This window comes from Artibeus jamaicensis, unplaced genomic scaffold (assembly GCF_021234435.1).
Source record: "Artibeus jamaicensis isolate MK-2021 breed Jamaican fruit bat unplaced genomic scaffold, CSHL_Jam_final contig_3290, whole genome shotgun sequence".
Classification (NCBI taxonomy): Eukaryota; Metazoa; Chordata; class Mammalia; order Chiroptera; family Phyllostomidae; genus Artibeus; species Artibeus jamaicensis.
Genome location: NW_026521779.1, coordinates 458,338 through 595,123, shown reverse-complemented (window position 1 = coordinate 595,123; position 136,786 = coordinate 458,338). Strand labels below are relative to the sequence as shown.

General features: G+C 52.7%; 8 protein-coding genes and 1 long non-coding RNA gene across 19 annotated transcripts in view; 3 read left to right on the top strand and 6 right to left on the bottom strand.

The window, feature by feature from the left end:
- Window positions 1-8,726, top strand: part of IL27RA (interleukin 27 receptor subunit alpha) — a 15,303-nt gene extending 6,577 nt beyond the window's left edge. Inside the window, exons 5-14 of one of the 2 annotated variants that reach the window (XM_037145806.2) lie at window positions 1,227-1,386; window positions 1,475-1,548; window positions 2,192-2,375; window positions 2,473-2,661; window positions 4,932-5,033; window positions 5,106-5,264; window positions 7,046-7,171; window positions 7,536-7,629; window positions 7,746-7,893; window positions 8,018-8,726. In XM_037145806.2, coding sequence (XP_037001701.2) covers window positions 1,227-1,386; window positions 1,475-1,548; window positions 2,192-2,375; window positions 2,473-2,661; window positions 4,932-5,033; window positions 5,106-5,264; window positions 7,046-7,171; window positions 7,536-7,629; window positions 7,746-7,893; window positions 8,018-8,260 — 1,479 coding nt within the window. In that variant the 3' untranslated portion in view covers window positions 8,261-8,726. The remainder of the gene's footprint in view (window positions 1-1,226; window positions 1,387-1,474; window positions 1,549-2,191; window positions 2,376-2,472; window positions 2,662-4,931; window positions 5,034-5,105; window positions 5,265-7,045; window positions 7,172-7,535; window positions 7,630-7,745; window positions 7,894-8,017) is intronic. The other variant, XM_037145807.2, reaches the window with a different exon arrangement.
- A 128-nt stretch (window positions 8,727-8,854) lies between these two features.
- On the bottom strand, window positions 8,855-18,102 carry PALM3 (paralemmin 3). 2 transcript variants are annotated; one of them, XM_037145804.2, is made up of 8 exons: window positions 17,906-18,102; window positions 16,229-16,382; window positions 15,446-15,494; window positions 14,372-14,452; window positions 13,667-13,806; window positions 13,431-13,515; window positions 11,363-11,399; window positions 8,855-11,252 (listed from the first exon to the last, which is right to left on the bottom strand). In XM_037145804.2, the coding sequence occupies exons 2-8, from the start codon at window positions 16,261-16,263 to the stop codon at window positions 9,106-9,108; spliced, it is 2,574 nt and encodes an 857-aa protein (XP_037001699.2). In that variant the 5' UTR covers window positions 16,264-16,382; window positions 17,906-18,102; the 3' UTR covers window positions 8,855-9,105. The 2 variants fall into 2 exon arrangements, with proteins under 2 accessions (XP_037001699.2, XP_037001698.2); XM_037145803.2 differs by lacking the exon at window positions 16,229-16,382 and having other exon boundaries at window positions 8,856-11,252.
- A 3,591-nt stretch (window positions 18,103-21,693) lies between these two features.
- Window positions 21,694-25,532, top strand: MISP3 (MISP family member 3). 3 transcript variants are annotated; one of them, XM_037145855.2, is made up of 4 exons: window positions 21,694-21,867; window positions 23,813-24,392; window positions 24,876-24,949; window positions 25,180-25,532. In XM_037145855.2, the coding sequence occupies exons 2-4, from the start codon at window positions 23,843-23,845 to the stop codon at window positions 25,195-25,197; spliced, it is 642 nt and encodes a 213-aa protein (XP_037001750.1). In that variant the 5' UTR covers window positions 21,694-21,867; window positions 23,813-23,842; the 3' UTR covers window positions 25,198-25,532. The 3 variants fall into 3 exon arrangements, with proteins under 3 accessions (XP_037001750.1, XP_037001751.1, XP_037001753.1); XM_037145856.2 differs by lacking the exon at window positions 21,694-21,867 and adding an exon at window positions 22,608-22,742; XM_037145858.2 differs by lacking the exons at window positions 21,694-21,867; window positions 24,876-24,949; window positions 25,180-25,532 and adding an exon at window positions 24,743-24,869 and having other exon boundaries at window positions 22,779-24,392.
- A 3,298-nt stretch (window positions 25,533-28,830) lies between these two features.
- Window positions 28,831-32,396, top strand: LOC119049514 (uncharacterized). Its single transcript, XR_005082529.2, has 3 exons — window positions 28,831-29,297; window positions 30,492-30,649; window positions 30,745-32,396. It is a non-coding gene; the product is annotated as an uncharacterized LOC119049514 (long non-coding RNA).
- Window positions 32,397-33,478: 1,082 nt separating this feature from the next.
- Window positions 33,479-36,396, bottom strand: SAMD1 (sterile alpha motif domain containing 1). The gene is made up of 5 exons (XM_037145810.2): window positions 35,391-36,396; window positions 34,679-34,973; window positions 34,493-34,589; window positions 34,284-34,395; window positions 33,479-34,178 (listed from the first exon to the last, which is right to left on the bottom strand). The coding sequence occupies exons 1-5, from the start codon at window positions 36,333-36,335 to the stop codon at window positions 34,020-34,022; spliced, it is 1,608 nt and encodes a 535-aa protein (XP_037001705.2). The 5' UTR covers window positions 36,336-36,396; the 3' UTR covers window positions 33,479-34,019.
- Window positions 36,397-37,808: 1,412 nt separating this feature from the next.
- On the bottom strand, window positions 37,809-53,864 carry PRKACA (protein kinase cAMP-activated catalytic subunit alpha). The gene is made up of 10 exons (XM_037145811.2): window positions 53,582-53,864; window positions 46,182-46,243; window positions 45,620-45,748; window positions 43,578-43,676; window positions 42,562-42,644; window positions 41,743-41,869; window positions 41,553-41,648; window positions 41,338-41,460; window positions 39,409-39,573; window positions 37,809-39,022 (listed from the first exon to the last, which is right to left on the bottom strand). The coding sequence occupies exons 1-10, from the start codon at window positions 53,625-53,627 to the stop codon at window positions 38,897-38,899; spliced, it is 1,056 nt and encodes a 351-aa protein (XP_037001706.1). The 5' UTR covers window positions 53,628-53,864; the 3' UTR covers window positions 37,809-38,896.
- Window positions 46,662-48,750, bottom strand: LOC128627169 (small integral membrane protein 46-like). The gene has a single exon (XM_053663784.1). It carries the CDS (start codon window positions 48,631-48,633, stop codon window positions 48,481-48,483), a length of 153 nt encoding a protein of 50 aa, XP_053519759.1. The 5' UTR covers window positions 48,634-48,750; the 3' UTR covers window positions 46,662-48,480.
- A 1,865-nt stretch (window positions 53,865-55,729) lies between the features above and the next one.
- On the bottom strand, window positions 55,730-66,119 carry ASF1B (anti-silencing function 1B histone chaperone). The gene is made up of 4 exons (XM_037145812.2): window positions 65,604-66,119; window positions 57,901-58,016; window positions 57,283-57,459; window positions 55,730-56,910 (listed from the first exon to the last, which is right to left on the bottom strand). The coding sequence occupies exons 1-4, from the start codon at window positions 65,710-65,712 to the stop codon at window positions 56,704-56,706; spliced, it is 609 nt and encodes a 202-aa protein (XP_037001707.1). The 5' UTR covers window positions 65,713-66,119; the 3' UTR covers window positions 55,730-56,703.
- Window positions 66,120-81,790: 15,671 nt separating this feature from the next.
- Window positions 81,791-127,051, bottom strand: ADGRL1 (adhesion G protein-coupled receptor L1). 7 transcript variants are annotated; one of them, XM_053663764.1, is made up of 24 exons: window positions 126,951-127,047; window positions 125,349-126,668; window positions 110,993-111,157; window positions 107,445-107,658; window positions 103,680-103,789; window positions 95,908-96,708; window positions 94,480-94,794; window positions 93,640-93,743; window positions 93,153-93,338; window positions 92,819-92,857; window positions 92,466-92,649; window positions 92,173-92,295; window positions 91,441-91,655; window positions 90,993-91,163; window positions 90,329-90,538; window positions 90,021-90,241; window positions 89,808-89,874; window positions 89,356-89,447; window positions 88,171-88,339; window positions 86,808-86,936; window positions 86,527-86,623; window positions 86,305-86,433; window positions 86,112-86,129; window positions 81,791-85,662 (listed from the first exon to the last, which is right to left on the bottom strand). In XM_053663764.1, the coding sequence occupies exons 3-24, from the start codon at window positions 111,060-111,062 to the stop codon at window positions 84,920-84,922; spliced, it is 4,407 nt and encodes a 1,468-aa protein (XP_053519739.1). In that variant the 5' UTR covers window positions 111,063-111,157; window positions 125,349-126,668; window positions 126,951-127,047; the 3' UTR covers window positions 81,791-84,919. The 7 variants fall into 7 exon arrangements, with proteins under 7 accessions (XP_053519739.1, XP_053519740.1, XP_037001711.1 ...); XM_053663765.1 differs by lacking the exon at window positions 125,349-126,668 and having other exon boundaries at window positions 126,951-127,051; XM_037145816.2 differs by lacking the exon at window positions 126,951-127,047 and having other exon boundaries at window positions 125,349-126,873.
- Window positions 127,052-136,786: the final 9,735 nt, after the last annotated feature.

Sequence of the window (136,786 nt, the reverse complement as noted above, 5' to 3'; positions counted from 1 at the left end):
GATTTCCTGGAAGTCTATTTCCTTTGCCAGCTTGGGGAAATTCTCCTTTATTATTTGTTCAAATAAGTTTTCCACTGGTGGCTGTGCCTTTCCCCCTTCTGGTACCCCTATAATTCGGATGTTGGAGCGTTTAAAGATGTTCTGGAGGTTCCTAAGATTCTCCTCATTTCTTTGAATTCTTGCTTCTTGGCTCTTTTCTGTTTGGCCATTATTCGCTTTCTTCTGGTCCACTCCATTGATTTGAGTCCCAGTTTCCTTTTCATTGCTGTTGGTGTCCTGTGCAATTCCATTCATTTCAATTAGTTTCGCCTTCATATATTTGTCTAATTTGTGGCTATAATCAACCAGTTCTGTGAGGATCCTGATCACCAGTGTTTTAAACTGTGCGTCTGAGAGTTTTGCTATTTCTTCATCGCTTAGATTTATATCTGGGGCTTTGAGATCTTCTTGAGCCATTTTTGGTCTGTTCGCGCCCTTTAAGTGTGAGGAGCGGAGCCTTGGACTCCCAGGTCGCTGGGTTGTGACGCTGTATGTGGGGGCGTGGTCAGAGCGGAGAAATGACAGCACCCTCTGCTGTTTCCCGGCTGGGTGAGGAGCAGAGCCTTAGGTGGTTCACCTGGGCCGGGCCACTCGGAGTTGCTGGGTTATGACGCGGTCAGGCCGAAGAATTTGTTGTTAACAGACTTCCGAAAAGTTCAATTTTTCTGTGTTCTGGCTGTGTTTTCTGTTGCTAATATTTAGTTGTCTCTAAACTTGGTTGTGTGAGAAGGCACGGCTTATCCACCTATGCCTCCATCTTGGCGGAAGTCCCCTGGATAACCAAGTCTTTAAGCCACAGCTTTTGATGCAGAACACCATAACATAGAGCAGACTTGTCATTGTGATTATTCATGCCATTCAGAGCAATGCTGAGTTGCAGACTTTGGGATCTGATTGCCTTTGTACAAACCTGAGCTCCAGCACTCACCAGTTCTATGACCCAGGGCAAGTCACTTCCTCTCTCTGGACTGCAGTTTTCCTAACCTGTAAAATGGTGGTAATAATATAATTTAATACCTACTGCTATATCTGGCACATAGGTCCCACTTTTAGAACTGAAAGTCCAATGTCTTGAGAATCCTCTCGGTCCCAGGCAAAGCAAGGTAGTTGGCTGCCCTGATGACATATGAGATCAAATACTGTCAACTCGGCTCTCGGGCTCATTGTTCTCTCCTGACTCTCTCTAGCTGGAACCAGAACTGAAGTCCATACCCCTGACCCCTGTTGAAATCCAGGACCTAGAGTTAGCCACTGGCTACGAGGTGTCAGGACGCTGCCGAATGGAGAAAGAGGAGGATCTGTGGGGCGAGTGGAGCCCCGTTCTGTCCTTCCAGACGCTGCTCTCTGGTAAGGCTCTCCTGGCTTACCCCTCTACCTTCATCCCCTCTCCTGGAGGTCTGTCCAGTCACGCCCTTTTCATTTGTGCCCTTGTCAGCTCCAAAAGATGTGTGGATATCAGGGAACCTCTGTGGGACACAGGGTGGACAGAAATCCCTGCTTCTGTGGAAGGTGAGTTGTGGGGACCAGTTACATTTCTCTGCCACATGACCAGAAAGCTGTAACTACAATGACCTAAAGAAGACAGAAGTTACTGTACTGCCCTCTTGAGGTTGCTTCAAGGCTGAAAGGAGGGGAATGCTCAGAAAGGTCCTGACACAGGGCTGGGCCCAGAGCATACCTCCACCATCTGGGAGCTCTGAGCTGAAACAGGAAGATGGATACATGCGTTCTAGCCAGTGGGGACAGCAGCTAGTGTCAGATGGGCATTATGAGTTGACAGACAAGGAAGGGTACCATAGTCCTCACTGATCCAAATCTGTTAAGTACCTACTGTGTTCCAGGCATTGCTAGGCCCTAGCTCTAGTACATATGGCAAAGAACAAAACAACAGGGCCCATGTCTTTTTAAAAAATATTTTTATTTATTTATTTCAGAGAGAAGGGAAGGGAGGGAGAAAAAGAGGGAGAGAAATATTGATTGGTTGCCCCGGCACACCCCCAACCGGGACCCTGGCCTGCCCCCAGGCATGTACCCCGACCAAGAATCCAACTGGTGACCTTTCGGTTTGCAGGCCGGCACTCAATCCACTGAGCCACACCAGCCAGGGCTGATAAATGGGAGATATTAATCCCTTCTTTCTTTCATCCCTCAGGCCCCAGGGCACTGTGTGCAGGCAAGCTATAGAGTCTGGTTCCAGGTTAAAGGTCAGGAACTGATCCCCCAGGAGACTCCCTGCTGTAGCTCCTCCATTCCAACCCAGGCGGAGTGGGTTGCAGTGTCCGCCGTCAGTGCCACAAGCTGGGAGCCTCTCACCAACCTTTCTTTGGTCTGCTTGGGTAAGAGGCTGTGAACTTCCTCCACTCAGTGCCCTGGAAGTGCTCAGGAGGGGGCCTCCTGAGAGGGCAACTGAGGCTTCTCTTTCCTGTCCTCCAGATTCAGGCTCTGCCCCTCGTGGTGTGGTGGTCAGTAGCATTGCTGGGAGCACAGAGCTGCTGGTGACTTGGCAACAGGGGTCTGGGGAGCCACAGGAACATGTGGTGGACTGGGCTCGAGATGGAGAGCCCCTGGAGAACCTCAGCTGGGTCCGGCTTCCCCCTGGGAACCTCAGTGCTGTGTTGCAAGGTGAGGCCCCAGTGCACCTGGGCTCCCATCCCAGCTTTTGGAGAGCAGGCTAATGGGTGGGTATGCAGGAAAGAGTGTTATGCTTAAAGTATCATTAATTCATTGACCACCCATCATGTGTCAGGCTCTGTTCTAGACACCGGTATACAGTGATAGCTATTGGCACTTACCATAAGCAGTAAATTATTCAAACTTCCTTATAAAATAGGTTTCTGCTACTGTCATGCTTGATTTACAAATGATGAGAAAGGCCCAGGATGGTTAAATAACTTACCTGAGGGCTCACAGCAAATAGGTGGTAGGACCAGAATTTGTTTATTTATTTTAAATTTTTATTTGTCTATTTTAGAGAGAGAGGACAGGTGGGGAGAGAGAGACAGAGACAGAGAAACATCAATTTTTAGTTTCACTTATTTTAGTATGTGCCCTGACCAGGAATCTAACCCGCAATCTTGGCCAATTGGGATGACGCTCTAACTAAGCAAGCTACCCAGCCAGGGCTAGAACTAGGCTTTAAATGACAGTCAGGCTCCTGAAACCAAACCCTAAGTCATCACTCCACTCTCCCTCTCCGCAACATTCCTGCCCTCATGAGCCAACATTCTCGTGGGGCAGGCAGCCAATGAAACCAAAACAAGTACCTATAGTGTAATTGGGGCAAAATAAGTCAGTGTAAGGGGAGGGAAGGAGAGCCGCTATTTTATTATTATTTTTAAATGTTATTTATTTTTAGAGAGAGAGGAAAGGAGAGAGAAAAAGAGAGAGAGAAACATCAATGTGTGGTTGCCTCCAGCCCGTCCCCAACTGGGAACATGGTCTGCAACCCAGGCATGTGCCCTGACTGGGTATCGAACCAGTGATCCTTTGGTTTGTAGGCTGGCACTCAATCCACTGAGCCATACCAGCCAGGGTAAGAGTTGCTATTTTAGAAAGAAAGGTTAGGAAAGGCCTTTCTGGGAAAGTAGCATTTGAGCTAAGGCCTAAAGGAGGTGAAAAGAGAGCAAGAGGGAACAGACAGTGCGAAGGCCCTGAGGCAGGAATGTCTGATGTGTTAGAGTCAGTAAGGAGACCAGTGTGACAGGACTGGAATGAGTGAGAGGGAGAGTGGGAGGAGGTAAGGGCAGAGAGGTAATGGGACAGAGTGTGCATGGCATTTTGGGCCATGGGGAGGACTTTGCCTTTTTTTGTCTGAGTAAGGTGGGAGCCATAGAGGATTTTGAACAGAGGAGGGAGGTGGACTGACTCAGGTGCTCACAGGCACCCTCTGGCTGCTGTGGGGGGAGGAACAGACAAGGTTGAGTGGAGGGTGGTAGAAGCTGAAAGAAGGAACTGTGCTTGTCCAGGCAGGAGATGAGGAGGCGTGCACCAGGTGGGACTTAGGAGGGGAGAGAAGCAGGCAAGTTCTGGTTGGGGGGTCTTGGAACAGAATTTTTGGGACCCATTTGATAAGTTTGCACCTGAGAGGCTTATCCAGGTGCGGTTGTCTAGGAGACTCAAATGTCGGGTCTTGGGTCCAGCAATGAATTCCAGGCTAGGGCTTGACACTGGGGAATCCTTCCTTGAGGTTAAGAACTTGGTAGAGCATGAGAAGAGGTTGAGTGAGAAATGCAGGAAGGAGTCCTGAGGCCGGTAAGTATATATGGACAAAAGAAGAGGAGCCTTAATTCTGGAAAATTCCCAGTTGGGGAAGGCCATGCAGCAGCAGTAGTTTTGAGGGGGGACTGCAGGAACCTCACTTAACTGTGATGGATGGGATCAGGGCCCCCACCCTAGCTTGGTGTTTGACCATCTCCCAGCCTCCAGCATTTTCTGGCCTGAGGTCTGTTCCTGGTCCCTGAAGCATTTTGCCTGCCTGAGCAGAAGGCTGGAAGTTCAGGGAGTTAAGCCGCTTCAGATGCAGCCCGGACCAATGACAAATAAGGGTTGGTGTATAAATATCCCAGCTCCCTTCTGGAACTGAATGGGTCTCAGTAGCGTGCTCTCTGCTGCCTCCCAGAGGTCACTAGTGGGAGTGAACCTCCGTCGTGCACACTGGGAATTTACTCTCCAACGCACTGTTTATTCCCTGCTTTTCTTTACCGGTTCCGCTCCCCCACTGGCTCCCAGGGTGTTTTCTGGGTATACTTCCTGGATAAGTGACTCACACCCAGATCTTGATCTCAGCATATCGGTCTGGAAACACGAATGAAGGCTCCTTTTACGTAGGAAACGAGTGGGGGAGGAGGAGCCACCTTGAACTGGTCTTTGTTCCTACCCCGCCCCCATCCCAGGGAATTTCGAAGAAGGGGTCCCCTATCGAATCACAGTGACGGCGGTCTCTCCCAGGGGCTTGTACCCTGCTCCCCCAGTCTGGAGTTTCAGAGAGGAACTAGGTAAGCTATGGGGCTGGAAGATGGAGGGTCCTGGAACCGCGGCAGACCTTGACCCACTGGCTTTCTCCGCAGCACCTTTAGTAGGCCCAGCGCTTTGGCGACTCCAGGATGCGCCCCCAGGGATCCCCACCATAGCGTGGGGAGAGGTCCCAAGGCACCAACTTCGGGGCCGTCTCACCCACTACACCTTGTGTGCACAGAGTGGGACCGGGCCTTCTGTCTGCATGAATGGTGAGCTTTTCTGCCTCCCGTCCCTTGCTCCCAGCCCCCGCAAGACCCACCTATCAGTCTGCTTTACCTCTTGTCCTCAGATGGGCCCATCTGGTTCCCTCTCAGCCCGTGAGAGAATGCATGATGTTATCAGTTCCCTAGTGGACAATAAACCCGGTGGCTTTCAGTGTAATGTACTGTCATTTGGCCATTAAAAATGAAGACTCCAATCTATATTTATTGGCATTGAAAGATGCCTGTCAAATTTTATTAAGTGAAAAAGATAGAAGGATTCAAAACTGTGTGGGATGGTTCCATTTTTTGTAAAATAAACCCAGCATTGAGCAAAGCAGAGGCAGAAATAAATTTCCATCAGTGTCGACAGGATTGTAGGATTACATATGATTTTTATTTCTTTTTCATACCTTTGAGTGTAGACTAAATTTTTATTCTGGGCACAAATTCCTTTTCACTTTTTAAAAATATTTAATTTATTTATTTTTAGAGAGAGGGGAAGGGAGGGAGAAAGAGAGAGAAACATCAATGTGTGGTGGCCTCTCACTGCAACCCAGACAGTGCCCTGACTGGGAGTTGAACTGGCAACCCCCCTGGTTTGAAGGCTGGTGCACAATCCACTGAACCATGCCAGCCAAGGCCACAAATTCTTTTTTATAAAGCATCTTGATTACCCTTTTCTTTCCTAATAACAAAAATTGTCTGTGCTTGTTCCAAAAGCAGGCACATATCATTCAAGAATATCAGCATTTTTGTCATTTCACTGATATGGACAACAGAGCTTCCAGGTTTTCCTATGTGTATATTGGTTTTTTAAAGATTTCAAGGGAGAATATAACAAATCCTCATATGCCCACCACCGTCCAGCTTTAGCAATTACCTACATATTGCCAATCTTATTTCAGTTCACCCCATGCCCCCACTTGTTCCCCAAAGTCTTTGGTGTCCCTCCATCCCAAAACATTCAGTACTTCACATGTGTCCCTAATTGATAAAGCCTACTTTCTTAGTGTACTTTTCCATGACTGTATCTTACAAACATGTACACACATACACATATGTCATTAGGTTAAAAATTATACCTATTGTTATTATTAAAAGAGTACCATGTTGTAGGGTAGTGTTTGGCCCATGAATCTGACAGTGTTGTTTTGCAGCTTTCTTTTTTCATTTGATGACTTAACTTGGGCATCTTTCTTTGGCAGTATATCTTGATCCCTGTTCATGTCTCCTATAATCCCATGATAAATGAAAAATTGCTTCCTTTTTTGGCTTAAAAAAGCAATCCAGTTTAAAAAAAGTAAACAAAAATAGCTCTGGAAGGTCCAAATGTCCACCCTGGGTCTAAGGGGTCTCCCTCTACTGGGTTCTGTGCAGGTGAGGGATGTGGTACTCACCTATTCTTGTTTATTAAATTTATATATTTTTTTAGTGCTTTCTATATGCCAGGCTGACCCAGGTCCTGGAAATGTGGCCTTTGTGGGGCTTACTTTCTAATGGGGGAAATACAGGCATAAACAAAGTATATAATAATAACCTAAGCAATGTGTCAGATGGTGATCAGGGCTGGGTAGAGAATAAAGCAGGAAAGGTGGGTTGTGAAGATGAAATTTTGTATGTGATGGGGTAAGGGAAGGTCTCCTTAGAGAGGCAACATTTGTGCAAAGACCTGAAGGAGGGAGCCCTGTAGATATCTGGGGGAGTGTCACAGACAGAGAGAAAGCACATGCAAAGGCCCAGAGGTAGGACTTGACTATCTCCCTAACCTTTCTGGGTTTGTCCTTCAGTGAGTGGAAGAACCCAGAAAATCACCCTACCCAACCTTCCCTGGGGTCCCTGTGAGCTGTGGATGATGGCATCCACCATCGCAGGACAGGGCCCTCCTGGTCCCAGCCTCCGGCTTCATCTGCCAGGTAGGGGCTGCTCCATTTTAAGGGGACATGGAATGACTCTCTGGGCTTCAGTGATTGGGCAACCTTTGGCCTTAGGGGATAGTTATTGATGATGCATTTTGATTCTGCTAAGTACTACTGTAGGTTATTAGGAAATGTGTCTCTGACCATTTCACCCACCTCTAACCTTGACCTTTCACCGATTACTGCTCTGTTCACAGACCCCACTCCCACTCCAAGATTTTCCCCACATGTAGCTCCTACCCATTTTCATAAGTCCTGCTCATTTATCCATCTCTCTCACCCAAGCCCAGTACATCAATGAGCCTTACCTGCCCCCTCCACACTCCTGGTGTCTGACTCTTCTTTTGCCCCTCTCCCCCAGATAATACCCTAAAGTTGAAAATTCTGCCAGTTGTCATTCTCCTGTGGGGCTTGCTCCTGACATGCTGTGGCATAAGCCTGGCTACCTCTGGAAGGTGAGGCAGTCAATATATGGGCTTCTGCACAGTGGGAAGAGCAACTGGGCAATAACTGAGCTTCTGGGGTGAGGGGATACCCCAGGGCTGTGACATTCCTGGTTCCTGCAACCTAGGCATCAGTATCTGGCCACTTGGATTCTGTTCCCTGAGTCTTACCTGCCTTCCAGGTGCTTCCACCTGCAGCACAAGGTACTGCCCCGTTGGGTCTGGGAGAAAGTCCCTGATCCTGCCAACAGCAATTCCAGCAAGCCCTATGTAGAGGTGAGCAGAAACACTCACTGGCTTGTTGGGAACCTTCAGGGGGTTGGGGAATGCTGGGATGGGGGAGTGGGTAGAAGCATTGATGGAGAATGGGGGCCATAATCTCACCTATCTCTCTTCCCAGGAAATACCCCAGGCCCAGCCCCCCAGGGACTCGCCCACTTTGGAGGTGGAGGAGATGGAGCCACTGCCAGTTGTAGAGCACCCCCAGGCCTCCTCCCAGCTTGATTCTGGGTATGAGAAACACTTTCTACCCACACCTGAGGAGCTGGGCCTACTGGGCCCTCTGCCCCCAGGCCCCAGGGTTTGGCCTGAACCAGGCCAGGAGAGGAGTACTCATTTGACAACTGAAGACACTGAGGCTTAGAGACATAGAGCCACTCACCGAAGGATACCCAGCCAGGAAGACCTGAGATTGAAGGACCTCTACAGAAGAGGACCTGGCCCTATAGGGAATGTATGGATGGATGAAGGAATAAAAGAACATATACAAAATCCAGAGTGGTAGCCACTTCCCCAAATCTGTCCTTCTACTGTAACAAAACTATAGCTGGGTTCACTTCCAGCCTCTCTTGCAGCTAGGTGGGTCCAGGCATGTAGTCCTCACCAATGGAATGTAAGCAGAAGTGACTTGTGCCGAAGCTGGGACTGTGTGGGGCTCCTCCATATTCTCTTCCCTTTCCCATGAGCTGGAAGAACATTGACATGGCATGAGTTAGCTTCAGCCAGACCCAAGGGGAAGGTGGGGGCAAGAAGTGGAAAGAAACCTGAGTCCCTGAGTGACTGCATGGATCAGAGCCACCCAGAGAAATAAATTTATGTTTTTATAGTTACTATAGCTTGAGATCTTTTGTTACAGCAGCTGCGCTTGTAATAGTCACTGACTCATAATTTGATTCTAGCCAAGTGAAGGCTTCAATTTCCCACCAGGAGATAGTACAGTGATTCTGTGCCAAAAACACACATTTAAGCTATCCCAATGCCTTAACGTTTTATTTTCAAGTATAAAGGCTTAGTTGGAGAAGGGGGCCAGGGTTACAGGCAGTGGGCAAGGGATCTGGCAGCCCAGGTAGAGGTGGATGTGTGGGCCAGCAGGCTCCCAGATGCCATGGCCAGTCTCATTTGCCCTGTCTGTGCCTGGGACCCTCTGCTGGATGCCAAGAGGCCGAGGTAGCTGTGAAAGGAATGAGGCGTGGGGTGGAGGGCACAGGCTCACATCACCGCACAACACTGGCACGTCTTTTGCTTAGGGCCACTTGCCTCTTCACCTTCAGGAGGAGCAGATGGCTCAGGTTGCTGGGCAGGTGCATAGGTGGGCACGGGGTGGGCACTGGGGTTGGCCCTGGGCTCCTCCACTAGAAGCAGTGGCTGGCACTCGGTGGGCTGCTCGGGAGCTGGGGTCTCTGCCAAGAGGGGGGCGGCATCTCCCAAGGTGTCCTGGCCCTCAGCAGGGGTTTGGGGCTTCATTGCTTCTTTCTCCAGGGAGCCTTTCTGCTTCTCCTGGGGCTGCTGTGGTCCTTCCTCCTCCGACTTTAGCTCTTCCTTGGCCCCCACAGGTTGCTGTGGTCCTTCCTCCTCCGACCTTAACTCTCCCTTGGCCCCCACAGGTTGCTGTGGTCCTTCCTCCTCCGACTTTAGCTCTTCCTTGGCCCCCACAGGTTGCTGTGGTCCTTCCTCCTCCGACTTTAGCTCTTCCTTGGCCCCCACAGGTTGCTGTGGTCCTTCCTCCTCCGACCTTAGCTCTCCCTTGGCCCCCACAGGTTGCTGTGGTGCTTCCTCCTCCGACTTTAGCTCTTCCTTGCTCCCCACAGGTGGCTGTGGTCCTTCCTCCTCCAACCTTAACTCTTCCTTGGCCTCCAGGGGAGCTGCTGCCTCACTCACCTCCTCTGTCTGACCTTCTTTTCCTCTTGACTTTCTCTGCTCTTCTAGACTCACATCTTCCTTGACCTCTTGGGTCTTCTCTGCCTCCAATGGTTCCTCACCTCCTGTTTTCTCTGCCTTCACCGATTCCTCCTCTTTTTTCTCTGCATCCAATGGCTCTTCATCTCCAGCTTTCTCTACTGTTAGTGACTCCTCACCCTTTGTCTCTGTCATCAATGGTTCTTCAATTGCCTCTAGTTTTTTTTCATCTCCTTTCTTCTCTACAACCAATGATTCCTCAGTTTTCTTCTCTGCCCCTAACTTTTCCTTCTCTGCCCTCAATGATCCCTCAGCTGTCTTGCTTTCTACTCCCAATGGTTCCTCAGCCTCTTTCTCTGCCTCCAGCTTTTCCTCACCTCCATTCTGCTCTGCTCCCAATGGCTCCTTACCTCTTTCCCTCTCTGCCCTCAAAGGTTCCTCTGTTTCCTTGCTTTCTGCTGACAGTGCTTCCTCACCACCTTGCTTCTCTGTCTCCACCTTTTCCTCACCTTCTCTCCTCTCTGGCTTCAAAGGTTCCTCTCTTCCTTTCCTTTCCACTACCACTGACATCTCCACGCCCCCCGACTCTGCCCCTGCCTTTTCCTCACTTTCTTTCTTCCCTGTGCCCACAGATTCCTCTGCCTGTCTCCTCTCCACTTCCCAGGTCTCCCCCCCTCTCCCACTCTCCACCTCCGGAGGATTCTCATCTCCTCCCTCCCTTCCCAGTGCCCTCGGCCCTTCCAACCCCTCCACCTGCAGTTCCTCCCATTCCTCACTGAGGGTCACCCTCTCCACCCAAATGAAGGATCCCTCCTCCCCTCCAGAGCCCCCCTGCCTGAAGCTATCAGGGCTGCCCCTGAGGGCCCCTTCCCCTTCTCCAGAAGCTGTTCCCACTAGTCCCTCCTGGAGCTTCAGTGAGCTGGTCTGTGCAGTCTGTGGGCCCCTGCCTGTCTCCCCTGCAGCCTCTGAGTCACTGCCCTCTGTGCCTCCCACCCCTTCCCAGACCACCTCCACAACACCCCTGTCTTCCTTCTCCTTCACCCAGGATGGGAGCTCTGGGTGGTTGGCTTCCAGCCTGTCACCAATGGCTTCCAGCCTGTCACCAATGGCTTCCAGCACCAGCTCTTCCACCTTAGCCTCCAGCTCTGGGCCAGTGGCTTCCCTGGCACAGTCCTCTGTGGCCCGCAGCCCCTGCCACACCACTTTCACCATGCCCCCTCCTTTGGCCTCATTCACCCCTCCTTCAGATGCTGTCACCAGCTGACTCTGCTCCTGCTCCGGAGTGGGGCTGGGTCTGGGGCAGGGGCCATTGGCTTCTGAGGAGGCCCCTGCTGCCCCAGGGACCCTCCTTGATGCTGGCAGAACCCCAAGAGCCTCATCTCTGGACTCAGACAGGTACTCCAGGGACGTGCCCACTGGTTCTGCTGGCAGGGAGGCTCTCTTGTTCAGATCAGTCTGGTCTGAGGAAGTCAGAGGAGAATAGGGGGTGGGGCAAAACAGTTGAGGTTGAGACCACCCAGATTCAGGCCCCTCCTCCTGGGCCCCTATACCTAGAGGCACAAATACTCACCTGCCTCGTCAGTGGGCTGGGAGAGTGGACGGTGACCCTGCAGGAATGGCAGAGACAAGGTCAGGCCACCCCGCGTCTTGACTTCTAAACCCCTACATGCAGGTACCCCTCCCCCTGCTCAAACACCCTCAATGGCTCCCCATTACCTTCAGGACCAAAACTTCTACTGCATCTGAGCCTTCCTCACCCGACTTATTGTCCTCCACTCACACACAGTAGTGTCATGCAGCTAATATTCTGTATCGGAGACCTATTGTATCGTCTGCTACCAAGGGACACTTAAGCCTTTGGCTATTAGAACATACATTCCAAACTGTATGTTCTAATACATAGTAGAAGGGGAGAATACTGTACTGGGAGATGGGAGAGCTGGGTCCCTCCCCATTCTGCCCCTCATTTACTATGTAACCTTGGGAGAGGCACTGTCCTCTCTGGGCCTCTGTTTTTCTATCTGTAAAATGAAGCGCTTGAACCAGAGGTGATGGGCATGTTGATGACCTGTCCTCTGCTTTCCAAGGCACTTGAGGGGCATGGGTAGTCATCTTCCAAGGGCTTTGGCTGCTGATGGGGTTTGGCCCCAGAGCTGGTGACATATTTCCAGCTGCCCACACGGCCCCATCCTAGTGTGCCTGGTCCTTCAACTGTGTGGTCCAGAGCAGTCTGGCTTGCCAGGGATGTCACTGTTGGGGAGACAGTGACTTCAGGTGGGGAGTGATATAATTCCAATGGGAGTAGGCAGGTCATAAATAAGTATAAATAAATCATGTCAGGGAGTGAAAAATAATAATGGCAGGGGAAAAAAGCAGGACAAGGGGTTTAGGAGTGTCTGAGAGGTGACAGGGTGTCTTCTTTAGGTATATGATGTAGGAGGGCCTCTGGGAGGAGGTGACATTGAACAGAGACCTGAAGGAGAAGAGCCGGCCTTGAGTTAAGAAGTGGGAGAGGGTATTCCAGGCAGAGAGGACAGCAAACACAAAGACCCTGGGGCTGCAATAAGCTGGACAAGTTTAAGGAGCAGAGACGGGGGATCAGTGTGGCTGGAGTGGAGTTAAGAAGGGAGAGAAAGATGGGCTCAGGGACAGTGTGGGCCAAGTTTCATGGATCCCCTCACAGTTCTCTGATCCTAATCTCCTTTTTCTAGCTTCCATGCCTTTACAGAGGCTATTCTTTGCCTGGAATTACCTTTCCCCTTGTACCTGGCTCTCACTCAGATTCAACATGGATGTCACTGCCTCCAGGAAGCCTTCCTGAATCTTCAACCTCCCTAAGGTGCTTTCTCTGAGCTTCCCCATGCCCAGGGCTCCCCCCTCCCAGACTCTTTGTACCCCATTTCCTCATCTGGACAGTGAGCTCTCATGGGCCAGGAAGCATGCCTTGTGCATCTCTGGCAAGGAACTTCTGGCTTATACCAAAACTCCAACAAGTGCTTCCCATGACAATTAACAGGTCTTCTCTCTGGCCTGTGATAGGCACCTAGGAGCTAAGGGAACACATCAGGGAAAGGCGGGGACTGTGAAAAACCCACACCTCACTGTGGCCAGGCCCAAATGTGGCTGGAGTTTTGGACTTCAAGGACTACCCAGATGACCAGATTTTACTGTAAAGTATCCTGTTTTTAAAATTATGTGTGTGGCATTAATTAAGGTGTTACCAAACTGAAAGCAAACAAACGAAAAATGCCAAACCTGTGTAGATGCTTCAGATCCCAAGATCATCTCATGGTGGTCTGTTCCTACCTTTAAGGCCGAATTCCATAAGCCTCTCCCACATCTTCTGCCCTCCTTCCTCATTGGCACCATACTAGCAACTATATATTAAAACATTCCATTGTGCCTGTTTCTGCTGCTAAGTTGTGACTCGTGGACCCTCCCTCCACACCTCTTCCAGATGTGTGCCGATACTTTATTTTCAGAGACAGGGAAACTGAGGCTTGGGTAAGGAACGTGGCTTGCCCCAGACCACAGGGCAAAGAAGTAGCAGAAGACCAAGCATCTAAACTGGAGTTGTAGAGAGGATCTGCTTGGGGCCCTGCGGCCACACCCATCCCCAGCCCTTTGCTCCTGCTTACCTGTCTGCGCCAGGTGGGTCTGCCAGAGGGCTTGTGCTGGGCACCTGTGGACGCACTTTGCAACAGCTGCAGCTGAGATTGGAGCCTGGAAGAAAAATGGCTGTTGGGAGCTGAGTCCCTAGACTCATTGGACCCCCACCCCCACCACAGTCTCAATTTGCCACCTCCTGGGAGCGGGCCCAGGGTTCTGACCTAGCCAGGCAGCGGCCAACGTGGCAGGCAGAGACCCCACTCACGTGAACAAGCTGTCTTCCAGGTTCCGGATGCGGGCCTGTGCCTGGCCCTCAGGGGACTGAGGGTCCTGCAAGGTGGTGTCCTCTGGTCCCTCATGTCCCTCGGTCCCATCCATTAGCCACCGCTCCCGAAGAGACTTTCTCTGGGCATGGAAAGGGGCTCCAGCTGGGTTTCCCTGCCCTGTGCAGGTCCCTTCTCCCTCCCCTGCCTCACAGGCTGGGCAGATTTCTTATAGCTCTTATAGCTCCGTATTCACCCAGATGGGACAGACAGTTCTCCCTCAGTCTGGGATACATGCCCTCATTGCCCCCTCAACACTGCTAGGTGGGACAGACACCCCATTACCAGCACACAGCTTCCCCAGGCTGGAAAAAAACACCCATCAACCTCCACAATCCTTCCAGAATGGGGCACACATCCCCTAAGGTGAAATCAATGTCTTTCTTGGCTCCTCCCACCCCAAAGTTGGACAGATACCTTCACTGTCCCCATATTCTTCCCAAAGGTGGAACAGATATCCCCATCACCACCATCACCCACTCACGATCAGGGAAAGACAGCCACCCCCAAAGCCTGGGACCAGTGGCCCCAGCTGCTCCCCCATAATTAGACAGAGGGTCCTATGGTCCTGCGAACCGACGCTCACAGGAACTCCCTCCCCCCACTCCCTGGCCCAGGTTGGGCAGGTGCCCCCACTTGCCACCAACCTTGAGCCGCTCCACGCGGAGCTTCTCTTCTTCTAGCTCCCCGCGCGCTGCACGGATCTCCTCCTGCAGCCGCCGCTTCTCCTGCGCGAGGACTGAGCTGCCGCCAGCCGGGCGGGGCCGTCTCCTCCCTTTCCGCCCTCCCTCCTCCGTGGGACTAGAGCGGGGGGATGGGGGGCGGCGGGGGGATCCCGGGGCTGCAGGGCTGTGGAGCACACGTCGGGGACCGGGGCGGGGAGGGGGCTGCGGAGGCGCTGACTCAGCAGCAGTGGGGGCGGGGCTGGAGGGGGCGGGGCCTGCCGCGCCCCGGATTCTGCGGAGGCCTGGCCCTCACTGAAAGAGGGGGTGGGTCTGTGACTGGGTGGTGGGCAAACCTTGGAATGGGCATCTAGAGGGGAGACAGAGCTGTGGGGGCTAAAGAGATGGGGTTTAAGAGAGATGGGGTTCAGAGATGGGGGTCCTGATAAGGGAATCAAAGGGAGGTGACTAATGGTATGGGGTCCGGAATGGAGGTGCAGTCATGGGAGTTCGGTGAGACTGGGCTGTGGAGATGGGGTCCAGAGAGATGGAGATGCAGAAGTGGGAGACAGAGAAATGGGGTGCAGAGGTGGGAAACAGATGGGGCTAGTGAGGTGGGAGGTTTTAAAAGGGGGTACAAATATGGGGTCAGAAGGTTGGAGTCCAAAGGGATGAACATTTAGATATGGGGGGCTCAGAGAGATTAGCGAGATGGTTAGTGAGAAATGGGGTTTACACACGGGATGTTTGGAAGAGGTCAAGCTTCAAAAATGCAGCATTGGATGATGCAGATTCTGGATGTGCAGGCGTGGGCGGGGGGAGACCCTCGGACTCATCATTTTGGGGGTGGCGGTGACCAGACAGAGGAACTGGAGAGGGGAGGGGCCTGAGGATGTACGTGGGACGCCCCAGGAAGGTGTGGAACTGAGGGTGCTGCTCCTCCACTTTAACGAAGCTAGGCTATCTCCCCAGGATACCAGGGAGGCCAGAAAGAGGCCGGGGGCAAGGCTGGGATTGCCCAGGGCGCTGGGCCGGGCACACGGACAGAGCGTCACTTACCGCGATGACCTCCAGTCGCTGCCGGTAGAGGGAGCTCTCGGCCATGGGCCTGTGGAGAGAGGGCAGAGGCTTCGGAGGCAGTCTCCTACCACCCCACCCTCAGCAGACTGACCTTTTGAATGCCTTTCTCTGAGACAAGATCCTTGAACCATTTGAGAAGCAACTAGAGCCCAGCATTTCCTCTGTTTCCCCTTTGCACCTGGGAGGAATTGGGGAGGCAGGAGCAAAGACCATGACAGTTGAGCTAAAGCCCTTCCTAGGTCTGACATCACCTCTCTGAGCCTGTTTCCTCATCTGTATAATGAGCCTGGATAACTTGAGCCTGACCTTGCAAAGAGATGCCCTAACAAGGAAGTATCCATGCAGGAAAAAACTTAGGACACAGTACTCCAAAAGCAGTAGCAAAAGTTATTATTCATAATACCTTTAATAATTCCCATGATTAATAATACTTATTATTAGTTATAATAACTATTCACAGTCCATCCTACAGAAACTCTCAAATCCTGCCAGGCCCCCAACAGGCTGTGTCTCTTTCCAATTCCAAACCCTCTCTGGATTTTGGCTCCTACCCAGGATCCCTTAAGTTCTGGGGGTGAGGGAGTCTGGGGAGAGAAGTGTCCATCCCACCACTGTGGACACTTGCCATTGCCATGGTAACTCCAGAGCTGCCCTCGTCCCCTGCCACCCCCCAGGAGGCAAGGGTCACCAAGTCATGCTGCCTCTCTAGCCTGGACTCTGAGCTGAAAGGAGGGGAGGAGGATTTGCTATTTAAGGTTTAACCTGAGATACTCCCATCGTTGTCCTCCTTGCAGCATCCCAGGATCCTGCTTCACAGCCTCCAGGGCCACCCTTGGCCCATCTGGGCTCCCTCTGGAAACTGGAATCTGACTGTAGTACTGCAGGGCGCTTAGTAGACAGTCATCGCTGTATCAACCTATCATCATGGACATGCATTGAGCACCAGCTATGTGCAGGTGCTTCCCAGGCCAGTAGCTAGAAGGACATATCTATCTGCTTGTTGTCCTGGACTCTTAGGCCAGAGTGCGTACAGGATAAGCCCTCAAACATTTATTAATTTGAGCACTAACACTGTTGTATTAGCCTGGTTGCCCAAACTCAAGCAGGGCCTCCCAGATCTCCTGTGGCCACACCATGCAGCTATAATATCAGTACATATTTAGCACTTACTATATATAGTGCTCTAAGTGCTCTGTGGGGCCTCCAACAGGCTACCACAGCTACCTCCCCTCCTCCTCCCTGCCCTGATCTTGAGACACTGTAGTTGACTCATTGCTGAGTTGACATTCCAACTGGGAATAAAATCAGCCAACCATTAGCCAGTGCATACCATGTGCCAGGTGCTCTGAAATGCTTTACCTATATAACTCACTGAGTCCTCCCACAGATCCTAAGAGGTAAGTAATATTCTTGTTCCCATTTTATGGATAGGGACACTTTCTGCCTCCAGAAAGTGGCAAAAAGACGTGTCCAAGATCACTGAGTCAAGAATGGAGTTGGAAGCTCTCAGGCCCCAAACACTGGGAACTCTGAGGGAGAGAAGTGGGGTCCAGCACCCTATCTTGGCAGCCAAGAGGCCAGAGATCAGCCTGGGGGGGGTCTGTGATTTCCTTTGGGTCAGGGGGCTGAAGTCATGATTTGCAGGAAGGCCAGACCCCCTGCTAAATAGGTTTGCCCCTGGAGGAGGGCTGAAGTGCCCCTTCTGCTGTCCCATCCCCAAGATGTAATCTCCTGGCCTCTTCCTTGCTGGGGGGGATCAGGTTCCCATTGCTAGGCAACCAGGTTTGTAGTTGGTGAATAATGTAATGGGGGACCCAAAAGAGTGAGGAAACCAAATTGGGGTTCCTTGGGTAGCCCATTTTCCAGAATTTTTTTTACAAACCTCTGAAGCCCTGTCATCCTCCTACTTTAAAAGGCCCTCCTACTTCAAATATTAAAATGGTCTGTACATGCATTCCACATGATTTATCTCTGACTCTACAAGAACAGCGTTCATAGTGGCCTGTTGCCACCAGGAGCAGTTGGTGGCCATTTCATTAAGCAAGCGATCATTTCAATTTTGCCATCATCTTCCCCAGTTTAGGAGCAATTAAACTTTTTCTGTTGGATTTCAAGCGTTTCCTCCCACCCTAGATCCTCAGGGGTGTTCCTAGAGGCAAAACGCTGAGCGAGGGGCTCTGTCATTCCCTGTCCCCCTACCACCCCGGGCTGGACTTTAGGCTTGAAGCCTGCCAGTGGAAAATCCCCAAAAAGAAGAGGGTAGAGGTTCATTTCGCTCATCTGACTCTCTGGGGAGGGGGACATCATAGAGCCTTTAAGGTTGGCTGCTGGTGTCTCTCCACTCCCCCTTGGTCCTTCTCACCCCGGTGGAAAGGTCTGTGTCCCCCATGAACCCCTCCCAGGCCCTGCCCACCTGCCCCCCTGACCCTGGACACTTACATGGGTGTGGCCGGAGACCACACCTGGCTCTGCAGGGCCATCTCCGCCCAGAATCCCACGTTCTGGTCTCCGAGAGATCAGGACCCACCACCCGCTTGCCCGCCCGAAGGTGCCCTGGAGGCTGTGACTTGGCTGGCAGGAGGGGGGGCTGCGGTCAGGCACCGGGAGAGCTGGTCCAGCTGGTTTGGGCTGGGAGGCGGGAGGTGCATGGGGCGAGGGGGGCTGGGGGCTGGCAGGCAGTTCTGGGGAGGAACTATCAGCTGTCCTGATAAATTATTTACCAGCCACTGGCCTCCTTGCTGCACTTGGCTGCCTCCTGGTAAATACACTCTCACATGTGTGGTGGGGCATGTGGACCCAAGTGGGGAGTCAAGAACCGCTCCCTGCCCCCAGAGAGTGGCAGCGCTACTTGGCATGACAGCTATCTCATGTCTAGCCTGCCCACCAAGGATCCCCCACGTGCATGCGAGCATCGCTGCACACCGCACATGTTGGCTACTCTCTCAAAGTACTTACTGCCCTCCCTTCTGGGACCCTGGCTCTGGGGTGGGGAGGGAGGGACTGATCCAGCTAAAGGATTCTGAGCACCATAGGAACCAGGAGACCTGGGCTCTGGGCAACTGTAGGCAACTCACCCCAGGTTTCTAGGCCACAGTTTCCCCTTTTGTGAAGTGGGAGAATTAGATCAAGTGGCCTTCAGGACCTGGGACCCTTACATGCTGTAGCAGAGGCAAGGTCCTGATGAGGAAAGTCTAGAGAACTTTCCACCCAGATCTTAAGGATCTCTGTTTTGAGCCCCATGCCATTCTTAAAGTGCCAGCAACCCTTTTCTCAGCTGACTTCATGTTTCATTTAACCACTCCTTGGGGAAAGCACCTACTTTCCAGGCTGGTGTCCCCCAGTGCTTTCCCTGTCACAGCCTTGGTCACAACTGTGCAGTTCCAAGACAGAAGCCTGGAAGAGAAAGGTCCTTGCCCTGCGCTCCCTACTTTAGAGAGCGCACTCCAGCTGAGACATTCCCGTGGGGCAAAGGGAAGGGACCCACCTACGTCCTGCAGCTTCATCTTCTAGATCCTACTCTGGGTACTTGGGGCCTCAGAATTCCCTGCTCCAGTGATCTTGAGCTCACTGAGAAGGCTTTCAGTTTCCTGAAGGCAAACCATGAAGCCAGGCTGTGCTTCACCCTGTCACTTCAGCCCAGCCTGACCCCAGAAGAGGCCAAAGACAACTGTTGGGAGAGGGGTGAGGAAAGAGCTTGGACATGAAGGACCGTGTACTCAGGTGCATGCACAAAGCTGCTTGCTGTGCAGGGCAGAGTTGGAAGTGGGAGGCAAAGGGAGTCAGACTGAAGACTGGGTTTCCCTGTACCCCCCATGCTAGCACAAAACTCCTAGGGATTGAAAATATTGTCAGTTAAGCTGGTCTCAGTCATTTGGAAAGTATATTTGCCATGATAGGGAGGGAGAACATATTTTTAAAATTGGTTTTTAATTGTGGTAAAATACACATAAAATTTATCATTAGTGTCATTTAGTACATTCACAATGTTATACAACTTTTGCCACCCCAAAGGAAATCCTTCCCTATGAGTAGCCACTCCCCATCCCCCCTCCCCCAGCCCCTGGCAACTACCAATCTGCTTCCTGTTCCTGCTCTGGAAATTTAAGGCCAGTGGAATCATACAACACATGGCCTTTTGTTTCTGGCTTCCTTCACTCAACGCAAGGCGTTAGCATGAGTAAATGCTTTATTACTTTTTATGGATGAATAATACTCCACTGTGTGGATGGAGCACATTCTGTGTATCCATTTGTCTGTCAATGAACAGATGGGTTGTTCGCACCTTTTGTAGGCAAGAATACATTTTATTTAATGGCTCATAGCTTGATTTTTATAAATACAATAACAACAACAATATAAACGAAGTCGTTTTTAAAATGGAACTAGAGCCGCCACCCCAGAGTAACTGCCTTGCGTGTCTTTGCCCCTCACACCTTGGGAATGTTAACACAGGGCAGAGTAAACTTTGGGCTGGGTCCAAAGCAACATTGTGCCCTAAAGGAATGTTTGCAAAGATAACGAGAAAGCAGATCTATGACTACAGGACCGATGAGTACCAGGCTGAAATTTTAAAACATTGTTTAGAATTAGCACCACCGAGTTAAGCTCATCTGCTCCAATAGAAATGCCTTTCTTCTACTGGTATAACTGTACCCCTTCCCTTTCTCACAAATATCCCTGGCCTTTGTCTCCTAATTGGAACACTGGTTGGGTTTCTGTCTGAATCAGTGCTTCCCAAATAGCTATTCTTTTGGATCTCAAATAAATGCTTGTTGCCTCTCACTTTGGCCTTTATTTTTAGATTGACTATTTTATAACTGTTAATGATTGAGATGTATAGTATATAGGTTTCCCTTTGTACTCTTGTCCTGGCTTCCACGCTGAGGCAAGACTGTTCTGTTTATAATCTGTCTGCCTCTCAAACTCAACTGCAACTTCCCAGTCTGATTTATTTCTTTATTTCCAACATCGATGTAGGCCTAGTAAATACTAAGCAACTGCTTTGTGTCAGGCACTCACTGTTCTAGGCGTGGGGCACTTGGGTATAGAGGTGGGAAAGACAAACTAAACTTGCTGTAATGCAACTCACTTTCTAGTGGCAGCAGATAGATAATATGCAAATAAATAAATAAGGGTGATTGGTGATAACTGCAGTATAGGGCAAGTTACAGAAAACAACAAAGATGGAGTTATGGAGGGGGCTGTGTATAATGTAGGCTAGATGATCAGGACCACTTTTTTTTTCCAAAGATTTTTTTTTTAATTTTTAGAGAGAGGAGAAGGAGAAAGAGAGGGAGAGAAACATCAATGTGTGGTTGGGTTGCCTCTTAACCCAACCCAGCCAGGGTAAGGACCACTTTTCTGAAGAAGTGACACTTGAGTCCAGATATGATGAGTACGAGCCAACCATATGATATCATTCCAGGAAGAAGGAAAGACAAGTGCAAAGGCCCTGAGGTGAGAATACAGTGGGTATTTTGAGGGAAGCACAAAGGCTGGATCCAGGGAGAGATTGTTATAAGATAAGATCTGAGAAGTGGGCAGAGCCTTTGGGCAGGGGCAGGGAGTTTGGATTTTTCTTCTAAGTTTGGCAGGGAAGCATTGGAGTAAGGTGAAGTGAGTGGGATGAGGGTGGAGAGAAATGGACAAATTCAGAATGTTTTGGAGGCTGAGCCAAAAGATCCAACAGCAATCTAATACAGAAGGATTGAGGAGGGCAGTGGCTGAGGAAGACAGAAATTCAGGCTGACACATAGGTTTGGGGCATGAAAACCTGAATGGGTGAGTTGCCATACATAGTGAGGGGGAGTAGAGTGGAAGGCAACTGAGTTCAGTTTTGAAAGTGTTCAGATTGACATATCTATTGGACACGAGACGATTTGGGGCTATAAATCCAAAACCTAGGAGAGAAGTCAGAGCTAGAGATGTAAATTTGGGAAACATCAGCACAGAGATAGTGTTTAAAGCATGAGATTGGGATCTGTCAGGGTCCCAGTGTTGGCAGGAAAAGAGATTGTGTGCTCAAACAGAGTAATGGATGAGAACTTAATAGAGTCAGTTTACAAAGGTGTAGGGAAACAATCAAAGCATTGTGCACACCCTGGGTTAGTAACAGCTGGGAGCAGTTACCACCCCTTGGCACCCGTTGGCCTTGTGGGGGTGGGGGAGAGAGAGACAGAGAGAGAGAAAGAGAAAGAGAAAGAGGGATTGAGATAGAGATTGATGTGCAGAGCTTCTACCTACAGTGGAGGGACACAGCCAACTGCATCCAACTGAGGGTACATGGGATAAACATGCGACCTCACTCTCCTCTCCCCTATCAGCCAACCCCAGTGGAAGCCAGAGGGGAAGAAAGCCTGCTGGTACAGGTGAACGGAAGTCTGAAAAGGGGTGCTCTGGAGGTAGGAGGAAAACTGGGAGAAGGTGGTGTCCCTGGAGACCAAGGAGCTAACGGAGAGAAAGTTAGAGGGGAGCCAGTGGCTGGGTCTGACAAATGAAGGTCATCAGGGTCCTTGGATGGAGAAGGGTCAGTGGGGTGGTGGGACCAAGAACGGGGTTACCATGACCAGAGGAGAGCCGGAGGTAATAAAGTGGAAAGGCCACTAAAGAAACATCTTTTCCCAGAAATACAGCTCTGCTCAGGTTATGGGTGGAATGAACCCAGCTTGATTCCAGCTGAGTCAGTGGGATCAGAGGGAGGAAGGCAGTCAGATGGTCAGAGGGAAGAGATCAGCAGTTGGTGAGACCCAGTAGATTGCTGAATGAGAGGGTGGAAAGAGAGGGTAGTCACCAGAGTAGGCAGAGAATTGGGGGGAGAAATGGTCAGCAAATTGGATTACTGAGGGTTTCTGAGGCTGTATAGCCCCACCACCTTCTCTAGGTAATTATAGCTTTCTTCCCAATCGCCCTAGAATGGTCAGGGGCAGTAGGGAGATTTGGAGAAAGCCTGGGGGAGGACAATGGACAATGTCCCTGGGGGTGGGTCTCTCAGGGGGAGGGCCAGGATCTGGCCCCAACTGCAGGGAGCTGCTATCTTCTGCAAGCCTGGATCCCTCTCTGGGCCTTCCCACCTGCCTCAGCCCAAGGTGACCGCTTTTCTAAATAACACAGTCACTCCACTGAACCCTGGGTGCACTGGATCTGTTCTTCTCTCTTCCCTTAATCTGGGCGTGCACTTGGTCGAGAACACCTCACGGACTTTTCCGGGAGAGGGTCAAAGCGACCTCTGCACTTGGCCAGAGCCGAGGCTACCGCTGGGGATCTTCGCTGAGCCCAGGTACTTGGCGTCAATGCTTCAGGCGCCCCCTCCAGCCCGAGCTGTGTGCCGCAGGGGTGGAAAGTGGATGGACAGCCTAGAGGCCGGGGCGTCGCTGCCTTCTGGTACCCGCTGGGCGGGACTGGCAAAGCCCCAGAACGCTGTCTTCCGGGGATACCCCTACCGGAGGACCTGTGGCTCAGAAGCCCAGCCCGGCTCGTGGCTGGGGCTACGCCTCCTGGCAATACCAGGGACATGGGGATGAAAAGGTGTCCCTGGCAATACCAGGGACATGGGGATGAAAGGTGCCACGCAGGGTGGAGCCCTGCGTGTGAGTCGGCCCCCAGCCTGGCCCCACCAGTGGACCGAGTCTAGGAAAGTCCGGTGCCCTCAGCTGACCCGAAACACGCCGGTGGACAAAATCCGGTGCCCAGCGGAGGCGCGCTCGCCCCGAGGGCGTGGCCGGGGCGGAGCCCGAGTCCTCCGGGCAGGTGCAGGGGGTGGTGCCGGGCCCTGCCCCGGAGGGCCGTTCTAAGAGGCCAGGGGTTGGGTCAGAGACACAGCCGGTGAGGGCGACGCCCTGGAACTCGTGGGCAGCGACTGGGGCCACAGGTGCCCTGTGTCCCAGCTGTGGCCATCAAAACTCCAGCGCTAGAAACTCAGACTTTCGAGCTGCTCTCAACCCCGGACACCAAGGCTCCGGGGCCGGGGAGTGGAGCCCTGGGGTCGCCCGAAGAGCCGGGCCCAGAGACCCCGGGGGCAGACGGTGAAGTCCCTGGGCGTGTCGCAGGGCAGGTAACCTAGGTCCTCAGGACAGGCGGCGAGGGACCCGTGTTCTCTGCATAGCAGGACGCAGAGACCCACAAGCAAGAGAGCAAAGTGCTGGAGCCATTAGCGGGGCAAGGCGCAGAGCTCTCAGAGCCGTGCCCACCTGGGAGCTTTGAGACTCCTGGGCCAGGCAGAGGCGACCCCAAGCCATTTGAAACGCGAAGCGCCCGGGTCCCGGGAAGTTCCCCTTTCAAGATCCCTAGACTTCCTTCTCCGGGGGAGACCTAGAAGCCCCCCAGCAACGTTTTCCTCTGTTCCCTGAGACCTCTCCAACAGTCCCAGAATAGCTGCTCATGGAGACGCCCATCGAACGCGAAATCCGCCGCAGCTGCGAACGCGAGGAGAGCCTGCGCCGAAGCCGGGGCCTGAGCCCAGGTCGCGCAGGCCGCGAACTCGTCGAGCTGCGTTTGAGGCCGGTGCTCAGCCTTCCAGGTCCGGGCACCGCGCTCCCGCGTGCTTTGGAGCGCGCGCGGGCGGGCGCGCAGATGCAGCGAGACATCGAGCGGGAGGCCCACCGGCAGGCGGCGCTGGCGCGCCCCGCGACCCCAGAGCCGCCAGCTCGGCAGCCTCCGCAGCCGCTGGACGAGCTCAAGCGCTTCTTCGAGGCCGCTGGTGAGTGCGGCGTCTCGCCGGGGCCGCAGCGGCTGCTGGAGCACGGAGGCCGGCCGCTTTCGGCTGTGCAGGGCCGGTGTCCGGTGCTGGCCCGCGCCCCGCCGCCCATCGCGCCATCACTGCTGGAACTGGAGGTGCGCGAAGCACAGGAGCGCGAGCTGGAGCTGCAGCGCCAGAGGCTTAGCGTCTATGGCACCGCGGAAATCAAGGAGCCCGCGCCGAGCCTAATGGGTAAGCCACCCGTGCCTGGACGCAGGGGTCCCCCTCCCCGACTTCCCACAACAGTGGCCCTTCTCTGGCCCACTGGGGTTTCCCCCTGGTTCCCAGATACCTGGTACTCCCTCTCAATTTTCCGTTCTCTGTTCACCCCCTTCTGGGCTGCCCACTCTTTTCCACTCGCCACTCGGAGTGGTCAACTCCCAGATACACCTGAGCTCGGTTCGGGATAAAGGAAGGGAGGATCCAGATGTCTTTCTTTTTGTTGGGTCTCAGGGAACTCTGCCTAGATTCCGCGACTCCTGCATCGTCTGAATTTTCGAGTTTCTACCTCCCTACTCTGGGTTGCTTGCTTCCTCCCGCAGAATGGAGGCTTCCTGGGGGAAGCGTCGGGGTGAATGCCTGTGTGTGTTTAAGAGGTGCGGCTGGCTTCCTTTGTCCTGGGCACCTCTAGCTGGTGAGAGGAGGAAAGACCTCGGCAGTGTCTTTTCTCCGCAGCGATCAGGGGCGATGGAAAGCTGGCGGTGATCTGGCCTCCCCGCAGAAAGGCTTCGGAGAACGGCCTGGAGCAGGTGGGACCCCCATTTCCCTCTTACCTCAGGCGCTTGTCGCCACCCCTCCCCCCTACAAACACATGGCCCCCAGGCGCCAGGACGTTGGGGCAGGGAAAGTGCATCCCCGCGCCTGGGGGAAGTCAGTCTGGGCTAACACACAAAGTGCCAGGCGCCGCCCAGGGGTGATGAGGCGGTGGTCTTGGGGCCCAAACCGCCCCACCCTACGCCAACTGACTCCCTCTTCCCAGGAGGAGCGGAAGCCTTGAGGTTAGAGCGGGCTGGGGTCCCCGGCCGGAAGTAACATGCCCGTCAGAGGACGGGGCACCCGGGAGTGCCCTCTGGATAAGCAGAAGTCCTGGAGAGGGGCCAGAGGTCTGCACCGGGGAAGATGAACGCTACCAGCCCATCGTTAACTTGACTTTGTGAAATTGACCAGTTTCTCTATAAAACTGTTATTCCCCACCAGCCAGTGAAACTGCCCAGCCCTTCTCCACCTAACTGCAAACCAAGCTAGCCTCTACCTCCGGCCTTGACTGTTAGAGGACCGGGGTTACCGCTTCAGCTGTCCCCACTCCTCAATAAACTTTCTTCCTTCTGGGCAGTGCGGGCTGTTTTCTTTTGGGTCCTCTTGAATTGGGGTAGGGTAGGAGCGCAAAAAGCGGAGGAGAAAACCGTAGGATGCGCCGACGGAAAGCAGAAAGTGCCCTTAACGCTCTGTTCCGGGGCTGCGGGTCTCCCCCGGCCCTGCCTGGGTCCTAATGCCCCCTGGCGGCGCTGGTGCAAACTGAGGCGTTTAGATCAATGACTTCAGGCCCACGTTTCCAGACTTCGTCAATATTTATTGGTGCCAACGTAGTGCCCCGCGCTGGGCGCAGGCTAAACAGAGGTGACAAGGGGTTGTTCCTGCCCCTAGGTTGTAAACAATAGCTAAAACAAAACACACACAAAAACTCCTTAGAAGGGCACACAAGGCCATTTATAATCTGCCCAGTGATTGCAAACCTCATATGCCCACAGCCCCAAGCAAATACTGAGGAGAGAGATGAGGTGTGCTTGAAAACAAATGCCTCCTTTTAATGGGCAGGTAAGTGTTCCTCCATATTAGCAGTGCTACCAATGAGTGAGTTATGAGTTAAGTGGTGCCAGAGCTTTCTAAAATAAATCTACTAAACTTTAAATAATTGTGACTATTTAGAAAACTTAAAATGGAGGGGGGTGCAAGAGGAGGCAGCAAGCAACACCTGTCTGCAATAGGACTTGTGGTTGTCTATTAGCAGACTCTCCTTAATTCTCTGTCTCAAGACATTCTGTGAACATCCCGAGTTGTAAAATTGTATCTCTGCAGTTATATTCTGTGGTTTTTTAAAAAATATTTTATTTATTTTTTCGAGAGAGGGGAAGGGAAGGAGAAAGAGTAGGAGAGAAATATCAATGTATGGTTGCCTCTCATGTGTCCCCTGCTGGGAACTGGCCTGCAACCCAGGCATGTGCCCTGACTGGGAATCGAACCGCGATACTCTGGTTCACAGGCCCGCACCCAATCCACTGAGCTATGCCAGCCAGGGCTATTCTGTGGTTTTAGTACACCAGCTTCTTAGAGGTGCAGTGAGACCCAGGAAACACTTTAGAATCATTGTTTAAACTCTTGGATTTGTCCAACTTTGTATACCCTGGGTCCAGCAACAGGCTGGAACCTGCATAGGACAACAAATGGCTAATGAAGGATAGAAGAATGCTTGCTGATACAGCATTGCACCCCAACAGCAGCTCAGCCCACCATTCAACCCCATCGTCAGCACACTGACCATATACTTGACCTTGACTCTGGGAGGACTGGAGAGAAAGGCAGGAAAGTCAGCACTGTCAAGGTGGAAATGGAAACACCCAGATCCAGTTCTTAATTCCTCGTAGGACAGCCAAGAACTAAGCATGTAAAGAGTTGACAGGGTGGCTTAAGTGCAGACCTGCTTTCCTGAACTTTCCTGCAGTTTAAAAGCACCTGAGGAATGCTTATGCCAAGTAAATCAGAATCTAAGGGAAGTCTTGGCATCAGTAAAGCTTCCCAGGTGCTTCTAACATGGAGTCAAGTTTGAGAGCCATGCTGTAGATGTAGGCGAGCAGTTCTCAGTGTGCTGCTTGGACCAGTGGCACCAGCACTGCTTAGGAACTTGTTAAAAACACACCTTCTTGGGCCCTGTTCCAGACTTAATGATCAAAACCTCCGTGTGATTCTCAGTGACACTAAAGTTGGAGAATCATGGGTGTAGACAGGACCCAGGAAGTCAAGCCTGTTTCCTTCCTCTCCCAGTACTGCCGTCACCTACTGGAAACCTTTAGTCTTAAGTGGCCTGTGGACTTGCCTTAAGGGAGACAGTCTAAAGCTGTGAGTGACTAACCTGAATTGAGAGGTACTGTAAGTGTAAAATACCAGATTTCAGAGGCTCGGTACCAAAAAAGGGGGATATCTCATTAATAATTTATTACACTGATTATATGTTGAAATATTTTGGAGATATTGGGTTAAATAAAAATATCACTAAGAGCCCTGGCTGGTGTAGCTCAGTGGATTGAGCACGGGCCTGCGAACCAGACAATCGCGGTTCGATTCCCAGTCAGGGCACATGCCTGGGTTGCAGGCCAGTTCCCAGCAGGGGACCCAGGAAGGGCAACCATACATTGATGTTTCTCTCCCTCTCTCCTTCCCTTCCCCTCTAAAGATAAATAAATAAAATCTTAAAAAAAAAATCCTATGGCATAATTAATAAAAATATTAAAAAAATATCACTAAGACTAATCTGACCCCCTTTTTTAATGTGACTATTAGAACATTTGAAATTACATGACTCACACTTTACACTATTTCTATTGAACCGGGCTAGACTATAGACTTTTACAGCTAAGAGAAATCTCATAGGGGACACCTCAAATCAGTATTATGGAGCTTCAGAACCCCCTTGAATTCATTTACACTTGGGTTGTGGACAAAAACATCCTTGATACAGTCAGAAGTTGTCACCAAAAGACCCCTCTCCCTCAAAACAAGGGTCTGGGTGTCCAATCCTGATTCACTCACCCCTCACATCCGTTCGTGTCTTCTGTAAACTGGGGCTTATGATAATACTATGTGCCAGGGACTATTAGGTAAGCGAGTGTTTTGCTCCAAGCCTAAAAGCAGGGCTCTTAGTCTCTCCTCCGACTCTGAAAATGCGGATATGCGGGAGACCAAAAGGCATTCCTTAGTTTAAAGGGCACAACTTGCAGCTGAGTGACAGAAGGCCAGGAAGGACACCCCTCACCTCACAAGGGACCAGTTGTGATCAGAGGACCCAGCTCAAGTCCAGGCTCCCCTACTTGCTCGCCGTAGCTTTGGACAGGTGAGTTCAAGTGTCTCAACTCGGGTCTCCCCTCCAGTTCAAACCTGGGGTGAGGCTTTGGAGATCCAAAGTAGTAGTTCTTTGCAGCTCTCCCATCCCACCTGCTCCCCATCCCACACTACGGGGTACGGCGACCTGCCCCGGTCCAAGACCCCAAAGTCTTGAAGAGGAAGGTCTGACCTTGGCTCTTAGGGAACCGATTAAGGGACCTTACCCTGGGGCACTTCAGGAAATACGGTCTTTTACGGTACTAAGAAATCACTTCCGGGTTAAAATATGCGAGTGGGCGTGACTCTGGAGGGTCCCTTCACCCCACCCCCGCAAACCCCCGTTCCGGACGGACGTTGAATATTCCTGCTATCCGAAACTTGCGGTTTTCTGGGTTCCGGTTGTTGACAGGCACCAATGCTTCCCGTTTTGCTTCACGTACGCTTTGCGCATGCTCAAAGCTCCTGCCCGCGGGTCCACCGAACAGTGTTTTATTCCCAAAAACTACATTTCCCAGAAGATGGCATGAGTGGGCGGGACTTCATCTCCCCTGGAGGAGGGGCGCGGTGCTCCGAGCGGACGCTGAGTCTGTGACCTCTTTTCTTTCTTTTATTTAATACGAAACTAGTGCGTCCGCACACAGGGCCCACGGCCAAGCCAGACCCTGTGCGAACAGAGCAGCTTGGCCTGGCTCCTTAAAAGGTGAAGCCGAGCTGCACTTGAAGAACGAGTGAGCCCCTTCCTGCCTCTTCTCCTGGAGTTTGGAACTGTCAAGCTCCAGCTCCCACCCTCTCTCAGGTTCAAGACCCCTGAGCTGCCCATGCTGTGGGGCCAGCCGTGCTTGGGGGCCTGGCGGGGCCTGCCTGGCCCGTGAGGATTTGCACCAGCAGGTCGGTGGCTAGCATGTGCGACGGCTCCTCGAAGCCGATGGTCAGCAGCTGCTGGTAGTCTCCAGGAGGCTGCGGACACACAATCCTGGGGGCCGGGGACAGACAAGTCTGGACGTGAGTGCCTCCTGCTTCTCGGGAGCCTCTCCCCTCCAGTGAGAGAGGCTGTAGCTGAAAGAGGCTTTGTTTCAGCCAGGGGTGGGAAGAATTCTGGGGGAAGGTGGTTTCTCTGTTGATGAGAAACCTAGAGGGGTAATAGCTCTGGGAGGCTGAACTACTTTATCCCTGACCTGGGCAATCACTCAGCTAGCTAGTTGTGTGTCCTTGGGCAGGCAACAACCTCCCTGAGCACCTGTTTCTTTGTAAAATGGGGCTAATAAGTATAGACCTCAATAAGTTTTTCAGGGCACAATAAAATGCTATCTTTATTACCAAGGTTAACAATGTTGGGGAGGTAGATGGTTTTTGGTGGGGTTCTGCCCTACCCTCCAGAGCCCACACCAGCCTTACCATCACCCTAGCTCCTACCAGGAATAAAGGTCATCTTCGGCTGGTCCTAGGGGCACCCATCGGCCGATAGACCACAGCTTCTGAATCTGGAGGCATGAATTGGCCGGACTTTTGCCCGTGTCTTCCCATGTATCTCGATAGCACAGGAAATAGCTGGGGCGGGGGGGGGGGGGGGGGCGGGGGGAGAGACAGTGATTAAGAGTAAGCAGTTTCCTAGTTTCTTCTGTTTAGGGCTTTAATTTTGGAGGTAAGGTAGAAATTCATCAGAAGTTGCTTCAAGTTTTAGGGGTGTGTGACTCAATACTGGGGCCCTTTCTCCCTGCCAGACTATTTTTAAGATGAGGACTTTTATTTTTGATTGGGGGATGAATTTTTTTAAAAGGTGAGGTTGGGGGCCCTGGCTGGTGTAGCTCAGTGGGTTGAGGGCGGGCCTGCGAACCAGACAATTGCGGTTCGATTCCCAGTCAGGGCACATACCAGGGTTGCAGGCTGGTTCCCTGCAGGCCAGTTCCCAGCAGGGGATGCATGAAAGGCAACCATACATTGATGTTTCTCTCCCTCTCTCCTTCTCCCCTTCCCCTCTAAAGATAAATAAATAAAATCTTAAAAAAAAAAAAAAAAGGTGAGGTTGGCCTTTCAAAGGTCCTTGGTTTCCTGCATGATTTTCCACACCTTGATGATGGTTGTTCGTTCAGTGGCCCACACTGGCACTCTATAAAGGGGGTGGGGACTTTGGTTCTGGTAAGCAGACTCACTAATCCACATGGGAATCTTGCCCCTGGCTGCTTGGCTCTGGGGTAGTTTCCAGGTTCCAACGCATCTTCTTATAGAGATACCGGGGAAAGCGGCTGGCGGTGTAGGCAGCAGGGGCACAGTATCTGAAGATGGACACCTCCTGGGAAGGACTGATGGAGAACCTCCCGCAGAAGAAGCAGGAGATGCTAGCAGGAGATGGGAGAGTAAGAAAGGACCCCTTTCTTGTGCCGTGGACCCCTCTACCTCCCACCAATCCCAGTCTCCCACCCTTTTACCTTAGGGGCTCTGTCTCCTCCAGGTCCACAAACCCAAAGGAGGCATACATGAGCACCAGCTGTTCCAGGCGCAGGGTCAGCTGTTGGGAGATCTCCAACAGCTGCATGGAAGAGGGGACATCTTAAGATTAGCTGACCTGCCGGGAGTACCTCCTCCCCCACCACCAGCCTGAGAGATGAAAAAAAGGGGCATGGGGTCTAAGAAAATGGCCCCACACACCCCCTTTCGAACCAGCTCCTGCAAGCCTCCATAGATGGGGGGCACACTCCGTGCAGCTGCTTCCAGGTACAGAAAGTAGGGCTCACACATCTTTAAGAAGGTGGGCATGGCCTTTGCCAGCTGTTCCTTCTGAACTCGGTCCCTGCTAAAGGGAGAAGAGGACCTTCATTTAGGGTCCCTCATCCCCCCTCGTTTCTCCCATTCTATTCACCCTCCACCTTTGTCCCTGATCTGGACCTCTGTTACAATGCTCCCACCCCCCAGCGACAGGCCTTTGTCAGAGCATCTTCCAGGACAGACTGCATCACAAGTATTTGAAACACTTGTTAGCAAGCTGACACCTGAATCCCATAACTGATTTTTGACTTGAAATTCTTGGCAGTGTGGAGCCCAGAAACCTAGGGTTTAAACAGCCTCCCAGAACCAGTCCCTTTTTCCAGGGGCTGGGAATGACAAGTCTTCTTTGGGGTCTCAAACTGGTAGCCAGCTGGCCAAATCTGGCTCAGATAGCTTTTATTTAGCCTGCTCAGGGTCCAAAACCTAAGCCATCAATTAAAAGCTGAGAAAAAGTCCTAGAGATTTGGCAACCTGGTGCCCACATAATATCAGACACTCCCTAACCCCAAATGGTACACATCTCGCATCATTCTTTCAAACTGGATTTCTAATCAGCCAACTTCATTCATTATCTCTGGCTCCTAATGGCTTTTAAGTTTGCGACTCTGGTGTGTTCCCCCTGCTTATCCAATCATCCTCCCCTCTGTCTGTATCCACGGGGATCCTGGGACCCTGTCCAGCAACACCTGTAGAGCAAGAAGCTTTGGAAATCATCCGCCTTCTTGAGCAGGTAGCGCAGCTGCTCGGTGATGGGGCTGAACATGGTGTCCAAGGGTAGGCGAGGTGTGGGCCCAGGGTCCAGGGCCAGAGGCTCCGGGGAAGGGGTAGAAGGGGAGGAGGCCTTGGGCAGCTGCCCCTGAAAGTCCTCTGGTTCCTCCTGGGCTGCATCCCCAGGTTGGTCAGGGGGCATCGACCACAAGGGGTCTTCGCAGGGCTGTGCCCCAGGTTCCAAGCCGTCTGAGGGCGGTGTTTCCCCAGTGCCCGCAGGGAGCGGCCCCACGAACCACTCCTCCGTAGCCATCGTGGGGCTGGAGGAAGGGATCGGAGCTCTTTAAATCCCCACCGCCTTGGTTGGCCGAGGGTTCGACCCCGCCCCGGGAACCTCTTACTCGCCCGGGCTGGGAGCACGGCCCAGTCCACCTCACCCCAGCTTCAACCTCTCCTCCGGCGCCGAGCCGCGCGCGGAGGGAGTTCGCCTCGTTTGAATTTCAACACGCAGGAGGGGCGCTCGGGGCAGCTCGGGGCAGCTCGGGTCTGCTCGGGTCCGCTTGGGCGCGCGCTCAAGCAATCAAACGGAGGGCGGCGGGCGGCCGGGTGGGGGTGGAGGCGCGGGCGCGGGGGCAACCTGGGCCGGCACTGACGCGGCCGGCCATGTCCTGGGGGTGTCGTCCGAAGGCCAACGCCTTTTTCTTCGAGGCGGTTTCCTGAGGAAGGGGTGTCTCTACAGCGCTTCCAAACCCTGGGGCGCAGGAATATAAAGGTAGACATCCTCCCACCACCCGCAGAGCCTCTGACTCCGGGACCCGGAATCTGTATTTTAAAAACTAACGGAGTTGAGAAAAACCACGTAAGAACTTAAGTAGGGACTTATAATGTAGTAGCTGTTACTATTACTAATAAAACTGTTCACTTGGAAAAAATTTCCCATTCCATGATCTCATTTGATACCGATCTCTTCCTATTTTATTTCGATATATTTAAAAAAATTTACTTTTAGAGAGGGGGAGGGAGGGAGAGAAACATAGATGTGAGAAATAATCTTTCATATGTACCCCAACAGGGGACCGAACCTGCAACCCAGGGATGTATCCTGACCAGGAATCAAACCCAGGGCGTTTTGCTTTGTAGAGCAAAGCCAAACCAAGCCAGGGCTGCCTTGTTCCTTTTATAGAGGATCTTGTAAGCTTGGGGATCCTGCCATGGATCCAGAACTGACCCCTGCTCCCACAGTTGTAGCATGAAAAGGCTGTTAGATATAGACATGTGAAGCCTAAAATACATTAATTATAAAGACTGGATAAAGTGCCCACAGGTGTTCCATCCCACCCTGTGTGACCCTCAGCAAGTATCTCTGCTGGAGGGAGCCAGGTGCCTTGTCTATAAAGTGGGTTTTTACACGCTCTGCCTCATGGGGCCACAGAGACAGCAGAGAATATGTAAGCCGGGTTAACTGCTAGTCCCTCAAACATTTGAGCACCTACTGTGCCTTGACACTGTTCTGGGTGGGGAGATCACAGAACGAACCAAATATTCCTGTCCTCCTAGAGCAGTCACTATTATAGCTGGCTGTGAGGCAGCCCCATTCACTGTCTTCCTCCAGGAACAACTCAGTCCTAATCCAACTCTCTCCAGAGGCTGGTGTGGCTCTTCAATGCCCCTCCCCCACTCCATTCATAAAAAGGGACTCCTGGTCTTTTTTTTTTTAAACTTTATTTAGAAAACCTTAGGTGCAATATTAAAAAGCAAGACAGCCAGCTGGAGCAAGAACTAACAGAAAGGGGAGGAGTAGGGAAGACCCACAGACCCCACCCCAGCTTTTCCTAGGGGATGGAGGCTGGGGACAGACTAAGAAGGGGCCTGGTTGGTGGGGGAGGGAGGAAAGACCACCCACCAAAATGAACAGGCAGAACAAATCATTTATATAGGAAACATCTGGCTGAACTGAAGATCTAGGCCCCCATTTTTCCCCCCAAAATGTCCTAGGCTTGGGGTAAGGGTTAGCCTCCTGGGGTGAAATGAGCAGGCCCTGTCCCATCCCACACTCCTCCGTTACACAGAGTGGGATGTACTGGAGGCCAGATGTGTGTGTTGGGGACACACTGGGAAGAGATGAGTAGGGAAGAGTGCCCCCTCATTGGAATCTGTTATGAAAACTGAGTGTCCCTGGTCCAACTCCTGGACGCTGGGGGTCTTGGGTGAGATGGGGCTGGAATGGGTAAGGACAAGGGCGAGGCTGGGCACTCAGCCTAGAAAGCCATCAGGGTCATCATCCTCAAAGTGGCCTTGCTGGAGCACCTTGATGTGATGCTCATAGATTTTCAGTGCTGGGCCAAGGCGGATGGACAGACCAGTTAGCACATCTGTCCGCTGCATGAGCAGAAGAGACTTGCCATCAATTTCCTGGGCACGAGAGAAAGAGAGAGAGAGAGAGACGAGAGTTCAATTTTATAGCAGACCCCCACTAAGGCCTTGGGATGGAGGGAAAGTCCGGGGTTGGGGACTCACCTGTTCTTGGAAAGCCGTTGCCTGCTCAGGGAAGCCTGCCTCTGTGAAATATTCTACCACATCCATCACTGTCCACTCTACGGGGTCAGCTGGCTTCTCTTTACGCCCAGAACTGTGTTGGAGCAGAGGGAACCAGTGAGCAGTGATGTTCCTCTGGTTCTGCCACACCACCTGGGCACCACCCTCATGTTTCAAACACCCCAACTTACGGACAGCCAAAGGGGGTCCCATCCACCCCAGGCAGGGCTGGTTTTCCTGGGGGCAAAGGCACAGGGGATGGGGAATCTGGTCCAGTGGCAGCAGAGACTAAGAAAGAAAAAGCATCTGCCTGTCGTTTTTTCTTGGGGCTTGGTTTCACCTCACCAGGCACCCTTCCCTACCCAGAGGAGTCTTACCTGATCCCCCTTCCTTATTCAAGGCTGCCATGGAGAACACCTGGCGGGTGCCACTGCCTGGTGCTGGTCCCCGCCCTTCATCCTGGCCCTGGTGGGGTCCACAGGGTGTCCACTCTTTGACCCTCTCCTTGGCACTCTGAGGCCCCCGCTCGCCATTAAGCTGGTGGTGCTGGGCACCTGCAGGACGGTCACTCTCAGGTACCTCGGAGCCCTCAGACACATTGTCTTCATCATCTTCGTCTTCATCATCATCTTCCTCTTCTTCCTTTTCAAGCAGTCGCTCTTCTCCACCTCTCTGGTGCCAGGGAGAAAGACCCAAAAGGTTAAATAGCTATTCTGGCCCTGGACCCAGTCCCTGAGATCCTGGACAGAGTGCTGTACCTAAGGGCCACCTTTAATATCAAGGCAAATTAACTTTTACACATTCACTCCGCGCCAACCTCTGTGTTAATAAAACCCCCAGTAGTCAAACCTCACTAAACTCGATCAACAACCCCAAGAGGTCGCTACTGATGCTAAGTCGCGTTTTAAACAAGAGGAAACTGAGGCTCAAAAAGATTAAGTCACTTACCAAGGTCACTTACGCACCAAGCCCACAGGGAAAAAGCGCAAAAACCCAAGCTGCCCGGTTCCTCCCGGGACTCGCGCCCCTGCCACCAACTTCGGCCGCACCTGCCCACCGCGCGGCGCCCTCCCTACCCAGCGCGCTCACCTTGCTTCGAGACGCTCGGGCGCTGGCGGCCGGCGGCGCCCGTCCGGGCCTCTCCCCGCGGGACAGCGCGGGCGCTCCGAGGCGGGTGCGCTCCAGGCGGACTCGTGCGGCCGCCTCCTCCTGCACGCGGCCACGGGTCAAGCGGCCGCCCGCACCGCCGCTGCCCCCGAGGTAGCGCACGACTTCCCGCAGGCTCACGGGCCGCGCAGGGCCGCCAGCCCGCGCCGCGCCCCCCTCCGGCGGCTGCTGTGGCTGCGGCGGCGGCTGCTGCTGCTGCTGTGGCGGCGCCGGCGGCTGTGGCGGCGGCGGCAGCGGAGGCTCCCGGGCGGCGACGGCGGGAGGGGGAGCGCGACGCGGGCCGGTCGGAGGCGCCACTGCCAGAGGAGCGGCAGGCGCGGGCGGCGGCGCGGCCAGGGGCGCGGCCCGCTGCGCGCGGGGGCCCGGCTGCACGGGGCCGGGCGAGGGGGGCGCTGTGGCGGCAGCGGCCGCGGCCGCCGCGCGGGGCGCCCGGGCCGGGGCGGCGGGGGCGGCGACGGGCGCGGGTGGCGGCGGCGGCGGGGCGGGCGTGGGCGGCGGCGCGGCGGTGGCTGGGCCCCCACGGGGGGCGCGCGGTGGAGCCGGCGGGGTGGCTCCGCGCCGGGGCGGCTGGACGCGCGCCGCGTTGCGGTACGAGATGCTCCCCTTGTAGCTGACCCGGAGCACGGCGCGCTGCTGGATCAGTTTCTCGAGCTCGGCGCGCGTGCGCTCCGGCTCCGGGCCGTGCCGCCGCCGCACCATCCGGCAGATGCGCTCCAGGTCCGGCCGCGCCTTGCGCGAGCGCAGCGAGTCGATGGTGTCCAGGATCCACTCTTGGTAGTGCGGAGAAGCAGCGGACGACGAGGCAGCGGCCGCCGTGGTGGCGGCCGCCGCCGTCTCCGGCGGGGGTAGGGCCGGGGGCCCCGCCATGCCTCCCGCCCGGCCCGGCTGCACCGTGCGCGCTGCCTCCCTCCCAGCGCGGCGCCCCCCTCCCCACCTCCCCTCCCTCCGCCGCTGCCCGCCTCCTCCTCCTCCCCCCCGGGGGCGCAGCGCCTCGGCGGAGCGGCGGCGGCGCTGCTGTTTCTTTGCAAAAAAAAAAAAAAGAGAGAGAGAGAGATAGAAAACAGTGAGAGAGAAAGAAAAGAGAGAAAAAAATGCACACACTCACTCACTCGCACGCACGCACACACAGACCCGCTTCTGCTGGGCGCGCGCGGGGCCGGGGATGCGAGGAGGGAGGAGGGGAGCGCGGCGCGGCCGGCCCCTCCCCGCCGCCGCCGCACGCGCGCCCTGCGCCCGGGACACTCCGGCCCCCCTTCCTTCCCTCCCTCCCTCCGCCCCGCCGCCCGCCTTCCTCCCTCCCACCCCCACGCGCCCGCTTTTAAGGTGGAGCCCGGGCCCCCCGCCCGCCCCCTTTACCCTGCGCTCTAGCTCACTCCAGCTCGCACCGACCCCCCCCCCTTACAACTCCCGCGCGCTTTTTAAGGAGGCGCCGCGGAGTTGGCGCCGGGGCGGGGGCGGGGGAAAGCGGCGGGCGGGGGAGGGGGAAGGGAGCGCTGGGGGAGGGGGAGGGGAGAGGGGACGGGCTGGGCGGACGGGCGGCTCTCGGCCGCCCTCCAGCCATTGGGCGCGGGACCCAGACGTCCCCGGCGCCCAGCCCCCATCTCCACGCCTCCCAGGCGCGCTCCGCTCTCGGGACCGCACTTACCGGGAATTTGCCGCTCGCAGGTCGAGCTGCTGTGCTTGTTCGGTGCTGCGGGAACCCTCGGGTCGCAGCCACCTCGGTGGCCCTAGGGTTGAAAAGGCGGGGCAGGGGACGCGCACCGTCTTTTCCACCCTGACCGCTCCCAACCCGGGTTGCCCCCCTTCCCACAGCTCTGCCTTCCAGCGCGCCAGCCCCAGAGTCTCCTTGGAGCTCCCTTTTGGCCCGGGGCTGTACGCAGAGGGGTCACGACGCAAACATGGGGAACCCTGAATTCAGGGTTATAGGACAGTTTGGCGCCCCCTTCTTCTGCTGGGCCTGGTGGGGAGTGGCGGAAGTCAGCTAAACCTGGTTTTACAGGGACTCCAGACCAGGTCCCGATAAGCCTGACGCTGGGGTGCGAAATTCCCTTTCTAGCCTTCCCGGGGGTGTGTGGGTGTGTGTATATGGGGGTGTTTGACCAAAGTCGGGAACACCGGCGACACTTTTTTTTAAACAAAACTTTATTGGTAATAGTTTTCAAATATGTTTACAACAGCACACTGTTCAAGAGGAAGTCACGTCCTTCCCAGCACACCGGTTGAATCACCCTGCGCCCACCCGGGGCCCCACCCCAGGCCTGAGAGCTCCTCCTGGGATGGGGAGAAATTATGAGAGGAACAGATTTGGAGTTTAATAGGGGCTCCCCACTTTTCTATTGAGAGAGAAATGCACAAGTGGAGGAAGGGGTGACAGCTGACAGCTAAGCAGAGGAGCACCCAGGACGAAGGGGCGGGGCTGTTGGGTGAATAAAACAGCCTCTCCCTAGCAATCCTGGCCTTGAACCGGGCGGAGGTGGGCATTACACCACATCCTTTTGTGGGGGTCAAGGGAGGGGTTGCCTTCCCAACTGAGCTGAGAGGAGGCTGGACATTAAAATCTAGCTGAGAATAAAATTCAGATGTTTGGGAAGTACTGCTGGGAGAAAGATCCTGGGCTTGGGGCTCCCCCTCTATCTTTTGGGGGACAACTCCTCTTTGGCAAGGAGAGGGGCAGCTGCTCTGGGTCCCAAAGCCCAAGGGTGAAGAAAGGTCTATTGGGACAGGAGGTGGTAGGGGATTCTTAAAGGGGCTGAGTTAACCCCTTGGCCGGGGAGGGGGGATTAGCAGCTTGGGGGAGAGGTTAGAAGCCCAGCTCTTTCCTTTACAAGTCAGTCTGCTTCCCAGCCTTGTTAAAATGGATCTGGGGGGGTGAAGGGATGGGAGGAGAGCATAGGAAGTTGGGAGGGAGGCACTGGTGGAACTTAAATAAGTTTGTAAATTGTTTTTTAAAAAATTCTAGCAAGTAGCCCATTGCACATGTCACTAAAATCTCTCCTTCCTAGTTCCTTTGAGTGGAAGGTTGGCCATTCTTTTCTCCCTTATCAAGTTTGCTGGTGGTTTGGTGAGGGAGGTGGGGAGTGAAAGGGGCTGGAGTTAAGTTTGGGCCCCCTTTTCCACACCCTATCCCTGGATACACTAGCAAGACCTGGTCTGACTAGATCTGAGACACATTTAAAACAGGCAGAAATGGGCTGCGGTGGAGGAAGGCAAAAGCATCAGGGAGGGCAGGAGGGCAAAGGGGGTGAGGGGGAGCAGCTGGTGTTTCTGTCCCTCTGAATATCTGGGCTTCCTGCTCCCCTACCCTGGAGGTTGGGGTGGAGGTGAAATTAGATGCTAGGAACTCTGGGGCCCTCTGGCTGTTCGATCCAACCCTCCCACCCACCTCCCACAAAAAAAGAAAGAAAACCCTTGGGGGTACAGGCACACCCCTAAAACTCAGAAAACTCCTTGCCACACTTCTCATTGATGGACACTCGGATCTCTTCCTCTTCATAGTCGTCAAAGTTACTTGTGTCCCCAGGGCCTTTAAACTTTGGTATGAAGGGAGCTTCCACCTGGAGAGGGGTCAAGAACCACCCAGACCTCAGCAGTCAACATAATCCTTGTGAAAACAGTAAATACAAATGGCCTAACATTCATGAGGTAATTTAGTTGGACTCAGGCCTAAGCTTAGCATTAGGGTGTGGACTCACCTTCACCCCCAAATCTTATAGCCACCTCACCAATGGGGAAATGCCTCTCCAGAAGACTGTCTTCTGCCCAATGACCCCACAATCCCATTTCTAGAACCCCACTGCTCTAAGCTGTCCCAGTTAGCAATGATCCAGAGCCCATGACCCACTTGCAAATTCTTCTCCCCTTTCCATCTCTCCACTGGCAGCCTTCCCTGGTTCTTGGCCTGCCCCCAAAGCCCTCAGGATACCCAGATAGGGGGCCCCACCTTTCTCTGGTAGATGGCAATCCAGTCAGTTGTGGCAAACCATTTGTGGTTCTTGATGTCGTTCACCCCGTTCTTGAGGTTCCCGAAGCGCTTGGTAAGATCCACCTGCAGGAGGTTCCGCAGCAGATCCTTCAAGTCAGAGCTGAAGTGGGAAGGGAACCGCACCTGAGGGTGGGGGTGGGGGTGGGGTGACACAGACAAAGTTGGAAACCAGCCTGGAACTTGGGGACCCATAACACTGTCTTCACTATCCAACAGTCCTATGGGGCAGAAGACCAAGTTAAGTGTGCACTGGAATCCCATTAAAACAGTTAATCAGGCCAGTTGGAGTTTCTGATTCAAAAGGTCTACATTGGGGCCTGGCATTTCTGGCTAGTTCCCTGGCTATGCTGATGGTGCTGCAGAAGGGGCCACCTTGAGACTGTCATTCCAAGTTAAGTACTGTGATGGTTCCCATTTGAGAGAAGAAACTGAGGCTTGGAAGGGTTAGACAGCTTGCCCACGGTCACGCAGAGGAGCAGGATAGGGTGGCTCCATCTTGGGTCTGTTAGACTCCAGAACTTGTGTTTTTAGCCACTGTTTCCTAAGGTGGCTCTGCTGGGGTCTGAAGACTTCAAAAAAAAATCCATGCTTATGAGAGAGATAATTGTTTTTCTATTTTGCTCTCTGCATAGCTATGGCTTTCATTATTTAAAGCTCAGTTCGAATCTTCCAGAAATTTTCCCAAAATGTTCTGAACTCATGGTCTCATATGCAACTATTCACTGGATTCATAGCTACAAGAACCAATTTCCAGCACTGCTCTGCCTCTTACAGGCTGTGACCTTGGCCATGGCCTTTAACCTCTCTGGGCCTGTTCTTGCCTTTCTGGCATGGGGCAGATATCCCAGGGTTGCAGGAGGGAGATAATACTGCTGAGGGTGCGTGGGAACTGTGAAATGCTACAAAGAAGGGAGTTATGCTCTTCTCCTCTTCCCCCTTGGAACCTTCTACGGCTTTTTCTTTGTTTTCTGCATTCCCAAATTGGGCCATTCTCTTGGCAATTTCTATTGTGCCTGGTGGCAGACACCTCACCTTTCCCTTTTTCGTGCCCCCACTATGCAGTTGGTGATTTCCCTCCACCTCTCTGAGAGGCAGGTGGCTGGTTCCTCAGTTCTCAGGTGGGTAAGATGAGGCTCAGAGGGGGAAGGCACTTGCACGAGGTTTCAAAGCCAAGGGGTGGCCAAGCTGGACCCTGGAGTCAGGTTGATGCACCCGGGCTGAACCAGGAGTTGCTTCCACCACTTCCTGGGCCAGGTGGAGGAATGGTTGTGTCCTCCCCGTGAGATGGGAGAGCTGAAGACAAAAGTAGGGTTCCCAGCCTCTCTTGGGCCCTCGGATCTTGGACCAGACATATCCACTCTCCACACCTCAGCTTCCTCAGTCCCTCAGAGTGCTGGGTAGGACAGGGGGCAGTACACTGGGGCAGTACACTGGAGCAGTGGGTGCTCAAGGCACTCTGTAGATGCTAGCTCTAACAGTCCCCTTGCCTGCATACTCCGAGTTATGAACTCCGCATCTGAGAAAGGGAATATGGGGAGCATACCCCCAATATCCCCAGTGGGTCTGGGAAACAGATCCATTAGCTTTTCTGCTATGGAACTTGTGAAAACTCACACTAAGAGGTATATATGACTAGGGGTGAGTACAGCCTCACATAGCATAGGGCAAGAGGGCAGGTGAGACTTGGAGTTTTGGAAGCCATTGGGAGATTGGCATTATAGGTCCAGAAATAGCCAGTGAGGTTGTGTGAGGTGTTCATCTCAGTTAGTATGGCTGATACACCTGGCTTCAATGTATGGCTTGACAATGAACTTCTAGACAGTTCCAGCAATAATGGTGGGTGGGGAAGGGTCTGTTCTGGGCAGAGCCCCTGCATCCAGGCCTTACCTTCCCAGAAACAATCTTCTCATAGATCTGAATGGGCTGGTCAGCAAAGAAGGGCGGGTAGCCGGCTGCCATCTCATAGATGAGAACCCCCAGGGCCCACCAGTCCACAGCCTTATTGTAGCCCTGGAGTAAGAAGGGGGTGTATGATGAGGAGAAAAGGGTGAGGAGGAGGCATGGGCAAAGTGGGCCTTGGGGAGGGGCAGGGAGGTGCCTACTTTGCTCAGGATGATCTCAGGGGCCAGGTACTCGGGGGTCCCACACAAGGTCCAGGTGCGGCCCTTCACACGCTTGGCAAAACCAAAGTCTGTCACCTGTGGGTACAAGTGTGGGGTTGGACGACAGGGAGGGAAAGAAGGTCCAGGTCACAGCCACCAGGGGCTCTCTTTTGCCCCACCCAGCAGTTACCTGAATATAGCCCTGTTGGTCTATGAGAAGGTTCTCCGGCTTCAGGTCCCGGTAGATGAGATCCAGTGAGTGCAGGTACTCGAAGGTCAGGACAATCTGGGCAGCATAGAAGCGGGCATGGGGCTCGCTGGTGGGGACAGGTAGAGAGGATGGGTGAGCAAGGGTGGCCATGGTCAGAAGGAGCCACCCACCCCCAAAACTGTCTAGCAGGTGGGCCTACAGAGTGGCCTCCAGCCCAGCTATCCAAAATGGGTAAGACGAGCCCCAAATGGGCCTTATTCACACAGAGCTCCAAACTGGAAATAGCCAGATGTCCATCAACAGAATAATGGCGTCACATATTGTGACAGATTCATTCAATGGAATACTACCCAACACTGCCCTAGGACAAATGATTAATATGTCGGGGTGATCTGCCAAGAAAGGCACTCGAGGGAATTTTCTGGGGTGATGGAATGCTCAGTATGGTGTTTTGGATGGAGGTAACACAAATGTATGCAACTGTCAAAACTCATGGAACAGGCTAGGAAGACCTGTGCATTTTAGTGTATATAAAATGCATAGCTATGTACATAGACAAAATAAGACAGTAGCATAAATTTAAAAACTGCATAAAGTCGCCAACTTAAATGGTGATACCTAAGTTACCGCGTTTGTTGTTTTATGGCAGTTGAGTCACTGCAGATTCCTCAGCTCAGGGGGGAACGAGAACCCACAGGGACCTGGACAGGCCACCTCTATGTCCCCAGAGGACTTGGTTGTGTGATGTTGCCTGTGGACACTCCCAGGCCCGGTGTGGCTGCAGGGGCGTTCACTCACCTGAACCTTCCGATCCGCCGTAGGTGTGAGAACATTTCCCCGCCAGGCACATACTCCATGACCATGTATAAATTTGAGTTGTCCTGTGGGGAGCAGCAACTGATCAGGGACCTGTTCCCCAAGTGCTGGGCCCTACCAATCTAGGCTCCTATATGAAGCACATGCCAAGCACCAGGCACTTGGCTCACTGAACTACCTGTCTCCTTTCCCTCTGCCCACGAGGAAAGAGGAACAGCCATTATCTTGTTTACAGGGGTGGTGGGGGACGGGTCTGGTAGGGGACATAAAAGTGGGGGCTGGCTACAGGAACCTGGGCGGGAGAGGGGGTTCCATGGCAGCTCATGTATGTGACTGTCCTGAGTAAGGCTCCTAGGCCACAGTTTCATCATCTGTAAAATGGAATCAGGATAGGATACAGAATTTGGGCCAACCCCCCAAATAAAAGTGTGCGTCTTCTTGCTAAAAAAAATGATTATGAATTTCAAGACAGCAGCAGTAGGGCATGACAGCAAGCACGGGCCCTTGTGACTGCCTGGGTGGCAGGCCCCAAGTAGACTTTCACAACTCTTGAAGTCCGGCTTAGGCCAGCACCCAAAATAGTTCACACAGGGCACTCATGGTATGTTTAGAATGGTCATGGCAACCTTCTGATCCCCAGTTTACAGATGAGAAAACTGAGCCTCAGGGCAGAGAAGTCCCTCACCAGGGTCAAGTGGGCAAGGGGTGCTAAGCTAGGACTTGAACCCAGGCTGTGTGTCAGGTTTTTGTAGACAGAGCAGTGATTTTTGAGGGATGTCATCCAGGTTGAGTGACATGAACATCCAAGGTTATCAAGTAGACAGACCCAGTGGTGGAACTTGGGTGTATCAGAGCCCCAGCTGACTGTACCCCACATCAGTGCGTGGGCCCACCTTCCAGGGCAGTCACTGGTTGTCCTCAGCCCCCCGGCATGGTTTCCCTCTCTGCCCCCTCTACTCGCCAATGGCTGGGACCCAGCATGATGACCCCAGTCCCACCTTGAAGGAGAACTCAAGTCTGACAAGGAACGGAAAGTTGACAGCCTGTAGGATGCGCTTCTCGTTCAGGGTGTGCTCGATCTGTTTCAGCTTCACCACCTGCAGGTGGGAGGGGTGGAGAGGGGGAGGTATGAGAGGGCCCTCATACCCTGGCTCCTGGAAGTAGGGGTGCCAGGGCCGGGGTTCCTGTGAGTGTTTGTGGCCTGTGGAGCCTTAGGTGTGGTGCTGAGGACACAACAAAAAAGGCTGCCCCAGGCTGCCTGTCCCCACATAGCACACAGTTCAGGGCAAGAACACATGAGTCCCGGGGCCTCTAAGCCCAGAGGGATCAGAGCCATGATGGGGGAAGCTTGGGGCCTGAGGATGCCCAGATGAGGTGCAGGGCAAAGTCTGGGGCAGGGGTAGTCAGCGAAGGCTTCTTGGAGGAGGGGCAGCAGAGCTGAACACCGAAAGACAGGCAAGAATAGTGCCCAAGGAATACGGGGTTTACAAAACACTCCTCTGCATCTAGATAGAGCGTCCTTACACATCCACCTGAGCCACAGGCTAATTCTTCCACAGCCCTTGGCTATCTCCAACCCACGCCTCGTACGTAGTGATGGGAACCGTGAGGACTATGTACTGTGAGCATGCCAGTTCTGAAGCCCAGAGAAGGACAATGACTTGCCTAAGGTCACAGGCAGCTAGTTAACGGCTAGCTGGTGTGTCACACACAGGCAGCCTGGCTGTTCAGTTAGCTCTGAACCCTTGTGCTGGGGCCTTTTCTGCTTTGCTCACAGCTGTATCCTTTGAGTCTGTACCTGCACTGCCCAATACCATGCATGCTAGCTTTGTATGGCCGCTGAGTGCTTAAACGTGGCTGGGAGACTGCGGAACTGAGTTTAACATTTTAAATATCACCCTGGCTGGTATGGCTAAGTGGACTGAGTGCCGGCCTATGAACCAAAACATCACAGGTTCTATTCCCAGTCAGGGCACATTGCCTGGGTTGGAGGCCAGGTCTCCGGTTGGAGGCCTACAAAGGGAAAATAACTGATGTGTCTCTCTCACATAGGTGTTTTTCTCCCTCTCTTTCTCCCTCCCTTCCCATCTCTCTAAAATAAATAAATAAAACCTAAAAACTTTTTAAATACCTCAAGTGAACATTTAAAAACTAACACTTGAGCCCTGGCTGGTATAGCTCAGTGGATTGAGAGCGGGCCTGTGAACCACACCATCGTGGTTCGACTCCCAGTCAGGGCACATGCCTGGGTTGCAGGCCAGTTCCCAGCAGGGGACTCATGAGAGGCAACCACACATTGATATTTTTCTCCTTCTCTCCTTCCCTTCCTCTCTAAAGATAAATAAATAAAAAATAATAATAATAAAAAAATAAAAACTAACACTTGACATAGTTACTGGGCAACTTTTAAGCTTGTCTGGAACAACTTGGGCAATGCCAATCTGCTTTTCTATCTTCTCTACTTCTGTTTGTCTTTCCATTGAAAATTTAATATCAGAACAGAGATATGTTGACAGTGTAAAATGCACACTGGATTTTGAAGACTTGGTATGGAAAAAATGTAAAATGTCTCATTAATGATATTTTACATTGGTTACATACACGGAAATGATAATAGATACACTGGGTTAATTACAAAATAGTGTTAAAATGCAGTCCACCTGTTTCTTTTAAGGGGGCTTCTAGAAAACTTAAAATCATACGTAGCTTGTGTGCCATTTCCACTGGACAGCACTGCTTTGGAGTAGTGCCTGGCATAAGCAGGGTGTCAAAAATATTTACAGAAAGCAGGTCTATGTAAATACCACCTCCCCCAGGAAGACCTCTGGCTTCCTGAAATACAGGTTAGGTGTCTAACCCAGTGCCTGATTTCCCTTGATGGTTGACCTGAAAGGGAACCTCGTGAAGGCAGCATGGTGTGCCCTGTGGCCCTCAGATCTGCCACATGATGGGGGCTCAAGAGGTAGGTGGTGAATGTGTGCATGGGAACAGTTCTCCAGGCAGCAGGTAGGGCTGGGCTGCAGGGCAGAGCTGAACTCACCTTCTGTTTGTCCAGGATCTTCATGGCAAAGTGGTTCCCAGTCTCCTTGTGTTTCACTAGCATCACCCGCCCAAAGGAGCCCGTGCCAAGGGTCTTGATTCGTTCAAACTGATCCAAATGGGCTGTATTCTATGGGTGGAGGGGTTGGGAGAGTCAGAGACACTCCTCCCTGTGGCCTACTGGGCCAAGGTCTGGGGCATCTTCTCTGCCACCAGCAGAGGAGACTCTGAGGAGCAGGGGGAGTGATGGGTCGAGGACAGGGGGCGGAAAAACAAGATGGCGAAGGGCACATTCCTTGAGGCAAGTGGCAGGGGCCAGATATGGCCCTGGCCGGGGGCCCAGGACCTGCCAGCAGCTGTGTGGGACAAGGGGCCACCAGATGTAGGGAATGGTAGGGTGACAAAGCCTGGCAGTGGGTGACTGGGTGCCTCTGCCCAGGAGCCCCCATGGGTGTCTAGGCACCCTCCGCAGGGCCCTGAATCCTAGCCACGTCACAGGGATAGAGCTGGAAGACAGGGTAATCGGCTCACCCCTCCCAGGGCTCTGTACCCAGGGGGCTTACCTGAGCAGGATTTTCCCATTTTTTAAGAAAATCTTCTTTGGCTTTGGCTAAGAATTCTTTCACTGGAAGGGAAAGAGGGGTGAGTTAGATGGAGACCCCATGTCCCTGGGGCAGGCCCAGCGTATTTCTGGGGAGATGCCCACTTGTGGAAAGTGGGGTACAGCTATTTCAACCAGAGTCTCATTTTTTCTTTCCCAGACACTTTGGGTACCCTGGCTGAGTCTGAAGGCAGCTTGGTGGGGTGCTCTGATCTGGCCTGGGGCCTGGGTCCCCTTTACTACAGAGTGGTGGGACCCAGCTTCAGGTCTTCCAAAATGAGGTACAGTTGGGCAACTCAGGGGTCACTCTCAGGGGGACAGAAGGCAATACCCAGGCCAGCCCACCCCCACTTGCCCCAGTTCTGACCGACATTCCACGGCCAGGGACGACGCCAGCCGAGGTATTTATAGCCTCAGGATTTGGCTGTTCCTCAGGCCCCTTCTCTGGGGAGGCTGGTCAGGGTGGAGGCCTCTGGGGCTCGGGTAGCAGGCGCCCTTGGGGGCTCAGCTGTCGCCTGGGTCCCAGCTGGGCCTGTTCCCACTTTTGCCAATTCAGTGGTCCTGGCTCCAGAGCTGGTTCTAGGGAAGCCTCACCTAATGTCCACTCCCCAAGGGCCCCTCTGTACCCCAAGAATAATTTCTCAGTGGGCAGACCCTGAGCCTGCTGCTTTGTCTCCACTATCTCATTAGATTAGCTCGCCAACTTTCCTTTTATCCTTCTTCCCATTTAACACTCCAAGAAACTGAGGCTTGAAAAGAGTCATCCTTGCCAGCGCCCTGAGGCAGCCCAGCAAATCAGTGAAGGACCAGGACTCTGGGACTGGGATCAAGCTCAGATCCCAGTCAGAGCCCTGATAAACTGTGTGACAGTAGGCAACTAACTTTACTTCTATGGGCCTCAGTTTTCCTCATCTGTAAAATGGGAATAATAACCGTAACGAGCTGGTGGGGTGGTTGTGAGGACTGAAGAGTTAATCTTGGCAAAAGGTGTTGGACAGTGGCCTGCATGAGGATCATGACAGTTGCCACATAACTGTCAACTATTAATTTTGCTTTCAAGTGTTTAAAAAATTGAGATATAAAATACAGGTGATACATTGAGTGCTCAGATCTTAAATGTGTGGCCTGATGGATTTGTATATTACAGAGTTATTCTTGTAACTAGCCCCTGGGCTAGGGGCTGTGCCTGTGTGCCAGCCCCATGCTGAACACTTTCTATGCTTAAGTCCTACCCTGATAGCTCGGAGCTGCTATTATTCTCCTTGTACAGAGGAGAAGACTGACCAGGCCTGAGGTTGCCTGCTGGACCCCACTGCTCACAAATTAACTGGTTTGCTCCTGACAGGTCGTAGTGCACTAGGGTGACCCACAGACAGACCTGTCCTCAATCCCTGATGTGCTTGGATGGTTGCCACCCTGAGGGGTCCTGCACATTTGTACTTTGGCCTTGCCTGTCACCTGTGTGTCCCACACATATGGAGTTCCAGGAGTCCCACACAGCCTTTTTGGGTAGCCACCACTCCTCCAATGTCCCCAAGGCTCTCCTTTAGCATTCAGACAGAAGAGGCTTCCATGGGGCTATAAGAGTGGCAGATGGAGGAGAGACCACTGATCATGAAAGTCCTATAAAGAATGACTGGGCAAAGAGAGGGCAGTCAAGGAATGGTCAGGAGTATACTAGGCTGGTGCCTGGCTGGGCCACCAACTGTCTGAAAGACCTCTCTGAATCTGGGGATGGCACCACATCCAATGCTTTCCCTAGCAGAATCTTTTCTGACATATACCACCTTCCTCAGATACTCCAACATACACACTAAATTCTGAATGAAGATGGAGGAGAGGGTACCCTCTTGGAACTCTTAAATTCACCCATCCAGGAAGGTAGGGAGAAGTGGGCTCGTGAGGAATCCAGAATGCCTGCTCCGACTTTCCCTTTTGCTTTCAGCCAACCCAGAGAACTGCCATCTCCTGCTTTTATGACTTGGGTACCCCACTAAGAGACTCCACAGGGTGCCTTGGTCCTAGCACAGCTCTTCCCTGTACCCTCTGGTGCTATCGGCTTGCCAGATTTGGGGCTGGGGCACAAGGGAGGGGCAGTGCCAGGAGGAACAGGCAGATAAAGAGGAATGATGGAGGGACCCCCAGCCAGCAGCCCCATACTCACCTCTGCTTTCCGCCTCCTCCAGCAGAGGGTGCAATGGAGGTTAGGGGTAGAGTGGGATGGGATGATCTGGGGCTTGTCTGCCCCTGACCAGGGAGGCTCAGGGTGCTGGCTGCGGCTTAGGTGCCCAGAGGGTGTGGCGCAAGTAGCTCAGGAAACGAATAGTCAGGTGGGCCCAGAGGAGTAGCTGTAGCCATAGCTGGAAGGTGGTCTCTGAGTCCCCATCCTGGCCATTGCCTGACCCCAGATCCATCCTAGGCTACACTAGGATCTCCCTGGAATCTTCTCTACGCTGGAGAACCAGGTACATGCAGAGCTTCCATGCTGGTTTCCTCAGGAGGGCCTCAGGGGACCCCAGAGGAGGAGTTAGTTGCCAGGGAAGCGTTTAAAGGTACCTGCTCCTGGCTGGCCAAGATTTGCAAAGGCCCTCCTTGGCAGGAGGAGGCAGTGGGAAGCTTCTCCCCAGGATATTCCTCCTGGCTGGCCTGTCCATCCCAGGGGTGGGGTGTTAAAACTAACTTCCCATTCCAGGGACTTCACTGCTCCCAGGGTGACAGACCCTGCCTTCCCCAGTGGGTGTTAGACTACCCAGAAGATGGTACCCGATGTGCCCAGGGCACTGCCCAGTGGGCAGAGAAGGAGTTAAGGCTTAGGCCCCGGCAGCAGCCAGGGGCTCCCCGGGGGCTAAAGAGGCCCCTGAGCTCCATTAATTAGCAGAAATAGCAGCTGGAGAGAAAAGGCAGGGAAGGGAGTGGGGGTGGGGGTTAGAGGGTACCAGAGCCACTTTGTCTCCTCCCCAAATCCTGCTACCCTGAGAGAGAAATGGGTACATCTGGCTTTTTCTTGTTCCTACGCAGAAGCGGAGAGTGGAACGGCATCCTGGGATGTCCTTGGCCTCTGTCAAACCTTGCCCTGTGCTTGGCTCTACTCTAGGCCATGGAAGCCCAAACCGGAAACAAAAGGCTAAACCTAGGGCTGGGGGAAGGGGAGGCTGCCCTTACCATCTTCCTCCTTCTTTCCAGATCCCAAAAGAAGTGGAAGGTCAGTGGCAGCTTCTCCCAGAGTGCCCAGCACCCGTGGCCCTTCTGACAACAGGAAGTGGCAGAGAAGGGAAACCCAGCCAGCTGCTGACTTGTGAAACCTGCTGCCCTGTCCATTTCTTCCACAGGGAAGATGCCAGCCTCCAACCCAGTTTGGATTTGATTTGGGATCATAAAGAGAACCCCAGACACCCTTCAAAAAGCCAGGACCACAGCAGGAAGCAGGAGCCCAGCCTTAGATTTCCGAGACAAATCTCAGTACTCTCTGCCCACCCAAACCTGGTTGTCCAAGTAATTCTGGGGCGGGGATGTGAAACCTGGGCTGGGACCCCTACTGCGGGCTGGCTGATTCGCCCAGTCTAGCTTGGATCCCCTGCTCTGAGCTGGAACATCCCCCAGTCTGAGCTGGACCCCAACACTGGGCAGGACCACTCCAGTCCAATGGATCCCCATTCTGTACTGGACCATTTGACCTTAACTCCATCTGGACATCCCCGTTCTAACCTGGACTCCATCACTGAGCTGGACCCCAACACTGGGCTGGACTACCCCACTGCCTTGCTCTGAGCTGGACCCTCATCTGGGTGGTCTGTACTCCCTTGCTATTCCCCAGGCCCCCAGCCCAGAGTTGTAAAAGGGAGGGGTTCCAGGGCCAACCAGAAGTCCACAGACTTTTTCTCTCTATTTGCTCCCCAAACCCTACTGCAGCCCCTCCTTGACTTCAGGGGCAGAGTGCCTGGAGAGTTGCTATAGCAACAGGGTTCAGCCTCACCATCGTTGGGATTGGAAGCCATCACTCAGTCTTCCTCTCAGGGCACCAGAACTATGGTGGCTGGGAAGGCTCAAGAGACCTGCTGCACCAACTTGGCTGCCCATCCCCAGAAACCTGCCTATAGGGGGAGTCAGGGAGTTGTGGGGGTGGTGACAGGAAAAGAAACCCAACCTGGGCCAGGGGGTGCAGGGGAGGGACAGATAGGAACCTCAAGTTTCTGTAGGCCTGACTGGGCTACGGGGAAAAAGTGACCTTGGCAACATCCTCTTGGGCATCCTTACAACTGCCAATGCACAGGTGTTCGACTCTCCTGTGATTCTGTAGGATATTAGACCGTGGCAATTCCCATCCAGAAACTTCTTGGGGCCACGTTTCACTCTTAGAACCCAGATCTGCTTGTTTCTAGGGTCTGCGGGAGGTGTCTGGGGATTCCCTTTCACCAGCCCTACCCCTTCCCCCATGGGCCAGTTCGCAGGGGTGATTTTGGCCAGTGTCAGCCAAGGCCTGAGCCCCACTTGGCTGCCTATCCCAGGGGCCTCTTGGGGCCACTGCCCTCTCTCAATTTCTCCAGTTTGCTCAGAGCCAGGTGCTAGGACTTTTTGCTCTGCTGTCTTAGCATCTTGCCCAGGTCCCTGCTAACGGCTTTGGCATCTTTGGGTACAGATTTCCCCCACCCCACCCCAGGGCTTGCTCTAGACAGATTCCTGCTCTTTTGGGGGGAGGCTGACACTGCATTGCCCTGGCACCAGACAGCAGCACAGGGGGTTGCAGGGTCCCTAACTAGTGCCTATTAAAGCTTGGCATTCTTCTTACCCTAGTATGGCTGGCATCTAGCAGATGAAATTCAGGTGCCCCCTGCAGGCTGGCCTGGCTACTGCCCCTAACTCCCACCCCACACCATCCCAGTTATAAGAGGGCACATTTTGTATGTAACTCCATCCTTTCAGAATGAGAGTTCCAAGCAAAGAGGGGCTTCCTTCTTCATCCTATTCCTTCTCTGAGAGCCCCTGCAAGTCCCTGGAAGGAATTACAGCCTAGGGCATTTCCCAAAATGTGACATGGGTCCCAGTGGCATGGCATGGAATTTTAGGGATGTTTCACTTTTCTAGTCACACTGTATTTCAATGTGTAGCAGAGAGAATATAACTGGTACAGTAATGCCATTATTTTATTTATATTACTGCTCAGGATAGATCAAAGTTTACATCTGAACAAAAGTAAGTCAAATTTTTTATTATTTTAAATTAAGAAAATATAAGTGAATAGAGTAAAAACCAGGAAGATAACTTGAGAATGTCTGGGTTGGAAAATTCTGGGGTCCGGGAAGTTGGCTGGTAGGCAGATGTGGACGTGAATCCTGCCTCTGTGACATCATCTGTGTCAAAATCAGAGAGTCGTGTAGAAAATTCAGAAAACAGCCTGTTACGAAAATCACTCGAGCAGACAGATCTATGGAAACCATTTAGCTTAGCATATCCTAGATCCCCAATAAACAGGGGCCCTATTTCTCCATGATGGTCCATTCCTGGGTGTCTGCCTTGTGCTCTGAGAGAATTAGTGGTTCCTTTTGGAGTCTTAGATCTTTTTCCCTGTGCAGTTACCCCCCCCCCCCCACTACATGTGTTTAATATGCTTGAAAGTTTTCCGGGACTAGGTCATCTCCCCAACTTTCAACTGAGCCACTGCAATATATAGCTGCCTGCCTCCACCTTCTACCTCCCAGGCCTCACCTGCTCAGGGCCCAGCCCCTCCCTCTCTGCCTAGTCCCCTCCAAGCTCACGCCCAGACCTTTTTTTGGTCACTACCCACCTGCTCCTCTGTCATCAAGTACTCAGCTATGGGCACTTGCCTCCATGTCCCCCACCCATTGGTGACATGTCAGCCCTCCTCATGGCTGCTCAGTGGCTCTGAGTTCTGCCATTTGAATCCATGTGAGAACGAAGTTCCCTGGTTTTCATGGCTAGGCCCTTCTGGGAAGGAGCATTCATGGGACTCAAGACACTGGGGTTTGAGACCAGTAACTGGGAAGGGCACATTTGGATGTGGCTTCCTTTTTCAGCTCTGAGGTACAGCTTTAGGCTTGGAATGATAACAATTTAAGAGTTGGAGGGATTGGGGAAGAGGATAGAGGCCATTTCCGAAGGCATGTCCAGATACAGAATCTCTTTTTCCGGTCAGCTTGAAGAAGCCAACATAATTTGGGGGCTGAAGAGGGGAACAAGCCTCTTTCTGGCTGAGCCCTGGGAATGATCAGAATCTGTCTCTTGGCAAAGTAAGTCATTAGATGTCATCTATTACTCTCCTCAACTGCCATCCCCTAAGTTCCCTTTCTCACCATTCCAACTCAAGCTAAATGAGCCTTGTTAAACTCAGACATTCCTCATCCCCCACTTTCCATCCTCAGCCAGGAGCAGGTGAAGAAGCCCGGGGGGACTGGGTGAATGATGGAGCCTCAGTTGTGAAACAACCATTTATTACTGAGGGGCCCTTCAAGGATTCTAGAGCTCATTGCACAGCAGGAGATGGAAAGGGGCTCTGCTGCCACCCCCAAACCCCAACCTGGGAAGGAAGAAGAAATGAACCCAGCTAGATGAGCTCAAACTTGGCTTTGTGCACACTGAAGCAGTTCTCTAGGTTCGTAAACAGTCTGCTACCTCAGCCAGGGACAGTTGCTTGTTAGGAGGAGAGAGCACAGAAAAGCAGCAGAGTGACAGAGTGACAGGATGAGAGAGGGGCAGAGAGACCCAGAAAGAACCTGTCCCCCCATGCCAAGTGACACAGAAAGGAAAAACAATGCTGGAGGTGGCTCTGGGAAAGGCTCAAGGGGGCAGAGTGGGTTTGGAGGGGGGCTGTAGTAAGGTGAAGAGAAAAAGGGCAGGAGAAAGATGGCGGGGTTGGAAGGGGGAGGGGTGTGGTCACCAAGTGGCCAAGGTCCCTATGGGGTGGAGACAGACCCCACAGCACTCTCAAGACTGGAAGAAGGCTGGGTCAGGGCCTGGTGGTGGGTCCTATCTATGGGAGAGGTGAGTGAGGAAGTAGGAGGATAAGAATCTGGATACAGGGTCCAGGAAAGTAGAGAGTGGGGTGGTGGCAGGGCTCCATGTGGGGCCCCAGCGGTCATATGTGCCATGGTTGGCAGTGACAGCTGGGTGGGGGGGCACAGTTTTTGCAGTGGGGGGTGGCCTTTAGCAAGGGGACCCCTACGGGGGGGGGGGGGGGGGGGGGTCTTCTGCGGGCTCTTGGCCCTAACCTTGGATAGGCAGGGGGAGGGGCACTGGGGGGTAAGCAGAGAGAAATGGGGGGGCACGTGGGGGAGGGGCCAGGCGATGATGGACAGGGCGGGGGCTGACAGCACAGTCCCGGATTGGGGTCACGGCCTGAGCACTCACCGCTCTCCTGCTCGCTGCCCTTCTTGGCTGCAGCGGCGTTGCCCATCGCGGCGGTGGCGGCGGCCGGGGCCGGTCCCGGAGTTGAGGTGCGGCAGGTGCTGGCGGCTGCCGGCGGCCCCGGAGCGTGCTGGGCGGCGGCGGCGGCAGCAGCCCCTCGGGTTGCTGCACTGGCTGCGGCGCCGCGACCCCCGCCAAGCCCCTGCTTCCCGCGTCTCTCCGCGCCCGCCCGGGAACCTCAGCCCAAGTCCGCTGCTGCTGTCTGTCTGTGACGCTCCCAGAGCCCACGCTCATTGGTTCAGGCAGCTCTGAGTGATGGCACCATACTGCCGTCTATTGGCCCTCTGCGACCCTCCAGCGCTGGTATAGGTTGCGGCCCTGTGACGCGCGCCCCGGGTGCCCGGCCACTCGCGCACCCGCGAGGCTTCTGATTGGCTGAGGTTCGCAACAGCGCCTTGGGCTCGCCCAGCGAGGCCACCAATTGGCTAAGGTGCACCGTCCGGCCAGTCCCCTACAGAACGTCCAGTGTCAATCCCGGGGTGAGAGGGCGGAGTGGAGGCGCAGCTTGCTGCTGGGCAGTCGGGTGGGGTGGTGGAGGCTGGCGGGTGGCCGCGCCACGCTCGCTCAGAGGATCAGGAGGCGGTCCAGGCGGCGTCCATCCGCCCCGTGCACTCCGCAATACCCCGCCCCCGCTCAGTGCGGCAGCAGTGGCAGGCCAGCCAAGGTTGGCTCCGTGGTCCCCTCACCCCCGGCGCAGCCGCTGTCCACCTGCCAGAGGGGGAGGGGTGCGTTGGCGCGGAGGGTCAGAGGTCGCTGGGAGGCGGGCCGGGCCGTAGTCATTCATAAGGCCTGGAGCAGGATAGCTGCGGCAGGCCTGGGGGAGGGGCCAGGGCTTCTACAGGATGCGGTCCTTGGGAGTAAGGAGCACTTGGGAGGGGGCCTCAAGTGTCTATCCCATTGCTGTGCGCCCACGCTGGGCTCGTGCCACTCATTGAATACATAGCCCTGTCACACAGGTACTATTATCACTCCCGTTTTACAGGTGAGGAATCGAGGACAGGCTGAGGATTCCGTCTAGGCAAATGAAGAGGGAATCTGCCCTCCAGGGGAAGAAACATACGAGATGCCCCTGCCTTCAGAGTGCCCTTTTTATATACACATAGCCTGAGGGCAGTCAGGGTTCCCTACTATCGCACTGCTGACATATGGGGCCTCATCATTCTCTGCTGGGAGGATTGCCTTGTGCTGTACTGTACACCTCAGTTTAGCAGCATTCCCAGTAGAATCTCCTATCCCACCAGGTGTGAGAACCAAAACCATTTTGACATTGCTAAATGTGCCCTGGAGGGCAAAATTACCGCCAGTTGAGAGCCACTCAAGCAGAGGAAAGCCCAAACAGGAGGTGTCAGGGGCAGGGGACTGGTTGAGCCAGGTCTCCTTGACTTGTGGGTTAAGGGGTCTTAGGTGTACAAGCCAGCTGACTCACTGCTCTGCCTGCACCCTACCCAACTGCTGTCTGCACCCATGCACTTAGGTTGACCATAGGGAGGGAGGAGTTGGAGCCCTTATGTAAATTATGGGGAAACGATTCCACTTCTGGCTGTGGGCTTACAAATAAAAAGTTAAGTAAAATTTAATAAAATGACCCTGGCTGGTGTGGTTCAGTGGATTGAGTGAGTCCTGTGAACCAAAGGGTCACTGGTTTGATTCCCAGTCAGGGCACGCACCTGGGTTGCAGGCCAGGTTCCCAGTGGGGGCATGTGAGAGGCAACCACACACTGCTGTTTCTCTCCCTCTGTTCCCCTCTAAAAATAAATAAATACTAAAAAAATTAATAGAAGTGTTGCCATATCCTTGTAGTGTTAATTTCTTTTTGTAGGTCAAGGTAAAAAAAAAAATCACTGGTTATGCTCTACAACAGCTGCATTGCTTAAGTTTTAATAAATAAAAACTTCCCAAATCTGTCTGGATCACAACTATACAACCAACTCAGACTAGGGCAAGCAGCTAAACAAGGAAACAAAAGGCAGTGAACTGACTTGCCAGGGCAAGACGACCCCCACCCATGTCCCAAGGAAAGATGGACAAAGCTGCTTTAGCCCACCCAAGATAAAAGGAGAAATAATCAGTCTAAATAAAATGCACTTTTAGATCAACCAAACATATTTAATATAAAAAACATTTTTAATATACAAGCTGTAATCACAATAGCATCCACATGGCGAGGCGGTGGGGAACATGGCAGAGGGCATGGCAAAGGGAGACTTCCAGGGTCCCTACTGCTTCCTGTGGCTGCAATCACTCTGTAGCCTCTGAGAGCATGAGGGTCTTAGCAGAGGGCCAATCATGGTGGCCAGAGACAGAGGGGTCCTGGTGCCCACAGAGATAGAGCACAGCAGGTCACTCTAACATGCCATCTCTCAGAAGTAGCAGCCTCCAGGGAAATCCAGATCCAGTTAAATGTAATGAGGAGGTGGTTGTGACTGAGAGGAAGAGTCAACCATCATTCATTAGTATCCTGCTGATCACACTTTTGGAAATGGTTTTCCAGGGGCTGATGGATTGAAAAGACCTAGTAATTGTTCTGGGAAAAGGATAGAAATTGTGTCCGAGTCTACTTTCTAACACAGGTTCCTTGTGACTCCAGAAAGCTGAATGGATCTACTCAGATATTTGGGAAAGGAAAGGAAAGACAGAGCCACTAGCCCAAAAGGGCCAGAGCCTTGCCAACCATTGACCAAGAAAACCTCAAGGCAGGCAGGGAGGTCTGTGGGAAAGCTCTGGGTCAATGGTACTTATATGGAAGCATGGTGACACAATGGCTTGTGTGTGGAAGAGAGAAAGAACACAAGTTAGAAAGAATTAAGAACTGAAGTACCTGCTTTTTATAAGGCTGGGAAGTAAAGGTGAGATATGGTAATCCTTCTGGGCTGAGGTTGGGAGAGACCTGAGGCCCATTCTTTCCTTGGGGACAAGTTTGACAGATCTGAATATAGTTGATGGCTCCAAAGTCTTCCAGATGGTCCTCACAGGACTCTTCAGGAGCCCTGAATGTAAACTCCAGATGTGTCAGAAGACAGGCTGTGGTCCTGGCTGGGCCCAAGTAGAGATCTAGAGTCCCCCAGTTAGATGCAGTCCATGGAGTTCTCGGGGAGAAGGCCAGGGACACAGCCAGGGAGCCCCAAGCCCTTGACAGGAGTGCAGTTGATGGGGGGGCTGCAGCTTAGTGTGGGGTCCTGGTTCTCTATGGCCTCCAGCCTGTCTGTATTGTTGTCCCAGTTGATGTGGAAACGGGTCACCCGGGGATTTGAGGCCAAGATGTTCCGTTGGAGCTGGGGCAGGAAGAGAAACATCAATTTGTCAGCATGCCCTCTCATTCATTACTCTCACAAAGCCAGGGCACCCCCCAGTCCCCCACGCCAAGCCCAAGGAAAGCAGACCCTGCTTATCTTATCATTGACAATGTGTACAACTCCAGGGAATGCCTGTGTACCATGATTTAGGGCCAGGACCTATCTAATCTTAATTCTGCAAGGCGTGCTCTGGAGAAACAAAGACCCCTCTCACATTCTAGCCCAGCACTGCAAGATCTAAGCACTGCTTGAAAACTTTAAGTGACCTTGGCTTCTGAACCCAATCACTTAACTCCTTTCAAATGCAAAGGAGCCAGCTGGTCTAGAGTAGGAAGTGCAGAGAGACCCCACCTGAGAGAAGTCTGGTTTTGGAGGTGGGTTCTCCCGAAGTTCTGGGTCAGGATACTCATTGTTGACGTAGTAGCCCACTCGGATGAATTCCTGTCCATGGTAGGTGCAGGTGATGAGGACCACTGTCACACCAATGGCATCGCTCTCAGGGATGAGGGATGGGTTAGGGGCATCAGCCTAGTAGAAACACATCCTAGGCCTTAGCACCAACTTCTCTGAGTTCAATGTTAATGAATTAATGATAATACTAATTGAGGTATTTTAAACACACCTAAAACAAGGTTATGAATTGACTGGTTGATAAAAATGTGACACACAGAAACTTAACCCTGTATTTCCTGTGGGGCCATGGTTCAGTATTCACTAATTCACTGTTCACAACATTATAGAACATAACTCCTATGAATAATGAGGATCAACTGTGAATCAGTGGCTCATGGTAACAGCCATGACACAGAGGTGGAGGCAAGGGAGGTGTCTGAAGTACCTCTGAGAGGTTAGACTTGAGAACAAAGCAGGGATTTGAACCTGACCTTTTGACCACTAAGCCACACTGTGTGCTTTTGGGTAGAAGAGGACGTTTCTAGGTGTCAAGGCCTATAAGGCCTCCTTTCTTACCTGAAATACGAACATGTGTCTCCCTGCTGGGACAGGACCGACCAGCACCGAGTCTAGGATTTGATCAAACTCCTCACTCTCAGCTGAGCCAACATAAATGATCTTCCATTCTAGGTCTGCGAGAACATAGGGTTTTAAGGAATTGAAATAACTTGACATCAAAAAGGCAAGGAAAGGGTCCTCTTGTGCTACTTTTGGACAGATCCTTAATACAGTGAAGGATTCTTACTCTCAACATCTCCTGCACTAACTGCCAGGCACTGTAGTCCTGAGCACTGGGGTGGACAGGAAGCTCTTACTTCCAGTGGAAGTGGGAGATTTCTCCAGTGGGCCTAGCTTTGCCAGGCAACCTTGACTCTGCACCTCCAGGGAAACTCGGGCCTCTCAGAGCCTGAGGGCAAACCGTATGGCAGAGGCTGAATTAAGACCCACGTGATGGAGGCACGCTGAGGAAGGAACAGCAGGGAGTTGGGCCATTTCAGGGCTGTGCCCACTGGGTGCTGGGATAGGAAGCAGCATCCTCTTTCACACACAGGGACCAGTGCCACCAAACTGAGTAGATCCCTCGACAACTGGGGCAGGGCAGCAGATTCCAATCCAGCAGGAGAGCCAGCCGGCAGGAGGGGGAAGATGAGGCTGCTGGGGGAGTCAGCCAGTCCCCAGATCTTCCAGATCCGGCACCAAGTCATGCCTGTTTACAGCCATTGGGGTAACCAATAACTCAATCAACAAATGTGATCCTCTTAGCCCCAATTCTCTTGCATCCCATCTACTAGAAAGGAACCCTATCCCTGAGTATGTTCAGGAAAGATGGAAAGTAAAGTGCTTAAGGAGACCCTGCCCGTCAATCACAGGAAATTCCCAGTGACCACTGCCTCTTGCAAAAGGTCCAAGTGTATCAGGGGCAAGGTCACGTTAGTACAGGGAAGCTTGGCAGGAGACCTGAAACTTATTTTAGGTTCTCTGAAATTACACAACATACCACTCCAGCAACTGGGGGGAGTTTCACAAGCTGTGATTTTCACAGGAAGCAAACGCTCTTGGAAGCTGCCCTGTTCCTTGGTCCAGTGTCCTGCAAGTGCATCCAACTTCGGAAGAACATTGATGCCTGGCCACAACTAAGGAGGTTGGTCACCTGAGCCCCAAGCTCTTCCTCGATACACTGGCTTCCTGTGCCTTTGCAGTATTACCCAGGTCTACTTAGGCCCCCTGGGGCTCACTATAGTTCAAATTCTAATCTCTTATTATTTGCAGGGAGAATTAAATTTATTGATTTATTTTTGTTACAAGTAGTGACAGGACTAGACATAACATGTTTGGAACAAAAAAAACCCCACCTAGTTGTTTTCCCCTTTCTCACATAGGTCTACATTTTGGTATCTCTTTCTAGCTTTTCCCCCACTACCAGTTGGAATCACATGTGTGTGCATTAAACTAATGTGCTGGGGCGGGGGAGGTATAAAGGAGACTGAAATAGAGCAGGCTAGGGGCACACCACAGGCACTCAATGTTCAATACCATTAGTAAAACCTAGACAAAGTGTGTGGGTGCTAACAGGAAAACACACTGCATGGGTGGCCAGGCAAGTGGGCCACAGTGGATCCCTCGCTACTAGAGAAATGAACCAGAGAATCAATGGAGGATCAGAAAAACACTGACTCAAGAGTTGGAGGAGCTGATAAAATCATCTACAGAAGACAAAAGGTAAGGACCTAAATATTGAATTGTATAAAGTTGAGGTTTTGAGTGACTTCAGCACAAATTCACTCCTATGGAATACAGGACACAATTATATACACGTAACATGTGTACCCAACCTTTGGGATAATTTCAAAGTAACTTGACTGCCTTAAATTTTGTCTTTATGCCCTAATTTTATGTTCTAACCACTACACAGGATGTTCTTCCACTATATACAAAAACAAAACCAAAGCCAAAGGCATGATAAAAGACATGTAAAATATTATTGTAGTTGTAGTAGCCGAGAAACCTGTTTCCTGCCTTAAAAAAAGCCTGATCTAATAGGTCTTTTTCTGTTTATCACTTTATCTTTGTTCAAAATCATACAAATGAACCTTGGCCTGACCATAGCTGTGAGCCAGAACATTTGGCCCCATGACTTATTCAAGCAGTGCCTGTTTAATTTTTCAACTAAATGGGTGGTGGTGAGGGGGAAACAAACCTAATGTGTTAGATGTGGGCTCATATTTTAGCACCATTTATTTCCAGATGCTGAAGAGAAAAGAGATCAAAAGGGGCTTGGAGTCCCTAGGAAATGAGGTCAGTTGACTGACTAGGGTTTAGGGTTCTTGTCAGATCTGTAGTTGACACTGTTGAGGTAATAAGATTGCGATTTCTCCAGGATCTAAGACTTCTACATCCAGGCCCACTCCACCTTTTGGGAGGCAAGCAGGAATTAAATTCGCTCTGCTCTGTAGAAAGAGGCAGAAAGTGAGTTACTGATTAGAACTGTGGAGGGCCCTAAGAGGAAAAACCAGAGTCTGGATTTCCAGGCCAGAGTTTGCTTTCCAGCTTGAGTTTCTCTGGGCAAAAGCTTTATGGTCCAGGTGTAATTACCCCCTCTGATCTCTTTTCTGATATGGAAATAAACTCTATAATCAGTTCTATTTATGTTCCACTTCTAAAATAAAGGACGTAGCCCTGGCTGGTTTGCTCAGTTGGTTAGAGCACCATCCAGATAAACCAAAGTTGTGGGTTCCAGACCTGGTCGGGGCCCATACAAGAATCAACCAATGAATGCGTAAATAAGTGGAACAACGAACTGATGTTTCTCTCTTTGGAATCAATAAATTAAAAGAAAAAGAAGTTTAAAATAAAGGATGCTTTATCTCTCTCAGGTTTTAGCAAAGATAAAGAACCCTGGACTCAGAACTTAGAAAACACCCTAGTGTCAATAATGTGAACCATGTGAACTTGGAGAAGTTATTCTGTTTCTCTCTAATAAAATGTGAAGGCCAGCAGATTGACTTTGGACCTCTACTATGATTCTATGAACAGATTAGTAAAGTAGGAGACTTCCGGCCAAGATGGAGGTGAAGGTGGAAACACTGTGACCCCTCGCACAACCAAGTTTAAAGACAACAAAATCTTAGTAACAAAAAAGCAACCAAAACAGACAGAAAATTGAACTGTATGAAAGTCTGACAACAACAAACCATTCAGCCAGACCAGTAAGAGGGGCAGAGTCAGTGGCTGCCGGAGCAAGGTTGGGCAGGAAAAAGCGGCCTGACTGACCCAGGCATACAGGTGGCAGTTGGCAGATCCCAGGTGTGGGATGGCAACGGGCAGACCCAGTGAGGGCGCAAGGTGGCTGGCTGACCGGGGTAACACATTTGCACACAGATAAACCAGGAGAAGGAGCGAGCAGTGAGACAGACCATGCAGGCTAGGACCCCAGGGACAGGAATTAAAGCCTAAAAAGCACCAATTGGAAAAACTTTTGGGGTTGAGGTGTGGGAGAAGCTCCCAGGCTCACAGAGAGTTTGATGGAGAGACCCACAGGGTCCTGGAGGGTGCACAAGCCCACATACCCGGGAGTCGGCACCAGGGGGGGCCCAGTTTGCTTCCGGAAGCCACAGAGGGGACCAAAATTCGAGAGAGAGAAGAACAAACACCGTTGCCCCTCTCTCACCCCGCCCCCACATATAGTGTCACAACCCAGTGACTGGGTCACCCTGCCCTGGTGAACACATACATACATAACAGGCACAAACAGACCAAAACATATGGCTCAAGAAGAACAGCTCAAAACCCTAGAGCTGATACTTCTAAGCAACCAAGAGATAGCCAACCTATCAGATGCACAGTTCAAAACACTGGTGATCAGGATGCTCACAGAACTGGTTGATTTTAGTCACAAATTAGAGGAACAAATGAAGGCTAAACTAATTAAAATAAAGGGAAATGCACAGGGAACCAATAGTGATGGAAAGGAAACTAGGACTCAAATCAAGGGAGTGGACCAGAAGGAAGAAAAAAATGACCAAACAGAAAAGTATGAAGAAACAAGAATTCAAAAAAATGAGGAGAGCCTTAGGAACCTCCAGGACATCTTTAAACATTTCAACATCCGAATTATAGGGGTACCAGAAGGGGAAGAGGAAGAACAAGAAGTGGAAAACTTACACGAACAAATAATAAAGAACTTCCCCAATCTGGCAAAGGCAACAGACTTCCAGGAAATCCAGGAAGCTCAGAGAGTCCCAAAGAAGTTGGACCCAAGAAAGAACACACCAAAGCACATCATAATTACATTAGCCAAGGTTAAAATGAAGGAGAGAATCCTAGAAGCAGCAAGAGATAAGGGGATAGTCACCTACAAAGGAGTTCCCATCAGACTGTCAGTTGATTTCTCCAAAGAGACCTTACAGGCAAGAAGGGGCTGGAAAGAAGTATTCCAAGTCATGAAATCCAAAGACCTACATCCAAGATTGCTCTATCCGGCAAAGCTTTCATTTAGAATGGAAGGGCAGATAAAGTGCTTCTCAGATAAGATCAAATTCAAGGAGTTCATCATCACCAAGTCCTTATTATGTGAAATGTTAAAGGGACTTATCTAAGAAAATAAAAAAGATGAACAGTGAAAGGACAGCAAACTCACAGTTTTTAAGAACCACACCTAAAACAAAAGCAAACTAAGAGGACAGCTGGATCAGGAGCAGAACCACAGAAATGGAGATCACATGAAGGGTTAGCAACAGGGGAGTGGGAGGAGGAGAAGGGGGGAGAAGGTACAGAGAATAAGTAGCATAGGTACTACTTAAGACGATAGGTAGAAAATAGACAGGGGAAGGGCAAGAATAGTATGGGAAATACAGAATCTAAAGAACTTGTGACACATGGACATAAACTAAAGGGAGGGAATGGTGGGGGAGGGGTGTGCAGGGTGGAGGGGAATGAAGGCAGGGATGGAACAACTATGATGGCATAACCAATAAAGTATATTAAAGAGAAAAAATAAATGGAAAAAAAAGATCAGTAAAGTAATAGGGCAAGGGTATTTCTTGGAATAAAAGTGCTAGGTAATGACCACACAACCACTTTTAAATGCAATGAACACAAACAGACTGACTGAAACCTGATCTCCGGCCATTTGGGAACTGTGAATTCCTTAACCTATTAGCTCCTTATATCTAGCTTAAAATTAAACGTTATTACACATTGATATTCTACACTTACCTTATTTATACTCTGCATTGTTACAGGAAGGATTTAACTGGACTTAGTCTATAATTAGTCACAAGTAAACTTGTAATTTAAATGGAGAAACCAGGGAGAGAGACTGCTCAATTGGTCCAGCCTAAGCACATTTCCAATTGTATCAACCTTAAACTAATTCAGTGGCTGGATTTGCAAGCTAACTCCCCAAATACCACCTAGAGATGCTAGTTAGTACACCCTTGCTTTACAGATCTTACCTCCTCAACTGCTGCCTCTTCTCTTTTTGTCAAGTGGAGAAATGGTCTGATGGAATATAGGCATACCTTAGAGCACAGGTGGCAAATACAAGGCCTGTGGGCCGAATCGGGCCCTCCACCTTGTTTTAGCTGGCCGGGCACCTTGTTTCTACCCGACAAGTAGCACCGAGCTCCTTGCCCCTAGTTTAGTTACATTTATATGGTCGTAAAATTACATTCAGCCCTTTGATGGCAACTGCGAGGGTGATGTGGTCCCTGGTGAAAATGAGTTTGATACCCCTGCCTTAGAAAGATTGTGGGTTTGGTTCCAGACAACCACATTAAAAGCCAGTGATCTTTTTGCTGGTGAAGGTATTGCCTTCAATTTGTAAAAAATGTAACTTCTGTGACGTGCAATAAAATGGAAGTATGGCTGTTATTTCCTCCTGACTCCCTGGGTGATCTTAGATTTTTGGAGTTTTATAGACATTTCTTTGAAAGGTCTTTCACTCTTTGTGGCTCCCATTTTCTCATCTGTGTGATGAGAGCCATATTTATTTCTGTGAATAAGCACATCTATGAAAGTACCTTAGAAAAGATGCCCAAAAGGTTTTGACTCCCAGATGATTGTTTGAAGCTGGATACCAACATGGCCTGGCCCGGCCTGGCCTGGCCCAGCCCAGCCCACCTACCCTCCAGACTAGGTCAGACCATCAAAAGTGCTGGAAGAGCCCTGGCTGGTGTATCTCAGTGGATTGAGCTTGGGCTGTGAACCCAAGGGTCGCTAGTTCCATTCCCAGTCAGGCCAGGCCCCCACTGGGGGGCCATGTGAGAGGCAAGCACACATTGATGTTTCTTGCCCTCTCTTTCTCTCTCCCTTCCACACTCTCTAAATAAATAAATAAAATCTTTAAAAAAAAGTGCTGGAAGAATTGTGGTAAGCTGGTAAGCTGGGATGTGGTGTGCAAACTGTGGGACCTGGCTAAATTAGGCTTGCCTGGCTAGACCACTCTTCATATTTAAGTGTGTTCATTGGAGCCCTCAGTAAGGGAAGAGTGAAGAACGGGAGTTGGTGAGACTAAGTCATCCTCAAAGACTGGAAGCCAGGCCATGCCTCCTCAAGTGGAGCTCAAGAGCAGAAAAGGGTTGGGGCCATGATAATGAAGAGGGAAGCCAAGTTCTAGGGTCCTCTGGGGTAGAAAAACAGAAGTGGGTGGGGTTGTTTAAATATTAGTAGGTTGGAGAAGGGATTATTGGGAGACAAATGGGGAAATGGGGGTGAATGAAGTCTTACCGCTGGGAGAGGGTCTTTCTTCACAGGGAAAAAAAGTGATAGGAGGGGCTCCACTGGGAAAATTGGGAGGGAGCTTGGGAGATGACAGGGAAACTGGGGGAGGAAGCTAAGGTTTCCATAGGGGCAGTGGGAGGGGGCTGGGGACTGGAGTCTTCTTAGGAAAAAAGTAAGGTGGGAGTGTCTCACCAGAGGAGAGGGGGTTGGTGGAGAACACTGAGTAAGCTCTAATGTTAATATAAGAAATTTTCTATACTGACCCCTGCTTGGTGTTGCTCAGTGGATTGAGCACTGGCCTAGGAACCAAGGGGTTGCTGGTTCCATGTCAGGGCACAGGCCTGGGTTGCAGGCCAGGTCCCCAGTGTGGGGCGCGCGAGAGGCAACCGCACACTGATGATTCTTTCTCCTTCCCCTACCCTCTCTAAAAATAAATAAATAAAATCTTAAAAAAAAACCTTCTATACTGAAATAGGAGATGAGGTGACTAAGGGTATCTGCAGGTTAAAGAATGGCACCTGACCTTGTGTGGCTCAGTGGACCAAGTGCTGACCTGCGATTCCCGGTCAGAACATATATGCCTGGGTTGGGGGCCAGGTCCCCAGTTGGGGCGTATGAGAGGCAACTTACACATCGGTATTTCTTTCTCTCCCTCCTCCTTCCCTTCCCCTCTCTCTAAACATAAATAACTAAAGTCTCTTAAATGTTCTTTTTAAATAAAGAATGGCAGCTTCAGCTAAGAAGGGGGTGAGGTGGGCATGACGAGGTCCCCGCTTTGGGAAACGAGAGTATTCGTGGGGAGGGGGTCGAGTTGGTCCAGGGGTGAGGTTGGGGCTGGTGGGAGGGACAAGAGAGAGATCTTGTTTTGGGAGGTATTTCACAGAATAGGTCGAGGTAGGCCGCCAGGGTCTCTATGGTAAAGTCCGGTTGGCCAGGGGACCGGGGTGGGGGGTGGGGGGCGGGAGGGTAGGGTAATGTCCACACAGGCCCAGCCTCACCGTCTGCCAGAGCCTCATTGCACTCGAAGCTGATCTCGAACCGGAAAGGGCTGTGGAAAGGGCTCGGATTCTCCAGCACCGCCACGTTGAGCACCGACACCTTGGCCATCGTCTCTCCGGGCCACGGCTGAAGCCGGAACTGGGGCCGAGCCCACGTCTGCGTCTTTCGGGGTCAGGGGCACAGCGGTACCGACGGAACCCACAACCTCCTCAGACCGCGGACTGAAATGCGTACACTGCGCGCCTCCTTCAAATAGCTGGCCGCACCCTCTGACCAATCACCGAAAATGTTCCGCGGCGCCTTGAGCGTCCCGTTAGCCAATCCTGAAGCGTTGAGCGGTGAGCGCCGAGACTCCCTGGACCAATCCGCGGAGCTCCCTCCCCGGGCTGTGCAAGGGAGGCGGGACCATTTCCCGGCGTCTTCTAGTGTCCAGAGGAAACCAATCCCGAGAGTCTCAGACGTGGTTGTCGGCGGCGGGGGTAGGCGGAGTCAGAGCGCGGGGCTCCTGTCAGCCAATCTTGAGGGTTCCCGCACCGGCGTAGCCCGCCCCTCGCCGAGCTTTTCCGGGAGACGTTTCCCACCTGGAGCAGCGCCGCCAACTGCCGAGCGGTGGCGCGCGGCGCTCGCCTAAGAGGGCGGGAAGGGCGGTGCTCGAGTCCGCGGTGATTGGTAGGTGGATAAAGCAGATTCTCTGAGAGGCTTATGGGCTGGATTAGGCTAGGGGCGGGAGGAGAAAGACTCCGCTGGGGATTCGTGGGAAAGAAGTCGCAGTCGGCCGCCGGCGCGTTTGAACCGGGTGTGAAGAGACAGAGGAGGTATTGGCAGCTTCGGTGTCTGTCAGCAGGTGAGCGTTACCGGGAGCTCCTCTGATGGTCTCCTGGCCCCTCAGGCCCAGCGGCCGCAGAGTCCGTTGAGAACGTTGTGAACGTTGTGAGCGTTTGACTCCCCGCTGAGGGGAGACGAGCGGCGGCAACAGGGCAGTGGGGCCCCGGGCCCTGAGAGTCTGGCCTGATTCGAATCCTGCCGTCGCCCCCTCAAGGGCCTGCGGGAGGTGTCAGGTGGACAACTCTGTAAATAGGAGTTCGAATCCGGCCTCTACCACTCAGCTCAAGAGGCCACTTTTCCCTGCTCATTTAATAAGGCTGTGACAAAACACCGAAGTGACTGGTGACTGTGTCTGGAGATACTTCTCTCCATCCACACACCTGGGCTGGCCACAGTTGCCCACTGGCAGGAAGACTCCGTTCATTCTCTGCTCCCACATACTCAACTTTACATTTGTTTAATAACCGCTTTTTAAAAACAAGTTTAAAAAAAGCAGAAGCAGATGAAGTTAATCTTAATATGTGTGTTTAATCCAGTAGAGCCAAAATATTTCCAACAGGTGGTGGGTCTAAAAAATACAAATGAGGTAACTTACATTTCTTCACTCCGTCCTAAGTCTGAAATCTTGTCCTTTTTACACTTAGAACTACATTTTCATCAGAAAGAGTTGGTCTGACTTTAAGTTTCATAACATTAACAGTTGAAAATGTAGATTTCCGTGCCCAAACCTGATTGACATTACTTAAGAGTTTTCCATGAACTCAATTGCATTTTTTTAAAAAAAGATTTTACTTACTTTTAGAGAGGGGAAGGGAGGTAGGAAGAGTGGGAGAGAAACATCGATATGTGGTTGCCTCTCGCGTGCCCCCTAGTGGGGACCTGGCCGACAACCCAGGCATGTGCCCTGACCAGGAATTGAACCTGTGACATTTCAGTTCACAGGCACTCAGTCCACTGAGCCACACCAGCCAGGGCGCATTTTGGTTTTTAAATTGAAATGTTAATTCATGAAATTTAAGTGACATGGAAAATTCTGTATCACAATGACAGTAGCTATTCAGCACCTATATTCAGGTGCTTTTGAGCCCCAGTGGTAAGTGGCTACTGTATTATTGGACAGTGCAGGTCTCAAATTGGATCAGTCACTCTCCTACTTATAAAGTGAGTGGTTTTCTATTTGTCTCAGTATGAGAACCCAATAGCCCCTACCCCCCACCCCATCCATAGCTTTTCTTTTTTTTTAATGACTTATTTTTTTTCAATTACAGTTGACATACAGTATTATATTAGTTTCAGGTGTACATCACAGTGATCAGACATTATGTAACTTATTAAGTGATCACCCAATCCTGTACCCATCTGACACCATATATAGTTATTAGAACATTATTGACTATATTCCCTATGATGTACTTTACATGCCCATGACTATTCTTTATTTTATTTTATTTTATTTTATTTTATTTTATTTTATTTTATTTATTTATCTTTAGAAGGGAAGGGAAGGAGAGGCAGAGAGAAACATCAATGTATGGTTGCCTCTAGTGCATCCCCTGCTGGGAACTGGCCTGCAGGGAACTGGCCTGCAACCCAGGCATGTGCCCTGACTGGGAATCGAACCGCAACTGTCTGGTTGGCAGGCCCGCGCTCAATCCACTGAGCTACACCAGCCAGGGCCAGGGCCTCTTTTTAAAAAAAGTTTTTTATTTTCTTTCAGAGGGGAAGGAAAGGAGAAAGGGAGAGAAACAGCAATGTGTGGTGGTTGCCTCTTGACACCCCCATTTGGGACCTGGCCTGCAATCCAGGCATATCCCCTGACTGGGAATTGAACTAGTGACCTTTTGGTTTACAGGCTGGCACTCAATCCGCACTGAACCACACCAGTTTTGCTATTCAATGTTTCAGGTTTCACTTACCTGATGTCAAGTTTCGTTCGAAAATATTTAATGGAAAATTCCAGAAATAAACAGTTCTCACATTTTAAATTGTGTACTGTTCTGAGTATCATGAGGAAAAATGAAATCTTGCACTCGCTAGTATCTAGCGCAATAATTTCCTTTGTCTAGCACAATAATTTTCAACCACTATGCCACAAGAATTTAAAAAAATTTTTATTTATCTTTAGAGGGGAAGGGAAGGAGAGAGGGAGAGAAATATCAATGTATGGTTGCCTTTCATGCATTCCTTGCTGGGAATTGGCCTGCAACCCAGGCATGTGCCCTGACTGGGATTCAAACTGCGATCCTCTGGTTCGCAGGCCTATGCTCAGTCCATTGACCTACATCAGTCAGGGCCGCCACAAGAATTTTTAAACGTGTAATACCTGACTAGTCTGGGCACTGACCTCTTTTCCCATAAATTGTCAAATTAAAAAAATGACAACAGCCAACACAACAATAGCCATCTGTTGCGAATGAATCAAAAGTATTCTTATTTTTTTTGTCAGGTTAGCAGAAATTACAATATATTTTTTATGTGCTGCAGAATTTTAGTAATTAGTTTGTGTGCTATGAGATGAAAAAGGTTGAAAATCGCTAGTCTAGTGTATCAGAGAGACCCCCACATTCGCGTAACTTGTATTACAGTAATTGTTATAATTGTTCTATTTTATTGTTAGTTGCTGTTGTTAATTTCTGACTATGCCTAATTTATAAATTAAACTTTGCCATTGGCATGTATGAGGTCTGTCTGGAAAAAGTCTATTCATTGTTTATATAACAAGAACAGTTTGCACAGTATCGATGTGACCTGGCAGCGAAGGCAAGTGGACTGGAATGAGCATGTATGAACAATGATGACTTCACTGTACTAGTCAGTGGGGTGGTAGACACCATTGAGTGAGCATGTGTACTGTATGGCTGGTACATTCAAAATGAGCAAGTAGAACAATGAATTTGCATCAGATTTTGTGTTAAGCTTGAACATTCCTTCATGTAAGCTACTTGGATGATTTAGAAGGCTTTTGGGGATGATGCAATGAGTGTAGTGCCAATAAAAGTTTGGCACAAACCCTGGCTGGTATAGCTCAGTGGATTGAGCGCAGGCCTGCGAATCAGGCAATCGAGGTTCGATTCCCAGTCAGGGCACAACCCCCCCTGGGTTGCAGGCCCATTCCCTTCAGGCCAGTTCCCAGCAGGGGACACACGAAAGGCAACCATACATTGATGTTTCTCTCCCTCTTTTCTCCCCTTCCCCTCTAAAGATAAAAAAAAAAAAGTTTGGCACACATGTGGCAAAGATGGCCAAGAGTCTGTTGAAAGTGATCCACATTCTGGAAGGCCTGTAACAAGAACAACACTGGAGAATGTTGAATGTGTACAGGCTCCAGTCAACAAATATTGGTGACCCAGCTGACTCAGTCCCCCTGTAGCCCAGATTTGCACCCTGCAGCTTCTGGCTTTTTTCAAAACTAAAATCACCTTTGAAAGAGAAGAGATTTCAGACCATCAGTGAGATTCAGGAAAATATGACAGGGCAGCTGATGGTGATTCCAACAAAGGATTTTACAAAGTGTTTTGAACAGTGGAAGAGATCCTGGGAGAACTGTGTGAGAGCACCAAGAGCTTGCTTTGAAGGGGACGGAGGTGTCATTGTCCTATGTACAATGTTTCCTTTATCTTGTATCTTTTTTTGATAAATGTCTCTATTTTTCACATTACATAGCTAGATACCTTCTGGACAGACCTCATGGTATGTATAGGAGAAAACTATTCACAGTTTTAGGCATCCACTGGGGATCTCGGAACTATCCTCCTTTGGTAAGGGAGCACTACTGTATTGTTTTTAAGACTCAACACAATATGCTTCATTTCCTACAGCCCACAAACCTCAACTTTAGTCCAGCCAAATTGACTTCTCTTTGTTCCTTAAAAATGTGGCAAGGGCCCTGGCTGGTGTGGCTCAGTGGATTGAGGGCTGGCCTGCAAATCAAAGGGTTGCTAGTTCAACTCTTTGAACCCTGCAGTCCTCCCTCCAGTCAGGGCATATGTCTGGGTTGCAGGCCAGGTCCCTGGGGCGAGGGGGGGGTGGGGAGCGGGGGGGGGGTGCATGTGTGAGAGGCAGCCACACACTGATGTTCTTTCCCTCCCTCCCTTCCCTTCTCTCTAAATATATATATATGTGTATATATATATATATATATATATATATATGACATGGAACTCCCAGCGCAGATCCTTTACCTAGAATCTCCTCCCAGTTCTTGGGATGGCTGGTACCTTCTTATCATTTATATCTCTCAGTTTAAATGTCTTCTGCTGGACACTGTTCATACTCACAGAATATAAGTCTGAATAGCATTGATCCAGGCCACTAGCATTTCTTATCTGGCCACCTCTGTAGCCTCCCTAGAGTCTTAAGGCCTCATAATGCTAGGCATATTTTTGTATGTACATCTCACATTAAGTAAAAAAAAAAAATTCTTGCACTGAAAAAAATAGAAAGCTTTCCTGCTTTTGAAATTTGTGATGGCTGTGATTTCTTGGCAATCATTGGGCCTATGTGGAAATTTTTGTGATTCAAGAGAATCTAATTTTCAAATTATTTCCAAATATAATTTGATTATTTATGAATACTAAATTTAATGATGAATGAAGTTGCCATAATGTTACATTTTCTAGATGTTTAATTAAACATCTATTCATACCAACTTTGTAGTTTCCTTTTTGCATTATGGAACTTTTTTTTCCTTGTCCCTAGCCCCAGCCTTTTCATAGCCCCTGAAAAGCTCATCAGCCTGGTGGTGCTAATAATGAAAATGGCTCTGGACAGCTGGCTGAATAATCCTCAATTGTAAACCAGATCATGTCATTACCCTGCTTAAAACCTTCAAAGGCTTATCATACTTGAAATGAAACCTAAGATCTTTACTGTGGCTTAGGAGGCCTTAGCTGACCTTGAAGGCCTCATCTACCAGTCTCCCTCTTGTCACCACTCTCAAGCCCTGCTGGCTTTATTTCCCGTCTTTCAACATTCCAAGTTTATTCCTGGTACAGGGCTTTGCACTTGCTGTTCCTTCTGTCTGGAATCTGCTTCCTTCAGATGATTACATGGTTGTCTCATTCTCATTGTTTATGGTTCAACTCAGATGTTCCTCTCAACCCTTCCTGGACCACCCTAGTTAAAGTAGCCTGCTTTATTATCTTAGCACTCAGAAGCTATATACTTCTGTTGGTTTTAAGTTGTGCTTGTTATCATTCATAATCACTCAGTAGATTGAAAGTTGGTTGTGGGCAGAGATCTCACCTGCCTCACACTGACCTCTCAAGATATTTTAGAGATTAGTATAAAGCCTCACTCAGTCATCAGTAGATTTTTGTCTTGTTTTTAAAATATTTATTTATTTATTTTTAGAGAGGGAAAAGGAAGGGAAAAAGAGAGGGAGAGAAACATCGATATGTGAGAGAAACATCATCAGTTGCTTCTCGTGTGCCAGCAACGGGAGACCTGGCCTACAACCCAGGCATGTGCCCTGACTGGGAATCGAACTGGCAACCTTTCAGTTCACTGTCTGGCACTCAGTCCACTAAGCCACACAAGCCAGGGCATTTAGTAGATTTTTTTAAAAAACAGAATAAATACATATAAAGGGCTTAGCATCATACCTGGAATGTGAAAAACACTCACTAAACAAGAACCGTTTAGTAATACTTAGTAATAAGCAGATAAGTCTTCATTCTTATGTAATATTTCAGGGGCACCCACTTGAAAAACTGTTAACTGCTAAAGCAAAATATGCTTCTACCCATTACCCAGCTTAAGTAAATATCAGAGATACACTTGAAAGGCCCCTGCCTCAAACCTGCTTCTTCTGCTCTTTTCCTCCAGTGTAACTACAAGCCTGGATTTGGTGTTTATTTTTCTGTGTATATTGTATATCTTTATATGCATGTGTCTTTTTAAAAAGTATTTTATTTATTTTTAGATACAGGAGAAGAGAGGGAGAAAGAGGGGGAAGAGAAACATCAATGTGTGGTTGCCTCTCTCACACCCCCTACTGGGGGCCTGGCCCACAACCCAGGCATGTGCCCTGACTGGGAATCAACTAGCGACCCTTTGGTTTACAGGCCAGCACTCAATCCACTGAGCCACACCAGCCAGGGCTATATGCATGTCTCTTTAAATGATATGTAGTATATGTCATGTTCTACAATTTTATATAAATGATATCAGTGCAAAAAAGAATTAACCTAATAGGTCTGAGACTGCTATTCTTAGAAAGGCCTATTGGCAAGGTTGGCCCTTGGCTAGGAACTTAGATTTTAGGAGGGTTCCCTCCTGTCTCTGAATAATAAAAGTGGCTTGTGATGCCTAAACTATTTGTACAGTGTGGTTTGTTAAACACCTGCTTTCTTTCTAGTGTCTGGAATTTTGGTACTTGATCAGCCCCCAATAAATACCTTAGCACTGAGTAACTAATGAGCTTCCTTAGTAGACATTTTACGTTAGTTGTCATAGCTCTGCTGCAGGAACTAAACACTTCCCATGTGACTCTACTGGAGAGGACTCTTGGAAGCTTGCGCCTGGTTTCCTCCAGACTGCAACCCATGCACCTTTTCCCTTGGCTAATTTACTTTGTATTCTTTCATTGTAAGAAATCATAGCCATGCATATAACTATGTGCTACATCCTCTGAGTCTTCCTAGAGAGTCACTGAACTGGAGGTGATCTTGGGGAACCTGACACAGTATCACACTGTGATATATCCTGATAGGGCTGGATCTAGGGTAAGGCAAGGCACATAGGGGACAAAATTTGACATGCTCACTCCTGAGGGTGAGTGCCTCCTAAAATTTTCACCCTAGACACCTCACTTGCTTCACTCTAGTCCCTGTCCTACCTTATGAAACATTTTTTCTGTCTAATATAATGCTTTTGATATTTATCTATGTTGACACATGTATGTATATAGCTCTAATTCATTTATTTTCACTACTAGAAAGCTCTACTGTCTAATGTATCCACTAGCCACATGGGGAAATTTATTTCTCCAGCCATACCAGCCACATTTCTTTTTTTTTTTTTTTTTAGATTTTTATTCATTCATCTTTAGAGGTGAGAGGGAAGGAAAAGAGAGAGGGAGAGAAACACCAGTGTATGGTTGCCTCTCATGCATTCTTGGCTGGAAACTGGCCCGCAACCCAGGCATGTGCCCTGACTGGGAATCGAACCGAGATCCCTTGGTTCACAGGCCCGCGCTCAATCCGTGGAGCTACACCAGCCAGGGCCCAGCCACATTTCATATGTTTAATAGTTAGTTACCTGTGGCTAGTGGCTACCACATTGGGCAGCATGGATGGAGAACACTTCTATGATCATAGAAAGTTTTGTTGGACAGTGTTTATGTATCCATTCACCTCTTGGTTGATTTTTAGGTTACTTCTAGTTTTCTACTCTTACAAACAGTGCTACAGCATATATTGTATATGTCTCCTTGTGTACACAGGCAGGAGTTTGTCTAGGATACATACCTAGGAGTTGAATTGCTGGCTAATAGGTTATGGGAATATTCACCTTTACTAAACAATGACAGTTTGCTCTTCAAAATGAAAAGTTCATCTCAGTTCTCACTCCCAACAGCAGTCCTGCTATTGCTTGGTGTCCTTATCAATGCTTGGCATTACCACACTTCTACATTTTTGTCCTTTGGATAGATGTGAATTAGTGGTTTCAGTCTGCATTGGCCTGATTATTGGTGAGGTTGAACTATTTTAATATGTTTATTGATTCTTTGCCTTTAGTTAATTGCTTATTTGTATCTTTGCCCACTTTCCTGCTGGGTTGTCTTTATCTTACTGAGTTCAGGAGTTCTTTTCACATCTGAGGTTTGTCTTTTCATTTCTATAGTGATTTTTGATCTTCAGAATTTATTACTATTGTTATTTTAATGTCATCAGAATGATCAATCTATCTACATATTTTGTAGGTTTTTGGCCTTGCTTAAGAAATCTTACCCTGAGGTCAATAAGATATCCTACCGTGTTTTCTTCTAGAAGTTTTACTTTTCATTTTTAGCTTTAAAAAAATCTTCCTGGACTTTATTTTTTTAAATATTTTATTTATTTATTTTCAAAAGATTTTATTTATTTATATTTAGAGAGAGGGGAAGGGAGGGCTAAAGAGAGGGAGAGAAACATTAATTTGTGGTTGCCTCTCACATGGCCCCTGCTGAGGACCTGGCCTACAACCCAGGCATGTGCCCTGACTGGTAATAGAACTGGTGACCCTTTGGTTTGTAGCCTGCACTCAACCCACTGATCTACAGCAGCCAGGGCTTATTTATTTATGTTTACAGAGAGGGGAAGAGAGGGAGAAAGAGAGGGAGAGAAATGTTGATTGGTTGCTCACTTCTTGCATGCCCCCAACTGCGGACCTGGCCTGCCACCCAGGTATGTATCCTGACCAGGAACTGAACTGACAACCTTTCACTTTGCAGGCCAGCACTCAATCCACTGAGCCACATCAGCCAAAGCAAACACTTTATTTTTGTTTATTTTTTCACATGGATAACCAGTTGTCTTAGTTCCATTTATTGAGTAGTCCAGTGGTTCTCAAAATGTGATCTTCTGGGGATTCTCAAGATCCTTTTAGGAGATAAACTATTTTTATCATAATTTTAAGGAGTTATTCGCCTTTCTCATTTGTGCTGTGTCATCATGTGAATTATTGGTATAAAGCAATGATGGGTAAAACTGCTGGTACCTTAGCAAGAATCAATGCAGTGTCATGGTAGCAGTAGTTATTGTATTCCTCACCACCACACACTAAATGTTAAACAAAATACTTTCACTTAAGAATGTCTGTGAAGAAGCAGTGAAAAGTAGTAATTGTGTTAAAGCTTAGCCCTGCAGCAGGTCCTTTTAATATTCTGTGTGCTGAAATGAGAAGTTTGCATAGAGGACTTCTATTGCATGCTGAAGAATGATGGCAGTTTAAGTAATATACTCAAACAATTGTTTGAATTGAGGTAAAACTGGTGATTTTTTTTCATGACTTTTTTCACCCTTTTTACTAGAAAGAATGACAGCCTATAGTTACTCAGATTAGGATATTTAACAGATATTTTCACAGAATTGAAGTTTGTCAGATATTTTCTCAGAATTGAAGTAAGTTAGTCACTGTAATGACAACTGATGATTGTTGCCAATGATAAAGTTCGAGCTTTCAAGCAAAACTTAGATGTTTGGGAAACTTACTCACCACCATGAATCTGGCAACTTTTCAATATATAAAAGCTTTTTGATGAGATCAGTAGTGATATTAACAAACAATGACTTTCAAAATATTGTATAGTGAAATGTAATAACTCAGTAGATCAATATTTTCCAAAAGACCAATGCATGATGTTACAAAATTATGCATAAGGAAAAGATCAATTAAAACTGTAGGATAGGCAATAAGTTTCAATGCAACCCAGTAAAAAAGTTCATTGATACAGTTTCATATTTCACTTTGTAAAACTACACCTTCACTTGTTGAGTTTTGGTGTAGTAACAGAGTAGAATATCCCCAATTAGCTGAAAAGGCTGTAACACTCCTTGCTTTTATAACTACTTATCTGTGTGAGGGATTTTCTTCATATACTTCAAAACAGCATATTGCAACAGATTGATTGCAGAAGCCTATATGAGAATGACTGTAGCTGACTTCTTTCATTATGCTAGTAGGAGCTTTACAAAAGTGTAAAATGATGCCATTCTTTTCACTGCTTTTTTAAAAAATATTTTTTATAATGTAGGTTATTTATGTTAACATCTAATGGATTTATTCACTGATTTGAGTTAGTTATTTAAAATTTTTTGTCAGTTTTAATTTCCAAGTGAGTCAATATAAATAAATATAATCCCTATACATATATATAAACAATAGCTCCCCAGTAGTATTTTTAAAAGACTTAATTTTTTTTTTTTAGAGCAGCTTTAGGTTTACAGGAAAATTGAGAGTAAGGTACAGAGATTTCCCATATACTCCCTGCCCCCACCATGCGTAGCCTTCCCCACCATTTTTTTAAAAGATTTTCTTTATTTTTAGAGAGGGCAAGGGAGGGAGAAACAGGGAGAAAATTAGCCATGTGAAAGGGAAACATCAATCAGTTGCCTTGTGTAGACTTGGGACCAAACCTGCAACCCAGCCTGACCTTTTACTTTGTGGGATAAAGTCCAACCAACTGAGCCACACCAGTCAGGGCTCCCCCACCATTAAATCCCCACGAGGGTGGTGAATCTGTTATAATTGATGAAACTATGTGAACATATCATTATCAGAGCATGAGATCCATAGTTTACATTAGGGTTTACTCTTGTGTTATATATTCTGTAGGTTTGGACAAATGTATATAGTCTCATACAGAGTTGTGTTTTTAATTTTTTTTTTTTACTACCCTGAAATTTTCTGTGCTTCACCTGGTCATCCCCTCATCCTTGTTAATTTTTTTAAAATTTTTATTTATTTATCTTTACAGGGGAGGGGAAGGAGAGAGGGAGAGAAATATCAATGTATGGTTGCCGCTCGTGTGTCCCCTGATGGGAACTGGCCTGCAACCCAGGCATGTGCCCTGACTGGGAATTGAACCGTGATCCTTTGGTTTACAGGCCCACACTCAATCCACTGAGCTATGCCAGCCAGGGCCATCCTTGTTAATTTTTAAGATGGTAAAGGGATCCCAATACTACAACATTTGAGATCCTCTGGACTAATCTATTCTTTCCCTATTAGAGACTTACAATCTGTGTCTAGAGCAGGTTTCCATCTAGTCGCAGGTCTCTTCATTAGCCTGTCTGTCTCTTCCTGTGCCAATACCACATCATCTTAAATATTATCACACTATAACTAATCTTGGCTGGGCTAGTCCCCATTGTGTTCTTTTCTTCTTCTAATTATATTGGTTATTCTTGGTCTTTCTTCTTCCACAGAAAGTAGGACACACAAATACTTTTTCCTATGACAAAGTAATATATGTTTAATGCAAAAACAAAAACAACAGATTTTCGAGAAAGTAAAACTTACTACTGATAAGCTGTTAATATTTTGGTATATATAATGCACACATACATATACATGCACACATACACGATTTTATATATGTATACACACTTTTTGCATATAAATTAACTTAAAAACTGGGGCAGCCTTATATCCAGATTTTACACTTAATACTACTAATATATTTCCACACCATTTAATGTTATTCTACATCATCATTTAAAAAATTTTTTTATTTATCTTTAGAAGGGAAGGGAAGGAGAGAAATATCAATGTATGGTTGCTTTTGGTGCATCCCCTGCTGGGAACTGGTCCGTGCTGGGAATTGGTCCCTGCTGGGAACTGGCCTGCAACCCAGGCATGTGCCCTGATGGGGAATTGAACTGCGATCTTTTGGTTTGCAGGCCCATGCTCAATCCACTGAGCTACACTAGCCAGGGCTTACATCATCATTTTTAATTGTTGCATGGTATTCTGTTTGTATTGATGTACACAATTTATATAACTGTTTTTTATGCTGAAATTTTAAATTATTCCTTATGTTTTACTCTTAGAAGCCTGTCTACAGCAAATCTTTCCACTGAGTCTTTTTTTCTTTTAGATTTTATTTATTTACTTTTAGAGAGAGGGGAACAGAGGGAGAAAGAGAAAAACATCAATATGTGAGAGAAACAGTGATCAGCTGTTTGCCTCTCTCTCACTCCCAACTAGTACCCTGACTGGGAATTTAATGGGCAGATTTTAGGTTTGCAGGATGATATCCAACTCACTGAGCCACAGTCAGGGCCTGCCACTGAGTCTTTATGGCCATGTGCAATTCCGTAGGATCAATTCCCAGGAGAGAACTGGTTGAGTTAAAGTGAGGACTTCAATTGTGAGAAGCTGAGGTTACTTGGACAGAGGCAGAGGGTGGTGGAAGACAGTGAGACAGAACAGACTGGAAAGAGTCGCAGCTGCAACAGTTTTGGTCAAGGAGAATCTAGGTCAAGTGAAAAGTGATTGATATAAATGGGAAGGGAGAAGCCAGCAGGGGCCTGTCATCACTGCCGATTTCCATGACTGCAATGTTTGAAAGGGTAAAAGTGGAGCAGACTAACCTTGAAATGAAGGGTTGAAGGACTAGCCTCAGCCCTGCTCCCCCAGGCCTTCCCAAGGGTTTGTGGGAGAGTCAGTTTTCTCAAGGGCAGAGGTGCCCAGTGTTTTTAGCCCCTTGGGGATCTGAAGAGGCTCCTCTATTGATCTGAATTAAGGACTTTCCTCTGGCTTGATTCCCACGGGTCAACTCTAGACAGTCCTAATACTAGCTACATAGGGACGATCAGGGTGTGGTGTAGTCAATGGGAATTTCCTCTGACTTGAGGTGCCAGGTTGTCAGTCTCCTTTACTGTATGCCAAGTGGGACAGTGATGGGGAGTAGACAACTGTGACTGGCTGCAAACAGTCCTAGAAGCAGCCCTGGGTTCAGAAGACCAAGATAGAGGCCTAGTCCAGCTCTTTCTTATTAGCTAAGTGAGTGTGGATATATTCTCTAACCATTTGGGGATGTTCTCTAAACTTTTCTGGGCTTCAGTTCCTGCAGCTGTAAATGGGGCTAAATAACACCTACTCCACTGGGTCATTGAAAGGCTTATATTGGATAGCAGATGTAAAGCATCTACAGAGTGTAGGTAGGCACTGTGAACTTGCTTAGTAATCTTATTTGATCACTCTTACTTCAGTTCTCTTACTTCAGTTTTCTCATCTGATAAATAGGGATAATAATATATACCTTGTGACATTTAAATGAGATGAAATGTAGAAAAGATCTTTGAAATGGCAAATCTCAATATAAATGTTAATTCCTGCATGTGTGCAAATTGGTACCACTAATAACTGCCTGAGGGTCATTGGTTGTCTGGCCCAGCAGATTTCTACTGTGTGTTGTTGGTGGTGTTTAAATTTAATTGTTGTTCAAGTACAGTTTTCTATCTGTTACTCCCATCCCAGCCAACCCCCCAGTACTCCCCACCTCCCTTTCATTTCCACCCCCCTTAGTAGTTATCCATGTGTCCTTTATACTAGTTCCTGTAAATCCTTCCCCTTTTTCCCCTGAAATTCCCTCCCCTCTCCCCTCTGGTCACTGTCCACCTGTTCTCTATTTCAGTGTCTTTGGTTATATTTTGCTTGCTTGTTTGTTTTGTTGTTTAGCTTCCTGTTAAAGATGAGATCATATGGTATTTGTCTTTCAATGCCTGGCTTATTCCACTCAGCATAATGTTTTCCATTTCCATCTATGCTGTTGCAAAGGGTAGGAGCTCTTTCTTTCTGCTGCATAAAATTCCATTGTGTAGCCATGGCTGGTGTAGCTCAGTGGATTGAGCACGGGCCTGCAAATCAAAGAATCGTGGTTCGATTCCCAGTAAGGGCACATGCCTGGGTTGCAGGCCAGTTCCCATCAGGGGACACATGAGAGGCAACCATACATTGATATTTCTCTCCCTCTCTCCTCCCCTCCCCCTCTAAAGATAAATAAAATCTTTAAAAAATTCCATTGTGTATATGTACCATAATTTTTTGATCCATTCATTTACTGATGGGCACCTAGGTTGCTTCCAACTCTGGGCTATTGTAAATTGTGCTATGTCTACTGTGTGTTTAGTGGGGAAGGATGTGTGTAGAGCTGGGGAGAGTAAAGGACACAAAGGCAGAAGAACCCCATGTTGTGGAATCTCATCTTAGGCCAGGATTATATTTCAAAATCAGACCATGAGGTCAAAATCATGTATAATTAAGTTTAACTACTGAACTGGCTCTGGGTAACAGAAGTGAAAACACCATTCTAGTTGGGGAGGCAGACAATAAACAAGCAAAAAAAACCAAACTTAGTTTGTGGGATGGGAGTACTATGAGAGAAAAAGCTAGAGCAGGATTAGGGAGTTCTGGAATGACCAATTGCAGTTTGAATGGAGTAGCCTGCTGGGAAGCTCAGATTTGCATGAGCCCTGCTGCAACAGCCAATGCAAATGCCCTGAGGCAGGCAGGAGAGTGTCTGCGTGGTTGCAGATGAGGATCCCAGTGTGCTGGCACAGAAGGAGGAAGGAGGGGAGCCATGGGGATGATATCTGATGCTGGAGGGCCTTGTCAGCTATTGTGCTGACCTTGTCCTTTCATCTGGGCAAGAGAGAAGGCCATTAGATAGTTTTGAGCAGAGGAAGGACAAAATATGCTTACTGAGATCACTCTGGTTTCTGTGTTGAAAAAAGCCTGTAGAGGAACAAGGGAGCTAGTAAGGGGACCATTGCAGTGCTCCTGATGTGAGACAGGGTTGGCTTGGAGCAAAATGGCAAGAACTAGTTAATACTGGACATTTTAACATTAGAGCTGCCATTGCATTTACTGTCAGCTGTATAATATGAGACAAGGAGATGAGTTCAAGAGAAGCTCCAAGGATTTTAGCTTGAGTCTTGGGATGGATTTGGCCATTACTTGAGGTGATGAAGCATTTGGGAGGAGCTGGGGAGTGGTGGTCAGGAACTGGGTTTAGGACAGATTAGGTTTGAGATCCTACCGGACACCCAGGGGGTAGATGTGGAGTGGGATGTTGGATGAATGTAAGTCTGGAGCTCAAGGGCAAGTTTAGACGGCAACTCTATGCTCAGGACTCATCAGTATATAGATAGCATTTAAAACCATGAGATGGACCAAGCTCTCCCAGAGTAGGTAGGGAAAAGGTCCAAGGCTGAGGTCCTGGCCTTGCCAATGTGAAGAGGGTCCAGAGATGAGAAGGAACCAGCAACTAGGACTAGAAAGTAGTGGCTGGGGAGGTGGGAGGAGAAATGGGAATGTGGTGTTCTGGATGCAGGTATGGCAGGCAGAGGGGCATGGAGAGATGCTTTCACGGTTTGACTGGTCGTTTCTCAGCACCGGCAGTTCTTTTTGAGGATGCAAAGTACATGATGCAACCCCATTGTGTTGTCACTTTCAAAAAAGCATATTCCAGTAGTGTGTGGGAGTCTAGGACTCAGGTGGGCAGGATGAAATCCCTATGCTTGCTAATACAGCCTGTGGGCACTTGTTGGGCCAGGAAAGGCTTCAGAAGACACATGGCACAGTTACCATGCCCAGAGACCCTTGGTATATGCATCCAGGCTCTGAAAGCTGTTTTGAAAGTGGAGTTCTAATAACCTTCACCCACCCTACAGTGTTTATGAGGATTCAAAGAAAAACACCTGAATTACTGCTCAGGCCCAGGAACCTACCATGTTCTGGACAATTTTGTGACTCTAGCCCTCTGCTGTAGATTCCAAGTGTTGCAGTGCATGCCCCCCAGTGTCAAAGCCTCATCTAGACGCTCTGTCCACTCACCTGTTTCTCACTCCCCAAAGAGTCACACAATTCATCATTCCAAGAAATCTTAATTTCTTTATTTTTTTTGACTCAACAATTTTTTAAAACTTTTTTTCTGAAACGTTCTTGTTGTTATGAGCCTTTTGTTTTGTTCTCGTTAAATGCACTCGACCCAAAATTGGTTTGGCATATCGAAAAGGAGACCAAGGAGGGACTGGGGGCATGGAGGGCAGGAAGCCTGAATGGACAAGGAGAAATTGAGGGTGAGAGAAGAGGAACACAGAGACAGCAAGGAAAAAAATGGGAATAGAGGTGGAGACACAGAGAAAGGAAGGCAAGGGAAACCAAGAGAAAAACAAATAAACAAAACCCAAATAAAAATAACAAGATTTAGAAGCAAGTAAATTCAGGAGCCCAAGGAAGGGAATAGGAGAGGAAACCAAGACCCTTCCTTCTCTATACCGTCCCAGCTGGGGTTGGGGGCGTCAAGGCACCAGGTCTGGTTGGGGTGGGGGGGACGAACACCTGGGCTCTCGATGGTGGCTTTGCACTGGACTGCAGTGGTGTTCAGCCCCACCAGGGGGCCCTGCCACATAGCTTTGAGGCCTAGGAATTCACCTTGGTGATTCTGGCTGAAATGGGAACCAAGGGACCCACTGCACCCTCTCTTTCTTTGATTGTCAGTCTAGAGATAAAAAGAGGGCTGGGCAGGGGAAGAGGATGAGGGGCTCCTTGCGTGCCTCCAGTCCCCCTGGAAACTCTCCCACCCTGCCAACTCTTCCAGCCCCCTTGCTGGTGTCAGAGGCAGCCTCTGTCTCTAGCTGGGCTGGTGCCTGGGTCAGGCCAGCTTCTCCATCTACCCTTGTTTCCCACCAGCATCTCAGACCTCCAGCTGTCCCTCCCACAGTGGAGCAAACTCCTGGCCTCCTAAAGCCAAGGAAGGCCATGGAGCTGGCTCCCACCCTCCTCACAAAGCCACCTGGGCAAGCTAGTACCCACCCTTATTCTCTTCTGGGTCCTGACTCACCCATGCTCTTCTGGTGAAAGCCTCCCTACCAGAAAAAGCCAGAGATGGAACCCAACACTGCCTTTTCCCCACTCCTGTCCCCCTACATGGGACAAACCACCATCTTTGGTCTGACCCCTTCTCCCCTGATGGGGACAAGCCAGCCCCAGCTCCCGAGAAGGGAGGGGCTTTCTAGCAGCAAAAAGGGCCCCTCCAGCCACCTACCTGTCCTTTTTCCCTAGTTCCTCCCTAGAACCCCTCCCCCATAACCCAAAGAAGTTCATGGCAGCAGCAGGCTGAGACCCAAAGATGTTTGAAAACTCATGGCACTTGTGAGAAAAGAGGGACAAAAGAGACAAGGGAGGGGTCAGAACAGAGGTGAGGGCCACCCCTGGGGAAATGGCAATTATGGGGCTGGGTTAGTATGGAAATGGGACTATGTTACTCCCCCCCAGTTGGGGGGGGCTCTGGGAGGGCCAGGGTGACAGGTTAGAGAGGATGGGGCTAGAAGAGGTACTCAGGAGACATGTTAAGCCTGACACTTTTAGAGTCCACAGGTTTGCGCTTGAGCCCCCAGAACACGGTGTCCTGACTCCAGGCCCTGGTACCTGGCTTTGCCTCCCGTGCAGGAGGGTGTAGGGTAGGGAAGGTGATCTCTCACCTTTGTGCCCCAACCCCCCACTCCCAAAGACGACCATTTTATCACTCCCAGCCCTCCCTCCTCAGTCACATCAAACCCTGGTGCCCTTGTTTTCCTTCCCCCATCAACCTTTCTAGGAAGGAAATCAGCTCCTCATCCCCAGCTGAATTCCAGAAGCAAAAGACAAGAGGCAGGAACTCAAAAGGACAGCGCAGCCATCTTGGCAAAAGCATCTTTGGGTGTGAGGGGTACCTCCCCTGGCCCAGTGGGGAGGGAAGGGGGAGACAGGTCCCCAGTCCTGGGGCAGGCAGTGAGGTACACGCCCCAGGAAGGCTGACTGATGCCAGGGGCAGGCGGAGCAGGGAAGGAGATGACAGAAACGGGTGCCAGGAAGGAAACGGGTTCTTTGTTTCGCTGTTGCTTCTAGGTTTTTTTGTCTCTGGATTGTAAAAAGCTGTTCTGGCGGCCCGCCCACTCGGCTGGGGATGCACACATATACAGAGAAGTCCTGGCTGCCAGGGCCCAGAGGCGGCACTCTGCTCCGGAGAAAGCCTGGGCTGGCTGGGCCGCAGGCTCCCAGTGGCTTCAAGTGATGAGATTTTCTTTCTTTCTTTTTTTTTTTTGTCTTTCCATTTCGTTGAAATATTTACAGCAATTAAGGGAGGAAGAGAGAGGAAGAGGACAAGGGCCCCCTAGGGAAAGATCCAAGCCCAGGACCCACTCCCCAGGGAGATCCAGACCCAAAATCTGCTCCCCAGATAGCTGAGCCCACAGGACAGGAACTGCCCAAATATGGCCACCCCTGTGGGCTGGGGGCCCTTCGGGGAGTTGTGCTTCATCAGGAGTCACCCCAAGGGAGGGGGTCATTGGGTGCACTTGAGGAGGGCTGAGGGGGCAGGCTTGCTGGGGAGGCAGGAACTAAGAGCAGAGGGAAGGAGCTTCAGAGAAAATTCAACCTTTAAACCATCAGCCACAAATGCCCATTCTGCTGGCTCTGGGGCTTATATCCTTGGCCAGAAGCCCCAGTCTCCAGGGAGCAGGGAACTGTAGTGCAGGAGGAAACTGTCCTTTTGTCCTTCTGCCCCCCTCACCGCTGCTCCCTCCTGGTGCAGCCCAGTATTTCTGGCTACAGAAAGAGGAGCAACTGACAAGTTTCAGCCAGCAGAGCCTTTGGCCCAGGGATACCAATCCTTCATTTCCCTCCAATAGTAGGAAGAGTAGGGGGGAGGGGGAAGTCAAGAGTGGGCTGCACCCTTCCAATTTCTCCTTCCTTACTCCCCTGGGGACCTCCTGGCTCCTCCTCATGGCACTTCCCCCAAATCGAGCTGGTGCATGTGGCTGGTGGAAAACCCTGTCTATGAACCCTGCACCTCAGGTCCCCACAGCAGAGCCCCCAAGGGGCCTACAGGGACCTCGGACAAGGGACGCCTGGAGGGTGGCCCACCAGCCACTGCCTCCTTTAGTCTCCTCTCCCACCAGAGCCCTTCCCAGGGTTCCCTCCCTGGCCCGGGCCACCAGCCCCTGGTCCTTGAGGTCCCTTAGAGGCTGGTAACCAGCTGCATCTGCCCATCCCCATCAGGCCCTGGCCCCTCGAGGCCTGGGGCTGCCAAATAGCCTTCGTGGCTGGGCCGCCGCACCTGGTAGTAGCCCTGCAGGGGGTTTCGAGCCACCAGGGCAGGTGGGCGCGAGGTGTAGTAGATTTCAGGGGGAACTGGGGGTGCAGGAGGGGGTGGGGGCAGGGCCTCACTGGGCCCCTCAGGGCTGCTGTCCGGGTAGGAGGGCGAGTCCCGAAGGTTGGCCCCACTGGCATAGAGGGAGTCCCGGCCAGGAGGGGAGGAGAGGGGCCGGCTGGTGGCCCCGTCCTCCGCCGTGCAGCTCTCTGACTCGTCCAGATCACTCTGGTACAGCACCGACTGGGCCCGGGGCAGCAGCAGAGGCTCCTCCAGGGCCTTGTAGAGAAGTTCAATCTCTGCCCGGTCAGCACCCCCGGGCCCACCCGCCTCTTCCTCACTGCCACCCCCTGGCACAGGTGGCACAGGGGGCTCAGGTGGTGGAGGGCCCTTGGCCCCGCTGCTACTGCCCCGAAGATTGTTGTGCACCAGCTCCGAGATGATCATCTTCTCAAAGGCGGCAGCATCTGCCAGGTTCCGGCCTCGGGGTGGCTCTGGTGCCCCATCCCCTGGAGGGAAATCCCCACTTCGCAAGGAGTAACTGTTGTTGAAGTTGCCATTGAGGGGCAGTGTGTCCATGCCACAGGCTTCCCGGCCTCCCAAGGGGTGCTCTGCAGCAGAAAGGGGGTGCTTAAGAGGAGGGCAAGACAGCGAGGATGCAGGCCACATGGACTGAGGGTTTACCCCTGCCCCTGGGGACTGGGGTCTTTCATTCTCTCTTCCTCACTGGCAGTGGACACCCACCATGCAGGTTGGTGGGAGCGGGGAGAAGAGACCAGTTTTCCTAGGGTCCCCTTCCAACTGGGGGCTCAGCATCTTAGCAATGTGAGAAGACCTGGGTGACTGGGTCCATTTCCTGTGCTCTGATCCTCATCACCTTCTTTCTCCGCCTGAGGTCCAAATGCGACACCAGCCACCAAGCCAGAGATTGCATGTGTGTATGCTGGGGACAGAGGAAGCACCCAGAGTCCTCCTCCCTAAGTAAGTGAGGCCATTTGAGGGAGCCACTGTCTCGTTCCCCTCCCAGCCTTGGAAATGGTACCAGGAAAGTCACACTTACTGGGTTCCCGGTAGCTCCCTGCAGGTGCCAGCCAGTAGGGAAAAGAAAGAAGGTGAGTGGGCTTGGATTGCTGAGTCTAGGTTTCAGTTCAAGAGGCATGAAGACACCCAAGTGAAGACCCCTCAGGACGCAGACCCCCCAAGCTCCCTGATCTGGGCTGTTGCCCTCTCCTAGCACTACAATAGTCTCTCACCTGGGGAGTTGAAGACAGGGGGTGAGGAGGGGTTGAAGCCCACTGACTCAGCAATGAGGGTGTTGTACGGGCTGGTTCCCCCACGGGGCTGCAGCACAGGGTTGGTCAGCAGGTGGTTCCCCATGGTACCTGCCCAGGAGGTTAGAGGTCAAAAAAGCAACCTAGAGCCATAGGCCAGGAATCTCAAGGGACTGGAGCCAGGGGCAAGTGATGCCGTCTCACCTCGATTTAGTGTGGGGGTGCTGTTGATGTCACCAGCCATGAAGGAGGATTCTGTCTGTTTCCTTACGGTATCATTCCACATCCTCCGGATCCGGCTCTGAGGACACAGCCCAGACATGAGGGGATCCTCAAGCTGCCCACCCTCCAGGATCTTCCTGAGACTACTTGCTTGATGAGCACCACCAGGGTCATGCCCCCAAGCACTGCCCTGCCTCTGGGGCTCTGGATCCGACACTCAGCCCTGGGAAGCCCTGCCTGGTGGCCAGCCCCACCTCAGATACCTGGGTCCCTGTGTAGTAGCGGGTGTTGCTCCGCATGGCTGAGGTCTTGAGTGAGCCGTGAGTGCCCCCAGGTGGGGAGCGGATGCAGCAATAGGAGTGTCGCAGGCACTTGCTGTACTCCTTGTGCACCTGGGAGGCAAAGAGGACAGGCAGCTGGCAGCAGGTTGTCCCCGCCTCAGGAGTCCAGAGACCAAGCTATGGGCAGGCATCAGAAACCTGTCCTGTTCCCCAGCAGCTAGAAAGGTAGGCTCTCTCTTCCCACTCAAGCCCATCTTCCTTTCTCCACCTCCACCCCAGTTTCTCATCCATGGACTCAACAGTTCTTCGATGAACATCTTTATGTGTCAGGAGTGGATTAAGCCCAGGGGATAGTCAAAACAAGTAAGACACAAAGCCCTACCTACCAGAGCTGCTATTTTAGTAAACAGACATGACACAGATGCAAACATCAGTACATAATGTAGAATGTCTAATGATGTTAGGCATTGTGAAGAAACCTATGGCTGGGAAGGGACAGTGCTTGTGGTGGTGGGGGCTGGAGGTGGTGTGCTGATTTCAAATAGATCAGGAGAGGTCTCACTGAGAAGCAGCCATTTTGGCAAAGACTTGAGAAAAATACAGCAGCAGGCCCTGTGGAAATCTGGAGAGGAACAGGGGACAAGCCCTGAGGAGGGTCCATGTCTGGGTGTCTAAGAGAACAGGAAGGTACAGTTGAAAAGAAGGCCCTTGTCAGGCCACATGGGCCTGGGGCTCCTGTAAGGATGTTACTGTCCCTGTATGTCCAATGGGGGCCACCAGTTTTGAGAGGAGAGACACAGAAAACTTTGCAGGACTCTCTGATTGCTGCCTCCTTCATCCCCAATCTTAGCCTCATCCACCCTATTGTCTCCCCAGACTAACAACAGCCTGACAGGGGTCCCCACTGCCTTAAGAACCAAGTTTCCACAACTTTGAGTCATGTATACCCTGTATGCTCTCTTCACTTTCCTCCACTTCTATTATTTCTTTCATTTACTTTCTTAAAATTTAGATTTCAACACGTTTTATTTAAAAAGAAAACTTCTTATCACCACGAGACTCATAGTTTGTCCCAGGACTATTAAAGTAGGAGATGTCTGTCTGGATGGTGTCCAGTCATCTCCATTTTGCACGCCTGCTTCATGCCCCACACCCTGGGGAGAGCCCCTGTCACCACGTCCTAAAGCTATCCTGCTTTCTTGCTCTTCCAGTCCTCTGTCCACTTCTTTTTCAGTGCCTTCTTTACCCTCAGTTAAATCCTCTGTGAGCCTGAACCCACATTCCCCTTGAAGCGGACACAGGCCACCGAAGAAGGCAGGCACCTGGACCTTGTCCCTGATCTCACCTTCTTCTGTAAGGCGCAGTGAAAGACAAAGATGAACACCCCTTGGAAGGCGTTGAAGGTGGTGAAGAGATAAGCCATGACTACTGACTCTTTGTTGATGAAGAGGAGGCCAAAAGCCCAGGTGAGGCCCAGCAGGAAGAGCAGTGCGATGGCCCCCAGGGCCCAGGATCTGGGGTGGGTAGGGAGAAGGGACAGGAATGTCAGAGTCCCTGCCAGGGGAGATGCCTCCCCCATTGGCCTCTTTGGACCTGGACGCTGTCTGCAAAGACCCACCTGGGTGAGTCTGCCTCAGGGGAGTAGCATGCCCAGCAACACTTGCACCCAGCCTGGGCCTGAGGGGCAGGCAGAGGTTGGGGGTTGAAGGTTGAAGTTCGTGAACAGTGCTTCCCCTGCATCCTTCATCCTTTTGGCCATATTTCCAGACCCTTAAACTATCTTTTGCTGCTCACTTATCTTTAGATGGCCTTAAAATAAGACTTCTTTTGTTTTTATGTAAAGACTCTGTTTATTTACTTTTCAAGAGAGGGGAAAGGAGGAAGAAAGAGAGGGAGGGAAACACTGATGTATGAGACAAAAGCTAATCGGTTGCCTCTCACACGCCCCCTACTGGGGACCTGGCCCGCAACCCAGGCGTATGCCTTGACAGGGAATCAAACTAGTGACCCTTTCAGTTCACAGGCCAGTGCTCAATCCACTGAGCCACACCAGCCAGGGTTAGATTCACTTTCTGAATTCAGTGTTGCCCTAAGCATTGTTGTCCCCCAAACCAGAAACTGAATGGGCTAATGCCAGGTTTTTAAATACTCATTAAGTGTATATATATAACAAGCATGATAAAATACCATTTTTGTCCTTAAATCACATTGTGGGCCCTGGCTGGGTAGTTCAGTTGGTTAAGAGTATTGTCTGATACAGGAAGGTTGCAGTTTGATCCCCAGTCAGGGCACATATAAGAAATAATCAATGACTATGTAAATAAGTAGAACAACAAATTGATGTTTCTCTCTCCTTCCCCACTCCCTCCTTCCTCAATTAAAAAAAATTTTTAAGCGATCTACTGACAAGACATATGGACAATATTTTTTAAAAAATCATGTTGTGTGACAACACAGGTGACAGCATCACATTTTAGGCTAGGCCAGTGTGGAGCTTTAGGGGACAGAGGTGCAAGGAGGGGGTGCTCACTTAATGTTGTCGAGGCGACTAGAGTCGGGCTTGAGCACAGACGAGCTCCGGATCATCTTGTGCAGGGTCACCATAAGGAACACCAGGTTCACCTGGGGGCAGGACAAGGGGAGGGGCTGTGCTGGGGCTGCTTTGCCTGCTGGTGTGAGCTTCCAGGCCAAGTCTCAGGGTAAACCCCTTCACCGAAGCCCCCAGGTACATGCCGACAAGGCTCCTAGGGGGCTGTGAACAGCTCCCTCCTGCTGGGAGAATGGGGCCCAAAGCCTGACCCAGAGCAGGGGCTCAAATCACAGCTCCCGGATGGACAGACCTTGGTGCTGAAACTCGGCAGACCCACTCTGCTCCTGTCCTCTTAGCAGGCTGTTCAGTTCCCACAGTTCTCAAGGGCTTGGGGAGATGGGGTGTGCAGGGACAAAGCTAGCCTGGAGAAAGGGTACTGCCTTCTAGCTTACCACGATAACAAAGGAGACGGGCCCAATGAAGCTCCAGATGAAATAATTATCCACTCGGAGCCAGCAACTATAAAGGAAGCAGGGCCAGGTAGAGAGAGGCAGAGGAGGGCCCCTCCCTCCGACCCCAGGAGTCCAGTGCCCCAAGAGTCCTGCTGTTGAGCAGGCAACCAGGCAGGAGGAGAGATAGAGGGTGGGGCAGGCAGTGGCACTCACGCCTTCTCGGTGCCGTAGCTGCGGTAGTCGATGGCAGCTGCTATGCCTACCACTAGGGCTGGGAAGCAGTAGCCGCCCAGGTAGTAGTACTTGGTGCGGGAGTACTCGCTCTCAAACACTTCCACCAGCAGCAGATAGAGGTGCACACCCTCCAGGCACAGCCAAGAGAAGGCAGCCAGGAAGAAGTAGTGCAGCAGGCCGGCAAAGATGGGGCAGGCAATCTGGGGGGTGAGGGTAACACAGATGAGGGCTGCCCAGCCAGGAGGACTCTCTTCCCTCCCCCAACCCCGACCTTGTGCCTGGCCCACCTCATACTGAGTCTTGTCTATGCCAACCAGGAAGAGCAGCTCAGCCAAGAAGAGGTTGATGCACAGGTTCTTGTGGATGGTATTGCGGTCAGTCTGCAGGCCCCGCAGGAAGCAGAAGGTGGAGATGCAGATGGCCAGGCAGACCAGGGAGATCACAATGCCCACCCAGGTGATAACTGACAGCAGCAGCTCATTGATGCGGCCCTGGTACTGGGGGACAGCAGAGAGTATGCTCAGCACCCTTGACTCACAGCCAGGCTCACCCTAGGCTCAGTCAGCTAAGTGCCAGCTGGGGCTAGGCCACAGGCCACAGGCCACAGGCCACAGCCCCCACCCCTCTGGCTTTCTGCCCCAGGCCAACTTGCCAGCCCCCACCCCTCTCCAGGTGGCACGCTCACTTCCTCATGCTCTGGAGGGTGTGTAGAAAGATGACAAAAGGTGACACCAACTTGCTTCTCCAGAGTGCCTTGGGAGAAGGTGGGACCATGACTAGATAGAATCAGAGGTGTGCGCCTCATGGCCTGGGCTAGACTGGTGGCCCCCCCCCATGCCCACAAAGCTGGCCTTCCCTGGCACTGCCCATGCTCCACTCTATGATGCCATGCAAAGCTGGGCCAATGAGCAGGCCTGCCTGGAGCGTGCAGCAGAGCACCAGCCAGCTTACAATCTCGCGGTGAGCCATGAGTACGGCAAAGTTGGTGAGGTGGCTGCAGGCACATGTGGTGTGGGTCTTGTTGGACTCCACCAGGCGGCAGCCCTGGGTCGACCAGTAGCCCAGCATGGAGCGCTCCGAGTAGTTCCAGAAGGAGCAGTTAGCATTGAAGTGGTTCTTGGCCTGTTATGTGGTGGTGGCCAGGGAGTCAGATCTGGGGAGCCCCCTCCATCCCTCAAACCCAGCTACAGGGATAGCAACAAGCATGGAGAAGTGCTTGGGACTCTAGGCATCTAATATCTTTGAAGACAGACTTAAGCAGCTGAGGTGGGGGCTGGTGGCCCAGGGAGGGGTGGGAACTTGCTCTTGGATGGATGAACAGGCAGTGGGGGGGGGTATGCAGCCTGGGAACACAAAGGATGCTGGGACCCTCCTGGAGGGCGGGGATACCTCAGCTCACCTCCAGGTGGGCCACGGTGAAGATGACAGGGTCCATGAGGAAGACGCGGCTGGACTCCTTATTGATGGAGGCTGCGATGACCTGGGAGTTTACCACCAGGGAGGTGCCCCCTGGGCTGCCTGTGCCTGTTTCACCTGCCAGCTTCACTGTGGCATTCTCAGTGGACAGGAAGAGACCCAAGTTGTTGTAGAGGATGAAGACAATTTTGACCACCCCTGGGGAGGACAGGTGTAGCAGGGTGTGCCATCAGCCCTTGGCTGGTGCATCTCCAGCTACTGGGACCTGGCTTTACCAGGCCATAACACAGGCAAGGGGGGGCTCAGGCAACCCTGCCCTGGGATGACTGCTTAGTTGTAGGCAGTGCCAAACAACAGGGCAGCAGGCCAGGACACACAGGGCCTGGGTCCCAGGTACCCCTTACCTGCAGAGTGACCTCAAGGGAATCCCTAACCTCTCTGAGCCTTAGTCTCAAATGGGACAATCCTCTCTGAGCCATGCGGATCAACTGCTGCTGCACAGAGGAGCGCCCCTCAGACTGCAAAGTGTCCTGGGCTCTGGGGCTTTGGGAAGACCCCGTGAGTACCCTGAAATATTCCACCAGCTTGAGCAGAGGACTTCTCTGTGTTGTTATGGGTCCCAACCTTTTCTCGGACTCTTCAACCCCATAAAAGCTGAGAGCTGCTGTTCTTCATAAGTGGGGCAGGCTGTCAGCTCGGGGGGCCAGGCACTGACCGTTGCGGCTGTTCTGCTTGATGGTGTTGGCTGACAGCTGGATGGAGTTTTCGCTCGGGTACTCCTGGGGGAACACGAGCTCCTGCACTTGGCCCTCTGTGTTCAGAACCGTTACCTCCAGGACTGTGGAGAGAGAGGATGACAGGACAAATGGGGCTGGAGTCTGTCCCTAGTCCAGCGGCCCAAGGTCAAGGGCCAGTATGCCAGGGTGTTCCCTGTGTCCTCTGGAACAGGCGAGCTACGCAGTTCAAGATTTGCACTTGAACTTGCTCTGGTGAGACCACAGTACTCACCCACATTCTGTTTGGCAGCCAGAAAGCGGGCGGGCTCCCTGACATTGTCAGCCAGCAGGAAGGCACCTTCTTCTAGGACGTCCAAGAGCATCGTGGCTGTGTGCACCTGCTCTGTGGCATTCATGTCCTTCCAGGACTCAAGAGCTTCTGGCCGCAGCAGGTTGTCCACTGTTTCCACCACAGCCTAAAAGCCCAGGGGAGAGGGGGTAAGGTTAGAGGTGGCACCGTGAGTCCTCCCACATCCTCTGGTTCCTCAGGCTCGGCTGTGTCCCCTCCTATCAACCTCCACCCCCCCAGTGCCTCCTGGGGCCTGTCCCACACCCCTCAATCAGCAAGAGCCCTCTGGGCCTCACCTTGATGTAGTCCTTGCAGGTTCTCTCCCGCTTGTGCATCTAGGGAAAGAGATGGAGGCACTGTCAGGCCTAGCCTCTGGCTCTACTCATCCTGACACTCGCACTGTTCTGTGTTTGCCACCAACCTGGTGCTGGGCCATGATCAAGAGTTGTTCCTAAGGGATCTCCCAACCCCCAGGACTCTCCAAGGTAGCCCAGGAAGGAGACCAGCAGGCCTGGATTCTGTCCCTCCTTCCTCTGACAAAGGGTGGCAACCCAGCTCGTAGGTATCAGGCCGGAAACTTCCTGAGCCTCCCGGGCAGTGCCCACTGTTGGGCCCGCTGCCAGGCCCCACCTTATTGTAGTTCTTGCCAGCTGACTCTCGCTCGATGGGCCGCAGAGCCTGCAGTTGAGCATCCAGGATGTCCAGCAGCTGTTCCATCAGCTTTACAGAGGATGACACGTCTCCTGCATAAATGGAGCCCCGGGTGTGGCGGGCCAGCTCACTGGCAATGTTGGCTGCATTCTCCCCGCTCTTGATCTGCATGAGGCAGAAGTGGGGGACCCAGCTCTGTCAGGGACCATCTTGCTCCCCCATGGTCCCTCTGTACATGCCTGGCCTACTGGGCCCTTCTCACTGCTCTCTGCTGCCCCTTCTCCCTGTCAGTCTTCTCCCCAACTCTACAGGCCAGGGAGGCAATCCCACATTTCTGCTTCCCAGACCTGCCACCCATTTGTTTCCCTCTCTCTCCCATTGCTCCACTGTCCCCTGTACCCAGCCACCCAGAGCCCAGTGTGTGAGCACAGGGTGCCTTTCTGGGAGGACTGGCTGCTGCTGGTACCTTCTGGGCCACCTGGTTGACCCAGGGGGAGGTGCAGTTGCTGAGGTCAGGGCCCCGGGGATTCCAGAGCCCCAGGGCTGGTAGACACTGGAAGGAGGCAATTCCTGCAGGGACAGACAGACAGGAACAGAAGAGGGAACCACAGGAAGGACAGAAGGAGGGCCAAAGCAGGGGGGAAAGAGACGACAGAGGGGGCAAGTAGGTGAGGGGAACATGGAAGATCAGACATGAAGCAGGCCAGATAGTCAAGAGAGATGTCACTCTGAGGTGACGTAAGTCACCCCTGACTTTCTGAGCTCTCCCTCTTGGCTCCCCTTTCATCTTTGCCTACAAGAATTAGAACTTTTTGGCAAAGCCCATCTTGGAAGCCCCCTCTCCATGAAGCCTCTTGACCCTTCCCTCAGATTCCTGGAGCACATGGTCCTGGCCCCACCCCTCTGATACTTTAATTGCTGTCTGTCCAGCCATCAGCTGCTCCCATGGCTATTTGTTCCACCTCAGCCTCAGACTGGGACATACCCAAGTCACCTCAGTGGACTCCATGCAGGGTCTACATGGTGCTTTTCATGTGGCAGGGACTCAGCACTGCAGGAGGGAACAGGGCATGGGGCAGGGGTGGGGGTACTAACTGAGCTGCCACTGTGCCCTGAGAGCTCAGCTGCAGATGTCAGGTGTGACCCCTGCCATGTGAAGGCCACACTCTGACAGGAAAGATAAACAGGTAAGTGTATCTATGCTAAGCTGAGTGGTGGGCATGTCTCCTGTCCCTGCCCTGCCCAGACCAGCAGTAGCCACCCCCAAGCCAGCCACAGTGAAAGTTTCCAAGGCCTCTGCACTCACCTCGAGTGCCCTTAGGGCAGGGCCTCTCCACTAGCATGCCCTGCTGGGTGGCCGGCCACTGGACCCGTCGTACCTCTCGAGGTTCACAGAAGAGCTCTGGGGACATGTGCAGATTGGGGGCTGGGGGCCGCCGGGTGCTAGGGGCCAGGGCAGTGGCCGGAGGCAGGTCAGGTCCCAGCTGGTTGATGGCACCCACTGGGTGCGTGGTAAGGGGTGCCCGGCGAAGTGGGGTGGTGGCTGTGGGTGAGGCTGTGCTGGTCAGGGGTGTGGGTTGGACTGTGGTGGTAGTGCTGAGGGGAGGGGAAGTGGCTGGGCCTGGAATAGAGAGGACAGACGAGACAGAGTCATCCGCATGCTCAGGGCCCTGCCACAGTATGCCCGGGCACAGAGATCCCTGGCATCTTAGCATCTTTCTTGCTAATGATGTGGAAAGGTGCCTGGTTCTCATTGGGTCTGGAAGTGGATTTCCCCTGCATTCTTCCTGTCCATATAGCTCCCTCACACCTGTGGGACCATGTAAAGCATCAAAAGGTGGTTAGAATTCCCTTGTGTGCGCCCTGAAGTTTGAAAAAACAGGAGAGGACAGGCCATGAAGGAGGGGTGAACGGCCACCTCCCATCCTTAGTTACTCTCACTCTGGACTCTGTAACCTGGCCATGTCCCTTCCCTCTGGGGTCCTCAGTTCCCCATTATGCAAATGAAGCTGAATTAGATTAGGCTCCCTGGAGCCCAGGAGCTGCTCAGAGCCCGCTCAGGGAAGCTGAGGGGGCAAATGGAACTACAGAGATCCTCAGCCCATCAACATCAGCACTCAGCCTTCGTCTGTTTCACTGGATACTTGGCCTTCCACCCGAGATTTTGGTTGATAAAGGTTCCAAGGCTAAAAGTACACAGGCCACTGTGAGAGGCCGTGCAGCTAAATCATTAGGTATCCTGAGTTCTGAGTCCAATAAACTAATAGGCCCTGGCTAGTGTGGCCCAGGGGATTGAGTGCCAGCTTGTGAACCAGAAGGCCGCCAGTTCGATACCCAGTTGGGGCACATGAATGGGTTGGAGACCAAGTACCTGGTTGGGGGTGTGCAAGAAGGAACCAATTGATGTATCTTTTACACATCGATATTTCTCTCCCTCTCTTCCCCTTTCTTTTAAGCATAAAAAATAAAATAAAATAAAATAAGTGAATCTCCAACCCCCCAGGGCCTCAGCTTCCTCATCTGTAAAATGGGGACAGTCACAATCCCAGTGACTGTGAGGATGGGATAAATTATTTATCAGCTGCTAAATGCTTAGAACAGCGTGTGCTGTGTGACTGACTCAGACTTCCAGGGCTTCCCCAGCCCACCTTCAAGTCCCTGAGAACTCCCAGAGTGCGCCCCCACCCTGTGACTGCGGGTGGGGCCTGGGGCAGTAAACAGGAGCCCTCCTCACCGGCACTGGGGTCGGGGGGTCCAAACTCCAGGCTATAGCGCACCACGAAGTAGTTGTTCCAGACATAGAGCTGATTGTCACGTGGGTTGTAGTCCACGGAGGAGACAAACTGGTAGGGATTAGGGAAGGCCAGGCTGACTGGCTCCTCGCGGTTAGCATTGGTGTTGAAGGCATAGTCCACGCGGTTGCCAGCCGCCTCGCTGTCGTCTTCCACATAGACTGAGCGCAGCACATATAGGACTCCGCACACCATGAAGGCGTTGGACGCCGAGCGCTTGTCGTATCCTGTTTCCCATGTGCCCTCGAAGCGCAGCGTATACGGGTTGAGCTGGCTCACCACCAACCGCCCATTGTTACCCTCAGTGGCATAGATGACCCATAACCCATTTTCGTCCACAGCCAGATCAATGTCGGTCTTGCCCCCCCAGCGGTAGGGAGAGGTGTCATGGTAATTGGCCGTGTTGATGACTGTCTCCCCGCTCTTAATGCGTGTGCGCAGGTCATACTTGACGATATTGCGCGTGCGCTCCTTGTTGTAGAAGACAGCTCCATCATAAACCACGAAGCCGGTACCATCTACGCGGTTGGGCAGGCGGTAGGTGGTGGTGTGGCGTGCTGCCACGTAGTCCTCCCACGAGGCATACTCGGTCAGTGTGTCTGTACGATAGGGGATCCAGGGCATGACGTAGATGCGGTCGCCTGCCTGCAGTGGATCCTTGCACCACGCGCCAGACTGGTGCTCCGACTCATGCGTTGAGGTGGGCTCCAGCACCTTCTGCAGCGTCCCTGGGCACACAAAGACTGGGCCGGACAGGTAGGAGGGGAGGAGATAGAGAGGAGGAGCAGGGGAAGGGAAGGGAGGGGCAGGGAGAAAGAAAGAGGGGAGAGAGGCAAATTGGTCACAAGGCCTAGGAGGGAGCCAGGCTGTTCCTTCCTGCTGCTGCAGTCACGGTTGCTTGGTAGGGCTGGTGATGGGAAGGGGGTTTCTGGGCTGGGACCCCCACCCCGCCCAGCTGCCCCTCTCCCTGGAGATGTCAACCCTGAAGGCCATTAAGAGCAGGGTTAGTGGTGGGAAGGTGGTGCCCCTCTCCTTTCCTGGCTGCTAGAGACCCCACAGGCTGGGGATAAGGGGTTTGGCAAAAGCCCTCCCAAACTTTCTCATGTGCCTTAAGTGGGGCAGAAAGACCACCTCACTGCAGCCACCACTGGGCGGTTTTGAGGTTCCAGGGACTCAGTACCCTGCCTCTTCTACTTCGTCTCCGCCCCCTATGGAAGAGCTAGAGTCGAGGGTCCCATCCTTCACCAACCACACAAGGACAGATTTTTTTTTTTACTCCACTTTCTTCCTCCTGCAAAAATTGCAAGGTAGTAATGTTTCTGTACCCACTGTGGGTGTAAAGGGTGCCCCCCATTTCAGGGTGGGAGAAGCACCCAAGGTTCCTGACGCAGCTTGTGCCTCCGCCCCAGTACCCACATAATCAGGAAGGGTTTCTGGAAAAGTCCAGCCCCTCCCCTACAGTGCCCAGCCCTGCCCCCAGCCGGCAGGGTCTCATGGGGTTTGTTCAGCAGCAGACACTGACACTGGTGCACAGGGATGGGAATGGGACATGGGGAGGGAGGGGACTCCCCAGGAGAGTTGGGGAGAGGGAAGGAAAGCTGCATGGAGGGAAGAGAGACAAGGTGGGGGGGGGCCTCAGCAGAGGTCCTGGCTCCAAGGGAGGCACACTGGAGACCACCTGGGAAGAAAGGGTTAGTGCTGGCAGAGGAGAGAGGGGGTGAGCAGAGAATTCACTCCAAGGCCCAAGCCCGACTGAGGGTCCCTCAGGGGGGCAGTCCCAGGTCCAGCTCAGAGTGGGTAAGGGAGGGTACCAAGTGCTAGGATAAAGACCCAGCCCACCCCAGCCAGGCCCCCCCACCGCCCCTGCCCCGGACCCCGATTTACCTGCAACCATCCCCGGCTCGGGAGGAGGGACCAAGGCAGCGCTGATGTCAGAAAGGTGGGGGGCCCCGCCCCACCCCCCCAATCCCTGAAAAGGAGGAAAACCTCAACTGCATCTCATTGGCCCCTGCTGGCCTGCCCACCCTTGCCCCATCATGTCCCAGGGCCACCTACTCCTAGGCCCCCTACTGACCCAGTGGAGATCTGAACTCTCACGGTCAGCAAGGCCAGACTCCCCTCCTCCTCCCAGAGTGGTGACGGCCAGAGGCCCTGCCATCCAGGATGGCTGGGGCCTCCCTCTCACCTCCCTGCTAGCAGAACCCATGGACAGGCCAGGGTGAGGGTTTGCAGTGAATTCTCTGCTTCTGCTTGGCCTGTCACCAAAGCAGCTGGCCCCAAAAGGGACAGGGAAGGCTGGGACCTGGCGCTGGCTTGGGGGGCAAGGGTCCCCAGGCACAAAGCAGCCAGGAACATGCCCTGTTTTAGGAGGGGAAGGGAAGCTGAGGGAACAGAGGTGGGCAAGGACCAGAAGGATCCTGGCTTGGGTCCTGGGGCTTCACCATCTCCCTATCCCCAGTGCCCTGAGGTGCTGGTCTGCATCCTGTCACCAGCACACCTGGCCTCCACCTGTTTCCTCTGTGCCCAGGTCTCCCCTCTCCCCAAGCCAGGGTTGGGGGGAGGCCCTTGCCAGCTGTGTGTATGAGGGGGGCGGTGAGAGGTCTCAGAGCCTGACCTGGTCAGAAGGGTGTGGAGGAGGAAAGCGTGGTTAGAGGTTACCCTGGGGAAGGGGGAAAAGATGAGGGAGGGTCTGTCTGGGGCCTTTGCCAGCAAGGACCCCTCCCCAGCACCAAGCTCCCAACACCTCCTTTCCCTTCTCCCACCCGCCTCTTGAAGAGAAAAGATCCAGAGCTGCGTATCCAAACCACCACCGGACCTGCAAGAAGAGTGTCTGGTGCTGGATGGGAGAGAGACTCCAAGAGAGAGGGGAAAGAGTGGCAAGGTGTTCTGGGGCAGACCGTGGGCTGGCTGCCCAGGCCACTCTGAGATGGGGGAGGGGAGCAGCTTGGAGGGACCCCGCCCCACCTCCCTTGGAGGGGATGCTCTACAGATCACCGTAATTTCAAGGCAAAAGCTATCTGAAAAGGTATTCACCACCCTTTCCCCTGCTGCCAGCCTCAGAGCTGTCAATTTCCCAGAAGCTCTCAGGGGAGGAAGCACCTACCCCCAACATCCCACCCTCTAACCCCTTCAGTTGCAACACCTGCCCTTCCCTCCACAACAGACAGCCCAACCCACCATGGAGTTCTCCTGCTGCCCTGCTGAAGGTTAATTAAACCGGGCAAGAAATTACGGTGCTTCTGGAAGTCCCCATATCTCTCCCTGGTCCACTCCCCCCTCTCCCTGGTCTTCTAACCACGACAGCCCAGAAGAAACCCTGACTGCAGCTTTGCAAGTGTTTCAGAACCAGAGAAAAATGCTCCCCCACCCCATGCTCCCCCCACCGTGAGGCCCATCCCCACCCCTTTGCCCCCCATCCCCGATTTGACAGGCTGCCCTCCCAGGGCTGGGGACAGTTTATACCCCTCCCTAGGGGTGGGCCCCCAGCAGGTTGAGGTTGGGGATTGGGGGTGGGGGAAACTGGTGCTCTGTGCTCCAAAACAGCTCTGGGCCTTGAAAACGCCAAACCAGAAGGAACTTAAGCCACCAGGAGCCCGAGAGACTGGGCGAATCTGCTCTCCAAAAGGAAAACAAACATGTCCCCCTCCATCCTGCCTCCCCCAACTGGACATAAGTTACCAAAGTTGGGGCAGGAAGAAGAGAGGAGAAAGACGGCTCACCCAGTGCCCCCCGCCCCGCCCCCAGTCGGGAGCCAGGGAAGGGGGTCCCCACCCGCCCAGGATGCTTACAAACTTCTCCTGAAGGAGGCAAAAGAAGGATGAGAGAGGGCCAGGTCCCCTTGGCAGGGCCAGGGACTAGGAAGGAGGGACAGGGTGAGAAAGAAAGAGAGAGAGAGAGAGACAGACATAGAGAGAGAAGGTCCTGGCCGTGTACTCAGAGAGGAGCTTCCTCGGGTGTCTGGAGGGTGAAGGTGCCCACGGCTGGACCAGGGCTGGCCCCACTGGGAGGACACCTGGGGTGGGGGCTAGCAACTGGACCCAGGTGGAGGGGTGGGAGAAGAAGGGGCCAAGAGGGGAGGGCGGGTCACATAAGTATGGTACAGGTAAAACAAAGTGTGAGTTAGGGGTTAGCATTGGTAACAGTGCGTTTACCTTTCTGCTCCACTTCTACTTTAAGCATCGGAAGAGAGAGAAAAAACAAATTGAAAAAAAAAATGCGCAAGAAAAAAAGAGAAAAAAAAGAGATTAAATTGCTTTTGTTTCTTTTTTGGCAACATGCCCCCTTTTCCTTTCTTTCCTTACTCTTGGTTCCCCAACCCCGAACGTAGCATCAGCTCAGCCCCCACCCCCCAAGTCCCTTCCTCTGGGATGGGGTTGGGGCAAGAGGTCATGGGAGAGACAGTCACAGGGAGGGGAAAACACATAGGAAGACAGAGACCAAGAGACATGGGGTGAGGGGGCTACAGGCAGGTAGGAGGACCATGCCTTCAGATGTAAGTGGGCACCCTCATGGGAGAGGGGAGTCCAGGCTGGGAAGTGGGCTCTGGTTAGGAGGGCACCAGGGAGGGAGTGGTAGAGGGGACACTCTGACCCCCTCCAACCCTGCCTGCTGCCCTCCTTCCAGAACCAGGGGCCCAGGGGAAGCGGTTCAGTACCTTCTGGGACCTGGGTGCCCAGAGCTGAGAGAACAGACTGAACTCCTCCCGGTCTGTGCTGGCCTCGCCCGAGTCCAGCTGGGTTTTCCCCAAGCCCTCACAACCCAGAAGAGCCAACACAGAGAAGGGGCAACAGAATGGACACAGGATGACCGAGAGGCAGACAGGTGAGCCTCTCTGGGCCTCGAAGAGCTGGGGTAGGGAAACAGAGGCAGAGAGGGAAGAGGCTGGGTTGGGGAGACATCACAGACAGGGCAGGACAGCAGGTGGCACAGACACACTCCCCCGAGACTCCATTTCTCTGCCCAGCAACCCCCCTGGGGGCCCCAGGAGCCAGGAGCTCCACGCCACCCGTTGCTTGGTGGGCCGGTATACCTGGGGGAGGAAGGGGGCACGGTTAGATTGTGCATAGCTGCAAGGCAAATCCAGCGTTAGTCGGGCCTGTCCAATGTGTGTGGGGGGGTCCCACACACCACTGTCCCCTCCCCATGGGCAGTCCCTACACCCACCGACAGGCCTGCACCAGCACTGGGATCACCCCAGCCTCTGAAGCCTCAGGCTCTGTGCCCCTGGCCCTTCAGGAACCTTGGACCAGGACCTGGCTCTTCTACCACCTCTCTGGAGGTAGGAGCAGGGAGTTCCACAGGGGCAGGGTATAGCTGACTTCCCAGCATCTCATCCAGGGCCTGGAACACAGGAGGTGCTCAGCAAACGTTTGGGGACAAGTGAGTGCCCAGCCTCCCTGTTCTGTGGCCTAGCTTCCATCCTCCCAGTAATCCCAGCCCCCAACCTCTGGGACCAGAAGCTAACCCTCAGGTCTGCCTGTCTAGAACACACCCAGCCCACTGTGCCCCCCCCCCCCACCGTGTGTGTTTGCATGTACGTGTCCTGTCTCTCCTAGAGCTCAGGACAGCTCTCTCCCATCAGGCCCCTGGGCTGACCTGCCTACCTCCTGGTCTCTCTGGGTCGTGTTCCTGCCCACCCCGGGGGCTGGCCCCAGGTCTCTCCACCCCTTTCCTATCCAAGCCCTCTAAACTTTTTTCCTGCTTCTTTACCTGTGTGGCATCCACTTTGGGCTCCACTTGGACCAAGGGATTTTTTCCTGCCCTTTAACCCATCTGCCTCAGGAGGAACTGGGTTCATCATCTGTTGTTAGTTTTACTTTTGATTACTAATAGCGACAACAAAAATTGTTAGTTCTAGCAGAAACAATGACTACCCAGCAAAGTGCCCAGCGCTCACTAGGCGTCAGGGACCACGGCAGGCACTTCCTGGGCAGTCTGAGAACCCTGTCTGTATATAGCTGCGGAAACAGGCTCAGTGAACTGAAGCAACATGGCTGAGGCCACACAGCTGGCAAGGACGGGCACCACTTCCTTCACGCCTATGGCCCAGGGCACCTGGGGAGCGTTATTCATGTTCTCTCTATTCCTGGCAGCATTCCAGGGAAGGTGTTTGGTCCATTCCTCCACCACAGATGAATATACAGGTTCAGCTAGTTTAAAAGGGCACTTGGACCATTACTGAGCACATCCTGACCCAGGCTGGGTCTGAGCGCTGGGGGTGAGGATATGGCCACTGCCGCTGGGAGCAGACTCTGAGCTGGCCCTGGGCCAGATGCTTTGTCCACACCATCTCCTTGACTCTTGCCTCCCCTACAGCGGCCCGGAGAAATTAAGTCATTTGCTCAAGTTATAGAGCCAGAAAAATTCAAGAGCTTAGCCGAGCTTCAGACCCAACCTGATTTCCCCGCTGTGCTAAGCTCCCCACCTCCTGCCCTCCTTCCCTGCTGCCCCAGCCCTGGGGGTAGGCAATGTCCCCAGTGCTGTGGGAAGGCTTCAAGGACCAGATGGGAGTCCCCCTCAGGTAGTGGCTGGAGGCCTCGGTTGCTGAAAGCAAAGGGTGAGGAGTAAAAGAAGAAACTTATGGGAGCACAGAAGCGATCCTGTTTTCCCCAGTGTAGATCGTTGCCTGCGAGGAGAAATCAGAGGTTGGGGGCGAAGGCTGGAGTGGGAGGGGAGAGGAGGACGAGTCTCGGGCAGGCACCCGGTCCCCACCCCCACCCCACACACTCTCTGGTGGCCCTGCCTCCTCCCCATCTTCCCAGAGGCCCCACCTCCGGGTTGGCTATGTGAAGCTGGGGGCTGGGGGAAGGAGAAGGGAGGCAGAGGGAAGTCTGAGGGTAGGAAAGAAGGATGGTGTTAAGGGTGGGGTGCTGAGGAGGAGAGACCCTGTCTTTGTCTGCTCTCCTCGACCAGGTGCAAGAAAGCCGGGCCTCTGGCTCCCGAGATAATCTTCCTCAGGCTTCCTGGGGGCCCCTCTCAGTCCAATACGGTGGCACTTCCTTGCAAACAGGCAGTGCTCTTATGGTACAGGCAAACCAACTAGGAGATAGAAATCTGTGGAAGATGCCTCCAGCCCTTCACACCGAATCTGCCGTGAGGCCTCAGTGGTGGTCTGCCGCTCTGTGAGCATAGAGTCCAGATGCCAAGACTGGTAAGGGGCAGCAGTGGGGGCTTGTGAAGGGTGAGGAGGACAAGGGGAAGGAGAGTGCAGAGGGGAAGCATGGTGCGTGAGAGGGAAGAGCAAGTGCATAAGGGTTCAGGAAGGGAAGGGATGAGAGAAGAGTAGGGACAAAGAGAGATTGTAGGGTAGTGGGGTTGAGGGGAGATGTAAGTGTGAGGAGCAGAGTATGGAGGTGTGGCCTTGAAGTATGTAAACAAGCCAGAGGCACATGAAGAAGCAAAGCAAGTGGGTCAGGGTAACAAGAGTTGGAGAAGGTGCCCCTGGAAAGGTACAGTCTTTGGTGGTGGCTGGGGGGTCAAGGGAGGAGAGGGGCAGGCACTGAGTACGCACAAGGGTGACTAGGAGAAAAGAATGTGTGAGAGAGGAACAGGACCAGCTGTCTTCCATGAACCTGCCCCTGACTTGGTCCTGTGTGTGTGTGTGTGTGTGTGTGTGTGTGTGTGTGTGTGTGTGTGTGTGTGTCAAGGTGTCTCCTCCTCACTCACTCTGGGTGGGGGAAGGGCCCATGTCTGCACGAGGAACAAGAAGACTCACTGTAGGGGACACAGTCGTACTGCACCTCCAGGTACTTGTAGGTCCCAGGACAGGGGTCAGGAAAGGCATCAGACCCGGCAACCACAACGCACTGGGTGCGGTTATTACACCTGTAGAGGAAAAAATGGGAGCTGGGATAAGACAGGCCTAGAACTGGGGGGGGGGTCCTCTGGGGTAAGGACAGGAATGGACATCCCCAAATTGGGAAGGAACCATGAAGACCCAGGCCAGGCGCCTTTTGTGGGCACTGTTTTCTACTTCCTGCCTGCGCTGTCTTTTCCACTAGACAGGTTTCTTGTACTCTCCACCCCAGCATGGCAACAAGATCAACACTGGGACCAGGGTATCACCCCCCGAACTGCTCCCCCAGCCTCCTTCATCACTGACAGGAAGGAAGCTTCATCCCTTCCATCCTCCCTGCGTGCCACTGGTGTTATCACGCACTTGCTAGTTTTCACTAAACTGATGGTAAAGCCCCTCCTTTGTTCATGAAGAGTAAGACGTGAAGCCACACACAGGAGGCAGTGTCTTTGCAAACGTGCTATTCATGAAATGCTCACAGTGTCCATCTGTGTCCACGTCTTTGGACAGCGCTGCTGTGAGGATGGATCTATAGTCAGAGTAGCCGGGACGGGGAGAGTCCTCACCTCACTGTGCAGCCATCCTTGGTCCCCCACGGGGAACTGGGAGGGCCTGTTAGCTTCTCAGGGCATGGCTAACTTGTAAAGTGAGGCCCACTTGACAACAGTGAAAAGGTGTTCCTCCTCTGTGGTCTGTCCCCACAGGCAGGGTCTCCGTTTCCTGGAGCAGCCCAGGTTTCAGCCGACAGGACAGTGACCTGACGGTGGGTGTGCAGGAAGCCATGTGGGAGGACTTGCGGACAGGAACGAGGCAGAAAGGGCTGCTGTGTTCGATCCTGACTTTAACGAATGAGGATGTGCTCACACTCACCCCCCTCAAATCCCTTCTTTCAAAATAGAACTCTGGCCTCAGAAGGTTAAGGAGAGTCACCTACTGACCCAAAACTCCACCCCTTGTTATATTTCCAAAAGAACCGGGAGCAAGTGCTTAAAATGCTGCTCGTGCATGAATATTCACAGCGGCACCATTCACACAATTGCCAAAAGGTAGAGAAAACCCAAATGTCCATCGGCCAGTGAACAGATAAACAAAATATGGTCCATCCACACAAGGGAATATTCCTCAGCCATGAAAAGGAATGGAGAGCTGACACTCACTAAATGTGGATGGACTTTGAAACATCATGTTGAGGGAGAGAAGCCAGACACAAAGGCCACGTTTCACGATTCTGTTTAAGTGAGATGTCCAGAAAGAGGCAGAGAGTAGATTAGCGGCTTGCCAGGAGGAGGAGGGAATGGGAAGTGACTGCTAATTGGGTACAGGATTTCCTTTTGGGACAATGAAAATGTTCTGGAACTAGGCAGGGATGGTGGTTGCAATACAAATAAAATATACTAAATTGTTCACTTTAAAACAGTGAGTTTTGGTCCTGGCTGTTATAACTCTGTGATCTGAGTGCTGGCCTGTGAACCAAAGGGTGGCTGGTTCAATTCCCAATCAGGGCACATGCTTGGGTTGCCCCCGCTGCAAGTATGTGAGAGGCAACCACACATTGACGTTTCTCTCCCTCTCTTTCTCCCTCCCTTCCCCTCTCTCTAGAAATGAGTAAAATCTTTAAAAATAAAATAAAACTGAATTTTGTTATATCAATTTCATTTCAATATCAAGTAGGAAAAAGAAAGCCGCTGGCTTCCAACTTGAGACGGTATGTTGCAGACCACCTGCCGCTGAAGTGCCTATGACGGGTGCAGGGAGGCACCAAGACAGGGAAGCGGGTGCAGAAGGTCTGCTCAGCTCTAATCACTGTACTTATTTTGCGGTGTCTTTGTCAGGGCAGTAAGCTGTGCCCTAATACAAACCACCTTCAGGGTTACAGACAATGGAGCAGCGGCCTCCTGACACTCCCTTAGCCCTGGCGACCGCACTGCTCAGCATTAGCCCCTCTGGAACTGAGAACCCAGGGGCATCAAATCTGGGCCAGCTGCTGTGCTAGGTGCTGGGGAGATACCACAGACCCCAGAGCTGGTGCTGGTGAACCCCGAGGGTGAGTTTGGAGAGGCAGGAAGGAGGAGGAAAGGGGTTCCCAAGGAGAAGGGGCACCACCCAAAGGAAGACTTGGAAGCTAGATTGTTCCCGCCCATGCAGGGGAGACTGGAAGGGGAGAGGGGGCAAGATTATTGGAGGAGGGATGGGTGGGAGAGGGGGGCTGAGGTGGCTCCAGCCTGGCCAGTCGGGCTAAGCCCAAAACTCTCTGGAGGCACTCAGGGACCCCACCCAGTGACATATTCTAGAATCCTCTGCCAGCAGTCAAGGGGCTGCAGAGCTGGCCTGAGCCCTCCTTCCCTTTTCCAATTCTGTGCCCAGGTCCTGGAGTGAATCCTACATTTCCGCAAGTATTTGGCAAAAATTCAGTGAGTGCCTGATGCAGACACAGCAGTGACAGACAAAGCTCCCTGTCCCTGTGGGGCTGACAGTCCAGTGAGGGAAGACATAAAATAAGCAACATAAAGAGGCAAAACATCTGATGGGACTGTAGGTGGAGGTCAGGGCTAGGAGAGAAACAAAGCGGTGAAGGGACAAGGAACGGGGAGCTGCGATTTTAGAGGGTGGGCGGGCAGGCCTGGAGGAGAGGCCAGCGGGCCAGCTGCTGTGCGAGGCGCTGGGTTCAGAGCTGCAGAAGTCCCTCTCTCACCCCCAGCCAGTGCACGTACAGCTGGTCAGTGCTTTCTTCCCGAGTGAGGGGAGGGAGGAGCCAGGTGGTTGGGGGAAACAGCCGATGCAAAGGCCCAAAGCAAGCCCTTGGGAGAAGATGCCTGATATGTGTAAAGAGCAGGTGGCTGGATGGAACTGAGGAGGAGCGTGGAGCAGGTGAGGGCTGGGAGAGGAAGGGCAGAGTGTGCAGGGCCTTACAGGCTGAGGGAGGGCTTGGGAGTTTGTTCTGAGTGAGGTGGGAGCCAGGGAGGGTTCTGAGCAGAACAGGGATGTACCCAAATTCAGGTGCTCACCCATGCCCTCTGGCTGCTGGGGAGGGAACAGGCTGCAGCTGCAAGAGGGGACAAGGAGAGGGGGGAGAAGATACTGGTGGGGGCAGACATGGACTTGGAACCAACAGTGGTCAAATCAGTGTAACTTGAAGAAAACACTGACCAGCTGTAAGTGCACTGGCTGTGGGTGTGAGAGACTTCTGCAGCTCTGAACACGCAGTGCCTCTGCCTGGCACACCCCCAACTCACTCACATTCAAGCACACACACACAAAGTCCATGCACAGCCTGGCACTCACATGCATTTCTGTCATCTACATTCAGACATGACCTCCTCAGGAGAGCCCGACCAGACTCTGGGCCCTCCCTCCACTCCCACAACACCTGCGGTCTGTCCTGCCACTGCTTCTGCACTGCAGGCCCTCGCCGCCTCCCTATGAGCTTCTGGAGGCACCATGCTCGTGTGTGTATGTGGGGGGGAGGGGCGAGGTACAGACTGGTGGGGAGACAAGCTGAGTCAGGGATGGGCTGGGGCTTCTTTGCTGTTGGCACCTGCAAATGTGTGTGGAACGCACAGAAGGAAACACGGAAGGTAAACAGGGTGCACCGTCCAGGAGGTGCACAGAGGACAGGCGCTTTATATTCGGGGATTCCAGGAACTGCTGTCACCCCTCCTCCGAGAGCCCGGAGGGGCCCCTCACCTCTGCGACATAATCTTGAAGGCATCTGGCAGGTAGCACTGCACATTCTCCATCTGGAAAGGGTCAGCGTCACAGATCTTGTCGTCTGTGCGTCCGTAGTTGGCATTTTCCACCATGATGACATCGCTGCCCGGGCACCGCAGCTCAATGGGGTAGCCTTCGCATGCCAGCTCCCGGCGCATCAGCCCAAATGGGAGCCCAGCCCGGCTCAGGCCTGTGGGAACAGGGGAGGGTGTCACGCTCAGCACAGGGCAGTGAAGACCCCGCATACGAGGCGCCTCCTGCACCTTGGCTGCGTCTGGGACACAAGCTGTCCAAACCTCAGCTTATTCATCTGTAAAATGGACTTCTCAGTGTGCCCAATGTATGGTAAGGTTATCAACCCGCTCAAAGACAGTTTGGCCTTTGCCTCAGGACCTGGGAGAACCTTCAAGTCCTTGGAATGTTCTGCCTGATGACAGTCAGTGTCTGTTTAGCCCTGGCTGGTGTGGCTCAGTGGACTGAGCACCAGCCTGCAAACCAAAGGTTCGCTGGTTTGATTCCCAGTCATGCCACATGCCTGGATTGTGGGCCAGGTCCCCAGTAGGGGGCGCATGAGAGGCAACCACACACTGATGTTTCTCTCCCTTTGTCCCACCCTTCCCTTTTGTCTAAAAATAAATAAATAAAATCTTTAAAAAAAAATAGAGTGTCTGTTTACCTGGGGGTCTCCGGCAATGCCAGACAGTCTGTGCCCAGACAGTTCTGTGCTAACTGTTACTGTGTCCCGTCCCCCTCATCAAGTCCCTGTGCCGAAGTCCTAACCCCTAGGACCTGAGAATGTGACCAAATTTAGAGTTAGGGTCTTTACAGAGATATTCGAGTTCAAAGAAGTCCATGAAGATGGGCTCTAATTCAATATAAAAAAAGGGAATTTGGACAGAGAGAGACATCAGAGGGAAGGCCATGAGGAGGCAGAGGCAGGAGACGGCCATCTACAAGCCAGAGAGAAGCCCAGAGCAAATCCTTCCCTTGGGGCCCCTAGAAGGAACCACCCCTGACCATGCCTCAGTCTTGGGATTCCAGCCTCTAGCACTGTGAGGAAATAAATTTCTATCGTTTAAGCCCCTCAGTCTGTGGTACTTGGTTACAGCAGCCCTGACAAGCTAGGACACTAAGAATGTGGTTTCGGGTGGGAGCTTTGGGTCATAAGGCACCGATGGTGACCTCTGGAGGGGCTGAGATCAAAGTCGGCCATAAGGGTGGTCTACGTGACTGAGCCCCAGTAAAGGTGGTGGGCCCAAGGCTCAGGGGGGCTGCCCGCGTCGGCAGCACACCAGGTGTGTTGTCACCCAGCACTGCCGGGAGAGTTAACGCTGTCCAGGACTCCACAGAGAGGGACAACTGCAAGCTCCACGCATGGAACTTGCCTGGATGCTGCCCCGAGCGCCTTCTCTTGGCTTAAACCGTAACTAAGTTTAACGGCATTTCTGAGTGCTGCGAATCCTTCCAGCAAACCAGCAAACCTGAGGCTGGTCTGAGGGGCCCCCGAATTGCAATTAGTGTCAAAAGTGAGGGTGATCTCGAGTGCTTCCCTAAACTCACACCACCCTGCACAAGGAGAAGTGGCACGGGGGCTGGGGACAATCACTCATATTCTGGAAGAAACCACAGATCTTGCCTTTGCCACCTTCCCGCTGACAGGCCTGGTATGTCCCTTGGCCCAGGGCTTCTCACAGTCTGAGAAGGGATCAGCAGTACCAGAATCTCAGGGCAGCTGGTTCAGAATGCAAACCATGGCCACCCTACCGTGAGGCCTGCTGAATCACCATCTTGGGGTGGAGCCAGGAGCCTTTGGATCTACACACCCACCAGCAATTCTGATGCATGCTCCTTTGGACAGCCACCCCTGTAGCCTCCCTAGGCCTCAGTTTCCTGATCTGTAAAATGGGAACCCATAGCCCAGGATTCATGCGCCAGGCATGTTTGTGAATGAAGAGCCGAGTGTGGCACTGTGAAGGGGGAGGGGCCACTGGAGGTGCCTCCTCATGCCATCTGGGACCCTCCCAGGCTGTGTGCGAATGACAGAGCACACCCTGGGCAGACCCAGATCTCAGTGGGGTCACATCGCCAGTCCCCGTCACATGCCACGGAGGGACTGAAAGCTTGGACTGATGGGTTTGAATCCCATCTCAGCCACTCCCTGGCTTGTGCCTTTGTCCAGTCACTGTCCAGTCACTCTGTCCAGCCTGTGCCTGTTCCCTTCCCCAAGGGGCTGACAGCTCTCACCTCGAAGAACCCGGATGAGGGAGGGATGCAGCAGCACACAGTGAGACAACAGGGTGCTAATTACTGTTGTTATTAACATGATTAGGGCAGCCAGTCCCTGCAGGACAAAGCAGGCTTGGCAGGGCCCAAGCCGACAGCAGGGGCAGCCACCTTCCCAGACATTGGTCCCAGCCAGGCCTTGTTGGGTGCCAGTGTGGAGTAGGGATGTACAGAGTGGCTCACAGGCTCCAAAACCAGGCCACCTGCAATCTGTAGATACAGAGAAGGGACCAGTGCATGATGGCAGCAGAGCTACAGTCCCCTTTTCTGAGATATGGTCCTTCCACTGTTGGCTGGGGACCCATGTGAGAATGGCAGCGAGGCCCCTGGGGTTTTCTGGGGTGAGTTGTCCCACTCGGGGGAAAGTTTTACATGTTCCTCCAGTACCATCTGCTTCCACAGCTAATTTTAGCCCTTCTTGGGTCTGGGAGCAGGCCGGGGGTGAAGGGCTGGCTCAGATGGGTCTGGGGAGTGAAAGCAGCCCCTCCCGTCCCACCTGGGGCTATGGGCAGGGTCTGGATGAGCAGAGAACTCAGGTACTGGGGTAACAGAAGGTGCCAGCTAGCCAGAGCAGTGCCGAGGCCCAGGGGCATGGTTGAATAATGCCCTCTCCCCTTTGGTGGCTTTCTGAAGGTGGGGCTATATGATGGGACACTGGGAAGCAGGGAGGAGTGGGCAGGGGCCAAGCCCCAGAGGGAGAGGCAAGGCCAGCAGGCCCCTTCCCTCTGCCTCCCTCCTCACTTTGCCCTCGCCCGCTATGGGGACCGTAACTGAGGAACTGGTGAGGGAGGGTGGGCAGGCAGGCCCAGGGCACTAATTGTGGCATGCACAAGATCCCAGGGCCGGCATAGGGCTGAGCTGGGTAATTAGTTGTTTTTAAATAAATGTCAACGGGCACACTTTAATTAAGCCTCTTCCCAGTGAGAGCCGGGCGATGTAATCACAGACACAGACACAGACACACACACAGACACACACACACACACACACACACACACACACACACGAGCCTCAGCACACCAGGAAGGTCCCAGGGTGCCCCAGCCTGCATCCCAGGCTCTGGGACCCCTGAGTGTTGGGGGTGAGTGGTGCTGGGTGTGTGGAACCACCAAGTCTTCCTCTGGCCTGGTTCCTCTGATGTGTGGGTGGGGTAGGGGCTTTAACCATTGGTCCAGAGGTATTTCAATGTGTCACCCACCCTCCTGACTGAGTTTTGGAGGCACAGCCACAGCAGCACCTACCTTGGGTGGCCGAGGTGACCAGGACGGCGGTGATGCAGAGACTCCACAGCACAGCGGCCAGGCGGGCCATGGCAATGGCTGGGGGTGTTTCCAAGGCTCTTAGTGGCTTGTGCAGGGGTCCTTGCCCCTCATCACCAGGTGGGCACCACAGCCTGGGCCACCAGCCTGGGGAGGACAGAGAGAGTGAGGTGGGGGCCACTCCTCCGTAGGCCCAGGACAAGGAGCTTTTGGGCCACTCCCTCCTGCTGGTGGCCAAGAGCACCTGGCCTGCAGGCCCAAGAGAGGCCAGTCCAAGTCAGCACCGCCACTGACGGAAGCTGTACCCTCTGGCCAGAGACTGCCCCCCTCCAGGGCCTCCAGCTCACGCTGTGCTCCCACCCTCACCCCAGCAGACAGGCACACCTGCTTGGGCACCTCAGAACCGCGTGGAAAGTTCCTCCTGTGGTTTGATAACCCCTTCTGGCAAAGGGGTAACTCATCAGGGTGTTACCAGCCAGGCCTCAGACCCTACGTCCTGGGGAAAGGGACCCGCTGGAAGCCTCTTCCCCATCCTGAAATCCTGACCCTGTCCATTGGTCCTCAGCCTGGATTCTTCCCCCCGACAGAGAACCCAGGGTGGGAACCGGACTTGCAGCCTCAGCCTCGCCCTGCAGATCGAGGGCAGGAATCCAGGCCCTGCCCCCTGCCCCCTGCCCCCTGGCTCTCTCACTCTGGTAGCTCGTTAGAACCCAGCTGGCTGGCGCCACAGATGGGTATCAGGGACAACTGAGTCCCTTCTCTCCTTTCCAGGGGACCTTAGAGGTAAGGCGGAGACAGGCAGGCGGGGAGGGGGTACAGTCCCCTTGAGGGCCAGGGAGGGTGAGAAAGCGGCAAGGACTGGGTGCCTCCTCCGCCGTCCTCCCCACCCTGCCCGCTCACCCCTCACCGGGGCTTCTCTAGCACAGGGCTCGGTGCTGACCCTGTATCTCCTCCTTCAGTCCCTCCTCCCCACTTCTTGCTGCCTCAGTTTCCCTTGGATGCTCTCAGGTTGCATGCCCAGATCTCCACTCTCAGCCCTTTGCTGAATCTTCACCCAGTTCGCCACATGTGGCCCTGGCCCGGCAGTGCCAGCCTGGCCAGGAACCTGCTGGAAACACGTTCCCTGGGGAGGGCCGGCCCTCCAGTGTGTGAACCCCCACTCTGTCCTCTCCCGCCGTCTGAACACCATCAACTACCCAACAGTTTCCAAATCTCTCACTTCCAGTCTGGACTCTCTGAACAGAGTCCCAGCTATTGTCCCCACCAAAAGGAAGCCTACTGACTGGCCCGGTTAGCTCGCTGGCCCCCTCTCTGCTCTGCCACTCCTGCCTCCTGCTCTGTCTCCACCAGCCGAGCCCTGCCCCGGGGGCTCTCGTCCTCTACATTTACCTTTTGCCCTCCAGTTGGTTATCCATAAGGCCCTTCCCCGTGCTCCCTCACCTCCTTCGGGCCTTTGTTCACATGTAACTACCTCGTGTATGGGGTGGCCCCCGCAGAGGCAGCAGGGGTCACTGGGTTATTATGGTATACAACCCCCCTCCCAGCTTCTAGAACAGGCCTGGCACACAGCTGCGAATGTTTGTTGAATGAATCTCAGACCCCAACCTGCCTCAATTCCTCACCTCTTTCCTTCCCTTCATAAACTCTGTCAGCAAGTCCTGTGGGCTCTGCCTCCAAAGAATCTCACCAATCTGCCGATTTCTGGTCCCCAATATCCCCACCCAGGAGCAAGCCACAATCCAGCCGCACCTGGACATCGTCCTGGCCTCCCCGTCCCGGCCCCCACGCCTGCCCTCCACTCAGGAAGAAATCATTTAACGATATAGATCCCTCTGCTCTCCACTGGGGTCTCCATTCCTCCCCAGGGTCCAGTGGTTGCTGGCGATCCGCGGCCACCAGGCCCTCCCACCCTCCCATGCTCCAGCCTGCCCCCCCCCCCATGATCCCAAACACCCGCTGCAGCTTTCCAGTGTTCAGGCCTCAGTCTCCTCTCATGTGCCACTGGACAGTGACTTCACGGGGTAGCCCTGCCTTCCAGTGCTCTGTTCCTGAGGCAGCTCTCTGCTCCTCCCCCACCCCGTGGCAGAATGGCCCCTCTACTGCCCAAAACTATGTCTCCTCCCACAACCGTGACCACACCTGGCCTGTGGAACTTTCAATTCCTTTCACAGCGTTTAGGTGGAAGGGTATTCCCTACCACCTCATTTCTCCCCCAACCCCATCTCCCAGCCTCAGTCAGGCTCAGGAGAGGCAGTGACCCCAGGCTGATGGCCACTCCCCTCCCTGGTTCTCCCTGAGGTAGTTAAACGGGTCGGCACCTGGTTAATGCTGGGCAGGCTGGGGTGCCAGGCCCTGAGGACAGCTAACCCATGTGGGTCTGGATCCCCAGGGCTATGGCACGACTCTGCCATTTTCATGCTGGTGACCTTGAGCAGGTCCTCCCTCACCACCCCAGTTCCCTCAGTAGTCCGAACCTGCAGGGTTCTGATGAGGTCAACAGTCTACATACACAGGGGGCCAGCTGGGACCCCTCGGGGGGGATGGCTCCTCTCCCTCCTCCTAGGCTGCACCCCAGGACCCCGTTGGGGTCCCCATACCTCTTCTCTGCCCAAACCCCGTTCTCAGGGATCCCAACCCAACTCATGGCTTTAGCCACCATTTATGCTGTGATGACCGTCGCATCCGAGCTGCAGCCCTGCCTCCCTCCTGGACCTCCGGCCCGATCGGACGAAAACACAGCCCCGTGTCTGCCCGCCGTGCCACCACCCTCCCAGGTCCTGGGGCCAAAGCCTCGGCAGTCAGAGTCCTCGGGCTCCGCCGTCCTGTACCTCCCACCTCCAGTTCAGGAGCAAGTTGGGGGTCTGCACCTCCAGAACATCCCAGTGCCCACCCATGCTTTAGAGTCACCCTCCAGACCCGGCTCATCATCCAGCCACGGAGGCCCTGACCCCTGTCCTCCTGCACTGCAGGGTCCCCAGCTGCCACAGGGACTTTCCAAAACAGTTACGGTCGTATACACACGACGGAATTTGTCATTTCAACCACACAAGCCAGTGGCAGTAACTATGTTCTGATGCCGTGCCACCACCGCCATATTCTATTTCTAAAACTTTTTTTAACTACAAAGTAACTTTAAGGGTCTATTTTATTCTCATTTGAGAATTTGGGAGAGAAAGGGGGGAAAGAGAGAAACATCGACGTGAGAGAGAAACACTGGCTGGCTGCCTCCCGCACGTGCCCCAGTGGGGGATGGAGCCTGCAGCCGGGGCACGCACCCTCACCAGGGATCGAACCAGCGGCCTTTCGGTCACAGGACGATGCGCCAACCAACGGAGCCACGCCGACCAGGCTATTTCCAAAACTTTCCCGTCACCCCAAACAGAAACTCTTCACCCACGAAGTACCCTTTCTCTCCTCTCCCTCCAGCCCCCGGCAATTACCATCTGCTTTCTGTCTCTGAAGAGCTGCCTGCTCTGGACATTTCATGTACAGGGAGTCACACAACATGTGGCCCTTTGCATCTGGCTTCTTTCACACAGCATGATGTCTTCGAGGTTCATCTAAGCTGCGGCACGTCACTGCTTCATTCCTCTTTATGACTGAGTAATATTCCACTGCACAGACAGACCGCAATTTATCTGTTTGTGCAATGTGGGCACTAGGTTGTTTCCACAGAGGGATCTTTTCGAAGACAATCTGGATAGATCGCTCCCCAGCCTGCACACCGGCAACAGCTCGAATTATGTGGCCTGCAAGGCCACGCGTGCTCTGACTCCTGCCCGCCCCCTCGCGGGGGCTCCCACACCCCATATCACAGCACCGTGCAGTCAGGGCCTGCCTATCAGCCCCTACCATCCTGTGACCTCCCGTGTCCCGTTCTCCTCTCGGTAAAATGGGGGCACCTCGTACGACAGCCGCAGGATAAGATGGATTCACGCCTGTAAAACATACAGCCGAGCCAGACACACTGAGTGCAGCAGGCCCCCTGCAGCAGTCGTCACCACTGTCACCACCAGCCACATCCCCACCACGTGACTTTACCTGTCCACTGGTGAATTTCCTTTGTATCCCCAGGAGAACGGAAGCTCCCGGAACCATTTCCTGGCACCCAGACATACAGTAGGTCCTCAAACTAATGTTGAATGAACCAGGGTAAGTGACAAACGGTGGTGGGGGCAGCTGGAGAGGGGGCGTCTGCCCTGAGACCGGGGCCCAGCCTGGCCCACACTGGCCAGGCACCAATGTCTCAGGGCCACAGAAGGGTTTCCCAAGGGCTGCCCGCTGCTCCCCACAGCCCCTCCCTGGAGCAGCTCCCCAGGAAGCTCCAAGCACACTCAGAACTGCCCACTCAGGAGCTGGGATCTGCATTCCCCCCTCCTGGCCTGACCGTGTGCCCACCCCACACTGGAGTTTCACTTGTCACCTGGTGCCCACCTAGGTGGGGAGGCCAGGCACGGTACGTGGGAGCCACCAGGGAGCCCCAGGCCTGGCCACCCCTGAGGCCTTTGGAGGGGGTTACTATGGATTGAGTTTGATCCTCTCCCCCAGCACTTCAGAATGAAGCCTTATTTAAAAGAAGTAATCAAGGCCCTGGCTGGTGTAGCTCAGTGTATTGAGCGCAGGCGGGCCTGTGAACCAGACATTCGAGGTTCAATTCCCAGTCAGGGCACATGCCTGGGTTGCAGGCAGTCCCCTGTAGGCCAGTTCCCAGCAGGGGACACATGAAAGGCAACCACACATTGATGTTTCTCTCCCTCTCTCCTTCCTTTCCCCTCTAAAGATAAATAAGTAAAATCTTAAAAAATATTAAAAAAAAAAAAAAAAAAAAAAAAAAGAAGTAATCAAGGCTCTGCCAGGTAGCCCAGCTGGTTAGAATGTTCCGATACATCAAGGTTGTGGGTTCGATCCCCCAGTCAGGGCGCATACAAGAATCAACCAGTGAGTATGTAAATAAGTGGGACGACAAATAGGTATTTCTCTAAAAAAAAAAAAACAATAAATAAAGTAAGTAATCAGGTTACAATGAGGTCAGTAAGACCGGCCCTAACTAGTAGGACTGCTGTCCTTTTGAAAACAGGAAATTTGGACACAGGGTGCACAGAGGAGGCAGGACTGGGGTGATGGTTCAACAGGCGCCGGCACAGCAAGGCCTGCGGCCGCCCCCAGAGGCCAGGGAAGGGGCCTGGGGCAGATTTTGGTCTCAAGAGACCCCAGATGGAACCAACCCCGACAACGCCCTGATCTTGGACTTGCGGCTGCAGAACTGAGACAATACATTTCTGGTCTTACAGCCACCTAGTCTAGGGCACTTTGCCACATCAGCCCTAGGAAAGTCACACAGGGGTCAGGACACATGGGAGGTGGGAGGCAGAGAGGAGGGCAGGGCCCGGGCCACACAACTTCGGGGAACCTTTCACAGACTGTGGGATGAGGTGCTGCTGGGATCACCAGTGCTCAGACCCCCCAGGTGCCAGGCACAGCGGCAGACACCATGCTCTGCACCAAGCACTATGCACATGGACCTCTCTTAATCCTCATAAGACCTGAGTAAAGGGGGACACCCATGTTTTGCAGATGAGGAAAGTCAGGTCCTAGGGGTACCCACCTGATAAGGGGGCTGTGAACCCAGGCAGGGCCCCCAGCTGGGCACCAGGAACTGGTTTGACCCTGGGGGATAGGAGAGCCCCTCCTCCAGGTCCCCCGAGGGATTTGTGTGACGATGGTCCTCAGAGATGGGCCCTCCTGCAGGTTCCACACCATCAGGACCAGGTGAGCCTGCACCTGCATGTGTTGCCACCTTGGTCTTCAGATCAACCCAAGGGAAGCAGTGCTCACTGCCCTCAGGTTGATAGAGGGACTGGGCCCCAGATGTGTCCAACTACTCGGCCCACCTGCCTGACGCCTGCCTCAGTGTTTGCACCCGAGGCTTGATTCCCATGTTTGTCTCAAATCAAGGGGTGTGGGGTAGAGTAGCAACCTGGTGGTAGGTGTTGCAACCCAGGCTCTGTCCTCAGATGTCCTGGGGTGGGGCACGACGGGACTGCTGGAGGAGAGGAGCGCCTCTAGCTTGCCCTACAGTGAGGCTGCTATGGCAACCCTCTGTGCTCCAGTGGGTGGGAGTCTGAGTGGGGGGCCCCGAGGCCCCCACTACCCCACCCCTCCATACAGTGTTTCCTGTTTCCAGTCCCTCTCAGCAGACTGTCCTCCCCGAACCCAGCAGCCTGAGAAAGCAGCTCCACAGGCCCATCTCCAGGAAGCCCTCAGGCTTGACAGAGTGAGGAAAGGGCAGGCCCTGGGTAGGAATTTGCCTCTACTGCCTTGGGCAGGGTGCTTGACCTGAGACTATTGTCCCATCCCTACTCCAGACTAACAGATCTACCTCAAACAGACAAAAGAGCTGCCCAGAGAGCGCCCAGACCATGGCCCTCCTTCAAGAAGGAAACTGTGGGTTCAGGAAGGGCAGGGTCCCTGCCAAACACTCATCTTTCCATATCCCCACATTTCAACAGTGGGCGGCTGGTCCTCCCAGGCGCTCAGGAACTATAGTCATCCTGAACCCCTCTCCCATCCTCTTTCCCCCACACATCCAACCTGGCAGCTCCTGTGGCCTCCCCTTCAGAATCTGTTCACTTCTCCCCACTGCTTGGCCACCTCCCTGGTCTAGCTCCATCATTTCCCCCTGTACCAGCCCGGTGGCCCTCTCCCAGGTCTCTGGGCCCCAGCTCTCATGGCTCAGTCTGTTCCCCCCAAGGCAGCCAGAGGGCGCCAATGAGCACCTGAGTAGACAGGTGTCCCTCCACAGCTTTTAGAACCCTCTGAGGTTCCCACCTCACCCAGAGTAAAAGCCCAAGTCCTCCTGTGGCCTGCAAGTCCCCCAAGTTCCTGCCCTCCCTGCCTTCACTACCTGGATCACTCAACTCCCATTTCTCTGGTGAAAAACAGGCACAGTCCCACCTCAGGGCCTTTGCGCAAGTGGCTGTTCGCTGTTCCCCTGCCGCCCCAACAGCTCCTCTCTTGCCCCCTTCAGGCCTTTACTCAAACATGACCTCCTCTGGGAGGTCCTGATGGCCCCAGCACTCCCACATCCCATTCTGGCTTTCTTTCTTTCTTTCTTTCTTTCTTTCTTATCACATGCATTTTACTTACTCTCTCTCTTCCACTAGACCTCAGCACCACAGAGTGGGGTTCGCCCTCCAGCCGCACTGGACCGCAGAGGAGTGGGGGCTGTTCAAAGTATCCCCTTCCCCAGAGGTCTCCGCCCTCTATCTGCCACTCCCACCCCATTCAATCTCCACTCTGTAGCCAGAGGGATCTTTGCAGAATGAAAACCCTCCCTGCTAGCAATCAGCTATGGCTCCCTATGGCCTCAGTGCCCTAACACAGCATCTCAGGTCCTGGTCTCCTGCCACTTTGTCATCACCTTCTCTACTCTGTCCCAAGGTGCCTATTCTCTGCACCCCCTAACTCTCTCTCTCTCTCTCTCTCTCACAGACACACACCCCCCTCTTCCTCCCAAAGGCTCTGCCCACCAGGGCTACAGTGGTCCCTACTTGGACCCACACCTGCAGCACACGAGGCCCCCACTTTTTGCTCCCCTAATAGGATCTGGACTCTGCTGCTGATTGGCTGTCTTCTCCGCCCAGGGGGGACTCCATGGGGAAAGTTCCATCATGGTTGTCTAGCGCTCTGTTGTATGCCCAGCCCTGGACTGTGTACTTGTTGATTTGTTTAATAAACCAAGACGAAGCAAACCCAGAGCACGGGTCGTCCATTCAGTGGACCGTTACCCAATTCGCATGGAGACATGAATGCTCCGGGAGAAAATAGCCCCAAGAGGGAGAGATTGTGGGGAGGTGGTATGGACAGGGAAAACCTCCCTGAGGAGGCAACATTTTGGCAGAGGTCTCAGGGAGGTGAGCCATCTAAGTACCTGGGAAAAGAGGATGCTGAACAGCAGGAACAGCATGTGCAAAGGCCCTGGGGCAGGATGTGAGTGTAGCTTCAGCCAGATGAGGGGGAGAGTGGGAAGAAGAAAAGGGGGTGGGGTTTACAGGGCAAACCATGCAGGGCCCTGTGGGCCTTGGGAAAGACTTGGGCTTTTTTTCCGGGTGAGGTGGTAGCCACAGAGGTTCTGAGTAGAGAGGGAGGTGGGACATGAATGCCTAACTCGAGTGTTTAGATTCCTATGGCGAGGGGAGACTGTTAGACTGCAGGGAGGGAAGGACTGAGAGTGGTGGGTACTCCCTACCCTCACCCTCTCCTTTCCTCCCTGTCTACTCACTATGAAAACCAGAAGCCTGCAATTTTCCCCACCCCTTCTTTCCTCCGCCTCCAGCCAATCACGTCAACTCAGACTGGAAAACCCCACACCAGCGCACCTCTACCATCTCATGGCCCCACTGGGGTCCTCATGTGGATGGCCACAGTGGCCTCCCCTTCCACCCTCTGCAGTCGTCTCCCACACAGCAGCCGGAGGGAGCTTATGCTGGACTCTCAGACCCTGTCCTGCGGGCCCTGACCCCACCTCGGGTCTTCTCATCCCCATGGACAAACACAAACACAAACTCACAAACTCAGTCCTCTGGCCCCCTGACCAGCTTCCAACTTCCTCTCTGTACACCTAGCCATGAAACAACATCTTTCCTTCCCTCTTTGAGCCACCACCTTCCTGACCTCCTGCCGGGCACCCCGTCTCATTCTCCTTCCCCTCCACTTTACCCTTCCTTCCCCCTGCAGGCCACAGCTGCGAAGCCACCTGCTCCAGGAAACCCTCCCTGGCTTTCAGGCTGGCCAGGCGTCTCCTTGGTGCTCCCCACCAGGAAGGGTGGTACCACGGAGCCCCGTGGTCCACTTCCCCACCAAGGCGACCACTGCGCAGCTCTGAGCTTCCCACTGTGGGCTGGGCAGAGCAGAGCTGAAAAGTCAGAGAAGCCAGGGAAGAGGGCTCTGGATCCTCTGCTGCCACCAGATGCTGGGGGTGAAGGGACAGGATAAGGGACGTAGAGAATGAAGGGCGGAGGAGAAGGGGCCGGCATCCTGGCATCCCATGCATGTTTGAGGACTACTGAGGAAGCCAGTGTGACCAGTGGGGAGTGTGCACAGGAGACTAGGAGGAGGTGAGGGCAGGGAGGTGACAGGAACAGGCTGCACTGGACTCGTCCCAAATGGGACCACCCTTCTGCTGATAGGGTTCCACAATCTCCACTACCAAGGGAAATTTGGGGTTGCTGTACAGCAGAAGTTAGCCACCTATGGCCCAGACACTACCTGCTTTTGTACAGCCAGTGAGTTAACAAGGGTTTTGCCACTTTCAAAGGGTTGAGAAGAGGCAGAGGAAGAATGAACATGTGACAGAGTTGGTAGGGGGTCCACAAAAGTCTTTAACACACCTGGCTCTTCATGGAGAAGATCTGCAATAGAGCAGTGGTTCTCAACTTGGGGGAAGAGGGGGTGTGTGGGAGAGGGGGCCAATTTTGCCCCCCACCCCAGCCATTTGGCAACGTCTAGGTGTTACCACTAGGGTGTGTGTGTGTGGGTGGGTGCTACTGGTATATTTAGTGGGTGAAAACCAGGGATACTGTTAAAAGTCCTAGGATGCACAGGACAGCCCCCACAAAGAGTGGTGTGACCCCAATACCAGGACTGCCATGGCTGAAGACCGTTCCCTGGGCCCCTCACCTGTCTGCACCATTCGCCTGCCTGTACCTCCTCCCCATCAGTGGAGAGGAGCCTCACCACACTTCCTGGGCATCTTTAGCCTCTGAGGAAGGGGTCCTAGCTATTTTTAGCTTTGGGGGACAGGGCTCTTTTGGGGTAAATACTTATTTATTTTTAGAAAGAGGGGAAGAGAGGGAGAAAGAGAGGGAGAGAAAGATCGATGCAAGAAATATCAGTCAGTTGCCTCTTATACGTATCTGCAACAGGGACTGAACCAGCAACCCAGGTAGGTGCCCTGACTGGGAATCAAACTGGCGACATTTCGCTTTGTAGGACAGAACCAAACCAACTGAGCCATACCAGTCCAAGCAGGGCTATTTTCAGCCTCAGCATCTACTTATTAAAATTTTTATCTTCCCCCCAAATTGGAGTTGGGGGGTGGCAGGGGGGTCTCTTCTTGGCTAGTCCCTCAGGGCTAGGACAGACCATAATAAGGGGCCCCATCTCAGGAGAGGGAGGCTGAGTCAGTGCCCCGGGAGGAGATGGAGGGGGCTGCTCAGGCTTTGACTCTGGGGCTCCTACCCCTGGCAACGGCAGGGAGCCCACACATTCCTCCCCTGAGCTCTGAACTCTACGGCACAGACAGCCCCACCGGGAAGCCACCTGTCCAGTCTGCCCAGGGGTGCCAGGGGATAGGTGCAGAGCTGGCCTGGCCTGGCCTCTGGCAGGAAGCCTTCAACTCCCCCACGGGGCCCAGGGCAATGGAGAACCCTAGATATGCACAACCATGGGCGTCACCCAGAGGTCTCTGTTCCATTATGAGGTCCCCTCCCATTCACTCTGGTAGGACTCCCTGAACACCTACTGTGGGCCAGGCGTGAGTCTAGGCACCTGGGATCCAAAAGCAAACCAAGTCAACATAAACCGCCTGAGCATTTGGATTCTGGTTGGGGAGACAGACAACAAACAAACGGCCGATAAATCAGGAAGTTCCAGGGTGTGCGAAAATCCACCCATGCTGTGGAAGGTCAGGAGGCGAGTAGAAGGCTGCCATTTTAACGAGGCTGCATGGGGCAAAACTTATTGGGGGGATGATAACTGAAGCAGCTGAGGGAGCAAAAGCCTTGGGAATATCTGCGTGAGGTCGCAGGTAGGACAGCCAGTGCGGATGTCCTGGAGTGGAATCATGTTTTGCATGTTGGAGGAGCAGCAAGGAGAGAGGGGGCGGGGGAAGAGGTGCTGGGGAGGGACTGGCAGGGAGGGGTCCCAGGACGCCCCGTGCCTGGGACTGCTGCAGTGCTGGGACGCAGGGGCCACTGCCATCCCAGTCTGGGGCTGCTCCTCCCCAGCTGGGACCCTGGTCACTCTCAAGGGGGAGACACAGCCTTTTCCTCAACTCCTATTATATGAGCCCTTGACTGAAATCACTTATGTGTCACTAGAATGTGAGTTCCATGATGGTAGGACAAGGGCCCTGTCCCCACCATGTTCCCAGCATGGCACCTAGTAGAGAAGGCACTTGGCAAATGGTCACAGACTGCATAAGAAGGTGACCCAGCCTCATTTCAAGGAGCCCTACACACCTGGGCACAGGCTTGCAGCTCACACAGGGTGCAGAGAGCTGCTCACGCGTGGAGCCACACACATACACACACACACACACACACACACACACACACAGCCAACCCCTCTGCAAAACTAAAAAAATACCAGCACACAGAAGACCCCTTCATGACACATAGGACCAGCTTGATGACACATGGCCACCTACTGGCTCAGTCAGGTCACCATCCAAATCAGTTACAGAACAGGTACCACACAGGTACAAGCAGACGATGATGAACAGAGGACTGGATTCCAGAAGCAGTGAGACGCCCTCCCACCCTCGGACCCCACTTTTTTCCTTTGTTAGGTGGGCCAAGACCCAGCCCAGGAGAGATGCTGGCTGGAGCCTGCACCTCCAGGGTCACCTCGGTCAGGTTCCAGACCCAGGGAACTCCCTCCTCGGCAGCCCCTCCCCCTGGCTCCCCACCGAGGGGCCTGGAGGAGGGGAAGTGTCTGGCGTCTGGAAATTGGATCCTTGAGAGGAGCCCACACAGAAACCAGAGCCTTCTGTGTCCTTGGCCACCCGTCTGACTGGTGAGGTAAGAGGGGCAAAGACCATGACAGAGCTCCGGGTGGCCAGTGGACAGTTGTGGCAGAGATTCCATTCCTGTTCCCCCTTAGGGGTACCTCCTTCAGGGCATAGCAGTGCAACTTTCTGGGAAACTTGACCCCAGATACCCATACTGGGGCTGAAGTGCTCCACCATCTCCCTCCAGCCTGGGGCACACATGGAGGACAGACACTTGAGATGGAGATGACACGCAGCCCTGCACACAGGTCCACTGTCCTGGAGCCTAGGCCGGGATGCAAACAGATGTGGGAGCAGCCCAGGTGCCTGCCAGCCCCACCCCCCATACCCACAGGATCCTCTTTGGTCCCCCTACCGTCAGGAGAAGGGGCTCCCCAGGGCAGGGTGGGAATAGAAGGGGCTGAGTCTCTTGCCTTTCACCTCCTCCCTGCAGGGCCCACAGCCCAGTTGCACTGGTCCACTGGTCCTCAGCTCCCTGCCCTCCCTCCACTGTGGGTGCCATCTCTACACTCAAGGGCAGACGTCCATGCACCAGTCAGGGATCAAGCCCTGTGCCAGCTCCCCATGAGTGGGGGTTGAGATCAGCGCCCAGTGGAGGGAGGACAGGCCTAGCAGCGCATGGGCTGAGGACCTGCAGGTCACTGAGGTAGAGAAAGAGAAAGGTGGCAATGCCAGCAAGAGGGCTGGCACTCACATGTGAACGTGCAAGTATGTGCGGCTCAGTGCATGGGTGCGATTACCACCAGCCAGGGATCGAATTAGTTCCCTTTTCCTCTTTCCAGATGATTTTCATCTCTGTAATTAATGGGCAAGTCAGTTCTGAACGGCATGGCAGGCAAATTGCTAGTTAGGAAAATCATGGATAATTTTCTCGATATGATAATGAAGGTTGTATACCTTCTCTTATTCTCCCTCTTTCATCCACTTTTAAGTAATAAATTCAACATTAATGGGAAAGGAGTGGGGAGGAAGGAGAAGTCAACTTGCCCCACAGCTGGAGCCTGACTCGGGCCCACCTGGAGTCCTCAGTCCCTGGCCACTGGGCAGGCAGAAAAGGTGACAGATGGGGACCCTCTGTGGGGCACCCTGATACCCCAGTGATCAATTCAGGATGCCAGGCCTAGGAGACCTGGTGATGGGCAGGGAGCCAGCCCCAGGTCATCTGCCTAAGTGAACGGGTTGAGTCTGGGGTCAGGTTACAAGCTCATGCCAGCCCCTGGGGTGCTGAACAGGCGAGGAGACCAACGGCCTCTCCCCAAACAGCATTTGAGGTCAACAGGCCCAGAGCAGACATCCACACTCAGGCATCCCACACGCCTGTACCCACGTTGTCCAACCCCCCTCTTGTCAGTGACTCCTGCAGCAGCTAAGGAAACAGAGCAAGAAGAGAGAGACAGAGAAAGAGAGGCAGAGAGGCAGAGAGGCGACCAGCCATCTTGGCAGCCATTTTGAACCCCTCCCCCTGCTCCCCTAGGCACACCACATGTTTGGATGTGGGCAGACAAACCGAGGGTAAGGGTCCTGCAGAAGCAAGGAAGAAAGGGGGCCCTGCCTCAAGGCTGGGATGGAAGGACACCCACACAGCTGCCACCTCTGGGGGGAAGGGGGTGGGCCAGTAAGGTTCAGTGAGGTGCTGGGCAAGGATGGGGCTGGGTGCTGACCTAGACTGGAAGAGTTGGGACAGGGATGCGCATGGAGGCCATGTACAGGCAGGGTCCTGCCTTTAGATGGGGATCAGGGGTGCACTGGAAGGTATTTTCTGGCCATGCTGGAGCACACACAGCACTCCCCACCCTCTTCTGGCCCAGACTCCTGTCCCAGAACCCTCAGATGGAAGGATGGCAATGAAAACCCCCAATATTTGGTGTAGCGGGAGGGCTCGTTCTCAAAGCCCAAATCCCAGTGGATTTATTCTGACAGCTTCCCATGCTTAACCGAGTACCACGGAGAGAAGATGCTGCTGGGCTGCACCATTCTTCCTGACACAGGCGCCCAGACCGACCCCTCCCTATCCCCCACGTCTCGGTTTCCCAGAGAAAAACAACCCCCAGCCCAGCATCCTGCGGTGCCAACCCCCAACAAGGCGCCTCCGAGGCCCGGGGCCCGCGCGCGGCGCGCACTCGCACCCTCTCCGCTCACACCCAGACACCTACACAAACAGGGCGCCAAGCACCCGCGCGCACACGCACCGGGGACACGCAGGCACCGCCGCGCCACTTCCCCACAAAGGCTGGTGCGCGCGCGGGCACACGCAGACACGCGCGGGCACACTCGCGGTCCCCTCCCCCCGCCGGGTCCCCACGGACGTCCATCTGCACCCCCAAGCCCCCGGCGCTCCGTAGGCGCCGCTCCTCCGGCCCCATCGCGGACGGAGGTGAGGTGCCGGCCTCTCCTGACTCCCCTCCGGCTCGAGTGCGATGACCCACGGCTCCAGCATCCCCTCCCCCTTTGCGGCCCAGACAGACCCCGGTTCCCATCCTCTCCCTCTGGCCTGTACACCTGGCCCAGGTGCGGCATCTCCCTCGCCCTGGGCCCGCAGACACTCACCTGTCCAGCGCTGCTCTGAGCCGGGCCCTGGGCGTCTCTTCTGCAGCTCCGTGAACCCGGGCCCCCCGCCCGGCACATCTCCCGGAATCCGGACGCGGGGGAGGGGGTGAGGGGTGGCGGGGCGAGGGCGGCCTGTGTCCCCTCTTTCCCCTGGCCCAGCACCACCGCCACCAACCAAAAAAAGAAAAAGAAAAAAAAAAAAAAAAAAGCGGATCGCACAGCTCCAAAGGCGGCCCCCTCGCGGCGGCGGCGGCGGCGTCAGCTCCGGGCTGGGGGCTAGCAGGTCCGCGCCCCTCCCGGGGAGGGAGGTGGCAAAGGCTGCGGGGCGGGGGCGGTGTCAGAACTCTGGGGGCTGGGGTGAGGCGGAACCCCCCGAGGAGGCGTCGGCCGCGGCCCGCATATCCCCCGCAGCTCCGCGGCCCCAACGGAGGTGGCACGTGTGAGCCCAGGAGACTTCCCAGCCCCCTCGGACGGTGGCGGCAGCAGCGACCGAGGGGTTAACGGGGCAGCAGTGGCGCCCCTGCAGCCCCCCGCCGCCCGGCGGCGCCGCTCCGGGACCCGCGCGGTCCCATCAGCCGGGGCCTCCTGGGCAGACGGCGGGGCGGGGGCGCCGCAGCGTCGACAGCTCCCGCGCCGACGGCTCGGGCTCCCCGCAGTGGCCGCGGTGGGTTCGGGTAGGGAGCGGGCGGCGCAGAGCCTGGCGGGGGCGCGGCTGGAAACAAGCGCGGCAGCGTCGCGCCCCCGGAGCGGCCGGAGGTGGGGCGCCAGGCCGGGCCCGTGGGCACCGCAGGACGCGCGGACCGAGCCGGCGCCGGGCACCAGCAATGACAAGCCGCCTGTTCGCCCAGCTCCCCGGCGCACTAGCTCCGGGAGGGGGGCGGAGGGAGCACGCAAGACCCGGCCCGGAACCACTGCCCGGGACCGGCGCCCCAGCCTCCCCAGGAACACCGAGGATCGGCCTGAAAACCCGGGCTGGAGTTTTCTCCCCTTGGCCTCCTTCGACCCCCCCCTGGGAAATTGGAGAGAGGGAAGGCGAGGTGCTGGATCCCAGTTTTGGAATGGGGAGGGAATGGGGGTAGCGGAGAAAGGCGCAGGTAATACCCGGAGCTCCGGATTATGCCGGGAGGGACGTAAAGAAGAGACTAAGAGCCCGGAGAAGGGAGAAATGGGGCGATCTGGAAAGGGTATGCAAAACCCGGTTTGGATTAGGCAGAGACGGGAGGAACTGAGAGTTGGGGAGCTGCAACATGGCCAAATGCACACGGGGCACGCAAATTTCGGGCCGGATCCTTCCTCGGGAGACGGAGTAATGCGTCATGCCTAATGCAGTGGAAACAAGTAAAACCCGGTGTGGTATTACGGACCTGGACTTGCCGGGGGCTCCCGGAGGGGGCCACTCGGTAACTGAGGAGGCGTCTGCTGCCCCCGTATTCCTGGCAGCGACGCGCAAGGGGGAGAGGCAAGAGGAGGGCTGGACTCTGGCACAAGGGGACCTGAAGCGCTGGCTGCACCAGAGCGGGAAGGTAAAAGCGGTTTCAGGATACGGAAGCTCTGCGCTGGGATAGCAAAGAAGAGGCTGCCGCCCTAGGAGACCAGACGTACAATATGAGGCGAGAAAAGGCCGCAAAGCCAGGACTGGAGTCCACCCGACGGGACAAGATCTCGGCAGAAGATCCTGGGTTACCGGACAAGGGCTTGGAACTGACCGAGCTGCAGGGGCGGAGGGGAGTGTTAGGGGGAGGTTAGTATCTAGAAACGCCTCAAAAGTCTCACTTTGAGGTGGGCGGGGGGGGGGCGGTGAAAAGAGGAAAAAAGTGAATTTTAGGTTATTGGCAAGAGCAAAAACCCGGTATGGACTTTCACAGCCTAACAACTACAGTGCTGCTGGTAGATGTAAAGAAGTAAGGATAGGAGCTGGCAGGGTTTCGGGCATCTGGCTGACTGAGGCGAGGGACAGGTTTCAGGCTGAGTCTGCAGAGGGAGCCCCTGGCACCCCCTTTCCAGTCCGACCTGGCTTGGATCCCCCGAGCCACAGCGGTGACTGCCGAAACCCGGAGTGGGGGCTGTAAAACCGGGCCCCAGGCCAAAAATAGTCACTTCAGCATAATAGACAACTCAGTGCAAGGTGGGGGCTGGGAGGAAATTGGAAGGGAGTAGAATCCTGGAGAGGGGAGTAGGGGGAAAGTCCCAAGCAGTGAGATCCGTTGAGGATCTGGAAGCCTGGCTGCTGGCTAGCTCCATTTTATGAAAGATGGGTTTAACTGTTAAGACTGATGGATGGGGAAGAGCAGATTCCTGGCTTTGATCCTTGGGGAAGGAAGCCCATCCAAGTGAGGCCTAAATAGGAAAGCAACGTCCAAAGTAGGGCTGAATCTTGGTGGACCAAGAAGGGGCATTAATGGGGTGTGAGGAGGAGGAGGGCAGACAAATCCAGATCTGAATTATAGAGGAAGGGGATGGGCTAAGGATGGGGAGGGGGCTCAAACCCAGTCTCTCTCCAGAGAAGAGAATGCGTTGCCCAGGTAGCCAGCCAAGCTTTTCATTGTAGAATGGGTGAGGAAGAGGGGAAAGTGTGGAAAGGCAATGGGAGGTGTTGGGGAGCAAATACACAAAAACTTGGGGCAGAATTACATTGGAACTATGAGTATCTGAGAAAGCCTATATTTATTAACCTGCCCTGTAATCCCTTCCAAGAAAAATGTCCTGGTGGCTAAATTTAGGGAACAGCAGAGAGACACCAGACTTGAAGGCTGGCTAGGTGACCAGGGGTGATGTTGTGGTGAACACCCACCCTCCACCCTCTTTTATGGACAGCCTCCATTTCAGGACTAGGCAGGGATTCTCTTAGCATGGAACCTGGGTCATAGTTGTACCCCAAACTTCGGGGAGGAGGGTGCATGTGGGCCACTTTCATTCCCCCTTCATGTACAGGACTCCATAGCTCTAGAGCTCCAGCCTTGATTCTGGGTGGCCACGCAGGACAGCTGGATCTGAGGGACCAAATGTGAATGAAGTAGAGGCTAAGGACCCCATCCATCTGTATTTGGCGGCAAATCTAGCCATTATAGGGGTAGTGTGGGCAGTGCCTCAATTTCCCACTTTGAGATATATCAACAGCACCTAGTAGGACCCATGAAGGCCTGGGGATGCTGGGGGGTGAATACAGTGCTTCGGGGGCAACCTGGAGACCCCTCCCAATCCAGTCCTGCCAGGTTTCCATTAAGCCAGCAGGATTTAGGGGAGCACCTGGGCACCTCCAGAGACCTCTGGCTCCAAGCCTCCGCCTACCACCCCACCCTCTGTCCCTACTCAGACCATCCACCTCCCCCTGCAGACTCTAGGAACCTATCTCTGTGAGGGTTCCTAGAAGGTTGTTGTAACTTGCATTCTCCCAATGCTGTGAGAAGGGGTGGCCGTTATTTTTATGAGGAAAAGAGGTGGCACGCTCAATTTGCAAAAATCCTGGCCAGGACCTTCACTCAGCCCCTCCTCCACTTTTTCCCAGTGCCCGTGGTCAACGTGGCACCCTCGCTGGCGACTGGGATCGGCTAGCCAGCCTCCATCCCATCCTGGTCTCTGGCTTCGTGGGCCAGGGGCACAGGAAGCGAAGGGTGGTGAGAGACTGGGGTGCGAAAGAGCCGCGGCACCCCCGCCCCCAGACCCTCCGCCGCGCAGCCGCAGTGGAAGGCACACCAGCAGCTGGGCTCCTGGAACCAGAGCGTTCGTGCGTGCGCAATTTTGTCGGGGCATCGCATGCCCTCACCGCAAGGGTTGGACCCCTGCTTCCTACACCTGGGTGCTTCTGGTTTCACGCACCCTACCTTGAGTCTCTGGACCAACCCCCACCTCGGGCTTTGGATACCCCACGTCCCGTGCACCCTATACCTGAGTACTTCACGTTTTGTGCATCCTGTGCCAGGAAATCACCACAACCAGCATGTTTCATGCCTAGGACACCTCACGTTCTAATGCCCCGCCTCCTGGGGACCCTGCATGCTGTGCATCTAGCACATCTGAGCACCCTAATCTCAAGACCTGGACCTCTGCCCTCCCACTGTGCCCTCCAAGTGTTTGCCCACCGCCTCGATGCCTACGCTGACCATCCCGGGTGCTGCATTCCTCCACTCTCCCCTGTCTGTCCCCAGTGCTCTGAGTCCTTTGCCTCAAGCCAAGCTCCCTGGTTCTGAGTGTGCTACCTCAGACCCCTTAGGGTCTGCAAGAGCAGGGCGTAAGAGAAACATGTCTTGGGACTCAGGGGAACCAGTGCAACATTCAGGCCTCCACTGTCACCAGCCCAGTTTTCCTCTCCGAGCTCGCACACCCACGCCCGCACAGACATACACACACGGGAAGCATCACCCTTTGGGGCATTTCATCATCAAATTCATGCATTCACTCCTTCCATTTTTTCCTAACATAGTGCTCCTTCCATACTCTTAGTATGGTGCAGCGCAGGGTATTGAGGATGTTCTAGAGCCCCACCAACAAGACTTGGAACCCTCCTGAGAGCACCCTCGTTCTGGTAGGTGAGGTAGACACAAAAGACATGATGAAATTCGCTCTGAAAAGTGAGCAGGGTGCTAGGGAAGGAATGGCAGACCCATTGCATCTTGAGGGGCGAGTCAATGGGGTTCTGTGTGTCCCTGACTCTCTTGGAGGCTCCCTGCACTCCCGCCTTAGGCAACATCTAAGTCCCATGCTGGTCTACACCCTCAGCCAAATGAAAAGCAAGATTAAGAGATCTCAGTGTTGTTCTGGGAGGATAGGGGGCAAGGATTCATTCCAATTGCTATCTTTGGGGGGGGGACTATTTAGTCAGTCAACAAACATTTATTGAGCACCTATTATGCACCAGGCACTGTGCTGGGTGTGGGAACACTGGTGAACAAAGCAGACTGTGTTCATGGGCCTGACATTCTAATGGGGAAGGAGGACAAGAAATCATACAAGTGAAAGATACAGAACGTCAGATGATGTTAAGTACTATGGGAAAAAAGGAAGGAAGACGGGGCATGGTGAAGGCTGCACTTTAGAAAGGGGAGGTCGAGGAAGGAGTCACGGGGGACCTGGGGCAAGGGCATTCCCAGCAGAGGAAGCATCCCATGCAATGGTTCTGAGGCAGAAATGTGCCGGGTATTCAATGGTGCCAGGAGAGGGCCTGTGGGGCTGGAGGGAGTGAATGAGGCAGCAAGGAGAAGGTGAGGACAGGGACTGTGCTATCCTGGTGTGCTTTGGGGAGGACTTGGGCTTTTGCTCTGAGTGAGGTGGGAGCTATGGAGGGCTCTTTAGCAGAAGAATGACATGTCCTGACTCAGGTGTTCACAGGCACCCTCTGGCCACTGTGGGAGAACAGTGTGGAGGTGTGGGAGAACAGTGTGGAGGTCAAGTGCAAAAGCTGAGCGGCCAGGAGGAGGCAACTGCACTGATCCAGGTGATTGATGCTAGGAGTAGTGACAGTCCAGGTGAGCAAGGCGTGGATTCTGGGTGTATTCTGAAGGTGGAACAAACAGATTGGAAGTGGGATGTGAGGGGAAGAGGCGAGTTGAAGCTTGTGGCCTGAGCATCTGGAGGCATGGAGGCCGTGGTGGGGTGCAGTGCAGTTTTGGAGGTTAGATGCAGGAGTTACATTTGGTTTGACAGGTGTTCAAGTGGGGGTGTTCAGTGGTGACTGGGGAGAGGTCCAGGTAGCTGAGAAATGGCCCCAAGTTAAAACTGACTGTCTCGTTTATTCTTATGATCACCCCATGAGGTAGGCACTTTCTCCCCAGGTTACAGAAGGAGAAACTCATCCAAGTAGTTAAAATACAGTCAGATTCTGAGCCAAGCCTGTCTGACTCAGGGACTTGGTCACTTGGAAACACCGCTTGGCTGTGCAGGGGACAAGAAGAGGGGCCGTGGGGTTGGCGGTTATCCGACTCCCAGCTTCCCTCCTCTTCATCAGTTTGTCCTCAAACACCTGTGCACGGAAGGCGTGAATACCGGATTCCAGCCAGGGCCAGCAGTAGAGTAAGGGGAGCGAGGCCCTTTCTGAGCCACAACATTTAGGAGGAGGCAGAAAAGAAATCCTCAGTAGTTAAGAGAAATAATATTATAACACAATGTTTCAAAAACACAAAATCGTGCCAAAAATCCATGATGACCAAAATAATGTACTTTTTAAACAAACGCAGTGCCATGCAGAACCACATTGGGAAGGGAAAGCCAGGAGTACTGGTATTGTCTTTTTATGGAAGATTTTGACATTTTGTTCATCATGGATTTTGATTTTTTTAAATATTGCATTAGAATATGACATCTTACTGGCTGAGATTTTCGCCTCACTCTGATCCTGACCCTGGTTCCAGGCCATGTTCTGGAAGCCGAGCGTATGACAGTAAACAAGAGACACAGAGTCACTGTCCTCTTGGAGCTCACACTTTATTTGGGAAGCATAATTTATTAGTAACGAGAAGAACACCTCAGAATGTGATTAATACTGTGAAAGAAAAAAAAAACTATGCAGAGTCATGCCCTGCCCGGGGAGTTCAGTTGGTTAGAGCATTATCCCAATAAGCCAAAGGTGCAGGTTGAATCCTCGGTCAGGGCATATGTAAGAATCAACCAATGAATGCATAAATAAGTGGAACACAAATTGATGTTTCTCTCTCTCCCTCTAAAATTAATTTTAAAAATTTAAAAAGCTGCCCTTAAGAAAACTATGAAGAGTCATGAGGCAGGATGTGGATGAGTGTGATTTGGGCTAAGGTGACTGGCTGTGGGGGGGTGCCTTTCTGACGAGGAGGGGTTTGAGCTGAGGCCTAAAAGCAGAGGAGACCATCAGGAAGGGGGAACAGCAAGTACAAAGTCCCTGAGGTTGGAACAGGCAGGACTATTTGCAAAGTCTGAGGGCCAGCATGGTGGGATCACCAGGCACAGCCTCAGATGTCATGGGGAGGGTCTGGATTAGATTCTCAGTGATGGCAGATCCAAGGGAAGGTTTTGGGGGGAGGCAACATGATCTTATTTGCATGTTTAAAAGATTGTAGGAGAGGTTCCTCAATAAGTACGACATAGAATTACCATAGGTCCTAGCAATTCCACTCTTAGTTACATGCCCAAAAGAACTGACAACAGAGGCCCACTAAAACCGATAGCAGCATTACAACGACAAAAGCTGGAAGATGGAAACAACCCCAATGTCCACCATCGACGGATGAACAGGTAAAACAAAGTGTCATGTATCCATACTAGGGAATATCATTCAGCCACAAAAGAGAAGGAAGATCTGACACATTCTACAGTGTGGATGAACCTTGAAAACATTGTGTTGAATGAAAAGTCAGACACAAAAGGCTGGGTGTTGTATGATTCCACTTAAATGAAACGTCTGGAATTGATGAATCCACAGAGAAGGAAAGCAGCCTGGTGGTTGCCAGGAGAGCAGTGGGGAGTGGCTGCCACTGGGTACGGAGTTTCCTTTCCAGACGATGAAACTGTCTTGGAACGAGGCAGAGACGGTGGTTGCACAACACTGTGAACGCACTAAATGCCACTGGATTGTTCACTTTAAAACAGTTAGTAGTTAATTTTATGTTATGTGAATTTTACCTCAATTGCAACCAAATTATAAGGGATTTGAGAGGGATACAGGGGACTGGGGAGGCCGCCGCCATGGCCGAGCCAGGTGAGAGGCACTGGAGACCTGGAAGCAGGATGCTGGGGAGAAGCGTTTAGATCTAAGGCATACCCTAGAGGTAGAGCCAACAGGACCCCTTCAGCTTTGCACCCCACCCTTCACCAGGACCGCTTAAACGTCACTTCTCTATTAAAAACTGCAAACACCCCACCCTCCTCGCTCTTTGGCTTCCCTCTCCCCTTTATTCCCTCCTGTAGCATTTTCCCACCTTATCTAATTTTTGTTTTATTTATTTATCTCTCCCACTAGAATACCAACTCCCCCAGGCCAGCATTTTTGTTTCTTGTTCACTGCTCTATGCTCAGCACCTAGAACTACTTGTGACACACTGCAAGTGCTCAGGAAAAGGTAGGGGAGTGGAAGAAAGCGCGAGTCCTGGGAGCCATCCGAAGTGTAGCCTGAGCAGCAGGCAGGAACGGTGGGTGGTCTATTCTCGGGCACTGAGAGGGGAGCCCATTTGGGCTGCGCTTCTCGCCCAGGCCGGTAGGCGCCGCTGCTCCGCTGCTCTGCGGCCGCCAGGTGTGGAGGCCCCGCCCACACCCCCCCAGGTGCGTGGAAGGCGCGGCCGCAGGACCTGGGGTGGAGGAGGAAGGAAGCAAAGATGGGGGAGAAGTAGTGGGGAGAGAGGACAAAGTCGAGATGAAGGGAGAGAGCTGAGTGTGTCTGAAGTGGGAGCTGCTGAGAGGCAGGAGAAAAAAGCCCTGGGGCTGTTAGGGGCCTGAGAAGGTGAGGAGAGAGACACCACTGAGTGATTGGGAGAGAGGAAGGGTGGGGAATGGAGGAAGGAAGGATTTGCAGAAAGGGGAGTTCAGAGGAAAACACCCAGGACAAATCTGGGGGAGGTAAGACAGGTGAACAGGTGAGGAGTCTGGAAGAGTCCCGGGTGGGAAGAGGGCTTGACTGGGAGACATTTGGGTGGTGCATGGGGATAGCTGCGACGGTTGGGGGATGGGCCTGGCCTGTGGGGAATTAAGGACGCTAGGAAAGGGGCCCTGCACTTTGCCAGCCTTTGCTGGTATGGGCTTTGGCAGTAAGGGTGCTGGGACACACATGAACTTCTCAGGCCCTGCCTCCTTGGGCCAGCAATGGGAAAGAGCTTCTGAAGAGTGCTGTGTGCCTGCCAAGCATATCCTGGGAGCCCAGCTGGCTTTTGCAGGGCTTCCAGGTGTGGCCAGGTAAGGGGTTTATTCAACCTGGCACAAGGGCTCTCCCTCTCTCTCCTTTATGCCCCATGGCCAGTATTCATTGTGCATTGAGCTAGGTGATGGGGAGACTGATGTGGTCAAGGACTCATCTACACAATGTGAGGGGTGGCAGACAGGTAGAGGTTGTGGGGAGTACAGCGCGGGGGCTCTCCCTGGCCAGGGAGCTCCAAGAAGCCTGCCCTCAGGAAGTGATCTGTAGGCAGAGAGCAGGATCCTGCCATGGAAGACAGAGGTGGTCTGACAGAGAGGAGGTTCTGAAGATGTCTCCGAGAAAAATGACAGCAGGGATCAGACAGAAAAGTGACAGGGAGTGTGGCAGGACCCGACGCAACCTGAAAATGCCTTCCAGGTCTAGAGGGGCTGCAGGCTCTGTAAGATGGAGTAGAGCTGGGGAGGAAGATGAGAGTCTCTGGAGGTCAAGGCCAAATGGCAACCAGGGGACAAAAATGACAGAAGTGAGGCTGGTGTGAGGCTGTGAAAAGGGAGGGTAGCAGCTGTGGGGAGCTGGAGATGCCACCCCCTTCTAAGCTGGCAGACACTTGCTAGTACTCAGCTCCAGCTGAAAGCTACCACATGGGAAGTCAGGCTCAGAGATGCCAGAATGGTTCTTCAAGAGATGCCAGAAGTCAGGATTTTTGTGCAAAATTCCCTGGGCCTTAACTATCACACATTGATCTACTAACGTTCCATTGCTCCCAACTAGCAATCCCATTCCTGTTTATTCCCATTGGGAACAGGCACTTGTGTTCATCCACACACACACACACACACACACACACACACACACACACAGTGTTCATCGCAGTTTAGTCCATCATCACTGGAGGCTGGACACACCCCAGTGGCCATGAACTGGCAAAAAGAAAATAAATTGGGGTATATTCATACTGCGGAATACAATGCAGCAATGAAAAAGAACTGACCTCATGCAGTGTGGATGACTCTCGAGATAATGCTGAGCAAAAGTGCAAGACACAGAACAGCACATATAGCAGGGTCCTATGTCATGTTTCTACGACATTCAAGGGCAGGCAGAAGTAATCTAAGGAGTGAGTCAGGGGAGCCTAAGTTTTCCTAATGGTGGCACCTTTGCCTTTGGGGCTGGATGACTCTCTGTTGTGGGAGGAGGGCGTCCTGTGCTTTGGAGGATGTTGAGCAGCATGCCTGGTCTCTCCTTATCAGATGCCAGTAGCATCTCCACAGTGGTAACAATCACCTTCAGGTGAGGGCCACTGGGCAAGTGACACCTGGGGGCAGGATTCTCACTGGAAAGGAGCCTTAAGAGCTTCTAAGGGAGCAGAATATTCTGTTTCTTGAGCTACATGGTAGTGACAAGGGCGGGACATATTTTTTAAACTCACGGAGCTGTATTCCTAAGAGTTACGTGTTCCACAATGAAAGAGTTAACCCTACAACATGGTCGGCCCTCAGAAACATCATGCTGAGCGAAAGAAGCCAGACACAAAGGCCAGAGATTGTATGACTCCATTTATATGAAATGTCTAGAACAAGCAACTCCATAGAGACAGAAAGCAGATCAGTGGTTGCCAGGGGCTGGGGGGCGGGAGGGAGTGATGGAGAATGACTGCTAATGGGGACGGGGTTTCCTTCAGGGTGATGAGAATGTTCTGGAATTAGACACTGAGATAGTTTCACGACACTTGAATATGCAAAAACAGGCTAAATTGTGTCCTTTAAAATGGTTAATCCTAGGTTAGGTGAATTTTACCTCTAAAAATTATTATTATTATTATTATTTTTTAAAAACAGTTAGTCTACACAGGTCGAACAAGACACATCCTGGGCCAGCTAGCCCATTTTACCATGGGGGGGGTGCAGTGGGAAAGTGAGGTGGCCCCTTCCAGAGAAAGCACGAGCTGTGCACGCTCTCTGTGAGGGAAGGGCTAAAACAACTTGGAGACAGAAAAAGTATGTCTGGACTCAGGGGAGTGCTCCCTCTTAACCCAACCTGTCAGCCCTGGAAAGAAATCGGCTGGCAGGTCAGAGGCCAGCCTTCAAACTGTGGAAGGGACTGCTGAGTTCTGACGGGTGGAAGAGAAATGACAGCCGCTCAGCCTAGCCTGCCACAGATGGATGATAAAGTGGTGCTTGCTGGGGTGCTCTCTGAGAGCTTGGGGGGCTCACCCCAGCTCCTTGGCCGCCCCAGAGGGGAGCAGGCTTCCTGAGGGCTTGGCCTACATTAGAAGTGGAGGACTATCAGGTAGCAGCACTTGGGCCTGTGCCTCCCCTTCTGGCAAGGAGACCTCCCCCCAGAGTGGGCCAGGGGGCAGGTGTGGGGGGCCCAGGCCTAGCCTCCACTGGCTTCAAAAAACTGAGTGAAGAGGAAAAGAAAGCTAAGGCTCAACAAAGTTGCAGGGCCTGGAGTAGGCTGAATGATGGACACCCACAAGATATGTCCACTTGGAAACTATGAACGTGACCTTATTTGGAAAAAGGGTCATGGCAGAAGTAATTAAGCTAAGGACCTTGTGATGAGATCATCCGTAAGAGTAGGCCCTAAATCCAATGACAAGTGCCCTTAGAAGATGAAAGGAGGG

What these genes read in the sequence shown, in the direction of transcription:
- PALM3 (XM_037145803.2), bottom strand. Translation starts at nt 17,946, where the DNA reads ATGGCCCTGCAGAGCCAGGTGTGGTCTCCGGCCACACCCAT. An exon ending in AGCGACTGGAGGTCATCGCG is followed by an intron (nt 14,453 to 15,445) that starts GTAAGTGACGCT and finishes GTCCTCGCGCAG; the next exon opens with GAGAAGCGGCGGCTGCAGGA. An exon ending in CCAGCCCACTGACGAGGCAG is followed by an intron (nt 11,253 to 11,362) that starts GTGAGTATTTGT and finishes TGACTTCCTCAG; the next exon opens with ACCAGACTGATCTGAACAAG.
- MISP3 (XM_037145855.2), top strand. Translation starts at nt 23,843, where the DNA reads ATGGAGACGCCCATCGAACGCGAAATCCGCCGCAGCTGCGAACGCGAG. An exon ending in GCCCGCGCCGAGCCTAATGG is followed by an intron (nt 24,393 to 24,875) that starts GTAAGCCACCCG and finishes TTTTCTCCGCAG; the next exon opens with CGATCAGGGGCGATGGAAAG.
- SAMD1 (XM_037145810.2), bottom strand. Translation starts at nt 36,335, where the DNA reads ATGGCGGGGCCCCCGGCCCTACCCCCGCCGGAGACGGCGGCGGCCGCC. An exon ending in CCCGAGCGTCTCGAAGCAAG is followed by an intron (nt 34,974 to 35,390) that starts GTGAGCGCGCTG and finishes CCCTGGCACCAG; the next exon opens with AGAGGTGGAGAAGAGCGACT. An exon ending in CAACGGCTTTCCAAGAACAG is followed by an intron (nt 34,179 to 34,283) that starts GTGAGTCCCCAA and finishes TCTCGTGCCCAG; the next exon opens with GAAATTGATGGCAAGTCTCT.
- LOC128627169 (XM_053663784.1), bottom strand. Translation starts at nt 48,633, where the DNA reads ATGGATCTGGGGTCAGGCAATGGCCAGGATGGGGACTCAGAGACCACC.
- PRKACA (XM_037145811.2), bottom strand. Translation starts at nt 53,627, where the DNA reads ATGGGCAACGCCGCTGCAGCCAAGAAGGGCAGCGAGCAGGAGAGCG. An exon ending in GGGCAGCGAGCAGGAGAGCG is followed by an intron (nt 46,244 to 53,581) that starts GTGAGTGCTCAG and finishes TTTCCCTTCCAG; the next exon opens with TGAAAGAATTCTTAGCCAAA. An exon ending in AGAAGATTGTTTCTGGGAAG is followed by an intron (nt 39,574 to 41,337) that starts GTAAGGCCTGGA and finishes CCCCACCCTCAG; the next exon opens with GTGCGGTTCCCTTCCCACTT.
- ASF1B (XM_037145812.2), bottom strand. Translation starts at nt 65,712, where the DNA reads ATGGCCAAGGTGTCGGTGCTCAACGTGGCGGTGCTGGAGAATCCGAGC. An exon ending in CAATGAGGCTCTGGCAGACG is followed by an intron (nt 58,017 to 65,603) that starts GTGAGGCTGGGC and finishes ATGTTCTCGCAG; the next exon opens with ACCTAGAATGGAAGATCATT. An exon ending in CAAAACCAGACTTCTCTCAG is followed by an intron (nt 56,911 to 57,282) that starts GTGGGGTCTCTC and finishes TTCCTGCCCCAG; the next exon opens with CTCCAACGGAACATCTTGGC.
- ADGRL1 (XM_053663765.1), bottom strand. Translation starts at nt 111,062, where the DNA reads ATGGCCCGCCTGGCCGCTGTGCTGTGGAGTCTCTGCATCACCGCCGTC. An exon ending in TCAACCAGGTGGCCCAGAAG is followed by an intron (nt 93,339 to 93,639) that starts GTACCAGCAGCA and finishes TGCCTCATGCAG; the next exon opens with ATCAAGAGCGGGGAGAATGC. An exon ending in AGTCGCCTCGACAACATTAA is followed by an intron (nt 88,340 to 89,355) that starts GTGAGCACCCCC and finishes TACCCACCCCAG; the next exon opens with ATCCTGGGCCCTGGGGGCCA.